The sequence below is a fragment of the Ixodes scapularis genome, unplaced genomic scaffold (assembly GCF_016920785.2).
Source record: "Ixodes scapularis isolate PalLabHiFi unplaced genomic scaffold, ASM1692078v2 PGA_scaffold0__279_contigs__length_252992795, whole genome shotgun sequence".
Taxonomy (NCBI): Eukaryota; Metazoa; Arthropoda; class Arachnida; order Ixodida; family Ixodidae; genus Ixodes; species Ixodes scapularis.
Genome location: NW_024609835.1, coordinates 42,191,082 through 42,328,252, shown reverse-complemented (window position 1 = coordinate 42,328,252; position 137,171 = coordinate 42,191,082). Strand labels below are relative to the sequence as shown.

Here is a 137,171-nt window from a genome sequence, read left to right as displayed (position 1 = left end):
CTAAAATGTTCATGGCTCGAAGGATTTCCTCTGAGCCATGGTTTTTAACTTTCAATATTCCTCCCTCGTGCAGTCTTGGGTAGTAACATGTTACAACTTGCAAGAAACACTTCACTGTAATTTCCTTACTTTTTGACGGCTTTTAACCGTAACGCGCTACATTTTCGAAATGTAACTTCTAACTTTATCTCTTACTTTTTCTGAAGTAAAGACGAAAGTAACGACGTTACTTTCACAGTCTCTTCGCCACAAAGTGTAGTTGAACGAATGCAATGTAACCGTTCCTCGCATGTTTCAATTGATGTGTTTTGTCATGTTGAGTGTAATGTTCGCCTCGTGCTAACTTTCTTCAACGTTACTTGCACTTTCTTTAATAGACTTGGGAAGGGGACATTTTCTGCTTTATTGCGAAAGTATTAACTGTCCCATGGAGCGAACCGACGTCATCAGCTTTGAAACCGCGCCAAACGTTGGCCAAACGGCACCTAAAATCCCCTTTCCAAAGAGCAGCCGATTTCTGATGGACTATGTTCCCAGTGGCTGACGCGCGTCATCAAGGAACGAGGCTCCCATTGGCTCTTGTGCGGCATAATTAAAAAAAAAAAAAGCCACCAGAGAAGCCTTTTTTATGGTGCACCGCACGCAGCGGCGCGGCGGCAGGTAAGAGGAGGGAGCCGTGGCGTCAAAGCCAGTGCCCGTCCGGACAGACTTCAGAGTGGTCGCATGGCCGAGCTAGGCGCGGCCACTTCACGAAAGCGCGCGCATTTGGCCGTCCGCCGGCGAAGCGTGACCGTCTACGCCACTACGCCGCAGACGAACTAAGAAAGCGGAAGGACAACATTCATGCTTTCGCATTCACAACTCATAAGAAGTGCTTAGGTGTCTTTCAAATTTTGATTTGTAGTCTTTTGACAGCAGTAAAATTAAAATAACGCCGTTCCTTTTAAACGTAAATGTAACTGAAACGAATTACTTCTTCGTTGCGGTGATGGTGACTTTGCTTCTTTTATCTGAAAGTAACTCTTACTGTAACGAATTATACTTACCCAAGATTGCGTGCACGCATCGACGATTATGACCACTCACCAGCCTTATTGAATCGCGTGACTGAGTTCCGAATCTCCCCTGTTTTTCAGTGCCACTTCCTGAAGCAGGAGTGTTGTGAGAATCTGACGTGCATCCGCTACACGGCGTCGTCGTCCATGACCGGCATTTGCCATCTGGACGTGCACACGGGCAACGAGTACAGCGTGCCCAGCATAGCCACGAAGAAGCCAGAGCCGAATCCAGTGTTGCCGCCTGTCGAAGTTTTCGTGCCGCCGTCGGGGCCGCCACGGAACCCGCTTGTGGTCCAAGCGAATCCAGAGTGTTGCCCATGCTGAATTGGAGTTCGATTCAGCACGCGAAATCAGGATAGTAAAGCCGGCCAACTGTCACGCAGCAATTGCGAGTTTTCCGTACTAAGTTTGCGACTATCGTATCAATGTCCGTGACCATAGGTGTGCATGCCAGGGGGGGACAAGGCAAAAATAGTAATGGCTTTTTTTTTACTTATTTTTTTAGAAGGGAAAAAAATATTTTATTTATGTCGCTTGCAGCCCCTGGCTTTACACTTTCTGCAGGCAAGACTGTGGTGGAGCATTCACTGATCCACTGGTGTATATCAAAAGTATACACCAATCTCTAAAGTCTTAACGGCGCAGTTTCTATGCTTAGTATTTGATGACCACTTCGCCTTTCGCCCGCATATAAAAGCACTAAGGCTGAGGTGGCAGAGTACGCCGAAAACCCTGCAAGTCCTTTGACATTGTCGCGCAACTGACCACTGGAGCATTTCGAATATCCCCCATGCCTAGTCTGTGTGGCGAATCAAATGAATAATGGCTTGATCAACGGAGTTCTTTTTTTTCTTAGTGCACATCTTTTTTAGGACTTCGTAGGCTTCGTCTATACCAACTCATTCTGCCATTCAGAACAGAAAGCGGTTGCCAAAATAGGCCCTCTGTCAAGATGTACACATAGCATGAAATCTGATCTTTTCAGTATATAGCAAGAGTGTGTTGTTTCTTTCAGCATTAAAACAACAACAACAATTCCCTTATCCCGGAGGAATAAGGCTATGGAGCCTTATTCCTCCGGGATAAGGCTATGAAGCTTCCAGAATCCGTCGTCCGTATCTTGAGGCGTGACCTTCGATTATTTAGCGTAATGCAGGGGCCATTTTGGAGGGGGCCGAATTGAGGGGGAGGGGGGCGCTCTTGTGAGAGTAGGCAGCCTCTCTTGCGGAACCCTGTGCACACCCACGCTCCCAGAAATAGGGGTTACACCCCTTGTCCCATATGTAACACCCCAAAACTACATTTCGACGTTCAGTCCACGGACGTCGGGCGGGTGTATGAACAAATGGTCCCGGAACTAATGGTCCCGGAACTAATGGTCCCGGAACTAATGGTCCCGGAACTAATGGTCCCGTAACTAATGGTCCCGGAACAAATGGTACTGGAACAAATGGCCCGGAACAAATGGTCCAGAACCTGATGGTCCCAAGTCCCAGGTAGGAAAAAAGAAATGGTCCCGTAAGAATATTGTTTTGAAACTAAGATATACCATGCAATATACTTCACCCGTTATGTAATCAGTGATTTCCTGGTGGAATGAAGGATCTCGTCTATATTTTGAGGCCGGTTTCTTCGGAGAAAGTGGTCGGGTATAAAAACTTAATTTTATTCAAAATTGTCGGAATATTTTTGAATTGAATACTTTGCAACAGTTATCTCCTAAGTATAAATTAATTTAGTAACCTTATACGATAATATAGGAGCTATTACTATTTTCAAATAAGGGGTTTTAGAATATTTATTATATCAGTAGTTTCTTTTGAAACGAAAAATGAGTACCCCTTGTCAATATCATATGAGCGAATGATGTTTTAGTGAACAGCGACATTTGAGCGAATGGACGTTTTAGCAAATAACGGGGGCGCGGACGGCGACCTACCAGCCGAATACAGCCGGGGCGACCGCGTTGTCCTGCGCCGGATCCGCACCAACCCGGCAGTAACGCCTGCCCTGCAGGCTTAACTGGACAGAACCAGGCGAGTCCGACTCCCCGATGACTACGGGCCGGTTATCGCCGGTGGAAACTGCACTTGATGCGGAAGCAAGAATCCAGTAACCACAATACATCTCCTCTGGAAGTGCTGAGCTACTGTACGCTCAAGGCGGGCCACCATTTACGACCTCCCCGCTCGCCATCGGCCCAAAACTTTCGTAGAGTGGACGCGACCAGGGGGCGATATACAGCACAGGAAGGTAGTGATGGACTCTCTCCTAAAGTTCATGGGACACGCGTGTTAAATTGATTTTACGCGAAAAAAAAAATAGAACAATATCGACGGCGCGAGATTTATTTTAAATTCTGCGCGCAAAGTCCATGACGTCACGGAATGACCATACACTCTTTCCACCTCAATGCGGTGCTCATACACTCTCTCCACCTTAACGTAAGGACCAAGCCGATCCACCTCCTCCACGCGCCCGAAATGCCGAGAGAAAACAAGTGGAAAGGAGGTGACTACCCACTATAAATCGCGTCTCGCGCCGTCAATATTGCACGGGACAACTTTATTTTTCGCGTAAAATGAATTTTTTGACACGCGTGTCGCTACCAAACGGTCAATTTTTTTTTTTTTTTTTATGGAGGGGGGGGGGGGGGGGGGGTTTAAGGCCCGACCACACTAGCGTCGCTGTGGCTTGCCGCGTGCCGCTGGCCGCCGCGGGCTGATGGTCAAAATTAGTTTTCGCCCTCAGCGGCGCTCCGTTGGGCGTCGCCGAGGCAACATGCCCGTGCGCGATGGAAGGCTCGCCGTTGCTCGCCGCAGAAGAAATGAGCCAATGGGAGGTCACATAGATAGGGACGTTGCGATACAATGGCAAGCCGCTTCTCCGCACGTCTTTCACGTTGCAAAGGAGTGTAGCGTGATTTCGTTTCGTCTGCTATCCCTATTTCCCCCAGTGCCTTTCCCAGGGGAGTGGTTCCTCGCAGCTGTGCGAGTGTTTCCCTTTTTATATGACAATACGCGGCAAGACTACCTAGATAAGGACGCTAAAGCGCGAGACACATGGATGGCAGAATCGTCCGATCCGACGTCCGATCCGACAGTCCGAACGCCGCTCCGAATCGCCGCACGCGACAGTTTGAGACACATGCGCGTCAAAACTGTCCGATCCGGCGTGCGAACTGTCGGGAAGATGGCTGCTCCGAATCGCCGCAAAAGGACGGTTCGCGACACATGGTTTCCGACGCGTCGTTGCGTCGCTCCGTTCCGCTCCGCCCAGTTTCGGGTGTCCCTCTACCAAATGGATGGATGGATGCTAATGGCTATATTTATAACGGGCGGTAACTCGCGCCACCTAGCCTAGAAAACTAAAATACTTCCCTCGCCCTTCTTCGTTTTTTTTTTTACTTTAATACAAACGTAATATTTTTATTACATTCTATCAAAGTGTGGGTGTGTGAAGATCTTCCGTGAGGCTATTTTTGTGCTCAACATCACTTAATTGCGAAGGACCGCAGCGGACCTTAGAGCCATCCCAGCGAAACGAGCACTGCGTACAAATCACGTGACTACGTACCGCGCGCATTGCTGCGTCTCTCCCGAAGCTCACATGACACTCACATGACATTGGAATGGCTCGTAGCGTCCGCTGCTGTCCATCCCAAGGTGAAAGCGAGTATATTCGGGTTTCGACGGTCTCGATCGGTCCCAGAAGACCGGCTTGCTTTGGCGCGCGAAATCAGCAGCTCGTTTTGTGCGCGCGGGAAACTCGATGGCGTCCGCCTCCTTCACAACCACGACTCGCCTCGCGTGACGCACCGCGCACCGCCACATCCGCTTCCCCAAACCACGTAGCGCCTCCTCGCCCGATCGGTCCGAAAGTCACTTGACAACATGACCTTCGCCATCCGTGCTCATTGGCTGTGGCCACTGCGGCCTTCCGAATATCGGACCGTGCGTGCGGCGATATCTGGCAAGTTGGTCGCATGCCGTCGCCGGACGGAGCCCCCGTCCGACGCTCCGGTGCGACGAAAACCCTCGCCCTCGGACGTCGTCGCGTGCGTTCGGACTGTCGGATCGGACGTCGGATCGGACGATTCTGTCGTCCATGTGTCTCGCGCTTTAAGCGACCAACTTTTTCGGATCAGGCAGTCGTATTGCCAGATCGGACGTCGGATCGGATGGATTTTCCGCGCATGTGTTTCGCGCTTAAGACCAACCGCTGAGAAATTATTTATTTATTTATTTATTTATTGATACTACTATCTCCTTCGGGAGATGTGGTAGGAGGGGGTACATAATGTTGTATAAGGCATACATTTCTAGTCATTTTAGCACACGCGAATAAGGCAATCAATGTCATCATTATACAGTATTGAATAAAAAATTAAAGCAAAACAAAAACAACAACAACAACAAAACGACCTACAAGAAATACCGTCAATCGCAGGAGTTACAGAAACTGCGAAGGTTAGCAATGAGTGATGACTCAGATGAAGCATTTATTATGTGACTGGGTAGGGCATTCCAATCATGAATGGTCCTTGGGAAAAAGGAGAACTTAAATACATCGACCCTACAGCTGTATTCTTGTAATGATATACAATGAAAATTTCGCGTGGGGTAATTATGAAGAGCAGGTGAAATATATGTAGAGGTGTCAATATTAAATCGGTTGTTTAGTAGGTCGAGCAAAAATTTTAATCTTTGAAACATGCGTCTATGGGTTAATGGGCTAAGGCTGGGACACACATATAGTTCGGAAACCGGGTATTGTCTCTGAAATTTGTTGTATATGAAACGCAAGCCTTTTCTCTGTATGGATTCAAGTAAATTTATGTTGGTTTTAGTAAACGGGTCCCAGACAACGGACGCATACTCTAATATAGGCAGAACAAACGTTTGATAGGCTGTTAATTTTACATCCGATGAGGTTTGCTTTAAATTTCGCCGGAGAAACCAGAGTTTAGTTAATGCCTTGCGAACAATATATTTGATATGGGTGTTCCAACGCAGGTCGTTTGAAATGATTACACCGAGGTATTTATAGGAAGTCACTTCGGCTAGGACAGTATTGTTAATGGAATAATTATAAAAAAGAAAACTAGTTTTGCGGGTTATATGCATGCGAACACATTTGTTAACATTTAGTGACATCTGCCACGAGTCACACCAATCGTGGATCTTGGATAAGCAGCTGTTAAGTAATGTCTGGTCACTAACACCATTTACCTCAGTGAAGATAACAACATCGTCCGCGAATAAACGTGCTCGCACAGGAATGTTAGCAGTGATTTCGTTTATAAAAATTGAAAAAAGTAAAGGCCCAAGGACTGACCCTTGTGGAACGCCTGATAGCACAGGGACTGGCGAGGATGCACTAGAGTTTATCTGAACGTACTGTTTTCTTCCTAGCAAGTAATTTTCAAGCCAGGAGTAGATGATATCGTTTTGCACGATTGATTTAAGTTTTAGAAGAAGTTTACAGTGTGACACTCTGTCAAACGCTTTGGCGAGGTCAAGAAAAATTACATCAACCTGTTTAGAACGATTTAATATTTCAGCAAAATCATGGACGGTTTCAAGTAATTGCGTTGTGGTTGAAAGGCCATGACGAAAACCATGTTGATTCACATTAAAAAAGTTGTGATTTTCTAAATACGCTGCCAAATGTTTAAAAACAACGTGCTCTAAGAGTTTAGAGCAGTAAGGAAGCAGAGAAATCGGCCGGAAGTTCCCAGGCAAGAGATGAGATCCAGATTTGTGAACGGGAACGATCTTGGCAATCTTCCATTCTACAGGAATGACGGACTCCGACAACGATTTTTTAAATATTAGATAAAGATACTTTGAGCACCATTCTGCGTAGCGAACGAGGAACATATTTGGAATGCCGTCGTGACCAGCAGCTTTTTTTGTCGAAAGATTAAGCAACGCTGAAAACAGTCCATCGGGAGAGATAAAAACATCGGGTAACACTGATAGGTTGGGTGACAGGTTTAAACAAGGAATAATGCCGTTATCTGAGGTGAAAACAGATGAAAAATAATCATTGAAACCTTCAGCAATGGCACAGTCATCCGTTAATAATCTGTCCGAAACCATAAGTTTGGAAATGTCTTTTCGAACCGGGGACAAAGACCTCCAAAACTTATCGGGTGATTCCCTAAGGAACGTGTGCAAAGTTATATTGTTATACTTATGTTTTGCAAGACGAATCATAGCTTTCAGTCTTGTACACATTTCATTGATATTTAAACGTCTTTTGCCCTTCCTGGCACGATTAATTTTTCGTTTTAGGTGTAGGATATCGCGAGTGATCCATGGATTATGTTTTCTGGTAACTTTGATACTCGTTGGAACAAACCTTCGTAAACATTCAAGCACGGTTTCTTTAAAATAATTCCAAAGGGTATCAATAGAAGAACCATCAGAACACATGTTTGAAAAAGAATCAAACGACACCTCAAGCACGTCAAGTACTGACTCGTCTTCTGCTTTAGAAAAATTAAACACACGCCTAGAAATCTTTTTACGTAATGAAGGACGAAGTGTTGAAGTTGAAAACTCAACGAGTACCATTTGATGATCAGAGATCCCATCCACCACTTGGCAGTCGTACGTACGTGCTGCAAGTGGTTCCGATAGAAACACGAGGTCTAGTGTAGATTGAGAAGACGAGGTGATTCGTGTTGGACTACTAACAATTTGAAGTAGATTGTTATTATAAACCAGGTCAACTAGCAAGGATGAATTAGGGCAATCACTGCCACTACACATAGAATCCCAATTAATTAAGGGTAAGTTAAAGTCACCAGCCATAACAAGAACCGGGCATTTTTGTTTAATCTTAAAAACAAAATCAGCAAGAAGATCAAGAACGGATGAGCAAGCATTTGGCGGACGATAGACTACGCCGACGACGATTGGCGGAGTAAACCCGGTAAGCTTTAGCCATAAACACTCGATATCAGGAGCGTCATTGATTACAACAAAATCCAAATGATTTTTCAGGATAACGGCAACGCCCCCACCACGTGATTCGCGATCGTTCCGAACAATGTTATACGATGGGGGAATAATCTCTGAATCATGAATAGAACTATGCAGCCACGTTTCTGTTACGGCAACAATGTCAGGATCGTGATCATACAACAAACACTCAAGGTCAACGATTTTATTAGCAACACTTCTGGCATTGACGTTTATTAATTTCAAAGATTTCGAACAAGGTACGACGTGTCACGGTGAAAAGGCACCTTCAACAGACGCCATGGAACGTTCTGGTGTGGAAATACAAATTCTCGTGTCATTTTCCGTGTCCCACGTGTAAGACAAGTTGTTGATTATCAATTTGTTGTAGACGAGTTTTATCCTGTCACCTTGCCTCCTATTAGCGTCTGCACTATCCCACAATTTTTTTCGAAGTAATCGTACTTGTTTTGAGTAGTCGTCGGAGATAGAAATTTCGGAACCTTTTAGTTTGTAAGCGTTTTTAAATAAATTGACCTTTTCGTTAAAGTCACGAACATTCAAAATCACAGGCCTCGGGCGATTTCCTTTGTTATAACCAAGCCGGTGGATCCTTTCAATGGTGGTGACATGTACATCCAATTTACCAACAAAAACATCACTGCAAACTTTCTGCTTCAGTTGGACAGGGTTTTCTTGACGATCTTCAGGTATACCGAAAACAATAACATTGTTCCGTCGACTACGATTTTCATAGTCATCAAGCTTCTTTCCCATTTGAGAAACAGTCACTCTTAAATCGGAAACAGTGTGATTTAGCTCAGCAAAATTAGCCTCGTAAGCCTGGAAGGACTTTGCCGTGCCATTGACCTCCTCAATGGTGGCCTCAATAGCACATAGTCGCTTATTCACACCCACAAACATTTCCTTAACGCTTTGTCGTTCCTTTCGCATTTCTTTGATGTCCTTGGCAATGTCCTTCTGGCTTTTTAAAATCTGCTGAATGGGATCCTGCGTATCAGCTTTACTAGCTTTATCAGGGCCGGGGTTAGTTTCCACGTCACCGGCCAGTAATATCAACAACTTTACCGTGCGAACACATTCTACAAGGATGCGAAGAACAGTGCCGGGGCATGGCAGCACAATAAGGCAAACATAATTGCTCTTAAACTCGTAATAAATTGACTTAATTTTACTAACCTGCGTAATCAGGAAGAGCCATTTAGTCGGCATGCTCCGAGATGCGCTACCATGCCCACTGGCGAAATCCAGTTGGGACGCGGCTTTTGTAGGCGATGTCGCTGCTGTCGGGAACGGTGTAGACGTCACGAAGCCACGTGGTCCCGTTGAGTAGTTATCGTTGATGCAGGGTGAGTCAGCATCTTGACGCTGCACTTGAGGCGACGGGTGCTGGCCACGTGTTGGAAGGCAGCCGACCGATGCCAGCATCAACTGCGTAATCAGGAAGAGCTATTTAGTCGGCATGCTCCGAGATGCGCTACCATGCCCACTGGCGAAATCCAGTTGGGACGCGGCTTTTGTAGGCGATGTCGCTGCTGTCGGGAACGGTGTAGACGTCACGAAGCCACGTGGTCCCGTTGAGTAGTTATCGTTGATGCAGGGTGAGTCAGCATCTTGACGCTGCACTTGAGGCGACGGGTGCTGGCCACGTGTTGGAAGGCAGCCGACCGATGCCAGCATCAACTGCGTTATCAGGAAGAGCCATTTAGTCGTCATGCTCCGAGATGCGCTACCATGCCCACTCGGAGATAAATTGGGGAATAACAGGTGAGTTTCTCCGTGGCACTTGTCGCATGTCGCCTGCGTTGGGACGGATGCCGTGTTTATTTGGTGACACTCTCGAAAGTAGCCTTCATCTCTGGCGCGCAGCCGGGGCAGCAAAGCACCGACCTGTCCCTCAGTGTTTCGGAAGCACCAACTCTAACGAACCCAAAACCTGCGCCTCCTTCCCTTCAGAGCGCGGCAACGTCGCAAGATCAACGAACAGGCTAGGATGTTCACATCCACGCTGATCACTAGGTCATCATCGACACCTGCCATGTAGGCAGTGAGTTCGGTTTCAATGCTGATATATGCGAAAGATGAGAGCCGAAACGGAAGAATCTAACGAAGAGCAGACGACGCAAGAGCCAGAAATCTGGCGGGAGGCGCGCGCGCTTCTCGAGAACGCGAGATCTAGGGCTGTCACCAAAGGGGCAGAGGGCCTAGAGCGGTAAACTGGTAGCTGGAAGTATCCCACTGATCTCTATTGTAGTAGGCTGGATCGCGGACCGCGGCCTCGGCAGCTGGGGCCGAGTGTCGCCACCGGCGGCCATTGATTGACACCAGCCAATGCATGGGACTCTATGGGAAGAACGAGAAAAAGTGCCATTTCCCCTGTTTCTAAGCTGTTGTCGGCACTGAAACTTTTTGGCTGCTTTTCGACAAGCCGGTCAAATAGCTTGCGTACAAACATTTAAACTCAGAGCCCTCGCAGTTCTTATAAATAAATATTTTGTGGTCGAGGGTGACTCCGCTGGGCGACAAATGTACAGCAGCTCAATGAGGCGAGAGTTACCTAGAGTTACCACGGAGTCGGTGGTGGTTTCGTTGAGTAGGGTTCGGCAGGGGACAAGCTCGAAGGCTTTGCTACGCGGAATTCGCTCACTCCCAGAAAGCCGCTGTCGAGATGGAACTTCTTTGTCATTCATCAACTTCTGGGCTTCCCCGAGGACCGTCTCATTGACCGGCAAGTTCCTTTGTTTACTCCACTACGAAAGCAAGCTTGCCAGCTCAGCCGCAGGTGCTCCGGTACGTTTGATTTTTTTTTAATCGGCGTTCACACGTTTGACAATTGCCGATTCTATCTCCAAACACCCGGCATTACGATCGCAGCACACCATAAAATACTCGCCTCCGAGCACAGCGTACATGCTTCAATATTCCTACTTTTGTGCGTTTCACACTTTCTCTTATAGACTTGCGTCTATTGCCTGATGTCAAGCAATGGCCGCCGGAGGCGACACCGACGGGCTCCTGATCCGCGATGGCCTACTACAATAGGGATCAGTGGTAACCCCCAATTGGCCGCCGTCATGCTGCACATTTTTGACCACTAGACACGTGACCTTAGAGTTTTACGTCTAGATTTTAACGAAGTACCGCGCACAAATAATGGATTATTGATCTTTAATAACAGTACCGACGAGATAAGTTATGTTTCATTTGTTTTAAGTCCAAAATGGGCTTTTATGACAAAAACTCGGGCAGCTTCGCGATGACTCCGCTAGAAGCCGTCAGCCGCGGTGCTCTATTTCGCGTTTTTATCGGAGCTAGACACTGATCTATGGGGCAAATACTATTGAAAAAATAGTTGATCATGTTTTTTACAGCGATCGCAATACAAATCTCGTGTCAGTTTTGCGTAAAAGTCTCAGGATTTGGTAGGGTCACGTGTCTACTGGTCAAAATCGTACAACATGGCGGTGGCAAAATGGGGGCCACCTTTGCCTGGTGAACGGGATACCAGTTTATCGCTCTAAGCCCCTCTACCTCGTTGGCTGTCACGAAAAACGCCCGCAAAATGGAAGCCAATGTGGCCTCCTCGCGTTGGGACGCCGGGCGGCGATGGCGCCCAGCGGCGCCATTGCCGTATAGTGTGGCGACTGTAGTGATGCAAAACTATCGCTAAATTGACTATCGATAGTGTCACAGAACTATCGATAGTCGACTATCGAGAGTACTATCGATAGTTTTTCGATACTCGACTATCCATAGTACTATCGATAGTTTTTTGATAGTCAACTATCGAAGTACTCTCGATAGCTTTTTCACTATCGATAGTCAGATTTCTAGCGACTATCGATAGTATCGATAGTACTATCGATAGTTTTGCACCACTAAAGCGAACACAACTGCCTCACCGCCTCTCGCCTCCTTTTCTCCTGTCTTCGCCCAAACTCCCGTCTTCGCCATTTCTGAAAGCTGAACCAAAGTCAAAATGGTAAATTAATGTCCCATTAAAAAAAAAAAAAAAAAAAAAAAGCGAAGCAAGAAAAAAAAGAGGGAGCGACGCAAACTACTAGTGTCCCGAAATTCTCGATAGTAAGCCGTCGACTGTACTATCGATAGGTTTACGATACTCGACTATCGATAGTTTTCCGATAGTCGATTAACGATAATTTTCCGATAGTCAACTATCGATAGTACTATCAATAGTTTTTCGACAGGGAATTATCGATAGTACTATCGATAGTTTTGCACCACTAGTGGCGAGGCTTTTAGGCGCCTGTTTCCGCGTATAACGGTGCACCGTCGCCGTCGGCATAATCGCGCGCGTTGCATTATGGGTCGTCACAGACCTATACACTACTCAATTTTTCGCTAAATTTAGCGGGGAATCGATACATCCCATAATGCAACACTGCGCATTCAGTTGCCCCGATAAATTTAGCGGAAAAACTGACGTCACATGACCTCGATACCAACTCAGTTTCCCCGCTAACTTTAGCGGGGAAGCTGAATAGGTGTTGAGGTCACGTGGCGTGAATTTTTCAGCTAAATTTAGCGAAGAAAGTGTGGGAGGGGGAGGAAGGGAGGCGTACGGAGGATGAGAAGGGGAGGCTACAGAGGAAGAGGAAAGAAGGAGGGGAATGTACGGAGGAGGGGCCTGTACCCTCCCTTCCGTACCCTCCCCCTCCTCAAGAGCTGCGCACTAATTTCCCATTACAGAGATTTGTAAACGTCTTTCATTCTTGAACATTTCATTCTCATCGTATTCCCCAGTTCTCACCCCGCATCTTCCCCACAAATGACCTGAGGTCAAGGTGGTGGAAAAATCATTAAAATACGTCTTAACAAAATAAAAAAATAATAATACTGTTTGATAGAGTCGTAGGCGTTTTACTCCGTGAGATGTGGGGTTGACCGAGTGATTGCGATGGGGCCGATTAAAGGACGGCGAATCTGTCTACAGTGGCCCAAATTTTCAGATGCATTTCGATGTAATACCGATTAAGACTTCTTGAAGGGATACTGAAACGAAATTCTAGCGCCTATTTTATGGTCTAAATGTGAACCACGTTGTGGCCACACCACAGGCACAACGTTTTTGCTCGAAACGACTCCAAAGCATTATTTAAGAGGAATAAACCGAATGTCGTTACGTCAAGCTCAGCGGCGAGCTGCGCGCTCGCAAGCCCCGTCGAACTTAACCGAACCGGACTTCCCTTCTCTCCCACGCCTATTCAACTCCAGCGGGGAGCGGGGAAGGGCCACTGAAACGGCCAGGTTGTAATGCGTTTACGCCACCAAGTGGCAAAGCTCACAGCCACGTGAGCTTCTATGTAGCCTTGGCCGTGATGGAAAACACGACGTCACGAACGCGATGCGTCTCGGGAGCTCCCGAAACGCATTACAAGCTGGCCGTTTCAGTTGCCACTCCCAACTCCCCGCAGGAGTTGAAGCGACGCTTCGCCGGCATTTGAAGTGAAAGTTGAAGTCCGGCCGTCCGTCCTCTTGGACATCAACTACGCAAACAGCACGGCTTTCGTCCTCGCCTCCTCTGCTTTTCGGTGACGTCGCTGGTCGTAATTCTTGACGTCAAAAGCGACCTGCCAATTATGTGCTGGCCATCTGTTCTGCAGATGGCCAGCATGTTCTGCAGATGGCCATCTGTTCTGCAGATGGCCCTTTGGGGCTCAACCCGCGCGAAGCAGCTTGGCCGGCTCGCCCGTGTATCCTTCTCTTTCCCGTTTTCGGGAAGCTCGGACATGAACAGCAGCGGAGGCCTTGACTTACAGCCAACAGAGCGTGTGAGTGGCTATCCGGAGTCCACTTGATGAACACGCTCCAGGCCCCTCTCAAAAACAAAAATGCACCGGGAAAAAAAAAAAAGATCTGGTTATGACTTACGCGTTTGGGAGTCTCCTGTTTGGACAGGCCTTTAGCGCGAAACACATGTACGACGAAACCGTCCGATCCGACGTCCGACCACGCAATACGACGGTCGGAGGCGAGGGTTTTCAACGCTCTCCGGTGCTACAAAAACCCTCGCCCCCAAGGTCATTCAGGCAGTCCGCATGTCGGATCGGAAGGTTTCGTTGTACGTGTGTTTCGCGCTTTATGCAGTGTCACCGCGTTTTTACGACGAACTTACTTGTCGTTCTTTCCATAGAGGGTAAACGAACTGAGGTCAGGAGCGTCGTGCAGGATGAGTCATGAGCAATGGCGCAGTGGCGTCGGAACACGGGGGAGCAAAGGGGAGAGGGGGGGGGGAAGGGGCAAAGTTTTACAAATTAAAAAAAAAAAAAAAAAAAAGAACCGCAACGGAGAGGTTATGGAAGTGACCTGCTGAAATCGTTTCAGTGGCGGCTCTGAACACATCTATTCGCACAATAATTGAGTCTACGATTTTTTTTTTCTAGATGTGATTTTCTGGCGCTTGAAGACAGATAGTGCTTCGCGAGCGTTGGCGGTTATCGCCGATAGGAATTGGCAATGGCAGGCTAAGAGTTCAGGAGAAACTCGACTCACAACTTTAGCAGAGCGAACGCTAGGGAGTATGCGACCTCCTATCCAGCGTTCGCTCTGCTAAAATGGAAAGGAGTGGCAGGACGTTCCATTGCACTCTTGACCTGTAGGGCCTTAGGGTGCCGCCATTTTGCTCGCTAGTGGTGTGTTGGGCGCGTCATAATCCGATTACGGGAGTCGTGATCGCATAATGGCGCGCCCAAGTGCACCCCAAGCGAGCAAGACGGCGGTGCCCCGGGTCCGTACCTGCAAACGTGTATACTTCGTGTCACATGTTATGTGCAGTGCAGGAGAGGGCAACGCCAGTCGAAGACGGGCACTAGGAAGGCGGGACGGGACAGGAGGGCAATGGAGAGCGAGGGGAGAAAGAAAGAGCACCAGGAACGTTAGAAAGGAGAGGAGGTTTCTCTCCTCCTCTTCAGCCTTCCTAGTGCTTGCCCTTTCTTCCCTCGCTCGGCGTTGCCTTCGCCTGTACAGCACGCAGCTAGTGACACGGGGTATAAGTCGTTCTGGGTGACTAAGCCCTAAACACGGTCAGCGAATACAGGTGCTCACTGCTTATTTAGCCGTGGTTACTGCCCGCCCCATGATCATCTTAGTCTTATGAACTTATGACGTAGTTAGTCCGCGATTAAACAGGCGCACATCTCGTGAATTCTAGGGTGCCTTCATGCGCGCTTCGCATAGAATGATGCCAACTGCCCGTTTCCCTTTCCCACACCCTCTTTCACCGCCATTTCGTTCCTCTCATTGTTTTCCCGTGCGCCGGAAAGCGGCCTTTGTGTCCATCGGTCCTCCCATCCGAGGGAGAAAATGCTAATCCTCCCTCCGTGGGTTCCACAACGCTGCTTCGAACTTGTGAGATAAGGTGCTTGTTTCCAGGAGGGCCCCACGGATTATCGCCGAAAACCAAAATGGCTGCTGGTTTGTCGGCGAGTGGTATTACAAAGGGTGGCATCACCCTAGCAAAGCGCACATGAAGGCTCCCTAGTGAATACGACTGCCTGCGTTTCCATGCATGAACCTGACCCGGTGCAGTAGTATCGAAATAAAATTAACGCACGGTTTCAGTGCCTCCGAGGGTGAGATGGCCACTGACCAATAACGAGTGTGCATTCTTCTAGGTAATAATAGTATCGTGATAATAAAGAACGTATAAAGAACGTAAATAAAGAACGTAGTTAGGGCAGGATAAGTCCTACCAGGACACCCACACAAACATAGTCAGTACTGCAAAGCAAAGAACTGCTCGTCCAACTGTAACATAACACTTTATTTGTACAGCGGGAAGAATATTTCCTCGTTTATACCGCATACATTTATATAAAAAATGGCAAGGTGTCTTCCCAAATAACAAACGCTGCATGCTCTACCCATTTCCGTGCCCCAACGTACGCGCAGCGCGCACAAAATCAAATCGAGAACTTGGGCGCGTCTTCCAGCATGCCGCGCGAAGTATATCTGGCGAGAGCATACATGCATATTGCGTCAGAGTACGATGATTGTGCTGCAACGAATGTGAGGGACGGCGACACCGCTCGTGTCGCTCAAAGGCACAAGGAACGGCACCGCTGCAGGTGCGCTATTTATAGATGTGGATGCGGGTGATGAAGAGGCCGGCGCCGATCCCGAGTCGCGTCAGGGACTTGCGGAAACGTCGTACGCGCCGTTGAAGTGCGCAGGGAGTCTGGCCCTGGCGCTGTCCTGAAAGAACGCGCAGGGCAAGGACAATGGGTCAATATAAGGGTGTAGCGATGGTTAGCACACCGCTCGTACCTCCTACAAAAGGCAGAGTGTTCGCCTGAGGACATGAATTATCTGCGCACATGCCTGAAGCATGTTCAAAGCATGCAGCTTCACATTTGTGTACTTAGACCATATCTGCAGGCAGTTTTAACGCGATAGAGGTCGTGTCGCAGAAAATCCGTCTTCAGCGGGACTGGAAAATCCTGATTGGTCGATAGGGTCATGACGTCACAGCCGCGTGTGACGTCACACGTGGCTGTTACGTCACGACTATTGAACCGCTAAATTTGGCGGGACAAGTTTCCGCTAAATTTGTCGGCAAAAGTTTTCTGCTAAATTTAGCGGATCGATAGGGTAACGACGTCACAGCCACGTGTGACGTCACGCGTGTGACGTCACGCCATTAGACCTCGCGCGGGAATTTCAAACAACGCTCACGTGTGACGTCGCGTGAAACGTGACGCCACACATGACGTCCCATGACGTACCGTGGCACGTGACGCTACTGACTAGACCACGCACACAGGCCTACACGGCTTGTGAACGAGGGCGGGTTTATATGAAAATGCTTTGTGTTCCACTTTTAAAGATGAAGGTTAAGCGTCCTCCAAGTTTTCTGTATGACCAATGTGACCATCACACAAGGAAGAAACACGCTTCAAAGATTTCCTGCAGACTGCCTTTTGTACGATGTATTAGCGATGTGACCACTGCTTTAAGGTATACTCCTTTTCATCTCAAGTCCGAGTGCTACCACCGCCAACTGATCCAATCAAATGCGAAGAATGCGTCGTAACTTCGCGTTTTAGTGGTTTGTGTTGCAACTAGCTTTTTTCCCCTGCTCGGACTCAATATGAAACTGAGCATATAATAGCAAGTTTAAGTAGTGCGTATGCGAGTGAACGCAATCGCTGTGCGCGTGCGTTAGCGTTGCGTGTTCCGTATGGCGCATGCGCGGAACTACGGTCTTGGATTGGCGCATGGCGACGACGCGCATGCCCAGCATCACGCAACGCTAACGCTAACGCACCGCGCTTGCGTTTTATCCCATACGCGATACTAAAACTCGATTAATATCAATTTTTTTTCTTAATGCGGAATTGCATTGTAACGAAAGGTAGCTCAGGTTTCACGACCGCGTGAGGCGAAGCGTGCGTGCCACAGTGGAAGACAGCAGAGTTGGCCATCTATTAAAAGCACTCGGAAACAACAATATAATTAAAAAAAAAATGAATCAGACTATGCAGTCATGTAAAGCATGTCGCATTGTGCAATAGTAATAAACAGGATTGGCCAGCTGCAGAAAGCTTTCGAATGCAACAGCGAGGAAAAAAGAATGAACAACAACAAGAAACAGGTATACGTGAGGAGAACGAGTCGACATTTGGAAAAGACGCGGCGGAGCGTGCCAGGAAGGCAGAAACTGGGCGGGAAAGTTGGCTGCGGTTTTTCATAAAACGCAGTTCTGCGTATATATGACGGTTTGGTCGATATATCAAACTACAGTTACATTTTTTTTTCTGTTGTCGCCTATATATTAAATATTTTTGACGTCATGTCGAAGCGGTGACGCTGACAGCACAGTGGCGGGTACAGAAGCTTTTTAGGGAAATGGGTTTCTACGCATTTGCAATGGCCACTGCTCGCGTTTATAAGACAAAAGCAAAAAGAAGGATTGGTGCATAGTGCCTTTTTAAGTTCTAAGCTCGACTTGACATCTCTAGAAGCCAGACAAAGTTGTTTTATAGAGCAAGAGTTTAACCTGCCTATTTCCTACCTATTTAACCTACCTATTTCGGGGTTATCTTTGTTATAGGCGATATATTCGAAAGCTTAAACTGACCGTGTTTATAAAACTTAACGAGCCCTTACACATGTAGTTGATTGAATGATGGACCCAGTCCGTCACTTTTTCACGAATGACTGACATACAAGACCAGCACGTGGGTCCAGTGCAACGGGAAAATATATGGGCAATAGGAAAGCGTGCTCTCGATGCAGCTGAAGTAGCTCGTGATGACTTTGTCACATTGAGAGTTCCTTGAACTCTCTTTGTAACAACGAGGGTTCCTTGAACCACCCAATTTCATCACGAACTGAAAACATTTTAAGGGAGAGAAATGGTTTGGTGTTTGAACTTTACAAATTGTACCGTATTACGTAGCTCCTACCTGCAGGTCAGACGTTACAATTGAGCGCCACGTGCTCCGCTAAAATAGGAGAAACAAAAAAGGACAATTTTAATGCCTATTTTGAGTTGAAGGAATAAACTTGGTAGGGTTGGTGGACCATTATGTTTCACAGCAGGTGTTAGCGCCCCTTTCCGGCGAAATCGGGCGGCGGCCGTACACAAACTTTCACGTGACTGCGGGGTACGCGCGCCCCCTCGCACAACTACATCATCTATGCACGACGTGCTACCGCTCTCTCTCTCTCAGACACTCTTCCCCTTCCCCCCTCTCATAGACGCACGCACACACACACACACGCGCGCGCACACACACACGCACACGCACACACGCACACACACACGCACACACACACACACACACACACGCACACACACATACTCTTCCCATTACCGCCACCCACATTGCAGCAGCCCCAAAACCGCAGTCGCCGTCTTCGTCGCTTCGTGGTTCTGGAAGGTTCTCCAGGACGTCTACAAACAACAGCTAAACTAAACCGCGCATTTCAAAGTTGAAATGCGCGGTTTAGACGTGTTTTTTAGTTCTAAAAAACACGTGTCTGTTATTTTCTCGCCCCCCAAAAGCTCATCTCGTAAAAACATCCCGCATAAGCTCACATCTCGTAAAATCCAACTCATACAGCTATGCTATTAGAAGCAAAGTGACCAAATATCCTATGCACATCAAGTGAAAGAAAAATCTCTAAAGCACGTATGTCAACATTGCAACAGCTGCCGCTGTCAATCGCGGCACACGTTGTGTAGATGTTTGCATTTCTTTTTTCTAAGATAAGAATATGTCGGCGCTGGTGATTGTCACTTTTCAGTCACTTTTCAGTCTGTGTTTGGCTGTTGCGACTTACTGGTTGGGTCTCGATCATGGCGATCTGGTTCCCTTTGCTGGGTGGCCGAGGAGCGGCGGGCGTGGCCTCGGTGGCCGCTTCGTCCTCTTCGATCTCCCACCAAGTTTCGTCGTCGAACAGTTCGTCGACGCTCGGAGCGTCGAAAAACTTCAGCTTCATGATCAAGCCTGCGTGCAAGGTGTCACCACGTTAAAGGAAGATCGCACGCCCTCTGGTGTATGTGATAGTTCCGAGGCAATCTATTTTTAGAGCGCAGCTCTTAGGCGCCCGTTCCGACGTCGGCGTCGGCGTCGCGTCGGTGTCGGCGTCGGCGGAACCGCGCGGTGCATTATGGGAAATGTCCCATAATGCACCGCGCGAGCCCTCCCCCGGGGTCACGTGACCCCTAGGTCACATGACTGTCAGGTACCCCCCCGAGGAGATTGGAGAACGAGGGGAGGAGGAGGATAAGAAGGTGAAGAGGAGGGAGGAGGGACAAACCCTCCCGTCAGTACCCTTCCATCCTCCTCCTCAAGAGCTGCGCTCTAATTCGGCGTTACAGGGAGTTGTAAACGGCTTTCGCTTTTTTTATACTAATTTTAATTGGCAAATCGGCCATGCAAGACAGTACAGATTTTCTTTTTTATTTTTTTAGGATGCAACGTTGAGCTTTTACTGTCTCCGATGGAGGGATAGTGAGTGGGCAGACCTTAATGCTAGCTGCCTCGAGATCTACCCATTATCCTTCCAATGGGAGCCAATCAGAGCTCGGCGATCTGACGTCACCGCAACCCCTGCTCAAGAAGCAGACGAAATTTCCCTCCGCATAAGGACTTCTACTCCCAGGTGGTCTAAGGAAACAAAGACATTTCTCATAGCTGACTGCAAAGAGCCAAGCCATGGCCTATTTGCAGTTAAAGAATAATGGGATAAACCTCTCCCACAAAGATTTCTGCTTGCCGATTTCGGCTTCTTCCTCTCCACTCGCCTCCCTTCCAGCGTTCGATCTTCTAAGGTGGAAAGAGGGGAGACCTTTGTGGGAGGAGCTTGTCCTTCATTTATTCATAACTGCAACAAACTATTTACTGTCAGCTTTCCTTTCACAAATGTGTCCCAATCTTAAAAATACTTCGTTAAAAAAGAAAATGTTAAAATTAAAGGATGCGGCGCAAGAGAAGGAGCACAATTATGTGAGCTCTAATTTTGTTCCGCCTCATACCGGTGAGCAGTCCTCCGCCAATGGCAATGGCGAGTGTGCAGGCCAGAGCTGCGAGTTGGAAGAGCCCCTGGGAGGAAGCCGATCGACCGAGTCCTGCGTGGACGGCCATGGTGTAGAACCGGATCTGCTCGAGGTCAGTCGAGTTTTCGGGTGGGGCCCTCGCTGGGTACAGCGTGTACAGACTGCATCGAAAAAACAGCGACAGTGTTTAGGAGCGTTTTACCAAAGATGTACATACTGAAGACATCGATGCTTAGATTACTTCTTCAGTTAGTCCTTTTATTCCTTGCTGCAATCCAAATCCAACGCGTTCATTTGTATAGTCACTGACAGAGCGAGACGGCAGGGAGGTCTTTCCGTTTCCCGCTTTTCATGATCTTCGATATCACTTCGGCTCCCCTCGTGAGCATTGAGTTTGCAGCCAAAACACACCAGAATGCAAGCGCGTGCTGGAGGCACTGGAAAGAGACACCCTGCCGTTTCAGTGGAGAGCGCGCGTGCACTGCTCTGATGGGTGCTCAAGATGCTCAAGCGCACGTCCGCCGATGGCTTTGACTGCAGACTGTTGTCCGCAAGTATTGTGCACTAACTGTGGCTTAGCGTAACTGCAGTTAAGTGTGCTCGTGTAACACGGGTATTAACGAGGGTAAGTAGTGCGTCTAAGTAGTCGCGAGCTAAGTGAACAATCAGCGGTTAAGGAGCGACTAGACTATGCGGTATTCACGAGCGCGAAGCAAGCGGGTGACTATCTAGTCAGGAATAGCAAGCGGAAGTGACATTTAAACGCCACTGCTAGATGAGGATTTTATTATTTAAAAACTAATATTTAAATATCTATTAGAAGAAATAAAACGTTATAATGAGACTCTGATCCACCAAAACAAAGTTTCACTAAAAAAAAGAAAGCCGTTTACAAATCCCTGTAACGCCGAATTGGAGCGCAGCTCTTGAGGAGGAGGAGTGAAGGGTACTGAGGGGAGGGTAGACCCCTCCCCCTTCTCCTCCTCCTCCCCTCATTCTTTAATATGCTCCGGGGGGGTGTCACGTGACTTCGGGGAGGGGGTCACGTGACCTCGGGGAGGCGTGACCTGGGGGTGACCTCAAGGCCACGTGACCCCAAAGGTGACCCCACGTGACCTTGGGGGTCACGTGACCTGGGGGTCACGTGGGGTCACGTGACCTTGGGGGTCACGTGACCTCGGGGGTCACGTGACCTTGGGGAGGCGACCACGTGACCTCGGGGGTCACGTGACCTCAGAAGGGTCACGTGACTTGGGGGTCACGTGACCTTCAAAGGGTCACGTGGGGTCATCTTGGTGTCACGTGACCTTGAGATGACCTTGGAAGGGGTCACGTGACCTCGAGGGGTCACGTGACCTTCAGGGGGTCACGTGGGGTCACGTGACCTTGAGATGACCTTGGGAGGGGTCACGTGACCTTGGGGGTCACGTGACCTTGGGATGACCTTGGTTACGCCGACGGCGACGCCGACGCCGACGGCGACGCCGCTCAAGCCGGGAACGGGCCCCTAAGGGCTCATTCACACTGGAAGCGGATCCGCGTTCGCAAAGCGGTTGCGAACGCGGTTGTATAAGGATTCAGTACAATTGCACGCGCACACGATGACATCGAATGCGCGTGCAATTGCACTGGATCTTTATACAACCGCTTTCGCAACCGCTTCGCGAACGCGGATCCGCTTCCAGTGTGAATGGGGGGTAAGAGCTGCGCTCTAAAAGAAAGCGCAAGGGAGAAAACACGGAAGCCGCATGCGGGCTCTCTCGTCGTCCAGCGCCTTGCTGAGTTCGATTTAGCGGTATATCTGACCTCTAAAGATTTCTATTTCCATAATGTTTGCCGCTCCAGTTCTTTCTAGATATTTCGCCCAGCGTTCCAAGACAGTAAGTGCTTCGTTAGCGCTGGATGTCAGCGGTGATAGTTGGCCATGGCGCTGAGGCGCAAGTCACAAGCTAAACACAGGCTAATAGCCGTACCCCTTGTCTAAGATTTTGCAGTCGCCTTCTAAGTCGCTCGGGGCTCGGGACGACTAAGTCCTAAATGTGGTTGGTGAATATTGTATGCTTACTTAGCGGTGATTACCACGTGCCATGCGATCATTTTAATCGATGACGTTGTTAGTCAGCGGTTAGACAGGCGCTCGTCAAGTCGCCTGCTGCCATAGCTGTCTGTTCTAGCCGCTAGGTGCCGTCGATTTAAGTCGCCAATACAAGATTTATGTCTGTTTTGCAAGAGAAGAGGCGCGATATTTTTTTTTTCGGAACGGCTAAGCGGTCGAGGCAAGTGCAAGATCTAGGAAGGATTGAGATAGCCTGTTTAAAAAAGACAACAACAACAACAACACAATAATATTGGACATTCCTGCTGTGCACGGACCACCGGTAGCATCAGCCACGCGTTCCTATCTGTTGAGAAGCATTGGAACGCACATGAACCGTAAGGACTAACCAAGTTTAACGCATCCCTGCTACAAGACATGGGCTTTGAGGTGAGACACGTCTCATGATGTCGAGTGTGGCTAAAAAAGTACTTATGCATCTAGTGCATTAATCAAGGACATTGCGCAGATGGATACCAAATAGCCGACAGAGGGTAAAATAAGTATTATTACAGAAAAATACAAATAAAAAATAGAAGGGGGCTGCAAGCCTGTCAGTGGAAGTTAGAATTAACAATGTAAGGAACAACTAACAGGGAACAAGTAGAAGACACTGCAGGCGGGTAAAGGTAAATAAGACGTGTACGCGATTAAAGAATATTTGTGGTGTCTATCAGTCTATGTGTTCAGGCGCGCGTTCATAGGCGCCGAACAAGAGATCGAGTAAATGCGGCCTGGGCTTTTTTACCTGTAGTTGTACTCTTCTTCGGTTGCACTGGCTGCGACAACTGCGCTTACTATACCCGCCAGAATCCCCGGCATGCCGTGTAGATTGTTGATGCCGCATGTGTCGTGAATCCTGAGCCGCCGGGATAGGAAAGGCTGCAAGAAATAAAAAGAAAGGGGCATCCATGCGAACAGTTTTACGACTCCGCTTCGAAAGTGATCCGTTCTCGTATATACTGGAGCGGTGCCTAAATTCAACGAGGTCGCAAAATCTGGACATCTTTGTTTTTGTGCATGGCGAAAAAGGCGCTGAATATGAGTAGAGCCCGACCGATCCGTCAACATCGTAACTGAGAATATAGCGCCAGAAATACGGCATGGCACCTCGGGAGCAGTTAACTCTTTGCTTGCGTAAAACACCTACACGTCACTGTCCTGCTCAAACGCTGTACATAGCGACACTCGGCAGGCGATAAGCTGCTGAAATTTTCCCTTCGCAACTGTTTTGGTTAATTTAAAGCGTGTCGTTCCTCAAGAATTGCCCAAATTTGACTGACAATATGTTTTGCTCTTTTCATTTATGGAAACATTTGGCAGAACCAAAGGACGTCTCCACCCTTGAGCATGCCAAGGACTGTATAAAAATTTAATTTGAGAAATCGCATTTAAGAATCAAGGCTGCGAATAACGGCATAAAAGGGATGATTTGTTTTTCGAGAAAGAAAATTTCCGTTATTTAATTGAACATCGAGAAAGAGGCGGCGAGGGGCTGGAGGCGCGTGCGCGCTCGTTTAATACAAATTTATGTAGACGGAGAAATCGAGCCGCGTTTTTTGTGTCACAACAATTGAGGCTGGATGTTACTCTAGTTGTTGGGAAAAGCTACAAAACTGTTAGATGGGATTTGTTTACTACTTTATTAGCGACAAATAATGTAATATTGAAAAAAGAAAGAAAGAAGCCTTATTACTAATCGCGAACACAAACAGAATGACAAAGAGGGACCGAAACAGGACAAGGCGTCTTGCCCGCGGTCTCTTTTTGTCTCCGTGTTTCTTTTGGCGTTTTTTTTTTCCCCGTGTACACGATGAACCGACTGGCCTAAACGATTTCGAAGCTGAGCTCATGAGGCACCCGGCCACCGTCCGCCCAAAATCGCTTGATGGACAACGAGCTCCACTGAACTATACAACTTCACTTCGTGCTACACAGAAAGGTGGGTGAGTAGAGCACAATAAAATATGTGCTATACACCTTTAATGATCCTTGCGTACACATTCTGCTACACCACATTTTCTAACCGAATACAGTGGAATCTCGCCGATTCAAGCTCTCTTTATTCAAACTCGCGGATAATTCAAGCTTGCATGCGGGTCCCTTCCTATGTGTTTCTTGGAAGGAAACTCCCGGTAATTCAAACTTTGCACTATTTGAACGAAGTTTTGGACCCCCGCTCGGGTTCAAATTGACGAGATTCCGCCGTGTTTTTAAAAATCGCTCTTAAATCTTTGTCTAGATAACAGTATATAGTCCGCTTCACTCTAAGTCTGACCGCAGCCGACGTGCACGTGCGATCCGATGGGCCCAACCAAAACGCGCCAAAAGTGCGTGCATAACATCGTTTTGTTTATGCCGTAGTGATGGACCGAATCTGCCGAACTTCAGATTCGGCAAAGGTCGGCAAATGCCGAACTTTTGAAGGAAAGTTCGGCAAAGATTCGACAAAAATTCGGCAAATGTCTGCGCACGCGCGAGAACGCGATGGGGCCGGGGATTGCAAACGGACGCCGTGCAGTCGTGCGGATACTATGGTGCAGTGCACGGTGGTGCAGCGTAGTACAACCAGTGGTTACGGCGAGGTGTGGAGTGACTAGGCAACACGGTCACTGCGTTTGTGAGCGAGTGTGGTTCTTTTCAATATGTTCTGCCTCATGAATAGTAAATCGACCAGTAATTTACGCGCAGTCCACTGCGCAAGTAGCAAATGACGCGGTACATTCTGAATGACGTGATTTTCATTTGACATTTCTAATGATGCAACGAGGTAGTTGAAACATTGGCCGACAATTACTTTAAGGCACTCCTCGCAATTATAACAATTCTGTTTTCGGCTCAGAAGTAGTGTGTGCCAAAACAAAATAATGTTGCTTTTTCAATTAGCGTTACTTCGAGATTCTCCCCTGGGTCTGCATAAAACTAAATACAGAACTATAATGCTCGACGTTGCACATCCGACCGTTTCTTACTCTCCCTATCTTCCTAAACGTTCCTGTGTGTCCTAACACCAGAAACTGACATTTTAAAGGTTAAAAACGAGACGTTTCTGATATGGGACGCTCACTTTCATGCAAAGTGGACGTCAAGTGACTCACATGGAAAAACATGCATATTTACAATAATATTATTATCTCTTCTGATGAAGGCTCAGCAACCGTTGCATTCGTTTTCGCACACAGAACGGTGAGTCTCGGAGAAAGCAAGAACGCAGCGTTACTGCCCTCATTTTAACAATGTACATGCACATGCAGGCTTGCGCTAATAATGCCTCAAAACCGAAACCCTCGTAGCGTGATTCGTGACTGCGCCACGCTCGCTTCCAAATTAATTTGATATAAATAAGATAATTCTGGTTTTGTCTCTTAAATTGTGATTTTTCTTACCATGACTATAATGCATGTATACAAGCCGTCCGTTTGAAGTGCACCCCTTGCTTGTTTATATACATGTATATATATATAAAAAACGACTAGCTCTTTCAGATGCACGTGCGTTGCTGTGTTCTCCCGTAGTTTTTGTTTACAATCAAAGTGCGAGTAATTCGTGACCGAGCATATGCGTGACCATGCGTGACCGTATCCCTGTTTTTTTGCTGTAACCCTTTCAAGTGCATGCATCCTCGACGCTTCATCGCGCCAATATAAGATGCGCGTGGTTAATGCATGAGCCTAACAATGGGTGCATTTAGCGACGTTCCCCGGAGTCAAGCTTCGTTGGCTCCTCGAACGTAACGAGCGAAAGCGCAACTTCCGCTTCACGTACGCCATCTGAATTGGTAAGTGGCGATTTGGGAATCCTCCTCTCCGTAATCCTGACAAACGGTCGCTCCTCCGAGAGGGCGTGTTGGCTTTAAAACGGTGTAATAGCAATACATTACTTTACTAGAATCATTCTACCTTTCCTGTATTTCTTCGTAAATATAGATTGAGGACTCCGACGCATCTAAAATATATTTTAAAAGATCTGAAATGTATTTTTTATCTGAATAATTATAACAGAACGATCGACCAGCTTTATTTAAAAGGACCATGACACTTGTTTTATTTATTTATTTATTTATCTCGTTATTCACAATGCTGCAAACCTTTCGGTCAACGCGGGAAAGAAAAAAAACACGTTGTTTGTGCGAAAAACTAATGAATGCCACATTGACACACTCATACGGGCCCTCAGACTTGTACAGGTAGGGTGGCAGCATTTGTTCCTGCCGAAAGAAATGAATTCCGGGTGGTACGAAAGCAATGCTGCAAAGGTACGCGTTCACTAACGAGGCGCAGATAATCGCCGCTGATACGACATCATTGCGAGCCGTGTATAGGCTTTGACAACCAACATTTTCAGAAGTTCAAGTAGACACGAATCAAGCACAATATATATATATATATATATATATATATATATATATATATATATATATATATATATATATATATATATATATATATATATATATATATATATATATATATATATATATATATAGAACAGCACCTGGGAACAAAAGACGGCACTCGAGAGAAATATGCTCAACACAATAATAGCCCTTAAAGGAGTTAGCCGAGGAGGTTGCCAAAAAAGAGATCAGTGAAAGAGATCAGTGAAACGTTTCGGGCCTGGTAGGCTCTTCGTCAGTCAGAAAGAAAAGGAGACTTCGTTCTCCTTTTCTTTCAATCAAAGAAAAAACGGCCGGAAAAAAGAAGTTAATTGGAAAAATGCTTACCGTTTAGCGGGTGCCTACTCAACTAAATTCTCGCTTAAAAGTTTAATATATCTCGATACCGATGCAATAAATACTATGGAAATAATTAAATATAATATTATTACTGCCATTCTTATCATAAAACCAGTTTTTGGGACATGTGGTTGGGTATAACCCAACTATACCTGGTGTCATGTGAAGCCAATGAGAGGCCCAATGTTACGCGTTTGCTCGTGTCACATTAAACGATGAAGCGAGAGAAAAAAAAAAAAAAGCAACAGTGCGGTACCGATTAGAAGATCTCAATTAAATGTTAAATTAATTGTTAAATGTTAAATTAAAAATTAAAAAAATAAATGTTAAATTAATTAAATTAAATTAATGTCAATTAAATTAATCAAAAAAGAGATCGAAAAAATAAAGAATCTGAATTTATCTATAGATTTAATACTTTAGAACCGAAGGGCCTTAACAGTTCGAAAGGATCATTGCCGTCTTTTTTTATGGACATTTAATTGAGATCTTCTAATCGGTACCGCACTGTTGCTTTTTTTTTTTTTTTCTCGCTTCATCGTTTAATGTGACACGAGCAAACGCGTAACATTGGGCCTCTCATTGGCTTCACATGACACCAGGTATAGTTGGGTTATACCCAACCACATGTCCCAAAAACTGGTTTTATGATAAGAATGGCAGTAATAATATTATATTTAATTATTTCCATAGTATTTATTGCATCGGTATCGAGATATATTAAACTTTTAAGCGAGAATTTAGTTGAGTAGGCACCCGCTAAACGGTAAGCATTTTTCCAATTAACTTCTTTTTTCCGGCCGTTTTTTCTTTGATTGAAAGAAAAGGAGAACGAAGTCTCCTTTTCTTTCTGACTGACGAAGAGCCTACCAGGCCCGAAACGTTTCACTGATCTCTTTCACTGATCTCTTTTTTGGCAACCTCCTCGGCTAACTCCTTTAAGGGCTATTATTGTGTTGAGTATATATATATATATATATATATACCGGGTGTTTGTGCGAAGACTTTCAAAAATCCTAAAACTTAAAGCGTAAAAAAAGAGAAAAAACTTTCTTCGGGAACAAACTACCAGCCACGGCGGACGTCAGGAATTGCCAAAAACATAGTAATTATCCAAATAATTAATTAAAATTTGTTAATTAACTTTTTAATTAGTGGAAATAGACATATGGTTCTAATTAGAAAGTTGCTGAGCGTTATCGAAAACCACTAAATCAGTCACTTTCAAAAAGAATTTCGGCGCGTGAGAAGCGTAGTAGTGCACTAAAGTTACCGCTCTTTGAGCAGGTACAAGGCTGGGGCTAGATAAGAGACGGAAAAATCGCGCGGGCGCCTTATCGCAACCGCTAGCTTTGTACCTGCTCAAAGAGCGGTAACTTTAGTGCACTACTACGCTTCTCACGCGCCGAAATTCTTTTTGAAAGTGACTAATTTAGTGGTTTTCGATAACGCTCAGCAACTTTCTAATTAGAACCATATGTCTATTTCCACTAATTAAAAAGTTAATTAACAAATTTTAATTAATTATTTGGCTAATTACTATGTTTTTGGCAATTCCTGACGTCCGCCGTGGCTGGTAATTTGTTCCCGAAGAAAGTTTTTTTCTTTTTTTTTTTTACGCTTTAAGTTTTAGGATTTTTGAAAGTCTTCGCACAAACACCCGGTATATATATATGTGTGGTTATTTTACTGCTGGCCGCTTCTCGGCGACACAATAGTCAGAAATATCCGAGCGGTACGAACCGCATTTGTTTACATTGTATCGATGATTAATGGCGCACTGGAGATAAAGGAGGGGAGGATGTGAAGTTGATCGCTTTATTAGAGACTCTAATACCGATACCACTACCCTGTGAACGTCAGTAAGGCAATACGCGGCAAATGGTAATGGTTGATGATGGCCAGACTAGAGATAAACAACAAGTTGCTTAGCCAGAACTTTGCGACAGGCGCTTCTAGTTCACTTATCTGTCCTCCACGTGGCGTATTCACCTTTAACTTTTATGCCGTGTGGAAATTCCCGCGAAAGTGAAGTCTGTGACAAATGAAAAAAACAAACAAACAAACAAACAAACAAAAAACAATAACTGCAAAGATAAAAAAATGGATGAGATAATGAGTATCATGCCTTGGCAAGACATTCATTATTACTTCTAACCTTTACCATTTCATGGCGATACTGCGTCTAAGCAAGAACATCAGCTACAATAAGCCACCTTTTAGACAGTTTCTCTTGAAGTGGACATGGTTCCACTGTTTTCAGTCATTCGTTCATCATTTCAAATTTGGGAGCCCGCGCCTTATCCGCGGACGTTTTGAGATCGACCGAGTTCTTAAGCCGCGAGGAAACACAACATTTTTAGGACGCCACTACAAACTGGTGTTTTTTCAAAATCTTGGGCATCCGCCCTCTTCGGGGAATGTGATATCAAGTAGGATAACCCAAACCCCTTTCATCCGCTTTTTTTTTTTTACTGTTTGTGTTTAGGGCGATTGAGATAATTAATTTAATGTAAATATTTAGTACGTGATTAAATATTACTTTTGACATGTGCATATTAAGTTAACAAAAACAATCATCCTCTCATAAATTGGGTACTCCCGGCAGTGCTCCCACTCCTTAAATTAGACAATCACTTCGTTATGATCACGTAACAATAATAATTAAAGAGAATATTTTGAAAAGTTTAAAATTTTAGATTTTAGTAAAAAAGCTGTTTTGTTTCCTAGTTTATTGATATGAGCAACAAAATACTGGAAATTATTGTAAACGTCTAAACGAATCCACCTTGTTCGGAAAATTGGCATCAGGAATCCAAAAAAATAATTTTGAGAAAACACAAAATGTACCCAGCACATTATAGATTCTTCTGGTTTACTTCAGTCGTTTGGGAAACCTTGTACTTTGTTGTATTTTTAAATTGAGCTTGTTTGAACCTCGCTGTTTCTCAAAAGTTTGCGTGAGGAGCCTTCGAAACATATTGTTCTACATATTTACATACGTAGAACAATATGTAAATATGTAGAATACATACTTTAGACACTACCGAATTTGCCATAATATTGGGAAGAGATTCTAATTAGTTTATAAAATCATAACAAGTGTTTTATACCCAAGAATGAACTGTAGACTTTGGTTAACTTGGACACTATCTGTAGTGGCAATACATCGAAAAGTTTATTCGGCTGAGGAACCTGCAGTTTACAGGTCATCCTCCTGAAATTTTGGCACAAGAATAGCTGTATAGGATAGAATGCAGTAGTAGCATGGCAAATTGTTCAAAGTGTAATGTTTTTGTGTTATGGTCATATTTGTATATTAAGCACATGGGCTTCTATGGGAGCGCTGCCGTAACCTGCTAAGAGATGGCGCAAGCATACCTTCTATGGATGTATCTAAAGATTGAGAATGGCGCTACGATCTTCGATGAAGACGATACGCGTTTTTTGTAACTTTGAATAACTTTATAGGAATTATTAATGAAGCTCATGTTTGCAAATAGAGGTGTCGAAAACCCGTGGTAATGTTGAATGAAATGTACTACCATATTTTAGGTGGGTTGGGTGTCACACATAGGTGTCTTTTTTTTTTTCTCTTCCGCCAGGCAGGAGTAAGCCCTACGTCGGGCGCCAAATACGTTCTGGCGTTCCGCCTGACCTAACGCCGAGCAACACCGCTGGCTGCTGTTCCGAAAATACCGACCGTTTTTTACCCACGGGCTGCTGGGTTCAAAGACTGGGCTCTGACTAACTCGTGCCGTCGACGCTTAAAGTTTTTTTTCCCAGTCCCGTGCAATTCGCACACCTTTATCGAGGTCAGGTACAGTAGGAAAGAACACAAACACAAACATATTCTTATGTCGCAGAATGAGCCTCGAGCTATAAAGCCAAAACCCAGGGATGCTGGTTTCAATCCCCACCCCTGCCCGTTTTGATCTGGATGAGCATCGTATACCGGCGTGCGGTCGTGTACCACTACTGCGGGATGCACGTTAAAGACAGGTCATACTGCATTTGCCAAATTTCTAATTTAGAGCGACGAAAATACCAGACTCCCACTAAAGGTTGACAAAATTCCCGCTGCCTAATCAAACACATACCACGTGATTAATCTATAAGAGCAGTTTTAAAATGTGTGGTCAAGAAGGTATGTCTTTTTAATATAAAAACAACACTGACGCCAGCAGAAATAGCCTAGCGCATACGAGTAAAGCTACGTAATAAAACTCACGCTTCAGTCTTCATCATCAACGGGTTTTGACCACGACCCCTCCATACGGAAAAATAACGACACTCTTCGAGGTATACCACCTGCTATCTGCACTCTAAGAAAAAAGGGAGGAAAAAAGTAGCAACGGCGCGCCTTCCTCCCTTCTACCGACGCGCCTCCAAGCGGACACGAGAAAAGGGGAGGAACGAAATGTTTTTCTCCTTCTCCACGCAGACGGGAGAAAGCTTTCGCCCTCCCGACTCATCGTCTTTCGGTTTCGTTTTTCGAGCAGGTCGCGCACGTTGTTTAATAAATAGCTGTTGAGTCGATTGAGCTTCAGCAGCAGCGAAGGCCGCCTGTAATTCCGTCTTCTAGTTTAAACGTCCAGAACATTTCGGTTGCATTGCCATTTTTATCACTAATTTTATCAAACGAGCAAACGAAGCCGCTAGAAACAGCGAAGTCCCGGAGCAGTGCCAGCAGCGCCACGTACACTGGAGGATGGCCGTCTCCGGATTGCGTGACTCGCGCGGCACGGAACTACAGCTACAGCCACTGCAGGCTGCAGCACTACAGACTACAGTAGCGAAAGCACGCGGAACTGTGTCGACGTTTTCGACGTTATGGAAACCGCAGGAACTGCGTCCAAGACAGGCAGGTTTTGCTGCCGGCTGCCTGGGTGCCTTCCCCCCTGAGTTTGGTTCTGTTTTCCGATGCCGAGTGCAACCGGCGTTCAACGTGGTTTTGTGTTTGTGCGTGTCAGCAACATAGCTGCAACATCGTGATGACAGTGTCGGGTTGTGAACAGAAGACTGGAATTATCGCCGATGGGACCATGTGTTCGCGTATCAGTGGTGTAACAAGAAGATAAGATCGTAAACTGTTGGGCATTGATGCCGCTGGTCGGGTTGTGATCGGTGGGGGCGGGGTGTCGCAGGTTGACATTCCGCTTTACATTAAAAAGTTTAATACCACTTGAGAGATTACGTGCAATCGATCAACGTGCGGATAGTCATGGTCTGAACAGTAGAAGCTCCTATCGTACAGTGGCCAATGTGACTGTCGGAATTGTCTCGTCCCCGACAGCGATTGTGCTCAAGGGCAAGGACTGAACAGTACGAAATCGTGACGTAAAGTACGTATATTTACAGTATGGAATTTCGGCATTAAAAACAATAATAGGTAAAATCGAAAAAAAAGCTACCCTTTATTTTGCTGTTTAATTATACGGTTGCTGGAGAAACTGCCCTCCGTGGTGCGCTGGGATGAGCGCTAGAAGTTTTCGGGCTCGCCACGGCGTAGTTCCGTACACTTAAACCTGCCGCAAGTCGCGGCTTTGACTACATTCAAGTTGATCGAAAAGCAATTTCTCAGTCCGTGAAGCATCACTTCCAGCTACTGAATATCCGCTCTACAGAGATTAATTCAAACGGCAATTGCAGCTCTGCGCGAACAGCACAAATAGAAAAACAAATAGAAATACAAGCTACGACGTGCCGTGTGGGGAAACAAACTCATGGCTTCGAACCGCATTGGAGCGGCTTGATTTATTGGCTTTCAAATAATTACGGCATGATTGAGCGTTTACTTTTTAATAAGAGATTCAACCCCTGAGCCATTCAAAATACTCTCAGAGGTATGACATTGCAGGGAAAAATTCAACATGCTGGGAATATTTTTTATTGCTTAGGGAGTCACCGAAAAGTTCCGCACGTTCAAAACGACCAGTATAAAAGACGGAAATGCAGAGCAAGGGTGTAGTGTTCGGGTTAGTGTGGTGTTCCGTTGTATTGATATTTGTGTGAGCAGTGCATGTGCTTAATGTATGTTCACCTGATGCTTGTAATAATGTGTATGGGTTGCATGTGTGTATAGTAGAGGGTCCTCAGGCGCAGTAGTGGCCTGAAAGAAGCAAATTGTTTTTTGTAGAACATGAATTGGGCGGTACCGAGCGCCACCTAGCCTAGCTACTTGCAATTACTCTGCTTGACCCCGCCATCTGGTGGCTAGCGATTTAACCTTCTTTCACGCTACGCGATAAACAGCGGCTTCGAGTTCGTTCTTTCGAGAGCGGCTTTTAGTTTCGCGGAGTGAGTTTGCCCTTCTCCGTGATGTGCGGTTGACGAAGGAATTGTGATTCGAGGAACACCAAAGGTAAGACGCAAAGTGCGCGAAGTAACTGGGTATCGGTTGTCTCCGTTTAACATCGCAGTGCTGTTGACGAGAAGACTGAGTAACTGCTTTCGAAACGCAGGTTTCTGTACCTGTGGGGGGAATCTGGCTTCGGAAATAAACACAATTTGCGGAAAGCTCGTGTTACGCTTTCATTTGCTGCTGCTCTCGTCCCGTACAAGAGACGTAGCGTCCTCGTTAAGCCTTATTGGGCTCGATTTGCTCGATACGGGGCCGCCATATTGAGATGCAAGCGACGGAGGAACTTTGCTCCCTGCTTCAGGGACGAAGGTTTCTCCCTTTCTAAAGGAACATAGGTTACAAGACCGTTCCTCCCGTAAGGGAGGACTATCCGTACCCTTTTTTCTAAGAGTGTGGGAGCAATCAAGACGGCTCTACCGTCGTTGTACAAGCGCGAAGGAGCAAATTCTATAGACAAAAGAGTGAGAACGAGGTAGAAGGAGGAATGAAGAATGCCATCAAAGCACAGTAAATGCCAGGATCCCATGTCACCAATCAAGTCACACCGAAAGCGAAACGTCACGGGTTCATCGTCTTATTTCTGAGCGCAGTCTTCGCGCTTTAGTTTGTGCGTTTTTTTTTTTTGGGTGTCGTTTAGCCTTTGACTGCGCTCTGACTCAAGTTATACTGGCACGATCTAGTCGGCGCAACCGCCAACACTCGAGCGAGAAAGGGGAAGAAATAAAGATAAAAGAGTGTGCTCGCCTTAAGAGGGAGAATGATGTCGCAACCGTTCTATGTCGGGGCCCGTGAGACCGCTATACAGCGTCACCCGGCTCAATACCACTCTTCGGAATTGCTCTGAGCTGTTTCGTTTCCCCCTCCAAAAAGAGTCACTTTGCAGGCCCTTCCCATTGGAACGGGAACCAGAATCGAGCGACCGTGGCCAAGCTAACAGAGTGTGCGCATTGTCCTCGAAGATCACTTCATTACCGCGCATAATAATGAACAAAAAAGAATAGCCTATATTATTTCTATTTGCACGCGCATCTTACCGTAATAAACTTGTATCCGAAGACGGAGAGTGCCCCCGCCACGGATCCGATGATGAAGGCCCCGTAGGGGTGGACCATCATATCCGCAGTGGCTCCCATGGCGACGCCGCCGGCCACCGTCGAGTTTTGGATGTGCACCTGAAAGATGGAAAGGTCTTGCTCTCAGGCACTGCTCTTATCTTCGGCGTTCAGTTAATTACGACTACATATCTTGACAGAAGACTTGGGACACCAAACTCAGAAATGCCTGCCTCCATGCTGTTCCAGACCACGCCTTAAACATCCCTTTTTAGTCATTTTGCTATCAACGTATTCGCAACAGATGGATAGATGGATACGTGGCAGCTGTACCCTTTGGCTCGGGAGGTGATTTGCACAAACTATGTTAAGCAGTATTCTTAGTGCTAATTAACCGATGCTTAAGCCAATTTAATCAGATTAAATCTCTATGCCCCCTTCTTTTTAACCACCATTATTCTAATCCTCTCTTACTTAGCCTCTTGAAATAGTTTTGTTTCACCGTTGTCGTCAAATCCCAGGGCATTGAGGAAGTCAATCTCTTCGCGCGATGTCGTTGGGTGGGTGCTCCCCGCCTAATACATATATCTAACACAGCATATATACTACAGAGGAGGCGACGCCACCCAGCGCACAAGACATAAAGCAGAGAAGCGGGGCGCTACAACATATTCGAGTGTGCAGCGAACATTGGCGCGGTCTGGCGGCCGAAATGGGAAACAGGGGGAAGGATATTAAACGCACGCACGCTCCAATCGTCGTGCATGCCATGGTGGCAATAAGTGTAAACGAAGTTTTGCGACTGAGACTACAGAATTAAACAGCATGTTAGCATGCCGCCCTTCCCCAGTGGCTAGGCAGGTATTTCTAAGAGTGCGCAACAGCTTAACCGACCACTTTTCTGTTATTGTTTCTTGCGAAATTACGAAGAAACACTCGAATTATATAAGAGAAATAAGCGTGCTCACATAATATGGAAACGGCTTCATTACGCGCTTTGCGTTTACTTATATAAGCTAGTATCTTTATTTGTAACGTTAGGTTTCCTATTAATGAAGAATGTTTATATTGAACTTTTCTGTGGCGGCCACTCGTTGAACGTAAAATAAACTGTTTTTGTTTAAATTTTGGGCATTGCTATTTTTTTTACAATAATGTTTAAACGTAATGCAAAGCTTGAATGTAACGGTAAAAAATTGTGGATAAAGTTGCAAGGAACAGTTGGAAGAGAGGAAACACTCGGACACACAAAAAAGTCGAAAAACTCAAGGACAGACGTTCTCAAACTTTTGACCGTCACGAACCCCCCCCCCCCCCCCCCCCCCTTTTTTTTCTCCCTTCGGACTTAAGGCCGGTTCACACATGCAGCGAAGCGCTAATGTAGCGCTTCTCACGTGTCGTCTGCTACTTATTGTCTGCCATGAACAACAGAATTGACGGTGCGACACAAAGCTGGTGAACGCTGCCGTCAGCACGCGCTTAGTGCGAGGTCAGCGCTACGCTTGTAGCGCTCCGCTACATGTGTGAACAGGCCTTTACTCGGAGGCCGTTTCATGCATAAGAAATTTTGTGCAACGACATAGAACAGATTTTCTTTTTTTTTTCTTTTAGTTGGCGCGGGTTTTTATGAACACTCTCGAGGACTCCTGAGGATTCGCAGTTTGAGAACTGCAGCTCTAGGATATCGAGGGGCACCAGTACAAAACGTCACATATATGAAGAAAATCACTGGGAAGCTGGAACGAACGAAATATGCAGCCCAAAAACTCGCGTGCTTGCCATGTTGAAGCGGTTCTTGGAGTCGAGCAACGAGGAGACGGCGAACGCGGTGACCGTGCAGGCCAGCAGACACATGAAGGTGTTGATGACCGCCCGGTGCCTGGCGTCCCCGAACGCGAGAGCCCCATTGAAGCTTGGCCAGAACAGCCAGAGGAACAACGTGCCTGAGATTAGAGAGAAGCACAACGTAATGAGCAAGGATGCATATTCATTGAAGGTTTTTAGCAAACTGTTTCCAAGGGTCCCGATACTGCCCCAGGCAAGCCAGCACCCTTGAAGTGGCAACGCGAGCATCCTTCTACGAAAACACAACTTGCTAAAACAACCCATGTTCGGGCCGCCAAGATTATTGCGATTTGTGGAATGATCAAATCGAATAACTGACCCACAGACATACTGTGTTGTTACGTAATAATCCCCTCCCCCCTAAAAAAATGATGTCACATTACACCGTGATGTTGCGTGACCTGACACCACGTGACGTTAATTTCCCCGTTATATTTTGTGGGAATAAGCGTTTTATGGTCATCGTGATAAATCCAAAAGTAAGCTCGCCTGCGTTTTTTTTTTCTTCTTTTTTTTTCAACATTTATCGGTGTTTTATGTTTCCGAAAGAGATGGCAAAGATTGCGCTTTAAATTCTGCATTGCACGGATTATAGGACTTTCAGGATAAAGTTCACTTGACATTTCTATTTCGGTGTTGTGATTGGTCAAGCTTCTTTATTAGATCGCATGTATTAACTATCTGCAGGCGCTATGGGGAAGTAGACCTGCGGAGTATGGTTATCGAAATGAGATATTGCTCGAGTGAGCACGGAATGCGTTGCAACCATCATTTAAGAGCCCGTAGAAATGGCGTCAAAGGAACAGAATACCATATCATGCAACAGGAACACTCCAGAAAGCCTGCTGAACAAATCAAGCAATCTTATACTTCGCAAGGAATTAAAAAATAAGAAAAGAAACATGCCAGTCACGGGTTAATTTAGATGAGCTGCTGCCGATTAGTCACCCTCGTAAAAAATATTCACGCAGACTTTGGTACTTAAAATGCTATCTATAGAGCTTCTTCTTCTTATTTTCTTTTAAACAGCATTTTTCTTTTGTAGTATCGGACACAGAAAAACGATCTGCAGAAGCCGCTCGTACGCCTAAGCACAATGAACAACAAACAACAAAAACGTGGGTAATTAGGGTGAAAAAGGTCAATTACTGCCGAGTAGTACACGTTTGAGGACGTCTCACCGATCATGGCGAACACGTCGGAATGGTAAACGGAGCCGTCCTTGCTGTGCTCCCGGTACTCCTTCTTGTTGAGCACGAAGGTCACTGCCAGGCCGAAGTAGGCGCCGAACGTGTGCAGGAAGATGGATCCGCCGATGTCCACCGCCTGGGCATGAGCGCACCACGGTTACAGACGGGTATCCGGTGAAGCTGTACGTCACCGGAGTGTCGGGATGCGCCGGAAACGAGATTGAGCTAACGGGGGTCGGCCCAACGATCTGCAGGACCGACTGAACTTCCTCCTTGTCGTCGAATAAAGCTTCGAGCGAGTTACAGCGAGACCTAGAAGTGCCTGGTACTAAAGGGTGACTCCGCTCAAAAGTCGAACTATGATAAAGCCTGCTATCGCTTCAGTAGAGAAAATAAGGGCGTGGCCACAATATGGCGTCGCATTCCCTTGTAAAACCGTTCTCCAAAATGCAATCACCAGCTTCTTAGCGACAGGCCACCAGGGTGTTAGCTGATGCTGGTGCAACACTGGGAAACGTGACGACACGATCGTACCGCCATTTCTTTTCCCGTGTTTATTCCTACTGTCTCCGCAGACAACAATTGATTCTCTTCGCAGTCTCTGCTTTTGTTTTGTTTTTGTTTTGTTATGTTTTATAGCATTAATTTGCACCGCGGTTCGTACGAGTACCCTTTATACTTTTGTACTGATTCTTTTCTTTCGTAACTTCAAGACCCTGGGAGAACCGAAAGTCTACTATATAATTGATAAAGGTAATGATAATGACAGAGCAAAATAAAATACATAAAAAAATAAGAAACGAGATTTAGAATCCCGGGAAAAAACAATTGAAATGTAAACACTGTACATTAAAAATACAATTTAGTGTTGCACTCACTGACAAAGGGTTTATCATTGTTGCCAAGACCCTAACGTGAAAAAGGGCTCCGTCTAGAATGAACACCACGTGATTTTGTATTTTATCGTTGAAGCTTAAAACACGTTCTTAAATGTCCTAAAAGAGGTAGGGGGCCTTAAGTCCTTCCGGGAAAACAAAATTATATGCAATATAAAGAATTTTAACGAAAACAAATGTTTCGCAAAATACTGTTTATTTATGTCCTTTGGTGTGCCAAGCGAGTAAGATCGTAAGTCATAGTAGCTAAGGTTTGTGTTAAACCGCGGATCTAGTTTTAGAGTTGTGTAAATGAAGATGGAAGTAATAACAAACGACATGCAGAAAGTGATGTGATTCTACAGTCATAAAGGGGTTTAGCGTGTTTTCTTAGCGCTTTTCTAGTTACGTGCAACAAAAACCCGTTAAAGCAACACCCTTAAAAAGTATTTGAGTTGACTTTCCTGCAGAACATGGAGACAGTCAATCACGGCGAACAATAGAAGAATTCACCAGCGAATCACAAAGCTGAAAATACGGTTCGATGACAAAAAATGCGTTGCGAATTTTCGCGACCACAAAAAATGCAATGCGCTCACTGTTCCTGCGCACAACGCCTTTTCCAGGTTCTGAGGTTCATGCTGGGATCCTTAGTTCGCCGTGATTAACTTTTTTCGCGTTCTGTAGGAAATTAAACTCGTACACTTTTTTAGAGTGAGGTCCGAAACATAAATTAACATAATAATTCGGCATGGTGTTCTTTTAATAAAGACAATTGTAAACGTACAAACAATTTTTCAATGCCCAGATGTTCGTTGCAGGCAAAGATGACCACTTCGATGATGGCCATGACGAGGAGCTGGAGCGGACTTGTCTTTCCCAGGACGGCGCCGAAGGAGATGAGCACCACGGCTGCCGTGAACTCTGCTCCGATCATGCTGCGAGAGCGGGACATTCACGACATGTGCTGCACCTCTCGACCAGGGCAGCCTTCATTACGACTCTGACTTGTGCAGCACATCATGTACTCACAGTGTTAAAAAAAATTAAACGTATGTCAATCGTACGGGTAAAGCGGGAACACGTTGAAGGTATCCAAACTTTAGGAAATTTGAAGAGAGAAAGCACGTCGAAAGCAACATTTCATTTCGCAACGTGTTGAGCGCATCAGTGGTTATCAAAGAGTAAGTGTTCTGTGGAATGCTGTTTATGAAAACGTTCCTATTCTCGCTCACATTGTACGAAGAGGTAAACGCGATAGTCGTACGTCGCCGTGTACGCGCATCTGCCTCGCGCGCGATCGTACCTTGGGGTTCTCACGTCGCTATATCGCGACTCCAGCGACCTATAGGGGGCGCCACCACCAAACAAACATGGCGGCTGAGTCCAGGTCGCGTCGGCTCGGCCGGGCTGCCTGAGCGGGTGGCGCATTGAATTTAACAGATGTTCTTTTGTTTAATGCCAAATTTTATAGGTATCTGAACTGAGATGGTTACGTGTAGCCGGTGCACATAAACTTGCAAAGCATAGTTTTGTTTTCCCGTTGTTTTTTACTCTTTTCATGTCAAACTTTCGCTTCGGAGATTTCGTTCAAAACCGAAACTATGGGCTCCGGAGAGACCGTACGTAATAGACTTTAATCAGTTTTGATCATCTAAGGAAAGCGGCGATGACCACAAAATTGTTCCACCGAGAGCAATTTTCAGCTAACTCGCATGTCTCGACCATGCGACTTATCTGTCCACGAAATCGGGCTTTTGTGCGGTCAACAACACAGGCTGCAGGAAAATTACGAAAATTGAGCGAGCGCTTCTTGAGCCGAGGAGCATTTTAACCCGCTGGCGCCCCACTACGCAGCTGATACTCTTATTTCAATTCTGGTTTTAGTAGCAATCTAGAATTCATTTTGACGAGCGGGTTATATATTATATTACGAACTATGTCCCACTAAAGCGATATTAGTATATTCTTCGGGTTGAAATATGAACTTAGTTGACTAGCTATTAGATGAACGGCTGAATAATATTTGGCAGACAGAGAGATACTACTTAAACTCAGCCAAATGGTTCTAGCCGGTAGCACGGAGACGAATGCGGACGAACTGAAGAGAGTCTTCATTGGAGATTCACGCAGAACTTGTCTGCATTGAACTTGACCTCGAATCCTGAACGGAGAAAATGAGCATTTTCTGTGGCCGGTAAACCTGAGCAATGTAGACGCATATTGCTGATAGGCTTCGACGGGGGTATAATATAAATATTGGAGGCGCGATAGATCATAATGCCGTGACAGCTTCTTACTTTGCGAGACGCGTCCTCCACCTTTTGAAAGCAGATAATTTCCCTCATTAATCATATGCAGCGAGCAGGTTTTCCTGAATCAAGTAATTGCGAAATCAACCCAACTCCTCCAGTGTGGTTCAGAGGCTTTTTCGGCGAAAAGCAGCCAAGATGAATAGTCAACGCACCGACCGGCGTGGGTGGCACAAACTTGAAGCTAATCAAACACAACCAAACTCAAGAAAAGCAGCTGTCGAACCTTCCCATTCACTTGACTGCAACGCTGGTGTTCCCTCCAGTGAAACACCTCGTCTGTCGTCCTCAGTCCACTGTTCTACATCCTTATAAAGAAACCACTTATCAGCTACCAAGTAGTCGTCACTTTGAATGTGATTCGAGGCAGACAAGAAATCGAAACGGTTTTCCGTGATTCCTCCCCATCCAGGAAATCAAAAGCACGCGACCGTCCGTTGTGGAGTAAACGGGCTTTCAAACACGCGATGGAAGGAAACAATGTACTGAGGCTTCACCACACTAATGAACACTCAGGCAAACTTTCGGACCCTCGTCAAATTACATTGTTCGCCACCGCGCCGACAACACGTGTCCGCGAAAGCCACCAGAGACGCGGAGGGGCGCGGAGCGACCTGGACCGGCTGGTTCCCAGTTTTCCCGCTTGGTGGCGTCCGCTTTGCTGGAGTCGCGAATACGCGCATCACGGGCGGCCTTTCGGTGGAACGCGAGCGCGGAGGGAACGCCAGGCGTTCCCTCCGCGCTCGCTCCTGGGACGTAAATGGAGGAGCAGGTTTTCCCGATATTGTTGAGCGGTGAAGGGAAAGGGGTAATAGGGAATTTTCCTAGATCGTTTCCGCCGTCCCGCAACGTTCCCCGCAACCCACTACGAGATCCGGGACTCTGCAAGCGAGGCTAGCGCCGCGCTTGCGCAGTAGTGGCGTCTTCCTTCCGGAGTGCATGGCGGAGGTGGGAAAACCGTCTATGAAAACTCCCTAATGTCGACGTTCAGCGAAGAGTGTAGAGGGGGACGTATGCAGAGAAAGAATGCGAAGCTCTGCGGGGAAGGATGGTGGAAGGCGACGACTTCTGGCAGAACATATTTTACGTCTTGAGTTAGGTCGATACCATCTAGAATAATGAAGGCCTTCGAACGCCCCACTCCTTTCTCCGTGGAACGTAATCGCAGTCGGACGGCGCCAACTCAGCGATTGGACCCGAGCCCGATACCGAGCGCCCTTGATTGGACACGAGGCCCAGCCGAGCACTGACGCAGCACTTGTATCCAATCGCTGTCTTCGCTCGATCTCACCTTGATGACGTCAAAATTCTAGTGCACAGGTTTTGATTATTTATTTATTTATTTATTTATTTATTTACCCTCAAGGTACAGAGTACATTTTAGAGGGGAGTGAGCAAACAATAAATAAACGTAATAATCAACCAAGGGTGCTGTTAATAAGTGATTGCTTAAAGAGTGAAATATCATTAATATCTGCAATAGAAGCGGGAAGGTGGTTCCAGTCAGTCGATGTGCGAGGTATGAACGAGGTGCTGAATTTGAAGGTGTTAAAATTAGGTATGCCTACCTTGTGAATATGGTCGAGACGGGATGAACGGTAAGAGGGCTCGAGCATTAGTTTCAAACGGAGAGATGGGATGTGATGATAAATTTTGTGAAACAGGCATAAACGAGCTGATTTGCGCCGAGACGACAAACTGGGAAGTGACAAAGTTAATTGCATTGATGTTACACTGGCTGTACGATGATAGTTAGATAAGATGAAACGAACGGCTCGGTTTTGTGTAGCTTCTAATCTGCTGATAAGACCTTGGTGACCAGGGTCCCATATGGATGACGCATATTCTAATTTAGGACGGACTAAGGACTTGTATAAGGTTAGTTTAAGAGAAGAAGGGGCTTGAAAAAAGTTTCGTTTTATGTAACCCAACGTGCGGTTAGCATTACTTACAACATATTCGACGTGTGTATTCCAGGTAAGGTCAGAAGTTATATGGACTCCAAGGTATTTATAACATGTAACAGACTCAAGGGATTTATTGTTAATGCTATAAGTAGGACATAAACTGTTAGAGCGGGATACTCTCATTGACTTACATTTATTAGTGTTAAGTTCCATTTGCCAAGAGTTGCACCAGAGAGCTATGACGTCAAGATCAGATTGCAAATGAATTACATCAGAATGGTCAGTTATATTGCGGAAAAGGACACAGTCGTCAGCGAACAAGCAGATCGGCGAGGAAATATTAGTTACAAGATCATTAATATAAATTAGAAACAACAGGGGACCAATTACAGAACCTTGCGGTACACCGGAATCGACAGGCACCAAATGAGAATTATTATTATTTACGTTGACGAACTGGACCCGATGAGATAGAAAGGCGATAATCCAATCAAGCACATAAGGATCAATGTTTAGAGTGCGAAGCTTATGGATTAGTAGCTTATGGGATACTTTATCGAAGGCTTTTGAAAAATCTAAGAAAACACAGTCAGTGCTAGAGCCGTTATCAAGGAAGGAGTGGAGCTCATGAGTGAAAGACAATAATTGAGTATCGCATGAAAATGGCCTTCTGAAGCCATGTTGAGCGGACGAGAAGAAACTATTTGATTCAAGGAAAGACACTAAATGGGAGCAGATGATATGTTCGAGGACTTTACAAGGAACACTCGTTAGAGAGATGGGACGGTAGTTGAATGGGTCATGGCTGTCACCTGATTTATGCAACGGTACCACCTTCCCTGTCTTCCAATCATCAGGTATGGACCCTGACTCAAGTGATTGGGAGAATAGTTTAGAAAGAATGATGGCCGAATACATTTTAGTGCTTTTTAGAAATTTAGAGTTAATACCGTCAACACCTGCGGCTGATGAACACTTCAACACATCTATTACCTTAGATACTCCTATGACATCAATGAAGATAGGGTCCATTGGTAAAAAATTCCGAGAAGTTAGAGGAGGCACATAAGTGTTACTAAGAGCTGAGAATGAACTAACAAAGACATCATTCAACACAGAAGCACACTGGGCAGGTTCCACAATTATCCCATCAGAAGAAGTAAGAGATATATTTTTGGTTACGCTATTGCTGACAATATTCCAAAATCGTTTAGGGTTATTAAGAAGCATGGATGGAAGCGTATGGTTAAAGAAAATTTGTTTTGCATTTTTTACTGTTTTGGCATACTCGTCAGCAATATCGTGATAGGCCTGCCAACGCAATTCAGATGAAACGTGTTTAGCGGCACGGAACAATCTTCTCTTTTTGTTGGACAGTCTTTTCAGCTTTCTATTGTACCAGGGTGCGTCAGCATAGTGGCGAATATTAACAGATGGAATATAGTTTACAGTCAAAGAATCTACAATAGTTTTAAACAGACTCCAATTCGTCTCGAGAGAGCGATTCTGAAACCCTTCTAAATATTCATCAAGAAATTTACACAGCTTTTGGTTAATTGTAGTGAAATCTGCCGCCTTGTAATCTCGAATAGATTTGAATATTGGTAGTGATGGCCCTTTAGGTATGTTAAGAATAAAGTGAAGTACGTGATGGTCACTGATACAAGGCATGCATGATATTGAAGAAACAACGTCTGGGTGAGTGGCAAGGATCAGATCTAAAACGGATGACGATGTTGCTGTAACTCTGGTAGGAGCTTTGACAAGTTGAACCAAGTTATAATCAGAACATAATGTAACAAACTCATTAGCATCAGTGCTAAAGGGGTATAAAGAAATGCCGTCATCAGACCATTTAATATTTGGATAATTAAAATCACCCATTAGGATTATGGGTGAACCTGGGAAACGCACATTAATCTGATTGAGACAGTCATGTAATACATTAGAAAATTCAGAGTATTTGGTTGGAGGGCGGTAACAAACACCAAGAATCCACTTCTTGTAATTAATGGAGACACATACCCAAATTATCTCTAGAGAACAGGCTACCGGTATAAGGGCGGAAGAGAGAGTATTAGTTATTGCCAGCAAAACGCCACCACCTGAGGTACCACATCTATCAGCTCTAAAAATATTATAGCCTTTTTGGCACAGGAAAAGCTCATTGTCACCAATTTTAGCTGAAAGCCAAGTTTCGGTTAACGCCACAATATCAGCATCACAGGAGTCAATAACCAAGCTCAGATCGTCACGATTACGAATTAAGCTTCTGATATTAGTAAGAAGAACAGAAAGATTTGAGCCAAGGTTTCGAGACCCATCTCCCCTCGGGGAATGTTATGGGATTGGCTGTGCCGTTCCCGAACTGTTCAGCGTTTGAGCTCGGTTAGGAGCGCGATGAACAGTTTTAACAGGCAATTCATAAACGCAATCATTAACCGAATTGTAGCAAAAACATTTACCGTTCACAAAAAGCTTATTATAGCGCAGTTTAAAAACCGCACCCTGGCGTTTACCGTATTCCAGCAATTGCCTTCTAGCCAAGCGAGTCTCGGGGCAAAAATCTTCGGCGATCGAAAAATGCGCGTTTTTGAGACCTGAACGACAGGAGAGAACTTGTTCTTTAATCTTGAAGGATTCAAATTTTACTATTAAAGGACGACATTTACCATCAACAAAAGGGCCTAACCTGTGGGCACGAGCTATCTGCTCATGCGATATGTTAACATTCAAGTGAGTTGATAAAAGAGACAATACTTTTTCTTCGGCCTGCGTCCATGACTCGTTAGCTGCGTCATCGACACCATGAAAAAGCAGGTTGTCTCTACGTGACCGGTCTTCCAAATCATTTAGCCTATAATTAAATTGTAGGCTATCTTTTTCAATCCGCTCAAATGTCTGATGCGCCCCGACAAGTTCGCGATGCATATCATCGAAGATAGCAGTTCTCGATTCTAAGACCGTCACTCTTTGAATGAGATTAGTGACGGAAAGCTGAAGGGACTCGTGGTTTGCTTTTAAATCGTTAATGGAAGACAGGACAGCATTTTGGCCTTCTTCAAACTTTAGAGAACGAGCGTTAAGATCGTGCAAAAGACGAAGCATTTCACTGAACTGCTTAGCCTGCTGGTCACTCATGGGACCAGGGTTCTGCTCAACGTCACCGCACAGGTGGGTGGTGTTGATTGGGTTCGAGTAGTAGAGATGTTATAGTGCAACCGAACGCCGATGGAAGTTTCTATAGCCCTCCAACATTACGCGCAGCAACTGGATACTAAAAAAAGTGGGATTTCAGTAATGTTTGAAAACACCCGTTTTGAAGTTATCTTTAGCAGACAACGGTGGGGAAGACGCTCCGCTGACGCTTTCTCGTCGTCGCGCCGTTATTGGCGAGTCGTCGGGACTCTCATCTCTTTCCTCTTCGCGCGACGCGGGATAAGAGAACACCCGACTTCTCTATCCTGGCGCCATTAGGGGAGAGAAGGGTTGTTTCCGTTTTCACTGCGACGACAGACAACACAATCCGACAGAGAAATCTCTGCCAAGTATAACCGGTAAAAGTAAAAAAAAAAATGTCGCGCGATTATTTTTTTTTATAAAAAGAAACAGTCTGTACGTAAAGAGCATTAAAGCAACGAGTTAAATTTACTTCTAAAAATTGTCTATCCTTAACAATCAAGCAATTTTAACGCGCATCTCTATCTTTAAACCTTCATGGGGTTTAAAGGTGTTGAGGATTAGACATCGCGGGTTTACAGTAGTATTGGTTACATTACGTTTTGTACCGATGGCACAACTTTGTAGCTCAGATTAGTTAACTTTTAAGGTATGAAACGTGGAACGGCTGTGTAAATATTTTAGCATTCTACCGGATTTATTTTTAGAAGAGCATTGTTTGTTCACAGGCCGCACCTATCCGTAGCAAATAAAAAGACATATCAAATAAAAAAAATAAATAAACAGTGGAGAAATTGGTGTAACCTTCCAGCTTGTCGCGTCCGCTTTTTTTTTTTTTTTTCTTTTCAAATGGAGATTGAAAATTGGGAATTTATTGTTTACATAATTTATCAAAACTTGGCGATTGTCCAAGATTACTAGCCGAAAGAAATGGCGCACGTCTTTGACTATAGTTTGTGTTTTGGTTAGCGCAAGATGGTTTATTTGTGTGATGAAGAATCAATCGGGGCGAAAAACAGATTGAGCTACCTACTTAGTTCTTTCTTGCATATTGTTGATGCTGCGCACTTCAGAAATAATAACAGCGAAAGGTCAGTTGCTCTTTCTCAAGCTCGTAGCTCCCAATGATTCAAGGAGTTCAACACGAATAATTTCTGCTCCGCTATGTGTTACACCAGTAACACGTAAAAAAAAAAGATGCAAATTAGACGTTAGATGTTTAGACAGCAGAAGCTAGGTCTGCCCTAGCGTGGCGGCGTTTACACTGTAAATGATTAATCGATTCAGTGCAGTACGACTGAGGTATCTTCAATGTGAATCACGCAGTAGTAATGCACGACCGCGCTCATGTGCGATGCTAATTCATATCGAAACTGGCGGGGGTGGGGAGTCATTTCGGAATCTCTCGGTTCTGCATTGGGAGTTTCCGCCTCCCGTGCTCCAAGCTGCGATACGCTAACACACTCCGCTATCGATCATTGATTGTGTGTACTATCGACGGATCATTGAGTAGCATTGTAAAAAAAATGCGAATTGCAGACTTTTAAGCCAGCCTTACAGTATGGTATAGTAGCAGAAACGTGATTTCTTAATTTTCATTATAATGAACTGTTGAGAAGGCGTGTTTCGCTACAGGGTTTATCGCACGAACCAAATAATAACACCATCTACTCCCTTTTTGTCGCATTAGCGTACGACTACTTGCTTCTATCACAGAGCTAAATATGGTTGTAAAATTCGATGGCTTAATTCTGTCGAGACTTACCCCCAGCCACGATCATAAAAGTTTTCTGCGTGATTTACATTTACATCGGACTCTGCCGACTTTTTCTGCGCTAACAGATTCCGTGACCCTTTCCATATACAAACGGCCCACGGGAATCGGTACACGCGAAACATCATCAGTGCATCCTCTGTAGTGGATTGCGGGCACGGCGTAACTGCTGTTCGGATAACGATTTTTCAAGTGGTTCCATCGGTCGATGTAAGATCGATGAACTACGCGATATTTAGAACTGCCCTACTATGGTGCCTGGAACCCCTCCACGACTGGTGTGCTTACCCCGCCCTAAAAAGTGGTAACTCGATTTCCTCCTGATGACGTCATAGAAAAGTGTCATTTTGTCGCTGGCCACGATCTCGGCGGTAATGGACGTGGCAGATGCGTGTTTTGCTGCAGATCGCCCTCCAGTATAAACAATCCACGGAAGCTTCGGCAGATAGGAGTTGAGACTCCGCGACGACAGCGACACTCCCGTTCGCTCGTACTTTTCGCCGAGAGTTCTGGCACCAACCGCCAGGATCGCGACATATGACGTCGTGACAAGTCGGATTCTATGACGTCATTTGTTTCCACTTCGGGGCAACTTTTGATGTATGGGTGACAGAAGACGCGTTCAAGGTTACGTAGTCCTACTGATTCAGATGGAAGTCCCAGGATGTTTGATCGATTATTGAGGGCCTGGTTCGAAAAACACGATTCCGTTACTTGCTCGCGTGATGGTTTGGTCGACCAGTTGGCATGGTAATTGCGGCGACTCGTTATTTAGTAACTTTCGCCGTGTTAATAAATGAAGTATTTGCTTGAAAGCGCAAATCATTTGTGTTACAAGACGCTCCTTATTTATAGTGTATTTTCTTAGTAAGACCAAAGTCAACAATGAAAAAAAGATAAAGAAATTCGGATTAGGGGGTTTAGCTCTGAGGCTAAGTTGGGCACCTGAAGGCCACTAGAAAAGAAGTAAAATTGTTTTATTAGATAACTAATTAACTAGAAAGGATTAATCATCCCCATAGATCAGGGGTGGCCAAGCTGCACGCCGCATGCGGCTCTTCGCGTGTTAAAGTGCGGCTCGCGGCTCCCTCTCCTACCCCCGCTCTCCCCCCCCCCCCCCCTTCCCCCCCCCCCCCCCCCCCCGGCCATCCTTCCGTTCACATGAGCACTTCCCCAAAAAGAGAAATGGAACGCGTTTTAAATTGCAAAATTGCAAGTCAGGTTGCGGTTTTGGTGGTCTTGTTCTACTGCTACCTTGCGTACAGATGGACTGCTTTTGACTCGGATAGATTAAAAGTAGTTCGAGTTTCGTTTATTGCTCTAGACAAAAGTTTGCTCCCCCCCCCCCCCCCCCCCCCCCCCTTCCCCCCCCCGCGGCTCTTGGAAGTTCCGTGGTGTTTTTTGCGGCTCTTAGGCCGGGTCCGCCTGGCCACCCCTGCCATAGATTATAATTTATAAGTTTTGGGACTATAGGCTAATTTGGACGGATAATTGACGTTCGACCTCATATAGTCAAGCCGTGAAGTGAAATCTTGATCACAAAATTCGTAGTAGGGCACTACAGGGCAAGGAATGTCATTCTTGTAGGCGGCTTCAAACTGAAACTAACCCAAAACTAACCCTGGCGTCCGTGCCGTAGGCCACGTGGTCAGTGCTCTCAATTCGTTTAGCCATAATCTCCTATATAAGAAAGTCTAGCTGCGCCTTCGATGCCAGAAACGGCTGCCAAAACTGATAGAGGCAGAACGACAGAACATGACAGAAACATGATAGAACCTCAGAGATCCGCGAACACTTTCTGAAACTCTCCAGTTCTTTTTTTCTTTCTTTCCTTTTTCTTGAGAAAAAGTAGGCACGTTTTGTTTTCTTCTGACACTCATTCACGTTTACGACGCAGCTGCTTTTCCCAGTTTTTTAGAGCAAACTCACGCTCTCACTAGGAAAAAAAAAAAAAAAAAAAAGTAGGCAGACGGTAGTGTTTTTTTTTTTTCGTTTCTTCCAAAAATTACGAAAAGAGGAGTAGGTCGCCTCACGACACCTATGTGGCGCTACCTTCAAGCTGATTTTCTTCTTGCCTGCCGCTGCTCTTCCCTATTTTACCACAACCTGACTGTCTATTCTTCTGACACCGAAAACGCAGACTGTCCGCCTATATAGAAGGCTTTAGTTTAGCGAAGCAAAGGGGTTCGGCCACCCCCCGCGAAGAGTGAATCCTGACCCAGTGACGTCGATGAGAATCTTGCCGTCGTGCGTGTCCCAGGCGCCCCTCATGAGGATGGCCCACTGGATGGTGAGGGCTGCGATGAGCAGCGTGAAGCCCACGGCGCTGAAGCTGTACCGCTTCAGGAACGTCATCAGAAACCCGAAGCCCACGAACACCATCACGTTCACATCCTGGAACACTGGAACAAACGGACAGAAAACAAAAATAAAAGAACACGAACAAACGGGGTTAATAAATCTCCAGCTTTTTGTCACCGTGCGCGCAGTGGCAGCGATAGCTGTGATTTGCGCGTGGCAACACCCACTTTTATGCATGTGCACTCTTTGTTTACTCCATCGATATAACGCAGCCTTGTGGTTATCGAAGTATGTAGGAAAAGAAACACACTGTACGCTTGAGTCAACGCTTCTTCGTAAGGTTAAGTCGGGTCAGGAACTGCCCAGGTGTTTCTTTAACCATCGATGTTAGCGGGATGTTTTGGATCAGTCTGAAGCAGACCCCGGCCCCGCCACCTAGCCTTCTCTCGGCCGAACGATGAGCTACTTTGGTTGGATGTGATCAAAGGATTTGATGATCTACTGAGCTTTCTGCCTGACTCAACGCGGCCGCGATTACAATGAGAAGGTACCTATAACACCAATCGCTGTAAAAAACAACAACACTGCACTACGCACGAGATTTTGCGTGTAAACTCCACTCACAGATTCCAATATGAGGCAGTGCTCGTGAATCGGCAAACTTAGATCAACGAGGCTTTCATAATTTTTAATGACGACTAGTAAATGAGGTTTACGGTAAATGTAATAGCCTCATGTTTTTCGTTATGCAAACCATAGACGTTGACATATCGGGGAAAAATCACTATGCAGCGAAAATACACTAAACCTTTTTGCCGTTTATCTTAGTCTTATTATCCATTCTCAATTCAGCACTTGGGTACTACAGAGTTGCTATGAATGTCGGAACTAAGCAAATTAATGGTGCTTTTCAGAGAAAATGAGGCCATGAAGCACCAAGCTTCAAAATAAGGAAATGTCAAATATTTTGTGGTCTGTACCACTGCGCTTGCTCACTTGGGTTTGTAAGCCTCTGTATGCGGTTTAGCCGATTTCTTTACCATTTTAAATGATACGATGGAGCGTACGGAAAGCTGCTATGGAGTGCGCGGCGAGTGCACGGCGAAATATACTGCGAGCAGCAGGCACAAATCTGAAAATTCGAAAAAAAAAAGAAAAACGCGATTGACGTTTTTGTTGTCTAGGTTTTCGCATCGCCAGCCTCGTGCCTGCTGCACAAGCGGTAACTTTAGCGCACCCCGAGGCTTCACGCGCGCCAGAAGTCTTCCTAAATTTGACTTATTTAAGGGTCATTCCATCTCAAAGGTCCCAGATTTAACGCTCGACCATTTCAGATAAAAAAAAAAAAATCATGGGGAAAAAACAGCCACCCTAAGGTTTTTTTTTTCCAAAAATAATTTTACCAATTTTTCTAATCTTTATTTTTATGGCGTGAGCCTGGTTTCAATTTCTAAAATGAGCGTAAAACTAGGCATCAATCAATATTTGAGTAAATGTAAGGTTTTCTTCAAACGCTTCACAATTTGTTTTATGGAATTCGAACGGCTTTTAGCCAGCTATGTTGTGGTAATTATGATAGTTTTGTTGTAAAACTATTTTTTTTTAATATTCCACAAAATGCACGAATATTCTCACGTTTCAAAATATTTGTATTTAATTATTGCTTTGCGCCTGGAATTTATAACTTTTTTTGTTGAAAATCCTGTACATGTATTACAAATAAGAAAAATGTTTGAAGCTGCGCAACAAAATATTTCACAAACCAAAAATTCTGAAGTTGTAAAAAAGTCAGTTTTGCTGCCTAAACAGCCGTCTATTCTACCCTGAGCTGTTTCAAGTAAAAATACGAAATATAACGAATTTATAAGAAATGTGTATTGTATTTCATTTGTGAAAGTTTAATCAAAATGATTTTTGTCTAAATTGAGAAAAAAAAAAGTTGAAGTTAAGCTTCCGCGTCGCAACTTGGCATAGTTTCTCAGCGCCTCTGATACGAGAGCTGACACGAGAGCTGAGAAACTTTGAGCGCTCGCAAGGCAATTTCTGGTCGGGAATGTGATTTCCGTGGAGGGTTCTGCGCATGCGCATTCTTGACTCGCAATTGCCTCGCAGTCTGCAGTCACTGTTTACAGCTAAAGATGCGCCGCGGTCTGCCACGACCGCTCCCACTCGTCCGTCTTTTCGGCTGCAATGCTAACAACGGCGGTTATCGTGTGATAATTGTACGTGCCCCCATTGCATAGCAGGCTCGTTGCATCCTTTATACCCGATGTCAGTTCGCCTCACTCCGAAACTTGATACCTAATCGGCGTCGGGATCTCCTGACAGGGACTTCTCTTCAGGAAACGTGATGACGATAAAGCGAGATCCCTACTATTCTTCGTTTCACCTTACCAAGGGCGGCAGTGGACGCTACGAACAATCCCAGCCAATCCAGCGTTGTGCACGTATCACATCACCCGCTTCCCTCTCGAAGGTCCGTTCAATCCCCACCCTTGCCTGTTTCGATCTGGATGAGCATCGTACCGGAGTGCGGTCGTGTATCGCTACTGCGTGATGCACGTTAGAGACCTCAGGCTAGCGGCTGTACTGCACTGGCTAAATTGCTCATCTACAGCTGCGAGACAAGTCGTCCGTTGAGGAAGACTAAGTTCATGCTGTATAAACATACCGACAACCCAAATTTCTCGAATGTCACGACACTAACACGGCATTGGATTGGCTACAGTTCCGCGTAGCGTCCGCTGCGGTACACCGTAAGATGAAACGGTCTCGATGAAAGAAAAGGACTGACTGTAAGAAAGGGCAGAAAAACCGGCGATATTGTTTCGAATGACCTTACCACTGACTGCCGCGATCGGGAATCTGCCTAAGAAAGAAGTTTATTTTTCGTCAGGGTACGTTGCTATAACGATGGATGAAGTAGGTCATTCAGCACAGGCAAGTCATTCTGCGGTTCGGGCGGATGCTGATGAGTGCAAGTAGGACATTATCCTTCTTTAAATTTCTAAACTAGGGTGATGGTTGTCTCCTGTTCACTCATACTAATGTTTCACCGGATCTCTTCAGTTGCAACGATTACGGCATTTCCGCTAAGTGGAATTTTTTTTGCTACAACCCACGGGAAGAGTAGTTGTTACGGAGTAGGGAAACAGTGAAGCGTTTGGCAGCAAGGGCCTTTCTTCAAGGTCCCTTTTTAGAATCAAATTACGACGCTCTATCAGGTGTTCACCTGGGCTAAAAATAACATTGGAGGTTTTACAATTCCCTGGGTTCCAAAAGAAATGGTTGAAAAAAGACGAACCCGACTAAGTACATGATTCAGCTCAACGGTCCCCGCCAAATGGACACAGAGCTTTCATCACTTTAGGCCAGCATCACCTTCAACGCAACGTAATGGATTTACGTCCTATCACTAGACACATGAATTTGCAGTTTTAAAATAGATCTTAGGCTTCGTGTGCTAATTCAGAAATTTCACCAATCTCTCTGCTGTGATCTGTTCAACACCATATAGTTCAGGTCGTTTTCATATCGCCTACTCACGGGCGTGTATGCCGCTGCTTACCTGTGTCCTGACACTGAGAAGCGTGACAAATTGCGGTGGTGTGAAACAACTGACCTGCTGGGGGATATGCTGCTCCGGCAACGCTGAAAAATAACCAGCAGATACGACAAGCCATACTATAAATCACAAGAGGACTCCGGCGCTGGCGACGGTTGCAATTGCAGCGACTGGCAAGCCACGGGAGCACGGGAGAGGCCTTTGCCAATGAAATGCGAAAACACAACTTTTCTGCATCTACCTGCACTGGACAATCCGCTCAAGACAAACAATCCAGCGTTTCATCCGGCTACGATGTCGACAGTGGCGCACTGTGCGGTGAAGAGGAGCTAAGAAACCACGCTCTAAAAAAAGTCCGTGCGTTCACTTTCCCGCAGAACACTCGGAGAGCCAATCACCGCAACTTACGGAGGCAGCTCAGCGAATGACGATGCCGAAACATATGTTTAGACCAAAAAACGCAGTCTGAGTTGTGATATTAAGCATTGCAAAACGTCACGCTTGCATTGCTTAATGTCACAACACAGACCGCGTTTTTTGGTCTAAACATATGCTTCGGCATTGTCATTCGCTGAGCTGCCTCCCTAAGTTGCGGTGATTGGCTCTCCGAGTGTTGTGCGGGAAAGTAGTCGCACAGGCTTTTTTTAGAGTGTAGCCCGGGTTGCGACGTCCAACTTCAATATTTCTTATCTCTTTAGACAGGAATCGTGTTGATTAAAAGTTTACAAATAAAGGCAATAAACTCTTCTTATAAAGTCGTTATGTTTTGTAGTTTTATTTGGACCACCTCCGATGGTAGAATAACGGCTGGGCAGCAAAAATGACTTTTTCGCAACTTTAGATATTTTTTTCTGAGAAGTATTTGGTTCTACCATTGGCTTCCAACAGAAAAAAGTTATAATAGCCAGGCGCAAGACAATAACTATAAAATAAAAAATTTAAAAAAAGTAATAATATTTGTATATTTTTGTTAAATTAAAAAAATATCTTAACACTACAGATTGCATAATCATCAAAACATAGCAATACAAAATCCGTTTGAACATTATAAAACGAATTGTGAACCATTTGGAAGGAAATCTTATTTTTAATAAATGACAGATTGATGCTTAGTTTTATGCCCATTTTAAAAATTAGAGCCACACTCACGCCATAACGAAATGTTTTTCAGCGAAAATATTTTAGGAAAAGGTTAGCAGTATACTTTATGGCTTTTCATCTCCTCAAGTGAAAGCTACGTGCTTGTTAGACCAATTAATCGCCTACCTTATACACCAGATCCCGCTTTGGAGGTGAACATCTTGTCTTTCTTCTTCTTTTCCCCGGAGCCCACAGATTTCACTGTCATTTAAGCGAGAATGGAGGACTATGACATTCAATTTCGTTGCGTAAGCTCGCTTACACCATTGGCTGCTGGCTCATTGAAAGATCGTGCGCCATTTATTATAGACACTGAAATGTCTGGTTCAGCATCCCTTTAAGGACCTTGGAATAAAAAGCCATGATTTTTTTTTTTTTTTAATAAGAAATTGCCGAGCGCTACGTTTGGAGGGTTTGAGATGCAATAATCCTGTAGAGTTTTTAATGACGTTCAGCAAGTATGTAATTAAAGTATTGTGTCTATTTTCACAAATTCAACGTTAATTAGTACATTTTTGATAAATAATTTAGGTAATTAACATGTTTTTAGAATCTCTGATGTCCGCCTTGGCTAACAAATTGTTCCCCAAAAGATATTAAAATTTTTTTTTTAAACTATTCTTATTGCTTAGTTCGACGTGAGCGCGTTGGTGAAGTTAAATAAAAACTGAACAGCATAACGAAAGAGGTGCTGTTCTGTCCGTCGCTATGTTTATTTTTGCTGTTTTTATTCTTATTGGTAGGAATTTGTTTTAAGTCTTCGCTGAAAACCCCTGTATAATAGCAGCTAGGGACTTTCTCCGTTGTGAAGCCGCTGCCATGTTGTTTTCACTATACGACAGGCTGGTTATAGGTCTTCCCAAGTAGAAAGGTAAATAAAAATATATAAGTTTGAGGTCACCGTTCCAAACCCACGTCCCGCAGCCTTCTCACAACCAAGCAGCCTATCTTCGTGCCGTTATTTTCGCTAATTTTTCGTTGAGCTCGCGTCTATAAACATGTGCAGCGAACGCAGCCAACCCACAAATGCGCTCGTCATGCCCTTTGAACCGGTGTCGTGGTGGTGTCCTTTATGCGCACGCGACTGCGAAAGCGTGCGTGCTGTTCCGAGGGCATACCCGCGGTGGCCGAATGCGCTTTTCAATTAGCGTGGCGTGCGTCGCGGGCGCAACGGGCTTCCGAAAGCCTTCCGCGAGCATGAGCGCCGTGCTCCCGTGTTCCCAAGGCTGTCCGTCTCAGTGTCTCGGCTTTGTCAGCGTACGCATGTTGGGCGGGACTCAACCGGCCCCGCGCTAATCGGACCGACTCACGCCACGGGAGCGCGTGCTAATGCCTGGACGAACATGGGCAGCTTTTATTCGACACGAGTGTCTGTTGGGACGACTAGAGTCACTAATAAGCTACACGCTTCGATGCAACGACACGCCAGCCATCTTGTGTGCTTAACATCGATTCAATCCTATGTTTAATTGATGAAGCGTAGAATTTGTTGCCGATATATATTATAAAGGCTTTCAGGCAGCTGTGCATGGGCGTCGTCATAACCAAACTTCAGTTTTTGTTTCCTCTTATTCCGTTCGCTTCACTTCTTCATTGCCACAGCAGGACAGGTTATGGCCACTTTAGGTGTTACTGCCTCCTTCTTTCCAGCATAGGCCTTTGTGGAGGCTCCTCGACGCCCGCTTAGGTGGCTCGGCATCTCGGTAAGACGAGAGAAGGTTGGCACTGGCGGCTCAATCTGGAGCGTGTTTTAAGCGTCTATACTAGCTGCAATTACTACATCTGTCCACAGTGAAGAATGCGTTAAGCTACGAACAAGCGCGCTTAGAAATAGTAACTTGCAGAATAAGAAATTACGCGATAAAGACTTATGTATAATAATTTAGCTTGCTATAAATAAAAAAAAAAATACAAGGAAAATTGGGATCTTACTATAATTTTAAGAATAAAAAGCGTTTATCCTTCTTCGTTATATTACCTAATATTTGACCGCGATTTCATTGCTGTTTAGAAAATAAACTAAAAACGCACATGCGCATTATTTTTAGTGCTTAGAAGTAGTCCGTAGTACTGCTTCTCGTACATTTTTGCAGAGTTCCCTATGAGGTATCGAGTAAAACAGGTTTTCCGTATTAAAGGAAACCGCGTGACAGAAATCTGGGTTAAAGTTTCTCAGAAATTGAACCACGCCCTGTGAGTTACACACCTTGAAGGGGTAATGGCACTGAAGACGTGACAGGTGTCTGAAGATAAGATGACATCTGTAGTTGTCATGATTCCCTCTGTGTAACTATAGCTTATTAAACATGTGGCAGAAGGATTGTTACGAAAACGTCGGGGAGGGGGAAAAAGTAGTGGGAAGGTCAGGCGGATTGTTAGACCGACCGTGATACTATGTGTGCACAAATTCTGCCATAGTTTGAAGAAAGTGGGCGAAAAACATGGACTACCGGTACTACTCTCAGCGCCTCAGAAATTGTGTAAACTGTGTGCAAGAATAGAAAAGGGAGATTTAAGGGTGGGAATATGTAAGAAGAAGCATGGAACTAAATATGTGGAATGCAAGGAAGGGGTGGTGTATAGAATACCTTTAATGTGTGGGAGGGTTTTTCATAGGACAAAGCGGAAAGTGCATCAACGACAAACTAAGAGACACGCACTGGCTGTAAGATCTTCGCCCTCGGGTAATCTTGCGATACACTGCAACCGATGCGACTGTGGCCCGAAGCTTCAGGAAACTGTCATCCTGAGCAGGAATCGTAACAAAATGACTAGGGAAATTTCGGAGGTGTTTTACATAAAGAAGTGCGACGGCGACACGTGCATTAGCGCCCCATCGATAGCATTATAAGATTCAGAGGTGGCGTATCTACAGTCCTTTTTAGCTCAAGCAAGAAATATTATATGTAGATTATTAGACAATGCGTTTACATGACGTGGATGGTTGTTGACAAGGCATATATGTTTCTTCTTTTGTTTAAGTCAGATTAAACCTAAGTTGGAAGTGCGCTGTACTGTGTATGTGTGTTCTTTTACTGGTTCTCGTTTATTAGCGCTTTTAATCCTGTCAAGTCCTATACTTCTCATAGCGCATGACACGTAGTACCTGTAACCCGCTAAAGCTTCCTAACTATAAGCGGGTAAATAACGCCTGTCTGAGGCGCAGGTGACCCCGTCGACCTTGAGGGGTCGTGCGAGGGACATCGGATATGCAGCACATCTAGCGGAACTGCGAACGGGGTGTTGTACCAAGCGGCTCTCGCCCAGGCTTCCACGGTCGCGCATGCAGATCGCAGGCAGAGTCAGCGGGCCCGTATAGAATGCACAAGCGAGTGCGGGAAGGTCGCCCTGTTTTGAAACTGTTGTCGTACACAGTCGTTCTGGTGCAATGTGCCTCCGCTTGCCTTGTGTTCACAAAGTTGCGTTGACACTGATCAGGCATCATACCAAATACACGGTGTTTGATGCAGACCTATGCGCCGAGAAACTGAGGGAGAGGGGGAGACGAGAGGGTACGCCAGAACGCATAGTTCTGGATGGAATGATGAGTGGGTAAAACCTAAAGCTAGCTGCATTTGTCTCCACTGCACTCGACTAACGCGTTAGAACACGAAACTCTGGCGTCCAGTGTTTGGCTTTCGTATAAGTCCGTGGCTCTCAAATTGCTCTCAATGCGAGAGTCTAATGCGGTAGCACATTCGCAGTCCGCACCATCGTACCGTATCGTATGTGCAAAAACTGTTCCCTAAATCTCTTTACGTAGAGAGTTTTAGGGGACCGTTTTTGCACATACGATACGTTACGCTCGGCTCTCCGGTATGGACTGCGCATGCGCGAGGTCACTGCTGCCTTACCGTAGTCCAGTGTCCGAACCGTAAGCTGTGATCGTGTGGTCCAAGCGGCTGACACCAGAAGCGTCTCGACTCGTTTAGGCTGCATTCGCACTGCCGTTCGAATCGCAACCGCGAAGCGTGAATCGCTCGTTTTTATTATGAACTGCGCGTGAATTTGTATCGCATCTTTAAGCAACCGCGTTCGCAACCGCTTTGCGGATGCGGTTGAGTCACCAGTGTGAATGCTGCGTTATAGAACCGCTGTTTCGCTGTGGGAAGAGGCTTGCCGAAGCTTCAAACGTGAATGAAAGTTATCGTGGCTCTACCCGGAAGAAATGTCATTGGGGTGGTGAAGGAAGTCGAATTCACGACAAATAAAACAGAAAACAAACAAAACGTCAACAAGACAGCAACGCTTTCTTAAAATCGTCTTGTTCGTTTGGCTCAGTTTGCGAGGATGTGACATAGCTCAGTTGGGTGAACCGGCGCTCTCCCATTTTGATGAAGGCCCCGACGACACGGGTTCAAACCCTGTCTGATGACCCAGCCGTTAATCGTTAGGATGTATTAGCCACGTCGGCTTAGCACATCCACTTTATCCATCGACGCGAGGTCGGACGTCCCTATACGCGGGGATTCGTCACTTGTAACGAAGGTTGACAGTGCAGTGAATGCTATGTGTTGCCTTGGGCGCCAGGAAGGTACGATGTCCTGCTTTGTCACAAGATTCTGGGTTATCTCCTCCTTTTGGTGGCAGCGAAGTCAAATAAAATGACTTTTTCTAAGTTTTTCTCCCAAATAAATCCAATTCAAACTTATTGTCAATGAGTTCTAGCGCCATGATTTTCGCGAAGATCGTCTGTTTCTTTAGCAGACGAATGTACCCTTTGGTGGCCCGTACAGCAGTTTAGAGTTTTGCTATACCAATGACGGTAATGAACTTGTATTTGACCTGGCACCGCCACTTTCGCAAGTCCACGGCTGGCGAGGAACTGTTCAATGTGTAGTTTGTTTCTCCATCACTTTCAGTTCGATGGTGACGAAGAACCTGCAGTGAGAACAAAGCTCCAACCCACACACGCGTCGATAAAATGCTATATACCACAGGGCTTTGAAGTCTATTGCGTGCCGCCCACAGATTTACTGAATCTGAGTTAGAAATGAACGCTTACATAGCTCTTGCGCATCGTACTAACCCCTGAACCTTCGCGTCATCCGCTTAGGAGCATCTTCAACGTCTTCCTTTATCAGTCACTTTAGTGACTGATATAGTGACTGACTGGGAGCGCTAAATATAGCGGCGGCGTCCCCACAGTCACTGAACAATAGACCCTTTTCGAAATTTAGTCTGGCCACTTTGATCACTATCATCATCTGTGAAACGGCAAATGTGCCGCGCCAATAGCGGCCTTCTATAGAAGGCCGCCATAGGTACGGCACATATGCCGTTTCACCACTGATCTCTATGGCAATTGCTGGATCGCGTTTGCCCGCTCCGCAAATGCGGCCACTAGCGGCCATCTTTTTGGTAGAGTTATATTACCTCTAGCCAAAATACAGCTCCTGCAGCCACTATCACCCATCCATGGCTGACAGTGTTTTGGCAGGTGTGTGCCAGGCTGCCGCCGAAATAGGGTGGGTGATATTTCGTGCTTGATTGAAATTGTTTGACGAAACATATTTTTTAAACCCGGCGTTAACGGTAGCCCGATCTTTGAGAAGCCGGTGAGTTTCACGAAATCGCAGCACCGGGGAAAAGCAGCACAGCACGCATCGAAAGTCGCATCAAAAGAAGCATCGAAAGCAGACGCCGGTACGGAGTGTGCTTTCGATGCGAACTGCGCTGCTTTTCCCCGGTGCTGCGCTTTCGTAGGACTTTCGCCGGGTCCTTAAATATGAGGCTACCGTTCACGCCGGGTTTCGAGAACCTGCTTCGTCAAACAACTTCAATCAAGCATGAAATATCACCCACGGTACAGTGTACTAGATCTACGGCTATTTTATGGCAGCCTGCCGCCATTGCGCTGTCCGCCATATTACTATGATGGCTAGAGATAATATAACTCTACCAAAAAGATGGCCGACCGTGGTCGCATTCCCGTCCATAGGCGGAGCTGGTCAAACGCGATCCAGCAAATAGACGTAGAGATCAGTGCGTTTCACAGATGATGATAGTGATCAATGTGGCCAGACTGAATATCGAAAAGGAAAAACGACCCATTTTACAAAAATGCAAAAACATTCTTGCCAGAAAACTTTTTTTTTTTTTTTTTTTTTGTGCCAGACGCTTGCGCCGTGCTTAAGGACGATGCACTAAGGATAATAATTTGTGCCTATCAAATACATGGCTTGCGCTGAGTGCGAACCTTTTGCAGCGTGCATTTTGCCCTGCCGGAGTTGGTTTTCTCAGCAAGAACAACTCGCACTGACCACCAGCATATAGTGCGATGAGGTCACGTGCAAACCATGTTAAACAGTTCAGCTTTCTGGGGAAATGCGATGTTCGCAACACTAGCAATAGATGTCAAAATCGTAAAGTTCTGCAGTATTTGTAGCATTCTTGCGATGATGTATGTCAACCTAATGAAATATTAGAGCGCATGACTGGTAAAGAATAGAGTTGTAAAGCGAGGGCCAAAAACAAGTGAACGTAAAACCCCCGGGTAGTGCCTCCCGAGGTAGTATCTCGCGAAGTTCCGAGCTCAGGCAATCTAATGCCTAAAGGTGGTTATATTATATAGGATTCTAAGAATATTCGTTTGTCCTTCGCGCAATTCATGTTTAATTAGGAATATTATTGCATGCATTTCTTTGCATCTCTTTTTGCAGTAAGGCGTTGTGTAAGTGATTATTTAGAAAAAAGTACCAGTTTCCTTCCTCCCTCGGCGCATTTCGTGTATTTGCCTTCCTATCTATCATATGAGCGGAAATTAATTTTCAGCATACCCTGCAACCCAGTATTTTACACTGCAACACATCGAAGAAAAGAAAAGCATGTTTCCGCAAACTCAACAGCTGGCGTATTTTCCTGTATCGTCCTCCCGTGTCGGTCTCAAGCGGTTATGTGAACTTCATAAAGTCAAATTTATTGATGATAATAAAAAATATATTTAAATATTGACTGAAGATTTGGCAATCTAAGTAGAAAATCCATCACCTCAAAGATATATATATTATGAGTAAATGTATCCCCAAATTATCTGAAAGATGCTCTGCGAATCTTTTCCAGCGTTTTCATCCTCGATAGACCCGATATAAGTGATATGGAAAAGCCTTAAATAAATTTTTGATTTCGAAGCTAATTTAAATAACTATGTGTTCCTGACACATATATAACTTCTCAACCATATAGAAGCCTGTTATGGCCTCTTTAAGTGTGGTGAACAGAACTTCCATGTGTCTGTGGGTTGGACGAAAACAAAATACATAAGGACGCATGGTGTAACGATGACTACTACGCACGCAAACCGTCAAAAAGTGTTCAATTAAGTAGCTGCCTTACCGAGTATAGAGCATGAAATACCACTTCGTTTAATTCAACAAAAAATCATCAATTAGCGAGGGTGATGCTTATTTGCAAATTAAATTGACCGGCATCTTGTCAAAAACAAACATCAAAATTCAGGCTATGCCAGTTTATTCTGTGTTCACTGGGATTCACTGGGACTCAGATTTGGTCTGAATACGAAGGTGCTTATAGATTAAAGTGAACACTTTCAATCACTCCTTTCTGCATGATTCGTCGCCTGCATCACGGTGCTCAGTGGTTAGAAAGACAAGCATTGTGGTTGCCTCTCATATTTCTAGAAAAGATAGACTGGAAGAGCTTGTTTTAAAACTTCCGTGATATTTTAAGATGTTATTGCTTTGAGCTCAGTTGTGTCATGATCACATATATATTGTGAAACGTATTTTTGTAAACCATAGTTCGTTATATATATGGCGACGAGGTGCCCATTTCATGATTTTATGCACTGTAACTAATTCATTAGTTCCAGTGCACAAACCCGATTTAACTTGTAATACTGCGACCTGAAAATAAGAGTGGATTGCGCAAACGATAGGGAAAAAACTATAAAGTTAATCGTTTTACCGCATAAATAGTGCCTATTGCCAGAACAACGTGGAAAAATAATCTAAATTTAGCGGTTCAAACTGTCATATTTGCTCCCCGGAACTGAACTGGAACTGAACCAAAAACCGTGAACCCGAACCCGAACCGAACCGGTAAAAACTTCGGTTCGACACTCTGGGTCCCTGTATTTTTTCAGCCTTGACGCGCGTGACTGATGAACATTAGCGACGTACAATGGACATCAGATCACACGGCCACTTGTTCCTCTGCGAGTGAGGGGAGAACGCTGCTCGCTCATCTCTACACGTTTCTGCTACTACCATTGCGTGGGGGAAAAGCAAAGAACTAATGTGCGTTTCGCAGGATATTCACGCCAATAAATAATTATAAGTGCAGTTTAATTGAAACATACACAACATATTGCTATTTTGTATGCCTGCATGTCTTGTCAATCAAGTGTATACCCACCTGCTAAAATCCCTTTCAGGGGTTGCAGTATCAACAAATAAATAAATAAATATTTCCACTGTTAATTTGAATAGACGCATACGAATACGGTGGACACGGGGTGGGCTTCCCTGACCTTTCCTCCACTTCCACATTTGCCAACTCCTCCCTCCTCCCACCCTACGAATTCGACAGAAGACCACGGCCTAATGGATGCAAAGGCACACGGTAGGTTCACCCCTTTGTATACTGCCCATCCAAATAGGAAATCGAATAACTTCGGCGCTGACAATGAGTAACCTTTCGTGCCTTGTGGGCATTGCAATACCGAGGTAATGGCGGGACTAAAAAGAATAAACGGCACAAAAGGATTTCGTGGTCGGTTTCGGGCGTGACGGAAGGGTGCGTGTAGCGTAATCGGTGCCGCAACAGGCCGTAATTGGGAAATGTGTGTCACCGGGACGGCGCACGCACCCAAAAACAAACAGCGAGGCTTCCTCGCTGCCTGTCTGGGGTCGAGTGTATCCGCGCTCGCGGCCATTCCAAATCAAAACGTCCCAGCCCAGGAAATGTACATTCGGGGTCCGCCGAGCGTGTCCTCGGAACGAGCGATCGCTTTGTGGGTATACACACGCGCGCGTTTTTGCTCGACGCGAAACTGGAAGCCGCCCCTTCCCGAAGAATTACCTTTCGAAGACGGCGAGCAGCACGCGGATGGGCCGACCTTCGGACTTCGAGCTCGCACGTTCGTTGGTTAACCGCAAACCCCCTTGTCTTTCGCGTGTTTTTTTTTTTTCCTCCCCTTCTTTCTTGGAATTAATGTTATCGCCCGTTTTAAACTCGTGCACACTCGTGCGGGCAGCCTGGAAGTGGGAGAAGCAGCAGCACGAAGCTGCATGGCGCGCAAAAAGGGCAAACGCGAATGTTCGGACTCGTATCCTTTTTGTTAGAAGCGGTTCAATTACCAACCCCCTTCTTCGTTCGGTTCATTTATAAAATTCCGTAGCATTTACAGGGTCGTCTCTTAAACCGCGACCACACTGATATTACATCGTGCAAAAGAGAGTAGGTGGCGCAAGCTACCGCCCGTTACAAGGGGTACAGTCCGAGGTGCGTTTCTTCCTCTTCCTCTCACATGAGTCATACAAAAACATGCTTCGAAAATGCTCGAGGCTTGTCCGCAGGTAATTCTGTCATCGTGCCTGCTGCAGCACACACACTCGAATGAAGTACGAACAGTGTGACCGGGGTGCTTTATTTAGTGCTTTCGTGTGTGTCACATGTAGCTTCGATGGTGACGTCACACTGATGACGTCAGGAGGTTCACGTGACGACCCGTTGGCGTTTTAGAAGGTTCACCGCCCGACGTCGTCATCGTGGCGGTCGTCACGTGGCACCGGGACGGACACCGTGGCGTCGTTCTGTCGAATGACGTGATTTGACGTCACGTCGAGTGGTCGTGTGACGTAAAGTCTCGTGACTCTATGATGTCGGGTGACTGAATTTTGTGGCCTTTAAAAAAGCAAAAAAAAACGGGCTGTTTTTTATTTTTTTCATTTGGAGATGAGGGCAGTAGCTTGGTCGCCGAATAAGGAGATAAACTAATAATCGTTCAGTCGATTTATGTGCGTGCTGTTATTCTTTTTAGCAAGCTACATACAAGATGTGGAGTCCGGTACTGGAATTTTCAAATCGGAATTTGAGGGGGACTTTTTCGAACCGATGACAACACTGTTCAAAACTTAAAGAGCTACGCAATCATTCGAGGAACTTGAAAAAAGAAAAAAAAGAAGAAAACAATAAATGATGATATAATGATTCTTCAACCCTTCCATTTATTATTAAAGGCTCAGCTTTTCCCCATGTTAAATTCTCTAGGACAAAAAACAAATCGGCTTTTATTCTAAATGTGTATAATGTGAATAAAAGGTAAAAACACGGGTTAGCTAGTGAAGAACTTCCGTTGTAACCGACACAGAACGATAAACAAAAAACAAAAAAAACAACGAAGAAAACAATAAGTATTGTTCGTTTTTCTTATCGTTCCGTGTTTCCGGTTACTATGGAGTATGCACAAAGTGAGAAAGGCGAAACATTTTCAAAAACATTTTCAAAATTATCCGTGAGCGTCAAAACCATATATATAGACGCTTTACACATGCGCCAAATTACAGCCGCCATTGCTGACCTTCTCTTGTCGTTTCCATATGCCGAGCCACTGAAGCGAGCGTTGACAAGCCTCCACAGAGGCCAAGGCTGTGGAGAAGGACGCAGTACAACCTAAAATAGCAATAACCTGCCCTGCTGTGGTTATGATGAAGTGAAGTATTTGTATTAAGAGGAAAGAAAAACTGAAGGTCGGTTATGGCGGCGCCCATGCACAGCTGCTGCAAAGCGTCTATAGCTCCGAAAACGTTCAATTTCGATTCAAGGCAAGTTGAAGAACTCAAAAGGAACCTTGTATCTACGGAAGAAAAAATATATAGATATATCAGGAGGTGCTACGAATTTGCCTACAAAAAGCTCCCGAAAAAAAGGAATCCTGCATATTTCGGGTTCAAAATATAAACGGAAATCACTAATATTAAGAACTTCTCGTCACTAATCTCTAGGAAATTAAAGCGCTGAACATTCTGGGATGATTGTAACCCCTCTCTTTGTCGTACATGGATGGGGAGAAATATATAAAAAACGCGGACCAATAATACTCCGCAGAAAGGAACGGAATATTATTAATATTATTATTATTATTATTATTATTATTATTGTTGTTGTTGTTGTTGTTTGCTTTCTGTGCTTTCTGCTTTCTGTGCGGATATGCTTTCTGTGGCGGATAATTTCAATAGTTTTTTTGCTTCAGTCTCCGGCATATCTGACGATGTAAATGTTTCGGCGGTAAATCTGGAAAAACCCTGCCCAAATTCTGCCTTTCTCCCAAACATGACTGAACAAGATCTTCATATGTTGTTGTTTAGCTTTAGGCCTCATAAGTCTCCTGGTATAGATAATATTAAACTTACCGACTTGCTTCGCAATTTTAATGTTTTAAAACGTGTTCTCCTCCACATACTAAACGGAATTATAGACACCGGAGTTTTCCCCAAAAATTTCAAAAGCGCAATTGTCAGACCTCTTTATAAAAATGGTGCACGTGACATTGTAAAAAAACTATCGTCCCATATCTATTCTTCCTTGCTTGGCATTGGTTCTCGAAAAACATATTTTTAAAACAATGAGCGCCTTCCTTGACAAATACAATATTCTATCACCTAACCAATACGGCTTTATCGCAGGCCGCAGCACCATCTCGGCGCTCGAGGATATGTCTGATACTTTACACACCTCATTCGATAATAATCAGTTTACGTGCGCACTCTTTCTTGATGTGTCAAAAGCGTTTGATTCTATCAATCACCAAATACTGCTGGAGAAACTTTGCAATTACGGATTTCGGGGTCCATTTTTTTTGATGCTTCAAAACTTTCTGACTGACAGATCGCAACAAGTATTGGTTTGCAACAAAACAAGCGCCAAAGTATGCCTACAGAAGGGAGTACCACAAGGCTCGGTCCTGTCCCCCTTGCTGTTTAATCTTTACGTGAACGATCTCGCCCGATCAACATCAGGATGTACAGTTTACCAATATGCAGATGACAAATTGTTGCTATCTACTCATATCAGCCTGCGCTGTGCAATCAACATGCTTAAAATAAATTCTACAAGAGTCATGAACTGGTTTGAAGCAAATCGAATATCTGTGAATGTGCAAAAAACAAAACTTGTCTGTTTCCGTAACCCACTCAAGCGGACATGCATAGACATACCTTTTATATTGCATTCATCGTCTTGTGTCTCTTGCAGCTGTACGCCTATACCATACGTAAATACAGTAAAATACTTGGGCATTTATTTTGATAGCGATTTAACATGGAATACACACTTGGATTATTTGGCTAGGAGACTACGAAATATATCATGTTTATTATATCTCATCAAAACCTTCCTCCCCATCTCCGTCAGAAAAATGGTCGTTAATGCTACCGCGTATGGAGCTCTGCGATACGGAATTACAATCTTCGCAAACTGTTCAGCTCTTTGGAGAACAAAAATAGATGTCATTCTTAAGAGCATCGCCAAAAACGTTGCCTATGATCCCAAATTAATACAGGATGGTGACGTATTCGCATCAGTGGGCCTACCGCGTTTTCTGCCTCTTTTTCAACGATGTGTCATCCTAAAGCATTATTGGAATAGCCCGTTTAAAACGCCTCATTTTGTTCAGCGCTCTATAAGAAATAGTGAACGCTTTATAATTCCTCGAATATACACCAACTACGGAAAGAGTCTACATTCATTTTACGTGCCTGACATCTTCAACAAATTACCAGACGTTTTTAATCAACTCGATTCTCTGCGATCTTTAAAAAAGCACCTGAAAAAAATGTGCTAAAAACCATGTATGCATTTTTTTTTTTTTTTGCGAATAACATTTCGAACTCTTTGGACGTTTCTTCAGTTGGTGCTGAATCCACATAGACATTTGTTTGTGTCTTTATCCGTGTCTATGCTGTGAGTACTGTATATTTGTGTATCTGTGAACGCATCTGTAGATCTAAATTTGTGTATATATATATGCCTCTGTGCATCTTTGTGTGATACATGCCTGTATACACATATCCGGTTTTTTTTTTGCAAACATTTACTTTTTTTATTACTTTTTGAAAGTGTACATTGATTTATCCATGTGTTTAAATATTACTTTGTCATGAAGGATGATATAGTGTAGTTATAGCAATCATCTCTGTGCTTCTTATTTTGCCATTTGTGAATTATTTCAAATATCTATACTGACTGCCATTTGTGAACTATTTCATATATCTATACTGACTGTCATTTGTAAACTATTTCTGAACTTCTAAAGTGACTGCTATTAGCATACCAAGAACGCCCGTCTACCACTCACATTGGCTAACATCATTGCTGGGTCGTGTCACACAAGCCAACCCTGGCTTCGACAGACCCGAGTCTAACATAATGAAAAAAATCAAATGCTGGAATAAATTATTATTATTATTATTATTATTATTATTATTATTATTATTATTATTATTATTATTATTAGAGATGTTGATGCTTTTGAAGAATGGTGCCGGGGGAATGACCTAAAGATAAATAGCTCTAAAACGAAAGTCGTGTCGTACACTCGTAAGACACATAACATTGTATTCCCATATGTTATTCAGACAGACCTTTTGGAACGTATGAACAGAATCAAAGATCTTGGCGTAGTGTTTGACAGCACCTTAATCTTCTCCAGTCATGTGGATCACATCGTGAACGCAGCTCTACGCACGCTCGGTAGTGCGTGCCGCATCACTAAAGAGTTTATTAACCCCTGCACATTTCTTATACTCTACAGTGCATTGTGTCGACCACAGCTTGAATACGCTTCTGTTGTATGGAATGGAATTTGTGCCACAAATTCCTTGAAAATAGAACGGGTTCAGAACAAGTTTCTTTCCATCTATAGACATCGTTGCTCAGCGCGCATTGTACCCACCACTACTGATGTCCCTGTCCCTGTTCAGCGTAGCGTGGCACTACCTACCCTGCTTCGTAGGAGAGAACTTGCCGATATCTTATTTTTATACAAACTTGTCCACGCCGTCACTGATTGCACGGTATTGACGTCAAGAGTACTCTTAAAAATTCCTCTAAAAACAACAAGGCAAAATGCGTCCTTCTGCAACAGGCGTCTACTCAACCTCCACGATCCTGTGTCCAGACTTGGGCATACTTATAATTCTTCTTTTTCTGAAACACTCGACATATTTAACAATAACACGCTGCAGTTTGTAAAAACGTTAAAGGCCATCACTTAAATTAGAACTGTATGCACTAACTTGCGGCGTTCACGCCGAAATTCCCCACTTTGAATGCATTTTTTTTCTTTCTTTCTAGCAATTGGTGTTGGCGGTAGTACCCTTAAGCTTATCGTATGTTGTGACTTTGTGTTTACTTTTTATAATTTTTAAGTGTATTTTTCTAGGGCTTGTCCGTTGTTTGTGTTGTCCGTACTATTGCTTTATACCCTGTTCTGCCTTACATGTTAACACAGTGCACCTGTACCAAGACCGCAAGGTTGTTCCCGGGCACGAATAAAAACATTGATTGATTGATTGATTGATTGATTATTATTATTATTATTATTATTATTATTATTATTATTATTGGTGTATCTTACCATGGACAAATTATTACTGGTGTATCTTGCCATGGACAAATTACGACAGACAATCAAGAAAAATCTTGTTTAAACAGTGCCTATCTCCCAAACATGACGGAAAAAGACCTACATACGCTGCTATTTAGCTTCCGGCCTCACAAAACCCCTGGCGTCGATAATATAAAACTGAGCGATTTGCGGCGCAATTTTCACGTTTTAAAAAATGTTATTCTCCACATACTAAATGGAATCATTCTCACCTGAGTTTTCCCTCTAAATTTTAAAAGCGCAATCGTAAGGCCCCTTTATAAGAATGGCGCACGCGGCGATGTAAAAAACTATCGTCCCATTTCTATTCTTCCGTGTTTGGCGTTGGTTCTGGAGAAACATATTTTAAAATCGATGAACGACTTTCTGGATAAATACAACCTTATATCGCCCAACCAATACGGTTTTATTGCCGGCCGCAGCACTCAATCCTTACTTGAGGACATGTCTGATATCTTGCACACGTCGTTCGACAATAATCAATTTACATGTGCCCTTTTTCTCGACGTATCCAAAGCATTTGATTCCATCAGTCACCAAATACTTTTAAACAAACTTTACAACTACGGATTTCGAGGTCCTTTCTTTTTGTTGCTTCAAAACTTTTTGACAGACAGATCGCAGCAGGTAATGGTTTGCAACGAAAAAAGTGCTAAGGTATTTCTCAAGTCAGGTGTACCGCAAGGGTCAGTTTTGTCCCCCCTGTTGTTTAATATCTACGTCAACGATCTCGCTAAATTACCATCAAGATGCTCAGTTTTTCAATACGCAGATGACACATTGCTGTTATCCACTCATGTCAGCCTGCGCAGTGCAATAAACACACTACAAATAAATTCTACGAAAGTCATGGACTGGTTTGAAACCAATCAAATCAGAGTGAATGTACGAAAAACAAAGCTTATTTGTTTCCGCAATCAACTTAAACGACAGTGCATCGACATCCCTTTTATATTACATTCCTCATCTTGTGTACCTTGCACCTGTACACCAATTCCATACCACAATACAGTCAAATACTTGGGACTTTTTTTCGATAGCGATCTCTCCTGGAACACACACCTTGATTATCTGGCTAAAAGACTACGAGGTGTATCTTGTCTGTTATACCATATAAAAACGTTCCTCCCAATCTCCGTCAGAAAGACAGTCGTGAATGCTCTTGCCTACGGAGTTCTTCGCTATGGGATTACTATCTTTGCCAACTGCTCAACGCTCTGGAGGACGAAAATTGACGCCATTCTGAGGAACATCGCGAAAAACGTTGCATATAATCCGAATCTAAACCAGGACGATGATATATTCTCTTATGTGGGCTTGCCGCGTTTTCTACCCCTTTTTCATAGATGTGTCATCCTAAGACATTATTGGCTCAGTCAATTTAAAATACCTCGAACTGTCCAGCGCTCTGTAAGAAACAGTGAACACTTTATAATTCCTCGTGTATACACTAAATATGGAAAATATGTTCGGTCGTATTATGTTCCTCGCATATTTAACAAATTACCAGATTTTCTTGATCAAATTGACTCTCAGCGTGTCCTAAAAAAACGCATAAAACAATTGTGCTAGTAGCAGCCCATTGAATTATACACGACTGAAATCTCTCTAGGATCGACAGGAGGCTAGTTATTGTTACCATGTGAGTGACTGTTCGACCATCAGCCTATATGCCCGTATGATGCTTAAGTGTATATATGTATTTAAGTGTATATTTACGTGTAGATCTAGGCATGCACGCCTATATGCGTTGCAGTGCACTCGATGTTGTATATATGCCCAAGTACTCATTTATTTGTGTGTGAAACCCGTGAAACAACTTTAAATTGTGTATATATGCCCAATTACTCATTTATTTGTGTGTATGAAACCCGTGAAACAACTTTAAATTGTGTATAACTGTCTTGTATTCGCGCCTGAGAACAATCAGTCTCATCACCACGGGGTCTAGTCGCACAAGCCGACCCTGGCCTCGACTGACCCGCCTCGTACGTGCTAAAGAAAGAACAAGCCGAATAAAATTATTATTATTATTATTATTGTTGTTGTTGTTGTTATTGTTGTTATTGTTGTTGTTGTTGTTCCTATTTATAGTTTTTATGCATAATTTGCAGTTTGTGTAAGTTTCGGTGTACCAACACCAAGGCCGTACGAATCTTTATTATTAATAATATTATTATTAATTTAATTCGCTCGAAAATAACTTTTCGCCCAAAACTAAACGTGTTCCTTTCCCGGGCAATGCTGGTGCGTGTCCCATCGCAGAAGCAGAAGCTGCAGCGGCTATGCATCCCCGAAAGCAGCCCGGAGGAGCCGAGCTGCCCGGGAACTCGGGGCACTTTCCCCGTCCTCGGCGCCGCTCGGGTGAAGTACGCGTGGCGCGGCCCGGGTATTTCGGGCTTGGCGGAAACCGACGCCGAATGCCCAGCAGCGTGAGAAATAGTGCCGTTGAACGACACCTACTTTTACTTCGAAGTTGCGGAATCTTGAACTCCGCCCCCGCCTTATGATGGACGGGAGCGGACGCCGCGAGCAATAGGAGTCAGTCTCGCGCCGAGAGAAAGTTTCAGAATGGTATGGGGGCCCTAACCACGGTGGCCCCAACGCTTCGAGTCCCCCAAAGCAGCCTTCGGGCGTCACACCGCGCATGAGCAGAACGTCTGCGCACAGACTGTGTGACCCCCCCCCCCTCTCCCAAACACACACACACACAAACATACACACACAAGCTGCTCGGGGGACCCATCGGGGCCCGCTATTCTGGAGTTCTCTAATAGGGAGTTTTCCTGCACCGTTTTTCGTGTTTCAAAAGTAGCGCAATGTTCGTCGATGCACGAGGCTCGTGCAACGTGCAGCCCTTGGGAAGATCATGGGGCACAGTGCAGCACTGAGCTAGATTTCAGACGCCATGAGTTTCCCAGAAGTGGCGCGAGGTACGTGCCTCGAGCATTTCTACAACAATGAATGAACGGCGCCACTTTTCCCAGGATAGAGGGGCTTTAGTCATTCGCCCTCCTGTGCGCCCTCTGCAACGAAGACGTCGCTGGTGCGCATGCGCGTCGCTAGTCTTGCCTGCAGAGTTGCGGATCTGGTAGCGGGTTGCAGAAGGCCGTTGTGGGACGGCGGAAACGATCTACAAAAACTTCCTAATGTCACGTGAACTTCCGGTGGAGTCACGTGTCACGGCCGTGCAGCGCTGAAGCGAAATTCACGGCACCTAGCGACGAGAACAGAAAGCTCTGGTGGGAGGTTAGCTCGCCAGCCTTCTTTAGCAAGTCAGACATCAACAACGCCTAAAGGTCTAAAAAAAAAAAAAAAACCAAAAGTAGGTTTAAAAAAAAAGAAAACGGGTGATGAAAATAGCCAGTTTGTATACGGTTCCGGAAAACACTCGCAGGGTAATTTCTTGTAAATTTTTATTTTTACGAAAAAAAAAGAAAAAAAGCCTCAAGAGTTGAACATAACAAAGTGCAAAAACTTATTTTTGTAAGTAAGTTTAGTCTGAGCACAGAGTCAGTGGTCTTGAGAAGGGCCCACCTCGGTTTCGCTTCAAAGAGGGGGTTTACCGTTTAGCTCGTCAAGGAATTCGGTCAAGACCACGGGCCATCTTACGTACTTCCGAGGCATTTATCCTGCTTGGCTATGTTCTATACTCCGTTTACACTAAAGCTGAAACAGCAGGCAATTCCACAACCACGAGAGCTCGAGGTCGCTGCTTTCAAGCGTTCTTCCGCAGAACGGACACTCGCGCTAGAGGTGCATGTCGCAAAGCCAAGAGCTTGGACTAGCTCGCGCTTGTAGTTTGGGCTGCAGTCTCAGCTTAAAGGTAAATAGAGTTTACACTTTTGCAAGTCCGGCCTCAGGGCGCCGCCATCTTGCTCATTGAGGTGCGCTTGGGCGCGTCATAATATGATGACGACGTCTCGCTACGGCGTTCTAATCGGATTATGGCCGTGCCGAAGTGCCCCCCGGCTGAGTAAGATGGCGGCGTGTTTTGCTGGGTCGCAACAGAAGCCACTGTTCCAGATTCCAGTTTTGACAATGCTATTTGTGCGGCTTAGGAAGAGGAGGGGTCGCGTTTTTATAACAGTGAAAGCTATGAACCCGTAGGTCTCATCAGTGTCGTCACTAGGGCCAGCGGCACTTGGAGGGTGCAAGTATACCCACCGCAGCGTCGAAACAGCTGGTGTTGGCAAAACAAGATAACGCCATATCTATACGGCACGACAAGCAGGCAAAGTGTCTGAAAGCTTCTCGCAAGAACTGTGAAGGTAGGCGCCCACGTTTGTCTGCGATTGCCGAGCTTTTAGAGCGTCTTTGTTGGTTCGCACCGTTTAGTCGTCGACACTTCGTGCGAGACCCAAGCAAAGCTGCCTTGGTCCGCGATATCAGAGCCCGGTATTGAGAGACGGTCCCCGCTGCGGGACGGGCACGCATGTGCCCGCAATTGCGAGCAATGGCGCCTCCTCTGTCGGCGGCGGCTTTGTTGGCGGACGAAGTCTGTCGAGACTGGGGACGTCACTTACTCGGGTAGTATTTCTCGATGGAATTCTCCTTGGGATCATTGCCTCCGAGCGCTTCGGCGAGGCTGTTCCTGCCGTTGGACGCATCCGCCGCCTCTTCGTATTGCACGCAGAGCGCGTACGCGATGATGAACGCCACCTGCGATGCGCATCAAATAGGAAATGGTGCCATGGCATTGCGTATCTGCACTGTCAGGTATTTTCTATCGCGATAACTTAAAAAAAAATGTTGAATTTAAAGCTGCTTATCTCTTTGTTGTTGAAGGCCCATTTACGTATGATATACGCTGCCTTCGTGGCTTCAGTACGAACCTTTCGCCAACTATATTTCCTAAGGCAATGCGCGCCACAAAGGCATCCTAGCATTTTTTTTTCTCTTTCTCAAAAGACTGCGATGCAGATTAATTAAAGTGACAAAACGGTCACCGAAATGCGGGGTCGCTAGAGTTTCCATACCTGCTGAGTCTGTTCATAATTAAAAAAAAAAAAAGAAAGAAAAACGCAGAGCTTGTCTAAGTGCGCAGCTCACAGATTCATCGACAACAAAACAAATTCTGGCTACGAAAAACAAAAACGGAACAACAAACACTAAACCATCGTTATAACGAACGACACGATAAAGATGAAGAATTCGGTCACATCGAAAGGATACATGATTGCTCGACTCGAAACTATGCGAATAGTGGTTCGAATCGAACAGTGCTGCGTCATTTATCACCTTCAAAGTGCTAGGATGACTACGACCACAACGGCACAACGGCTCTCTCTGCGGTGTTCAAGCTAGAAGGGATGACCGCTGCCCTCTTCGATTCTTCCGAAGCGGTATTCGCACAACCCTACAACTCGAAACACGAAACATTTACTATATTAAACGTACACTGTAAACATACACTCTAAGAAATCTGGTGCGACAACTTTCCCGTAAAACAATTGGAATAACCAGTCATCGCGATCGACGTCAGTGAATGACGAGGCCAAAAAAAATGTGTTCAGACACACACACACACATACACAGGCACGTAGCCAGGATTTTGTTTCGGGGGGTGGGGGGGGGGGGGGGGGGGGGGGGGGGGCCCGCTCCTGACAAAATGCTGTATGAAAGGGAGGTGGGAGAGGAGGTCCCAGCAAAATGGAAAATTTCGGGGGGGGGGGGGGGGCGGGCCTCATGGACCTCCCCCCTAGCTACGTGCCTACACACGAAATAAACAATCTGCGCTGTGGTAGTGAGCATAACGTTAAAATATAAAATATCATTGTTCAGTATCACAGCGCAGGCTGTTGTTCTAAGGCAAAACATATTTTCAACATCGTCATTGACCCAGCTTTATCTGTAGACTGCAGAGGTTGGCTTTCCGAATTGTTTTGTGGGAAGGTAGACAAACTAGATTTTGTTTTGTAGCGTAGAATGTTTGACGGGGAAAAGCGAAAGAAGGTTCGTTTTCAATCCAAGCATCAATTCAACAAAATATGCTGGAGTTTAATTCTGAGAACAGGCGAGGCATATTTTCATATCTACTTTCTTAGGGAGATTACGTCATCGCGGAACCCGAAACGTATGAGCTAATAAAAAATGTTTCTTAAAGAAAAGAAACAAAGTAAATTGAAATTTGAACTACTGACTAAGATAGATCTCGCTTGTATGGTTTTATCCCTACATCTTGTCCAACTTTTTTTTGTATTTATTTTTATCATTTTTTTATTTCGGCTTTAACTTACAAAATGCCTCAGCCTCAATGTCACTCACTTGTCTTTAAGTATACCTTTGAGCGTGAGATTTGACTCACCGGAAGGGCTTTCCAAGCGCTCTGGTATCAAAATGCGGAGTTCAAGCACGAGACACTGATTCGGTGTTTATTTTTGTTCCCGGGCATTTCGGTCAACAGAAGCACTCCAGCTATCACTAAAAGCCCGATAGTTCAACGTCCTCTTTCGCGAAACGCCTGAGATTCGGAGGACGATGTTCACATACGTACGACTGTTTCTTCGTGAGCTACGTTTTGTTTTTCTTTTTTGTGAAGTATATTTTAAATTTCGCTTGCGTGATATGAGATCCTTACTGTGAATATCTTCCAAAATAAACTAGAAAAGCTTTGGAATCAGGAGGCGCACTTTGTTTCCAATAACTATGGCCCTATGCCAAACTGTCCACGCGGCTTAAAAAAAACAAAAAAACGCGCTTGCACACAAGCTTTTTTTTTATATTTTTCATCAATACTGAAAGTAAATGAACAGCAAATTGTTTGGAGTCATCTTAAGTCTCTTCTTGTTATGGTAATTAAAAGAAAACAAAAAAAAATCTTTTTATATGTATAGCTACAGACAAAATGCTTTTCGAATCCATTCTTTGTTAAGACGTCCAGAGAGCAGAATAACCTTCTGGAAAAGGTTGTGTCCATTGATGATATTGACGATTTCTTTTCCCCATGGTCAGAATACATCGAATAACCCCTTAGAATAATTCTTACGAGACAATGTAGGTGCGCGCTAAATCTATAAAAAAAATATACTCCCCAACGCTAAGTAAATGAGAATTAACGTTCAGAGGCCATGACACTCGCGAATGCCGTATAATGATGTTACTACTCTCGCTCTGACTTTCTGGACACGACTTCTCTGTTATGGTGTTATTTGTATGGGCAGTTTATGATCGCGTTACAACTTATAATGAACCGTGACTCATTTTATTAGTATTTTTTACTGAATTAGTTGAAACTATTTTTAACAGTGTTTAACTCAGTGATATGAGCAACTGGACGGAGCCTTTTAAGCATTCCGAATTCACCAGTTTGCTTTCAATCTCCGCTCGCTGTAGATAAAAAGACCTCGCCTCTAGACAATAACTCGCAATAATAAACACACAATAAAGTTGACTTTTGTAAAAGAAAAATAATAGGCCTGCAAACAAGCCTCGATCATGCTTCTTAGTGTTTTCCTTCATTTATGCTTTTTTTTTCTTCTTTTTTAAGCGCACTGGCGGAACTAAACGCTATTATTATACACCCATCATTGAAACGAAGGTCAATCATCATATTTTTTCCCAGCGATTCAGTCTCTTGTTTAAAATCTATCAATGTAAAACCACAAGCTCTTATTTCTTTTGTCCCCAAGACTTTTTTTTAAAAGTTGTGGTCCTTTGTACGTATTTAGAGTCACCGTCTTAGATCCGACACAAAAGCTGTATACAGCATTTATATATAAACATATATATATATATGTAAAAAACACACGAGTGGAGAGTAGATAAAAGTGACCCACCTGAACCACCAGGAGCGCCATACCGAGTTTGCCTCGCTTCCACATGGCAGAGGTTCGTGGTCCCGGTCGCAGTTCAGCAAAAACTTCTCGCAGCGAGTGCCGAACTCCGTCGGAGAAGGATAACCGCGCGCACGTCGTCAGTGGAGAACCCAATAGCGGGCATCGGATTCGGAGTCCCGTTCCCTCGCTACCCGCCTGGGCTTCACGGACAGGCCGCAGGCCGCGCGATCAGGACGACATCTGTTGCTCTATTCCGACACTGCGCTCGTATCCACCCGTGCCGATGTTCGTGCATACGCAGGACACGGACGCCTGACTGAGGACGGCCTGCTGAATGGCTCTTTGTACCGCGGGAAAACGAAAGTTTTCAAAGCGGCCGCGGTGAGCAGTATTGAGCGTAGTGGCGCTGACCAGCGGTCACGGTCACCACGGTAGCTGACGGTGGCCCAATCAACGCAAAATCGTTGCTTCTGTTCGCTGGGACACCCTTCCAGCGACGAGCTCAGGAAACTCAGCTGGGCCACTGTTCGGTGGCAATCAGTTCGTCGAACAACGTTTCGGCGACAGTTCGTTCCATCGAAAGGTTCCCTGCGTTCCTTTCGCCGACACACCTTCCGATGAAAACGTGGTTTTCCGCGCACATCGGCTCGGTCGCTGGCATCCGGATGGTAGCTATAGCTTACCGAACCCATGGCGGTTCCGATGAGTCCTGGTAAAACTCGGGCCTGACATTCTATTAAAGTATTTCCGGGCGGAACGAAGGGTGTCTGCGCGTAGCGTGGACTGTTTTGGAAGTTTAATGACGGGTTTACACTTGCGATTTCGCGGGCGGATCCGCGCGGGCAGAAAGTGGATTTCGGAGCCGGATGGCGAAATTGACTTGACGCTGGCGGAAAATCTGGTCAGTCCGGGAACGTGTCCAGATTTTCCGCCAGCGACGAGTCGATTTCGCTACCCGGCTCCAAAATCTACATTCGGCCCGTGCGGATCCGCCCGCGAATCCGCAAATGTCAACGCGCCGTGAGATTACAACTCGCGACTTCGTTTTTGCCTCATCGGAGATGTCTGGCCCAGTTCGCTCCAAAACTTACGCTGTGCTTGCAGAGAAAAAAAAAAAAAAACCAGTAATGCAATCAAATCCACTAAGTTAAAAAAAAAGAGAGATATATGTAGCGACAAAACGTCGTCGGAGCATGTGTCCATGATATAAATTTCCACGAAACATCGCAATGTCGACGAAACGTGTGTCTATGAAAAGTTGTCCACGAAACGTGTTTCAGCGAAACGATAAAAACCGGTTTCTATGTATTTCCTGGTGAAATGGCAGGCGGTAGCGAGGCGGCAGATATCAAGCGTGTATGAGCAAGATATGGGACGAAAAACGTTGGGGAGCAAACGCCTAGAACAGCCGTTATTTCGAATAAAACGCACCGTGGGGAGACAGAGGACATGTAGCATTTTCAGGAACACACGAATCTCGCCAAGCGTTCTGCGCATGCGTGACGCCGCCATAACTATAGTTCGCATGGGGCATGGCGTCAGAGCACGAGGCAGCTCGTGACTCGTGCAGATCTGCTCGCGCAGACCCTTATGGGATTGTCGCGCAAGCAGAAAGACTACAGTTCCCGCGATGCTTGACGGCAGCGGTGGCGGAATAAAGCTGCCTGTGATATCGGTCTATTAAGGATTTTAAGACATATACTTTTATCTTCAGAGCTCCCAACAAGAATTCGCTCGTCGTTGTTGTGGTCAGCACCTGTAGGCATACCGGTAGGTTGCTTATGTATGCGGAATGTTCCGTACTATCGTGTTATCTAAGTTAAAGCTGATGAAGAATGGCCGCGTCAGAACAAAACCATGAGCCATTCCACTCTGTGAAGGTGGAGGCCCAGCGAAGCTGTTTAGCACACGACACAGGGTTGACACAGAATTTTGAACAAAGGTACGAACACATTTATTGTTTTCTGGATCGGTGTTCATTACTTCGCGTGGACGACTATCGCCGCCCCGTGGAGCCGGAGGAAACTAGACACGCGCGGCGGGATGGCCACCCCGGGAGAGAAGAAGGAAAGGAAACTAGGGACGCAACCTGTTTGGAACGACGACAGAGAGAGGGCGGTGCGAGCGTAGACATGGCCGACGCGGGTCGCACAGCGGCAAATCTTTGAGAAACCTTTACTATCTACCGGAGAGTACACTGATCTTGAAAATGGTGCTTATTGATAACCAACCTACTGAATAGACCTATTGCTAAATTACCCAAACATCAAGGAGGATGCAGGGAATAGTGTTCCGCGCTCCGCACGTGGCGGCGCCTATAGCAGTAACTGTCCTAAACCAAAAGCCTAAAACAAATGGCGTCTTGCACGCGCGTTCGTCCCCGCTTTATTTTGGTTATTTACTTCGAATCTTTTATACGTGGAAGGGGTGCGCGTATGGCGCGAATGGCGGTGCGAGCGTAGAGTTTTTGTTGACGCATATGAAAAATCCACGGAACCCCAACCATAATTAGCTTCGCTGTAAAAAAAAAAAAAAAAAAAAAAACATTGTTGTAGGTTAACTAGCGGATCGATTTGTGGAAAATGTGTAACTTATCAATTATGTCAGCGAAATTTGGGTGGGGGAAGGAGGAGGACGAGGAGGAGGGGGAGGTGGGGCAGGAGAAGAGATAAAGAGAATAGTGAAGATTTTATCTTCAAATCAGCTGAGGACTTGGCTAATTAACTTTTTTTAATCAGTAATCAATGGTAGTTAAAGCCATCATGTTTTTTGTTTGTGTGTGTATAGGTGCGCGCGTACCCGTGTGCGGGTGCTTATGAGTGGTTTGTGTGCGACTGTGCGTGTGTATGTGCGTGAGTGTGCGTCTTTTTGTCAGAAAACAATTTATCGAGAGCTGATTGTAATACAGTAAGTGCCTATTTATGTTTGAACGAAATATAGTATTTAGCTACAATGTCTCTGCTATGCTTTTGAGCTATCGTAGCTCCGTGTAATGTTAGGATGTGGACGCCCACGCTGTTTCTCGTAAGTGCAGCTGGGGAGTTTTACGCATTTTGGGGTTGGCATCGAAAACGAACATTCGACAAAAACAAGTGATTCAATCAGGAAGTTGGTAAGAAAATATATTGGTAATCATTTGCAACGTCGAGTTTGTGTTCGCATTTTTTTTAGTCGAATATCGTTTGATTATACGCCCCGTTAGCTCGAGTATTTTACCTGATGTCGGTCAACGATTTCAGCGCTTAAGCAGCCGCTAGGAACGATGCAAACAGAGTTAGGATTTTTTAGACATACTCTGATAATCATGCACCGAATGAAATAAAGCTGCTACGTAACACTTCATAAATACCTATCATTATCGAAAATTTATTTGACTCTGATATAGCGGAATGTCAGAAAATAGGAGACGTTTTGACAAGAAATGAACGCATTTGTCAAAAAAAATTATGTGTATTTCCCGCCAATAATTTATGAGGGAAAGGTTGAGCTAAGTTTATAGAATAGCTGGGTGTCCAAATTTTTTGGAAATGAACATTTGTTCACCGGTTTAAATATTTTACTCCTTGGGTGAGCGGATGCTTTAGTCCTGTATCTAATAGTTACCTCAAACGCCACATAGACTTGAAAATAATTTATTGTCTCTAATGACGAGGCTAATGCTCTTGGAGAACGTTCAATACGGTCGCTGTTTCGTGAACCTTGCGTGCACCCACCCGCTTTAGAAGAAACTCGCTCCTTTTTTTCTCCGTTGAGCGCACAAAAAAAAAAAAGTTTCGATTTTGCGAAAGGAGTTTTGAAAATGGTGAAGCCCAGGCGCCTCTTTAACACAGACGATACCTCTCCACTCGGATACCGATATGGGAAAAATCATTTTGAAGTCCGTTTCACATCCCTTATCTCTACTATAGGTGACTGGACGGCGCATAGCTGTTCTCCGAGCCTGGCGCAAGTGAAACCACCGGAGGTTCGATGCTCGTCCCAGAAGTTCGATGCTCGTCCCAGAAGTCCAGCCTGTGCTGGGCTTCCTAGTGCTTTCAGTCGATATTTTGGTCCAAGCTTTCTTATGTCTTTGAGGGGACTCCCTTTCCGCACGTGCAATAGGGGGCAGCGGGGCGCCGCGAAGCGGCGTGTACGCGTGGGCCAAGTGTGTTCATATTTTTTTTTTAATCATCCATCCGCAGACTGTCGTCGCGAAGTGGCATAAACGGGGGAGGGCCCCAGCGACACACCCGCCGTCACCAACTCTGAATATGGCGACCCGTCTTTGAGTGGGCGAGGGCAAGAAAGGCTGGGGAGGTGGAGGCAGATGGATTGCTGGAGACGATTGGGGGGAACGTCCCCCTCGCTCCAGCATCCGCCTGCTTCCTCCTCTCCTAGCGTTCCTTTCCCTCGCCATGAACTCCTAACCTGTCGCAGACTATAGACCTTTTCTTCAACGGCGCCGCCATCTTGAGAATTGCGGCGCCGACGACGCCGTCTAGCGGCTTAGAAAAAGAAATACCGGCTAGTTCTGGCAGCACAGCTATCTGGGTAGGCAACGGTGTGGCTATGGGGGGAACTTGGCTAGACTTGGCTATGGTGGGCTGCAATAATTTGGTTGGAGCTTGTCCGGTTGAATCCAGCTGGCTACTCCCAGGCCTCCTCGAGAGAACGAGGACGAAGACGGTGGGGTGTTTTGATTGAGCTTCCACAGCGAAGTATATATGAGCACTTTAATGTAGTCTATGCAGGTAAGCTCTCGACATTTGATAGCTCCATCTTGAGTGGTGGCATGTAGACTTTTTCATACCTTTCACATACCATGGGGCTTGCAGTGATAACCTAATTGGACCACCTGCACCGGGAATTAAAATTGGTCCTCTTGTCGTAGACGAAGTGGTCGTGAGCTTAAGCGTGACGTTGATTCTGATACGAATCTCTCGCGATTCAAGCTCGCAATCGACTGACTTCATAAATAAGGATTCTTGGGGAAAATGCGAAGCTCCATAACACTGCAGCCACACTCGCGCTGCAGCTTCTTGTGCTCATGACACACTAGCTGCTAGTGTTATGCTTTTTAAAATTATTTATCCATTGACCACGCAGTGGTAGCCAGGCAACCGTAGATTTTCGGAAATTGCAGCACGGTAAAAAGGAGCACTCGGAACTAACTCATGCACGACGTCCGTTTTTAAGCCTTTTCGCCCATACCCTTGGCGGTTGCATACCCTGTGTCAGCGGGCAATCCAAAAATGCACCAGGTCGAGGGTACGTCAGTTACTGGCTGGTTTGAGGTTATGCGAAAAAGGTCTATAGTTTGGTAGAAAGTGGAGGGATAATTGGTAGCCGAATCGGCTAAAGCGCAAACCCAGCTTGGCGCCCGTGGAGCGAAAGCTTGCGCTGCAGAACCCAGGGACCTTGTGTTCGATCCCCACCCCTGCCCATTTCGATCTGGATGAGCATTGTACCGGCTTGCGGTCGTGTACCACTACTGCGTGAGAACGTTAAAGACCCCAGGTTAGCAGTCGTACTGCACTGGCGAAATTGCTCATCTACAGTGTAAACCAGTGTCGCCCCATCCGGGGTGGCCGGCTTCCCGCTGTATATACACTAAGCGTCCAGTTTGATTTTTTTTTTGTCCAAAGTGGAAACCGGAACAATGACTTTTGTCGTGGCCTTGAAATAAATTGACCTGTTGTACTGAACGACCCTTGACGTAAGCGGGAAACACCATTCTGTCAATAACTTAAAAAAAGAAAAAATGAAACTATAATTTGGACGTGCATTTTTTTTTAGGACCACTGCTTGAGAGGGTTTATTCATAAAATAACGTCTTTTTACAGCGAAGCTGTATATGACTCGTAGGTCGTTTTTGTTTTTCGTGTCCGTCAACAGAAAACTCACGGGCACGCCTTATCTCTTATCATGTGGTTTTGACACTTTTTTTTCAATAAAAACACCACAAAAAAAGCGCCAAAACCACCGCCAGAGTACGAAGTGTGGATTGACGTAACTGGCCTCACTTACAATGCGAGGCACATAGCACTCCCCGCATGCGTTTCGCGGTAAAGATTGCGGTTGCATAAGCTGTCGCGGCAACGGCAGAGTATGAAGTCTTTCATATGTAAAACAAAGTTCGGTACAGTGCATTTACTTTTCTTTCCTCAATTATTTGAAATAAATTATGTTGCTGTTTACAAACATGAACTGTCGTTTACTTCCCCAAGCGACTTCCGGTTGCACCGCCTTGGCAAGCCCTTTTGAGCTTGCTTGTGTCACCAGTGCTAGAAAGCATAAATGGTACACGGACAACAACGTTGGAGATTTAACGAGGGCCTTCGGCTATGCAATATTACATCTTGGAGGAGGCAAGTTGCTTTACAAGAATACTCGAAACATTTTAACGGATCTCGCACTCCTCCGTTCTTTTGGCGTTCACCTGGAGAACTGGTGGTTAAACGTTTCACCCACATTTCAAGCAGTGGTGGCCGTTATTCATTCCTTTTATAAACCGGAAGTTCTCTGGGACGTCAAGGACTGGTGCGCCACATAGTGGCGTTTGACATAACTAGGGTATGTAGTGCAGTTGGCAATCGTTGCAGGTGATAACACAGCTTCGTTGTCTAACCACCTTCACAGCGTGAACTGGAGCCTTATCATTTTTTTTTGCCTTTGAGATATTGAAATTTGGAGTTTTTCGGATGAATCAGAATTGCCGAAAACTTCACCGGCGAGTGTTTTTCGGATTTTTTCAAGCTTATCCGAAAAATACGAACCCTAGTTATAAAGATGCACGCATGCGGGAGTAAAAATCATCGTATCGGCCGTGGTGGTCGTGACCGTGCTTCCTGCTCACAAAAGTTACTAGTTTCCACTAACTCTGTGACTATAGAAGACCAACAGAGCCCACTTTTTTGGAGCTATACGTTTGATCTTCCCTACTCAAGGCACGAGACGAGACTTCGCAGAATATCACAGTAATGTTTAATCATTCTTCAACAGATTAACATTGTTTTGTCCCAATCTAGATGTTATACAGACTTTAAAATTTTAATTCTGGAAATAACTCGAGAACGTTCCTATAGTTACCGACAACTCAAGAAACTCAGGGCGTGCCCCTAATTGCATTCTGAGTTTTGTTCCTCGCTAGGATCATTTCATTGTTCGTTGTGATTAGCTTCCTTTCGTGTTTGTTCGAAAACGTGAACGTAGAGTTTTTTTAAAACAATGAAGGGTGAAAGTTGAAAAGTCATGACACAAGGTTTTTTTTTTTTTCAATCAATTGTTTGAAAGTAATTACGGCCGTAATACGTGGAAATGTAACACCTTTTTTATGCCGAATTGTATTAGGTGGGTCGGAGCAGCAAAGATGGCTAGTTGAAATGATTTACTGGCAAGTGAAACATCAAAGTGCGCCTTTCAGTCAGAGACCTTGACAACTGTTGAGCTTGAAGGAAATGAACTCTCAAAGACCGGAAGTGACCAACCTAAGCGCCCCGCTCTTTACTTTTGTGCCATTGGCTCGTCATCGTCCAGGGTTCCGACGAAAGCTGGGAAGAGTAAGACTTGCCTAAATTAAACGTTACACTTTTTTTTTCTTTTTGTATGGAAGATTTTTAGTTTTTTTTTTATTAATACGAAGTAGCTTTATTCTCATGCACCCTGTGGTTTCCGCTGCCCAGGATAAAAACAGAGATGTAGGGTTGATTGGCTGTCGTCCCTTCCCCCCTCCTTTGGCGAATAACCTATTCGAGTGGCTCCGCAGCCCTAATTTTTAAATTAACATTAAGAAAAAACTGGCTGGATGAAAAATGTTTAAAGAGAAGAAAAAGTTAATTTGTTTAATGCTTTTATTGGAGCATGTTCATCCCTTATTATTCTTATTGAACGAATCTTTGTATTAAGCACTGACGTTGTATACCTTGCGAAACCAATTGCTGCACTTTTTTAGAGATCAATCGTTTCACCCCTTCTGTGGTAGACTGTACAATTTAGGCGGAGCGGGGCGCAGAAAGCTGCATGGTATAGGGAGAGGGCACAGAGGATATAGAGACACCGAAGTACTGAATAATGTCCTCATCTTCGAGCGTACGTATATATATATATATATATATATATATATATATATATATATATATATATATATATATATATATATATATATATATATATATATATATATATATATATATATATATATATATATATATATGTATATATATATATATCTACAGCCAGCAATAATATGAAAGACTTATTCGCCTAGACGGTGCATGCAGCGTTGGTCGTAAGCACTCTATTTTTAGGTCGAAAATGAAACGAAGCTATATTTGTTTCCTCACCCCAAGGTTCGTTTAAGCTAGAACGAATCCTGCACAGCCGCCTGCAACTGCAATGTCGAATGGGTCTTTCATTATGTTGGAGACTGTACTTATTTTACGGGTTAAACGGTGCACAGCAAACGACCTAAAAACTATACGTCAGTCTTTTCGGACTTTTGGACTTGGGGTCTAGGTTAGTCTTAATATGGCGGCCGGAACGAATCTCAGACTGATCGGTTTGCCGCGTCCTCAAATGTGGCCCCTCGACTTCCGGCCGCGATCGTGGCGGCGGCAAACCAGTGGATGTGCATGCGCTAGACGCGTGTTGTGCTGTGGGTCCCTGTGCAGTCAGACATTTCACGGGAGCTTAAACTGCCAGAAGTTGGGACACCGCGATGACAGCGATCCGTGCATTCGCTCGCCTTTTTCGCCAGGATTTCAACAACCAACCGCCATGATCGCGACATCTGCTCCAATGACTGTTACCTCTTTGGGACCACTATCATTGCGTGGGCGAAATAGGACGCTAAACACATCTGTTGAAGACGCGCTCCAAGCACCGTAGTCCTAAGGACCATGGTTAGTCTTCGGGACTGCGGGAGTTAGGAACAAGGTTATAGTCTTAAGGACTTGGGGATCTGAGGACTATAGGCTCGATTATTCGCTGAGCGTGATCGCGTTTCGATGTCCCGGACATGTCCCGGGGTTGGTGGAGCCGGACTCCGAGTAGGGGTCTCTGGCAGCGACGTCGACGCCGTCCGTGAAGGGGTCTTCCTCGACCTCGGCGATGACGTTGGACGCCACGTCGGACTGGTTTCCGTTCTGCAGCTTGGATTCCGGATCGGCATCGACGCTTTTCTCCTTTACGTCTGCGAGTTCGTGCGAGGGAGAGCGGGAGCCGAAGTAGTGAGAAACTTGCGAGCAATGAAGCATGCCCCTTGCAAAATCTAGTGTACTGAAGCAATACTAAAATCCCGCATTTGTGACACAAAAGTGGACGCGTAAGAAGGTCTACTTAAAGTATATTTAAAGTTTGTTGTTAGTATATCAGAATATTTTTTTGAGCTTGTGCGTAGTGGCGCAGATAATTTAGATAGACTACCATTAAAGAAACAAGGAAAAAAACTTATTTTTTATTCCTAAATAAGCATATTTTATTGTAGTCAAAATATCCTCCATTTGTAGTTTTTTGTTTCATAAAAGAGCATAATTGGTGTACATTCATTGCAGGGGTCTCCAAACGTTTTGGCTATAGGGAGCCGGTTTGGAGACCAGTTCAGTCTCGAGGGTCGGAAATTTGATAAGACAATATAAATGAGGAAATACTACATAAATAAACTTAAATAAACATATTATTACACAAATCTAAACTGAAACAGAGATTAAAAAAGAAATGGAACCTGGACAAATCCATATAATTTATTTTTAAGTGCGATATTTTACTATTTTTGACATTACAAAATAATGGTGACCCCGAGAACTAATCAGATATAAATCAAAGCGCATAGAAATTTTGGCATATTGAGATAGAACAGAAGACTAATGAAAATGGTAGATCAGATCAGATCACGCACGCATGAGAACGCAAATGAATGTTTCCATAGTTACACAGACATGAGGCAGGCAACTACGAATAGTAAATCTGGTGATGACAACATATAATAAATATTATGGCGAGATACCCGGCGTTTTGATGTAATTTTCTAGATGCGCGAATAGTGTATTTTGAGTTTGAGACGAATTCGAATCAAATAGTGGTTTTGGCCGAATATTTTCGAATCGAATACCGAATAGTTTCTACAGTTCTTGTCACTACTGCTCCATGACTAAACGAAACCCCTTCTGAACTCGCCAAGGTTGTTCCCAAGTTTCCACTCGTCCATACCTAAGCTAAGTTAATTACTATTGAGTTATACTTATGGACTAACCTCGGAAAGTCCGTTGCCTACATTGGAACTGCAAGTAAGTGAGACATTTGACATAAAATTAAACCTATAGAGATGGCCAACTACACCTATTTGCAGGTATTTATAAATACTCTTGCTATATGCAAATATCCTTTATTAAATCTAGAATTCGAGAAAATAAAAAGACAGTAATTAATTGCGTAAAAGTCACAGTTTAATTTCGAAAATTTTGCTGCAGTATAAACATCAACATTCAAAAAGTTTCCGTTCTTTTTTTCTTTTGCTTTTTTTACACACATTACGCGCGCGCGTGCACTATCCCGCTTTGAAAGTGGGCTTTACTTTTTCGAAGTCTTGATCTCGGCGGTTTATCCCCGTTGAGTGCTCTTTCATAGCCTCCTCCGTATAGAGGAGGCTATGGCTCTTTTTACCGAGCACCGGTGCACTCCGGAGTAATGCCCTTTTAATGAAACGACTTTGAAATCGAATTTCATCCACCGCACGTCGTAAAAGGTGTGAAAAACACACACACACACACAAATAGAGCCAACATTTTTTTTCGCTATAGAATTTTAAGAAGAAAAGCGGCTTCTTTTATACTTTTTTTTTCGAAAGTTCTCTGCCTTTTCACTGCAATGCATCCGAGTGCCAAAGCACGTCAGTCAAATCCACATCGTCTATCGGATAAGAGCCTACCTGACCAGCACCGCGATCATGAACAATAAATAGCAGGCGAATGTTTTTTCAAAGTTTTGTTAAAGAATATTCCGATCCAAATTTTGTTGAATAATTAGCGATGTGACGGAAATTGCCGAATTTTATAATGCTCGGAGCTATGCGCTATCTATCGTGTGGTTTACGAAGCAAGACAAAGATAAGACTGCACCTGCGTTTTTTCGCGGTTCCTGCTCTCGGCTGAAAAACATGGCGTCGGTGGTGATCTTTGACGTGGTCGGCGTAGTGGAAGCTCATCGTTCCGGGTAGAGCGCTATCATTGACTGAAGTTTCGTTGTGTGTCGCGATAATAACCTAGCACGCCCTAAAAGAGAAGATCCATCTACTCGTGCGGCGATGTTGTGGCGGCACCCTCAAGATGCTCGTGCCGTCGTCTTTGCTTATTTCGACTACAGTGGTGCTTTCTTAGCATTTGTGTCCTCGAACATCGCCCGGATATCTTATTTTGCGCATTCCACGCGTGTGCTCAAGTTCAAGGTATTACTGGTGCGTACTGTATTTAAAAGTGTTTATGAAGGATCCCGATGTTGACGCGTTTTCATCACCCGAGAAATGTGATTTGTGTTAGCATTCCTAAACGATCGCAACGTATATGTGATCACGAAACCAAGCTACGTTGCTATATAACTGCTAAGACTACATCGTATTTTGCAATCATAGAAAAGGCGTGTGGCGAGATTTGCATTATCGAAAAAGTCGTGTTTTAAAGTTGTGATCGTCCAAGACGGCGTACTGGATCTTTTTACATCGAAGCTGTATACCCCAGCCAAGGAAATTTTCGTGTCGTTGGCGTTGTAAGCAAAAAACTCCCGGCGAACAATTTAGGGCAAAACAGCATATCTCTGTTGAAATTAGGCATACAGCATACAGCTCAGTATCCGTTTTCATAAAAAAAAAAAAAAAAACAAAAAAAAACAAGCATCAAAACTACATTTTGGATGAAGGCGCGTGATCAGTAGGAACACCCTCCCACGCGTTCCGGTAAAGATTAAGTTTGCAGCTACTTCGAAAAAGGTTGACGTCATTCGAAGCCGTCGTGTGAAGTGCAAACCGCATAATAAATGATAACGACTCCTGCGAACAATGCGAAGCACGTTGCTTTTCCCCGCGTGTGTTTCCTGGTAAAGATTACGATTGCGTAAGCTACTCCGAGTGGAAAAGTACCCAACCGCATAGAAATCACGTAGTTACGTCCCCACGCTTTCATATATAAAAGGGAGACGGGTCTAGCAAGGGATCACACCACACCCGTGATCATTGTCGGTTAATGTGGATATATCAAAACCGCAAAACAAGTGGTTCGTCCAATTCGTCATGGAAGAGTTTGCACTCATGTGCTTTACCGATGCAACTCAATCAATCACCATTCATGGATCATGCATTGGTTGAACCTTAGCAAAGTATATCTCCACAGTGAGAACTGAAAATCTCAGTGTGTATTACACTGATAATAAAGTAGTCGTGAATGTCGTTGTGCAGTAATAAAGGGTCTGGTTAAGGAGATTTCACTTGTCTCTGGATTCCCTCTTTGTATAGCCACGTGTATAAATTTTGAAGTGACGTCGCAATAGGTAATCGTTGTGGATGTTGTTTACAGCTTCGCTGTCCAACAACCTTCACAACGTAGATTAAAGTCACAGTTCTTTTTTTTTTCTCCACTCAGTGACAGTCGCGGAAAGAAAAATCTGGGAAAAACGAACACCGTTTAACTCGCCTCCAGAAAGAAAAACGACCCCGTGATCTGGAGCTGATAATTAATTTTATTATTTCAGTACCCTCAGGGCCCGGGGGCGTTACAGAGGGGGTGGACATAAAATATTGACACTGCATAAAATTCAAACAAGGCAACTTGGTTAAAAATGTTAGTACGGCATAATCCTAGCAAAAGTGTGTAGTTAGAGCTTTTCTAAATGAATCTATTGATGGAATAGTTACTAATAATGCGGGAAGGTGGTTCCATTCAGATGACGTTCTAGGGATGAAAGAGTTTATGTAAGCAGAAGTTTCGCAATGAGGTATGCCTGCTTTAAGTTTGTGATGAATGCGAGGAGAAATGAAGAGGGGGGGGGGGGGGCTAATGAATAGTTTGTTTTTCAGTGAAGCGTTGGAATGATATATTTTATGGAAGAGGCGTAGACGAGATATTTTACGACGTGACGAAAGAAGAGGCAAGGCTGGAGTTGTTTTCATAGATGAGACACTTGCGGTGCGATGATAGTTGCAGACTATGAATCGTGCGGCGCGATTTTGCAGGGCTTCGATGTTTGTTGTAAGTGTTGAGTGACCTGGATCCCAGATTGCTGTGGCATATTCCAACTTTGAACGTATTAAAGTCTCATTTATACAAGAGAAGTTTTAGGGACATAGGGGTTAAGGAAAAGTTTCTTTTTAAATATCCTAGCATTGAATTTGCGTTAGCAATTATATGATCAGAATGAGTTTTCCATGATAGGTTAGAAGTGACGTGAACACCGAGATACTTGAAAGAGGTTACAGATGCCAGCTGAAGATTACATTTGAGTATGGAGATGGTGATGCGTTACGACGAGACACCCTCATAGTTTTACATTTGTTAGTATTTAGAGTCATTTGCCATCAGTTGCACCATTCCGATACCGCGCATAAATCTGCTTGAAGAAGTGCCGCGTCGGATTCGTTAGTAATTTCACGATATATTACACAATCAACTGCGACTAAGCTAATACTGGATGATACACACATTGGTAAGTCATTAATAAAAATAAGAAACAAAAAAATTATATGCCATCAATGTTTTTAACACAGCCATGCGTTGGTGCTGGCAGATCACAGGGCGCGTGCTGAGTTCCACTAAGGCCGGTTCTCACATGCAGCGAAGCGCTGATGTAGCGCTCCTCACGTGCCGCCTGCTACTTATCGTCTGCCATGAGCAACAGTTTTGGCGGTGCAATACAAAGCTGGTGAACGCTGCCGTCAGCACGCGCTTAGCGCGAGGTGAGCGCTATGGTTGTAGCGCTCCACTGCATGTGTGAACAGGCCTTTAACCTTCGACTGTTCCCGTCATCCCAGCGATTGTTCACGAGCAACTATCCGAATGCATGTCGAAGCATTGACTGTCACGAGCCAAAATGGAATGCCTACGCAGTTTTCCTCTCTACTGAATGAGCGCATTTAAACATAGTCACGGCGGGGATCGCAAAGCTTGATGGCATTGTCCCCACAACTCCGTCATCAAGTTTTGCGAAGGAGGAACTGAAAGAAAAGGTCCGCTTTTATCCTTGCAATTCCATCGCGACGAAGACGCTTCTTGGTCAGTGGCGTCGCGTTCGAGTATTCTTAGACCCCTACTAGTGCCACTAAACTGATGTAAAGTGAAAAACGTTCCTACCCAATATCGTTGCACAGCCCTTTAAGAAATCAATAAATGAAATGAAATGAAGCGCGCTCAACGAGGCTAACCCGCCGATATCAACAATTCGAATAATTCAAATATCAGAGTTAATCTCGAAGCGAATAGCAAAAGCCTATTACTAGGAAGAATCGAGAATACTATTCGAAAATTCGAAAACTCGCATAACACTACGGTTTTCTCTCATCTGATATCTTCGTTTGCGCTTTTAATACGTGTCGCAACGCAAAGTGTTTTTTTTTTTTTTTTACGAGCGCTTAAATTTTGTGTTCTTAGGAGCGGGCCGCGGGCCGTGCACCACTGGAAAGACTACGGCCGTCTGCGGGCCGGCCGGAACACCTCCGCGGGCTGGGTTTGAAGACCCCTGATTTAGTGCACTGAATCAGGGGTCTGAGAGCAAGCCAACTCGCTTGCTGTCAGATACGGTGTCGGCATGCGAATGCAAAGGAAACCTCAGAATAATTACGCTATAAACACTATGTAAAGAGCAACCCCCCCCCCCCCCTTTTATTTTAGAGCGAAGCTCTTAGGCACCCATTTCCGGCTTGAGCGGCGTCGGCGTAACCGCGCGTTGCATTATGGGAAGTTTCCCATAATGACGTCACGAGGGTTACCCTTGTGTGGGTTACGAGGGTTACTGTCACGAAGGTTACGAAGGTTACCCTCACGAGGATCATGAGGGTCACGAGCGTTACCCTCACGAGGGTTGCGGGGGTTAGTTTCCCTCAAAAGGCTTACCTTCACGACGGTCACGAGGGTTAATCTCACGAGGGTCACAAGGGGTACCCTTGCGAGGGTTTTGAGGGTTTCTCTCAAGAGGGTCACGAGAGTTACCCTCGTGACGTCGCACGTGACATCGCGTGTGACGTCACGAGGATAAAATGTTCCCACTATATTTAGCGGAAAATTATCTCCGCTAAATTTAGCTGGGAAGAAAGAGGGGCATACCCTCCCCTCCGCACCATCCCCTCCTCCTTCTCAAGAGCTGCGCTCTAATTCGGCGTTACAAAAATTGTAAACGTCTTTTTAATTTTTTTTTAAACTCTAAATTTGCGATTGTTCTGAGCGAAGGTGAAATTACCAGAGCTGGCCAAATTACTCATATTTTGTAATTAAATTACATTACTAATTACTTTGCTGAAAATTGCTGAAATGTAATTAAATTACATTACAAATTACCACAGCCAGAAAGTAATTAATTACCATTACAAATTACTTTTAAAAGTAATGACATTACTTTCGCATTACTTTTGTATACTTTTAAATATAAAGGAGCTATTGATAACTTCCTTTTACAGATAACTTTATTTACATTATTTACACAGTTCATGGCACACAGCTAGAACTCTCTGTTGCATGTTTACCGATGGACAGAGGAACGCACGCGACTGATCCGTTTCCCACCCCAACCCGGACAACTATTTTTGGAGATGACTGAGGACCCTACGCGGATTATCTCTGGGAGGGGGGAGAACAATTGTCATTGTTCGCAAAATCGCGTCGAGGGCCGTTCCACCAGGGGCCTTAGTTCGACCTACTTCCCCTCCTTCGTTTCCCGAGAATGTCGAGCAGAAAAGCTCGAATGGAAGGCACTTACTAGCCCTATTTCTCACAGTGGAAGATAACACAGAGAGGGTACGCAGTACGCATCAGAAAAAGTAAGCGGAAACTTTCAAGAGAGGTCAGAAAACGTCGAATGCAAAACCGCAAGAACGTAGGTAGAGAATCGCGCTGAGCGGATTTTCACAGTTCAAGAGAGTGGCAGAAAATCAGAAAATGTCTAGCTGATAGCGGGCGCGAGAGTCGCACCAGCCGCATTAGCATCAGCAACATAGCGGCGGCTAAAGAGCTTTTTTGGAGAGATGTAGAGGAAAAAGAAAAAGTAAAATAAAAAGAAAAAGAAAAGCGCTCTTGTGTATTGTGGACACAAAAAATATGCCTGGTGTGAAAAAGTAATTAGGTAATATAATTACAATTACCGTCGCTGGAGTAATTCATTACATTACTAAATTACCTGCTACAAAAAGTAATGAATTATATTACTAATTACTCGAACAAGTAATTAAATTACTGTAATTTCATTACAGTAATTGCATTACTGCCAGCTCTGGAAATTACTCAGTTATGGGGTACATTTTTATTCTGTATTGTGTGTAATACTCTAGGCACCTTGACTCAAACGTCGGTTTTGGGAATTTACAGTTACAGTATACGGAAACTATACGAGCCCAGAAGTTGCGATGACATTGGTAATTATATGTGAGAACGGCGGTGATATTTCAGAACCACGGCGCATGGACGATGGCTGAGTCGCATGAGACGCGTTGTCTCGATTGCTCTGCGCGTGCAGCAACCAAAGCACTACTATTCAGTACTAGGGTGCCTTCATGTGCGCTTTGCTTAGGGTGGAGACATCTGGCCATTTTGTCCCACACTTTTATTTTTCTTTTTTGTTCAGAAGCCCGTGAAAGAGCGTGTCCCTGCGCGCGTTTGTGGCGCTGATTTCGTCGATTTCTTTGTGTTTCACCCGTGAGCGCGTGCTGTCGGCATCAGGTACTACAAAGGTGGCATCACCCTAAACAGAAGGACATTGAGGTGCCCTATTCAGTACCACTGGAGAGTAAAGCCCGGAGGTACACAGAAGTGACATTTTACCTAGTGCGACTTCAGTAGCAGCTAACCAAAGCTAACTCGGCAAAGATTCGAAAAAAAAAAAGAAATAAAAAAGAGCGTGTTTTTAACAGAAAATGTTAGCGTGGTCTCAACAGCAGTACTCGTGACGCTCTTCAACGGGGATACACAGCTTGCGTCTTCCAAAACAAGTGCGTCTTGCAAAACGTCCACGCGCCTCAGAACTCACTCGAAAACAGTTGTTTACGACTTTTCGAGATTTCGTATGCACTTTCGGTCTCTTGACGGATGGGGCAAAAGAAATCGCGCTGTCAACGGAGCGCGCAGACGTCAGACGACTTTATAAAGGACGTGCGCGACTGCACGCTCGAACAAAAGTATGGGAAACCTCTTTCCTGAAGAGCACAGATACAAGCCAATCACTGCGAGCGATAGGAAGATCCCATCAGATGACGAGGGTCGGAATACTGTTAGGCGGTAAAGAGAAATACGAGCGTACGAAATACATAATACGAAAAGAAAAGCACGAGGTTTCACTTGCTCATATCCGATGCGCAGTACGAACATCGCGGTTTTCAGATCTATAGTCTGTTGTAGGTTAAGAAACCAGGACAAGTCAAGAAACCAGGAAAAAACAAGGGCTTTGTGACATTGTATAGCCGCTCACTTCGTGTTTGTGCTGTTGTGACTGTGTCACATATATAACCTCCCTTTTTTCATACCTTCCTCCTCTTATATGTACCATCATAATTCTCTTTCGTCTCTTCCCTTTCGAGTTCTGGATTAGCCGGGATTGTTTTTAAGGCGGCCAATCTCTCCAGCAACAATAATGCATTTTCTCTCTCTCTCTCTTCTCCCGCAAAGTCCTTTAAAAGAGAGAACGTTAATGTGGATGCTAGAGAGTAGACGAGGGCACTCGCCTCCTCCCCACAAAGCCCTTGTGTGCCCAAGTTAAAGGTATTACTAGTGCGTGCCATATTTAAAGGCGTGTATGAAGGATTCGATCTTTGACGCGTTTTCCTCATCTGAAAGAAGTGATTAGAGTTGGCATTCCTGAAAGCCTATGTCACCACGAAATCATATTTCTACGTTGCTACATCGTTGCTAAAATTACAATAGTCTTTTGTAATCGTAGAAAAGGCGTGTGGCGAGATTTGTACTATCGGTAAAGTCGTGATCGCCCTAGAAGGCGTAATGCATTTCTTTTTAACGCAAAAGCGTTAACTGTCTCATGGAGCGAACCGGCGTCATCAGCTTTAAAGCCGCGCCAAACGGCACCTTTCCCTGTCCCAATAGAGCGAAGCCTGTCGTCTGTAGCAGAAATCTGATGGATAGGCTCCCATTGGCTGGCGCGCGTCATCAAGGAGCGAGGCTCCCATTGGCTCTCGCACGGCGTAGTTCCAAGAGACGCCCCCAGAGAAGCCCTCTCCATGGCGGCGCAGAGCACGCGACTTCCCGGCCGCTGGTAATAGCGCATTCACACTGGAAGCGGATCCGCGTTCGCAAAGCGGTTGCCAACGCGGTTGTATAAAGAAGCAGTAGAATTGCACGCGCATTTGATGTCATCAAATGCTCGTGCAAATTGTACTGGATCTTTATATCACCGCGTTCGCAACCGCTTTGAGCACGCGGATCCGCTTCCAGTGTGAATGCGTCATTAAAGAGGTGCGGCAAGGCGAGAGATTCAGAGGGTCGATGAGAGCCGCTCGAGGAGCCGTCCTTATTTCGCACACGTTTACAAGGCCGCAGGACGCGCGATGCCCCTAAACCCGAAATTGCCCCGCCGGGAGATGCGCGCAGCCCGCGCAAACTTTTACCACCTTGTCTGGCCTTGTTCAGGCACCTCCCTCTTCTTTCATCGTGCAAAGGACTGAGTAGCATTTGTCCCGCAGTTACTAGCTTTCAAATAGTAAATACTAAGGGCTTTTTTTTTTAATAGCGAGGGAGTCTTATATTGTACTAAACAAACAAACGCTCGCAGTTTTTTTTTTTTTTATCAGAGGGACGCAGGACTGGCTGTAGCCCATAGGAGAACATACCTTTCGAAATAAACTTCACTCATTTTAGATCACGGCACACAGTGGGTCCCTGTGTCTCAGTTTCTAAGATAATGTTTCTCAATAAATATTTGGTGCGTATTGAGTTAGCTTGTTTTCCAAAAGAGCTGCATTCAAAATGACAAACTAGAGTTACAAGATTGTTATGCCTCAACATTTGAGACAAAGGGCCACCTTTTGTACGTCCGAGCGTTTCCAGATGGTTCTCGATAACATCGTCGTCCCACGTTTGTGTTTTCGCCCAGGAATCCGTCGGCTGCACTCCTTGACCCAACATCGGCGGAACCACAACTGCTGCAAAGACGATTAAGGACGCCGCTGGAAAATCAACATCCTAAAATATAAAAATTACAAACTAAAACCACACGGCAGATTGTTGCTCGAAGAGTAGCAATGGCACCCCCCACCCCTCGCCCCTTTTTTTACTTAACATATCAGATTTCTGGCAGCTCTCACTCTATGTCTTAGAATTAATTCTCTTGGAGTGACAGGTACATATCTGCGATAAAGTTTTCCTTGGAAAACTCTCTCGCATGCCTCGCATGCGAGAGAGTTTTCCGTGTAGAGTGCACGCGTGCACTCGTGTAGGGTCACGCGTTCTTTAAAGCCTCTGTTATAGTTGAGTTTTTAAGTAATAACGGCATCCCATACTCGTGAAGGCTTTTGAGGGAATGCGGTTTATAACGTTGTAAAGGGCCAAGCAACTGTGCAGTTTGAGAATTACACTTTTTTTAAACAAACTTTGAACAGCTCTAACAAGATTCGACATTTATAAAACAACTTAATGAGTGCATTCATCACAAAATATAGAATAGCAAAGAGAAAGGGACATATTCAGATTTCTGGGAAACGTACGTGATCAGTTCAGTTTAGTCAAAATGATGAAATTCTAAATGAGATTCGTGTCAAAGGAATTTCGAACAGACAATATCAAGATAGCCGCCCGAAGCATAAGCGGTGACCCACGACGAATAATATTTTGGCACTGCGACCTCTCCTACTCCAGGCGAAAGTGCCTGGATGGTTTCGAAAATCTTTGATTTGAATTTACTTGCCATCGAGACCCAGTTTTCGTGAGACATACCGACCTCTCTATGGTTGTTTTAAATATGCATGGGAATTTTATCTCAAATCGGGCAGGCTAAAAGTGCCTAATTGTATTTTTTGCAAGAAAAATATATATGTTTTAGTGGCTTTCTTAGAAGAAAGGAGGGCACGAATCGCAAGTTTCCCGTATTTCTTGTTCTCGAGTTATGGAGCCTAGAAGGCGCTGCGGTAGAAATTTTCGTTTTTCCCTGCGTCGTGGGTCGTATGTTTGACAACCTCTGCTAGCCGTTATATCTTCTTTGCGTCCTTTAAACTTTTTTCTAGCACTTAGTATCTACCAAAAACACACTCTGGACAAAATACAATTTTTTTAAAAATATTTGTAACAAAATGTGAAACTGGCCTCCCATGTCGCTTTTTCGTCATATACTTAAGGTAAATAATCTATATTAGATCTATGGAAAGCTCAAAACAAGCTGATTATAAATATAATAATATCACTCAAATCTGCCTATTAGCCATCTTGCTATCGTCGCGTGAACAGTGTATAAAACAACAAAAGTTGCATCTTTAAAATTAATTTTTTTTTTCAAAAACCCATTTTTATTTCTAGTTTTTGAATTCTTTTCAAAACAATAGCAGGCTATTAAAAGCGTAATCTAAAAATGTCGTATTTTGGTTGTATATCATCTATATTTAAGCCGCAATCTTGTGAAATTAGTGTTTCTTTGGATAAACAACACCCGTTCTTACCGATATTGGGCGTCTTTATGATTTCGATCCCATATTTTGGTCACGTTGTAAAAAATAACATAAAGTAGATGAACTTTTGATATTCATTATAATTTAGAGATTGGTATAAGACAAAATTATAAACACGCTATAAAACAGTGATTAACAAGTTTGGCCAGGTAACATGGCAAGATTGTTTCTATATAGTAAGGTTCAAACTAAACGAGGGTGGATATTGATTGTCCAGAATATTAATAACGAATTAAAAATATGAAACACGTTTACAACACCCTTACAACTTAAAGTAAATTATAATATTTAAGTCTATGAAAAGCCCAAAACAAGCTGCAGTGATTATAGATATAACATAATTCAGATCTGTTAATTAGCTATCTCGCTATCGTCGCGTAAACGGTATAAAATAACAAAAGTTGCATGTTTAAAATTACTTTTCTCTAACACCCTATTTTTATTTTTATTCTTTGAATTTTTGTATATACAATAGTAGACTATTAGCAAGCACAATCTACAAATGCCATAATTTGGTTGTATGTCCTTTAGTTGAATCGCAATCTTGTTAAAAATTTGCTCCTTTGGATAAACAACAAGAATCCTGACCGACCTTGCGCATCTATTTTTATTTTGGCAACGTTTTCAAACACGAGCATAAAGTAGATGAGCAACGAGCGACCTGACTGATTGATCGTAAAACGTTTATTCGTCGAAAAGAGCTTGGTGCTAAGAGATCGCGTTATTGGTCGGGAGTACAATTCTCGACGACTTTGTCAGCCCACTCCGTCGCCAGAACTTGGGTTCTGGGGTCAGAGCTGTCCAGCACGGTCTCCCACCGCTCGAGAGAAGGATTTGTAAATAGGTCACCCGGGGGGTGGCTCTATTTTGCAATCCCATAGGATACGGTCGCAGTTGGCTCGTTGGCCACAGTGTTTACAGTTTGGGTTGTATTGGTCAGGACAAATGTGCGCGAAGAGTGAAGGGGTGCGTAACGATCGCGTCTGGAGACGACGCCACGTATTCTCCTGTTCTTTAGTCAGACTTTTTTCTCTATTTTAAAATGATTGGTTAGATCATGATATGTGATCATGGAGTCCTTCGTGGGATTCAGGAAGCCAGACTCAAACACTGCCCGGTCAACGAAACCTCGGGCTTTATAGTGGGCTGTCTCGTTTCCCGGATTCCCCGAATAAGCTGGGACCCATATCAGTTCGGAGTAATTAGGTGAGAATTTGGTGGCATTTAGGAGTTTGAGGGAGGTGTTTGTAATTCGCCCTTTTGCGAAATTATTGATAGCCATTTTAGAGTCACTAAGAATGGTACTGCCATGGGAGTGAGCTAGGGCGAGGGCTATAGCTGCCTCTTCTGCCGTTTCGGAAGATTTGGTTTTGATGGTTGCTGAGACGACGTGGTTACCCGTTCTCGTTCATAGCCACAATTGCAAATGCATTTGTATGTTTGTATTCTGCTGCATCCACATAAATTATTCCGTTGCGCTGTCCGTATTTAGCGTGTAAGGCTTCGGCTCGTGCTTGTCGTCTGCCCTCATGCTGTATGGGGTGCATGTTTTTCGGAAGTAATTTGACTAGTAGGGCTACCCTATTAGTCGCGAGGCAGGTCTACTTTAGCGTCATTATTCGTAGGTTGATAGTTAATGCCAAGCCTGGTTAGAATACTCCTGCCAGTTTTGGAAATGGCTAATCTCGCAGTTTGAGCCCTTAAATGGGCTTCTTTCAGTTCATTGTAGGTGTTGTGTATTCCTAACCTCAAAAGCCTTTCGGTTGAGGCAGAGGTATTTACAGAGCCACTTCCCGCCATGAAAACCCTCCGCAAACCCTCTTTAACTTGAAATGTTTCCCAGCAGCGAGTAAGCGCACTTTGGCCCGTAGTCACCTTACGATCTGTTCTAATACAGTTCTAATACGCGGCTTTGCCTAGGCGTCTAGCTTATACGCGACACATATCAGGTCGACAATTACTTCTGCAGCCAACGAACTATAGCCCGTAGCAACTGAAAAAGGTAGGGCGAGGGAAAGGAATGACGGGGAGGGGGAAGCAGATGGAACCTTGGAGAAGAGAGGGGGAAACCTCCTTCTGTCTTTAGCTTTTAGCCTGCTTCCTCCTCTTCGGCCTTCCTTTCCCTCGCCCTACCTTCTTGAATTCCAACGGACTATATAGAAACTCGAAAGACCACACCAGTTGCTTCGAGGTCAGCCCAGTGATAGCCGTTTATCAACATTGTCCCTGCCGTTGAAGTGAAAAGTTTGCACCGGCGAATACACAAGACGAAACACGTTTGAACGAAGCACATTTGAAGACATAGAAGCTTTACATAGAGCAAAACCACCTCCGAAGTGGATATCCCAAAAGCGGATATGCCCGAGATAAACAGTCTCTAACTCGGGGTTCTATAAACTAAGTGTGCCGTTACAGCGACAACCCAGAGTAGCCGCACACATGTGTCAACGCATGCAGGTACCATTTCGTGTCCTGAAAGTAGATCACCAGTAAGTGTGTTCCGACATGATCGAAACTGCGACAGTGGTCTGCCTGCTTCTGTTCTCCGTTCATTCCTAAGCTGAGACTGCAGTGGAAGTACGTCCTCGTTGGACCAGACCAGTCATACCAACCTCTTTCGCCAAGTCATCACGCTCCCGACCATGGACACACGCGGACAGTCAGGTCAGGTGATAAGAGAGAGGCGGCTGATTGGTCCGGCGAGCACGTAGCTCCTCATAGTCTCAGCTTAGGGATGAACGAAGTATAGACAGTGCAAAAACTAATTCACAGCTATATTGAAGGAGTCAAATAATGTACTGCCGTCAGAGAACTGCCATTACTTTTTTCTTTCACACTGATTTTGTGCACGAACTTTCGTATATTAGCGGCGAGAAGTGTGCAGTCAACCGTCGGTGATCTGCACAATCTGACGTGAGCAAAACCCGGCGTGTATATTCAGGAGTTTTATGTACGAGATTTGAATAGCATGACAATTTTTAATTTCTTCCTAATCTTCTGGGCAATCAATATCCACTCTCGTTTATTTTGAACCTTAATATATAGAAACAATCTTGACATGTTCCGTTTCCCTCGGATATATGGCTTTGTGAAAAAAATGGCGTCAGTCACAAAAAAGAAAAATAAGCATTTCATTTTCCACTTTTCTTTTTAAAGGATACCTTAGTCACAAAATCCTTTAGACATTTGACACGAGGGCGGTGAATTGGCCGAGCGTCCTCTACGACGGCTGCAACGTGAGAGTGGTCTTTCGCTTTGTGTACGTTCTTCCTGTGCACAGGCAGTCGCCAAAGTTGACAACCCTCTTCAGTGTATATCTGAAGAAACACTTACAACCAAGCTCAAAGATTTATTAGTCCGGTCCCAATACCAACGAACAGTAATATCCGTGCCACACGGGCAATTCGAATGCCATTAACGAATGACATTTGAGCGACCGGCCAATCAGCGCGCGACACTCCGACCGTGGGGCGTTCCACGCGCGACAGATCGCGAGCCGATTCGTCGATCACACGAATGTCATTCGTTGTAAATGACATTCGAGTTGCCCGTGCGGCACGGGTATAACACGCGCAGGGACAACATAGCCAGCTGAAAAATGCGCATTCCCACCGCAAAGCAAAGCGAACTATGCAAGAAACCACGCCTGTGTGTTCGGTCTTCCATGTAGAAAATGCAGGCATCGAATCGCCGCGAGCGAAGAAAGCATCGTAGCGAACGGCGAGGCTCAAAGTACCAGAAGACTCGAAAAATTAGATACGCACAAAGACAGGGAGCGTTGACTTCGGACTTGTTCACCGTCCCTGCGCACATTGCACGTTTTAGATCGAATTCAATTTTTAGCTTCGCCGTCAACCGCCCGTGTGACTGCGCATCAACGTCCAAAGCTAGGGATGTGCCGATCGTCGCCGTGTCGCTTTCAGCTCTCCGGTTCTTCGTTGCAGTTGGGGTCAGCGCCTTTTCCGTAATCACCCTCCGCCAAAGTGCGGGCACCTCGGTCGGGATTCGAACACACTAGTGATTTCCCTACACACCACCCTAGGGGGAATGTACACCTCCCTTGTTTTTCTGAAGGCACACCCTTAATTCGCAACGATTCCTCTATTCTCAATGACCCCCGCCCCCCCCCCCCCCCCCCATCCCCCCCATCCCTACTTTCAATTCCTGGGGAAACCCCTGGAACACACCGCTTGAGGATACTAGGCTAGCGCTTTGCCTCAGAACCACCGAGGCAGTTACTCTAACGGGAGAAGGTGCCCAAAACTGCAGGAATTTGCCTCGTCAGTATAGCGGCGAGCCTAGATATGTGAGCTTCGGTTTCGTTCTTCTCGTGACAATTTGATGCCATTGATGCGGTCGTATACTGAATCGGGTGTTCGCGGTTAATCCAGATTATTCCAGATTTCAATCAAAGACGCGTTCAAATCGGAGTGGAGCTTGAATTGTCGTGCCCTCTTCGTTCCGGGGGTTAGGCATCGGGGACAGTGAACATTCTCGACCTGGCCCGATTTCGGGTGTCACGTGGCACTCGACGGGCGGTCCTACGGAGGCCAAACGCGCATGCGGTCCTGCTACAGAAAGGGGCAAAGTTAATCATAATGTAACACCTGAGACTATGATGCGTAAAAAAATGAAGAAACTTTCAAGAGGAAAGAGAAGACAACAGTAGAGGAACGTCTGAAACTTTTTAAACGTTCTTACTGTAGTCTTTTTCTTGGACTTGTAAGTTTTATTTTTTCCTCACCGCAGTCTCGGGTGTTACATTATGATACATTACCACCAGCTCGCCCGCACACTCACCGCTATTTCGAGGCAGAGTTGTTCATTTAGTCGCAAATCTATATATTAGAAGTTGGCGGCTCTACTATGTGACAACCTACTGATTCAGCTACCAGTACGTATGCGACAGGATTTTGGCAGAACGCGAAATGTTTGGGATTTGACCTATCTGCATTTGAGTAATCACATGATGTAACGAAGGTTCTAAGGTTGACACCAGTAAATGAGCCGTCATTGTGAGGCCATAGGGTAAAAGTGAACTACGGGGACACTGTCACAGTCAATTATATTGTTTCCACGTTTACGAAGACATCCACTCAAGTACTAAGCGGCGACAGAGCTAGCAAAAACAAGCAATCACCTTTTGCTGTACTTTTTTGCCGTAAACATTTAAAGGCTATTATTAAAAATAGTAGACTAGAGGAAAGTGCCGACTTGGGGCACTATCATAAGCGTTAAAATTTGGAGCCCGTCCAATTCCTATCTGGGAAAAAAATGGCAGGGCACCGGTGTTGTGTTTGTCCCGGAGCCGCCATCACACTGCTCGCACGTCATACAAACGACACGGCGTTCGCTGTAGACGTAATGAGAGAATTATTTGCGAATGCACCACAGGCAGTGTCTCCGGACTTTCGTATAGATGACGTGCGAGCATTGTGGGCGTAACGGTGTCACGCAAGTGCACCTGCCGACGCAGGGGGATACTTACCGACGACCGAGGCTGCCACCAGGCTGTTCATGAGGTCCATCCTGGAGTCGAGGCTGTACTGCTTCTGGCTCACCATAAGCCCCCTGACCCTCCGGCGCAGCGCGGGACTGTCCCTCGAGCCCAGGGTGAAGTGGTCGCTGTACCGGCTCACCAAGTCCTTCCAGACGTTGGTGCCGTCGAAGAAGGCCACATAGCTGCCGTTCATCACCTTTGGCGTCAGAGGGCTGTTGGACAACAGCAGGCTCGTGCCAAACTCGGGCTCCTGGCGCTTCACTTCGGCCAACGTGATCCTGTGCGGAACGATGTCCTTCGCGAGCGCCTGGATAACGTTCCAGTCCCGTCGAATGTCGTCTTCCGTGGTCTGCTGCGACGTCACCGTGAACCGGATGACGTACTTTCCTTTCAGGGCCGACGGCACGCAGTGCAGCTTCCCGCTGGCGTTCAGTTTCTTCAGCAGTTTCTCGGTCCCGGCGTTAGGTCCCTGCACATGCAACTCCCTATAGACCGGTCCAAGAGCTGCCTTCAGTGCGCTCCCATATTTTTCTACTGAGCTGTGAATCGCCTTCTTGGCATGCGCAGTGGCTTTCTTTCGAGGAATATCAGACGACGCGCATGCGTCCATAGCCCCGTGATTGGACATTTTGTGATCCGCCTGAGTTTGGGTGCGCGTGGGACGAAGTGTTATCAAAGGCAGAAAGGTCGCGCTCGAGGCGGAGCATCTACTGGGTTCTTAACCTGTCACCGACCGTACTTTGCAAAAGACTGTACCGTCTCTCGCGCGATTATTATATCCACCAGGGTTGATCGGCGCGACCGTTTAGAAGCCATTCAGACTTGGGACTGAACGTGATAAGTTACGTGCGAGTTAAGCCATGCTCTGCGTCGAGTTAATCTGACGTTCGTGGGCCAGTCGAGTTATAGAGGCAGGGGTTAATCGATGCAGGTAATTACGGAGGCAGGTAATGCGTTTTATTAAGCATTTATGAAACACATAGATAAAATTATTGCTCGCTAAATAAAATTTGAAGTGTCAAACCTATGGCGCCTTTAACCTAATTTGAAATTTTTTACACTGTCTAAAAAAAGTGCGAATTGTAGTTGGAATCGAGTTATGCCACGTGATTCGCAACGGTTTACCAGCGGACCACATAATTCCAGTTTCTCTCTCTCTCTTTCATTTTTTTTTTACTATGACACTTAGGAATAACACTGGGCTATTTGGTTCGAACAGGTCTACATTATTGCTCAAACCATATATGTTTAAAGCGCGAGACATATGTACAGATCGCGACACCGTTAGTGCGAAAAAGTCATTGACGGGTTTCTCAGTTTCTCTTTCTTCGCCGAAGTCGTGTTTGTGCTGGCAGTGTCAGGCAGTTTCCTTGTAAATATTGAGTTGTGTCACTCATCTGATCTCCGCAACACCCAAGAGAGTGATTTTACTATGCGTTCCACGAATGCGTGACGCCGTCAGTTTACAGAAGGCAGATGTGTTCTGTTCGCGCAGACCCAGAGCGGAGTTGTTGCGCGTGTAGAAAGACCACAGTTCCCAGGAGGCATGCCGGCAGCGGTGGTGCAACGAAACTGCCTGGTGAGATCGGTCTATTAGATATGGACCACCCAACGACCAATACCGCCAACCCGACAGAAACGGGCGTCCGTGCAGACTCACTTTGAGCCGAAATACGACGAGACCCAGGTAGCGTGGCGCGGGAATCTCGAACCGCTTGTCCGCGCGAACCAGACTCTCGAAGAGTTGAGCCAGTTCGACGCTCTGCAAAACAAAATGAAAATTAGCACGCTTAACACGCCTTATGCGTTTTACTCTCGTTAATGGACCTCCTGTCTTGGTTTTCCTAATTTCGACAACTCAATTAGGACTGCTACGCCGTTCCGCGTTAACTCCCGTATTTCGTCGATTTCATGACTTTCACAGTATTTTAGTACTTTCGTTTTTACCTCCCTTAAAGGAAGGCGCGATAGGTATAGAACCGATCACACGTGTCGACAGATTATACCTTATTGCAGGTTAAAAAAAAGAAAGAAAGAAAAAAAGCACGACGAGGTCCTCTCGCGAAGCCCTTCACTCTACCCGCTTTAGCAGAACGAACCCCGGAAAGAAGGCCGAGTCCCTCCTCGCTTTGTCTCTCCTTCTGTCCAGCGCTCGCTCCCCTAAAGCGGAAATAGTGGAAGGCTTCGCGGGAGTAGCTTGTCCTGCTTTTCTTATCCTACAACAGCATAGACTAAATGTTTACGAGTAAGTTCCAAACTTTTATATTATTGCGTTTGTCAGTAAAACTCCAAAGAGAGCTTTAAGTACCAGTCCAATCTAGGCAAAACAAAAGTGTTTATTATAGCGCGCTAAACCATCTTTGTAAGCGCTGCGCTGGGCATACGCTTTGTGGAGTAATTTTGAATTCTGCAAACGCAAGCGCTCAAAATGCGTATAATATAGCGTAAAAACAACTCACTTTGCGTATGTGGCTTTGGAGTCCTTCTACCCCATGTAGGCGAATGACGAACCACAGCTTCAAGCTGCGAAACCTCTTGCTTAAGGAAATCTGCCAATGCTGTAATGACAGTTGAAAATTTAAAAAAAATGAAGGTATACAAGAAAGTTTTTAACTAAATTAAAAACAACTTAACGTAAGTTTAGGGACAGTCTCATATAGACGCTAAGTAAATTGCACAAGTCGGCACGTTGCTGGAGAGAGGCGTATGCAAGTTTATGTTTGCATTATCAGAGACCAGATCATGTTCTCAACCTAAAATTAAAACAAAAAAGGCTTTTTTTTTTTTAATTGGGAAGAGAAATTGAAATGTCTCAAAGATGAGCAATCGCCCATCTTTGGAGCATTTTTGAGTTATTGTACCAATGACTGTTCCGACGACCGGGCCACTTTCCTACTTCTTGTTTACTCCAATTCGGAGTAGATTGTTTGGTTGTCCAAGTGGTCCGACGACCGATCAATCGCGGAATTGCCACAAATGTCTCGTTAGTTCCTTTGGCAACGTATGGTTGAGGGAAGCCGGGATCCTCGGACGCGGTTAAAGAGCTGGATATCAGGAGGGCATTTGTTGTACAGCGAAGGAAGTTAATATTTCACCCGCTAAATAAATTAAACGTTACTAAGCTTAACAATTCAGGACAATATGTTACTAATATAACTATATAATGCGCCGCTATGTTAACGCATTGCAAGTAACATAAGATGGCCCATATATAGGCTCTCGCTTCACTTACCATGTAGTCAACAGCGAGGCCTGCAAATACACAATTTGTAGTTAGTTCTTGCTTCATTCAAACCGTGAGACAGCACGTTCTGTCTGACCTGAGTTTTCGTGTTGGAGATACAGCGGTTCCACATTGAAGGTACGGTGCAGCGCTCTACTATTCTTGACCCTGAAACAAAGCCTTGGTCGGCACACTTGGAGCGCAAAATAGTCTAGCGTTTAGCACTGCTTAGATGACAGTGAGACTGACCACATGGCCGTGCAGTCGAAGTGTACCATGAGCCACTTGGACGGGTTGAAGGCGAACGAGTCGGCCATCTCGATGCCTCGCAGCCAGTGCCGGAACTCCGGGCAGATGAAGGCCGCCCCGGCGTACGCAGCGTCCACGTGCAACCACACCGAACCCTCGGCGCCTTGTGGGTTAGGAGTTATGGCAAAAGAGGAGTGCATCTTAAGATACGTCGTTCTTTTTACTTTACATGAGGAGCAGGAAGGAGGGTAGTGAGGCAATTGCTCCCCTTCCTCAATTTCCGAGAAATTTCGGACGCCACTGGACGGTGGTATAGAACCTTCATAGTAGCTCCAAAACAAGGGCGTTTGAGGTAAACTTAGACCGTCGACCGATGACTGCTAGCACAGTAAGACTATCGTTGAATGATAGTGACCACCCTCCCCTCTTTTCTACTCCGCCTCGAAACCCCCTCATACTCTTACTTTTAAATTTAGACTGATTCGAAATGCGGTTCGATGATATTCTCATACTCAGCACTTGCAAAACGTACAACTTTAACCGAAATAAAGGAAAGTTTTACCCCGTGTTCTCTTCACGAACTCTTTAAGCTAAGCGTATATGGCTACGAACTATGACTCACAAATCTCTCCGATCTCTTGAAGGTTGTCGAAAGCACACGCCCCCGTTGTTCCAAGTGTCGCGCAGACCTGCAACAAGTACACGCAACGAAAACAATTGGTGAGTGCGTATACAGGATGCTAAATGCAAAATAACAAAACACATACATACTCCCGTGTATCGATTCAACTAAGGAAGTTTAAGGATCTCAACTGAGTTTAACGAAGTCACACTGTCATTCATCGTACAAAAGGTACGGTATTCACTGGACATGATAACAGAAATATTTGTGGACATGCCTGAAGCATCTTAGAAGCATGTTTGTTCCTTACATAAACGTATGATTGGCACATGTCTCAGGATAGGATTTGTATGACCAATGTTGCAGGGCTGTCATGCAAGGAAGAGACACTATTTTGAATGATGTACGAGAAGCGGGACCAAAACATCGCCACCAAAACATCTCGTCGTCAATACTTCGGAATCCCAAGTATGGGCGTCCCTCCGGACGTCCATGCACCGACACCTTAGTTCAGTTGTTAGAGCGCCCGGGTAATCCTGGAGAGGTGTTCCAAGATCAATGCCCGAATCAGGCGGATTTTGTTTTTTTCAGCGGCCACCATTCGCTCGGAGTGGGGGCGAGTGGAGGTCAGTTTTACTCTTGCCTCCATCGAGTAAGTTTTGGCCGTAAATGCGACGGGTTCAGTTCTCAAACAGTGGAACCGGCTGGAGAGCAGCTGGGCAACGTCTTACGTAAAAAGGGATCAGTCCGTCCTGGCGGTCCCGCTCCATGGCTTCCTTGAGTTGGTGTCCCCTCATGCTCAGGTTGTCGTCCGACTCGACGTAGTGCATCTTAACGAGCCCCATGAGACCCGCCTTCTCCACCGACGAATGGGCCTGAAAAGGGCCATCGGGAAATTTGCCGGGAAACTGCGGACAGCCGCGGCAAACTGATAGCACACAGTGTGCGTGGTTCAGGGTTTATGATGGTGACCAATGTCCGACTTTAAGGTAAATTAGAGAGTGATACACTATGCAAAAAACGAAACAGAAAAAGAAATCACACGAACCTGCGGCATTTGAAACAAAAACGAACTCTCAGGGAACAAAATAAGCGGTAGTTTGTTAGGATTTTTAGAGCATATCTCGTGGACAATGGACACGCCATAAAAGATACGCAGCGACCTGCACCAGTATACAAAAGCTGATATTCTGTATTTATGTCATTCTAGTTTTTTTTTTGTTTACCTATAATCACCCGCAACACAGAAAAAAACAAAACAAAAAAAAAAAAACCGGAGAGAGTGGCGAGTTTTCAGCATCTCATTATCGCTCGTCAGCCAATAAGATTGCCACATTAGTCAGTAAGCACGCTGAAGAACCAGTCACGATTGCAAGAAACGTAAACCGCGTTTTTTAAACCTGGCAGCGACTCTACGTGTAAGGAGTCCTTAGCATCGTTCGCGAACGCCCACCTGGTCCGAGCAGTAGGCTACCAGTCTTCCGTTCACGTCGGCGTCGTCCATGTCCGGGTACTCGTTGCGCATGCAGTGCAGAACCTCGGAACGTGCCGCCAGCAGGGACACGAAGGTCGACTCGCTGGCCGTCGTCTGGATGACCCCGCCACCCTTGCTGGCCGACTTGGTGTGCAGGAAGTCGTCGGGTAGTCCCACCATCTGGCCCAGCCAGTCCATCACGATCGTCTCCAGCTCAGTGCACGCGGGACTCGACGCCTGGGCACCGAAGACGCGTCGAAGATAGCAGACCGTGGTCAAGATAGGCTCGACCGCCTTTAAGAGCGGGATTACGCACTATACAGGGTACGGCATAGAGGCTGGTGCAGCGTCGTACAGGCCGGGATGGCACCAAATCCAACCGGAGATTCCCGGTACTTTTATTTACTTGTTTACTTCGAGTCACCCAGCAGCGTCGCAGGAATTAATGCGGGGGAAGCATGGGTACAGCAGCCTAATATACAGGGTATTTTTTTTTTTTTTAAAGATTTACAGATTTGTTAAAAAACGCTGGGAAAGCTACATTAATGCGGTTTGTGCAGGTGAGTTATGCTGCCAGAGGGACATATTATGTGGGGCTAATCGTGACGATCATTCGGTTAATAAAGTAAAATTTGTTAATTAACTTTTAATTAGTGAAAATAGTCATATAGTTCCAATTAGAAACTTGCTGAGCGTCGTCGGAAACCCGTAAATCAGTTATTTCTAAAAAGACTTGGAGCGCGTGAGAAGCGCACTAGTGCGCTAACGTTACATCACGTGGAGCCTGTACAATGCTAGGGCTCTCATTAAAAATAGAGGAAAAAAAACGCGCGGGCGCATTACCGCAACCGCTTGCCTTGTACTTGTTCCACAAGTAGTAACTTTAGTGCACTACTACGCTTCTCACGCGCTCAGTCTTTCTGAAAATTACTGATTTAGTGGTTTTCGATAACGCTCAGCAAGTTTCTAATTGTAACCATATCTCTATTTTCATCAACTAAAAAGTTAATTCACAAACATTACTTAATTAGCCGACTGATCATTACGATTAGCCTCCGATTCAATGTTCCCCTGGCCGTATAACTCACTTGCACAAACCGCATAAGTGTAGCTTTCACAAAGTTTTTGAAACAAACATGGAAAGCGTAAAAAAAAAAAAACGCCCCGTATAATGACTTAATGTTGACATGCATATACTGAACCAAGAAAGAACAATAAACACTTCAGAAACCACATCGGTTCGTCGAAAAAAAGAAAGAAGTAGTTGTGTGCTGTAACTTCACCAGGAAAGCGTTACACAGTGGGGCACAACCATGACAAATCAGTACGAAACAATGAGGCCGATGTTATCGTTTTCAGGTCATGTATTTTTGAAAAAAAAAAACAACAAAAAAACAACAACAACATAACTTTTCTCACAAACACTGCATTTATTCGTGACAATCAACACAACATACGTAAGTTATTAAAAAAGTAGGAAAGGAAAGGCACATTTACTATTGTAGATACTTCACAGCCGGGGTCATAACTTAGAGTGCAGGAGGCACCCTATCTGGCAATGAACCCCTTCAGCTAGCACCATAGTCTGCACCACCTCATGATGCCGTACACTGCACACTTAAAAAAAAAAAAAGAAAACAAGTCAGTGAGGTTTACTTTTTTGCCAGATAGAAAGAAATAGCCAATCATGGTGAACGAGAGAAGGATTCCAGAGAATTACAATACTCGAAGTACGATTAGATCACGGAAATGCGATGTGCGCAGAGACAGTGAGAATTTATCATAATGTAACTCATGAGACTGTGGCGCGGAAAACTTAAGAACGTTGGAAGTCGAAGAAGAGGACAGCGGTAGGAGAACGTCTCCTACGGTTGAGACGTTCCCCTACTTTTGCCTTTTTCTTTGACTTCAAGGTGTATTAATTTTTCCGCACCAAAGTCTCAGGTGTTACATTATTCCCAGCTCGCCTGTATCGCCATAATTATTACATGCCCGCCTGCACACTCGCTGTTAATAATGCGTAAGCATTCGTACTCACACGACAGGCAAAAGCTGATGGCGTCCGTTTGTGGACAAAACAACGGGAAAGGCAAGCTTGCCGCGTAGAGAGGAGAAGAGTAGTGAAGGGGGGGACAAAAGGCGAAAGGGAGGCAGCTTCACTGGGTGGAAGCCAGTGTGCTCGCGGATGCTGGTTTCGAACCTTGAATTCAATTGAATTGAATCAATGTTTATTTTTCCGGAATCAACCGAAATGGAGACAGGGGCTGAAGGCGTGAAGCCTGACAAGGTCTCTGTTTCCAATGCAGCGCTTTCCAGCAGCACACAGTTTAGAGAGTTCACAAGGAGACTCCGCCGTTGAAGCCAGTGAACGGGGATTTTGACGCCGCACATGCAAGAAACGCAAATAAGGAGGTTTAAAAATATATTTTATGTGTACTAAAAAAAAAAAAAAACACAACATATAATGTGTCCTTTAAACAAGATACACAGCATACGTTACAACACACCTTTCCAAAAGAGGTTTCCAAAAGGAAACCCCTCAAGCTGGAAAAAATTAAAGGAAGATCCATTGGTGGATCCTTAGGGAATGTGTCAGCATGACCCTTGGGAGACAGACGCCACACAGGTCCCTTTTTGTGAAACTCTAACGCTGACCCCGTAGCAAAGCCAAAAATAGACAGCAAAAAAAAAAAAAAAAAAGAGGAAGCAAGAGAAAGCCAGAACAAAAAAGTGAAGGGGTCAGTCAGCGTTAGCGTTTCCCAAAGAAGGACCTTTGTGGCGTTTTCCAAGGGTCATGCTAGCGCATTCCCCAAGGACCCACCAATGGATCTTCCTATAATATTTTGTTAACAGTGAGTTTAACGTTTCGCTCGCTTTTGCGCCCTTGCGCATATCGAATTTTTCAGATATGATCGTATTCCGACCCTTGTCATTCACTGGAATCCTTTGTTTTTTTTCCGTGATAGACTATGCCGCAGCAATCTGCGGTCCGGGTCTCTCAACTCTCGTGGCTGATATTGAAGCCCTACAGAATCGCGGTGCCCGTTTTATATTCACTAACTATCAGCGCACATCTAGTGTCTCAACTATGAAAACTAATTTATCACTTCCTGCTCTTTCATTACGCCGAAAAACATATCGTTTCTGTCTTTTTTTATAAAACGCATCATACCAATGCTTCACTAATTGCAAACTAATGTTAAATTATGTTTTCACCTCACCGCGCGTAGATCATCAATTTAAAAACAGAATTCATCATTGCATTGCCTCAGTCTGATATAACTCTTTCATTTCCAGAACCTCTTCAGAGTGAAGCCACATTTCCGCGCAATTGGTAAACCCATTTTGTCCTTTGACTTATTTAGATGTGCGGTGACTGCTTACTTATGTGTCTGTTTGTTTGCTTTCTTCTGTAATTTCTAAACTTGTTTACACATTTTTTTAAACATTTTTAGTGCTGGGCTTTTAGTGTTTGTATACTGTTTGCATTCCATGTTTGTCATGTCCCACTCCCCTCTGCAATGCCTCAGGGCCTTGAGAGTACTGAAATTAATAAATGAATAAATATGGTGTTCGGTTGGAAAACCACCGTAAAAGTGATCTATTGCAGGCAACGTTGTTAAGCTTGGAATGGTGGCCAAAAACATGTTTCATCTCTTTCACATCAACCGTGCCTAATGGTGGTTTCTCTTCGATTAGTGATAACAAAATTCATTGGTCCTTTTAAGATGGCAGGAAAGAAAGGGTGCTTTGAGTCGCTTGAAGCGCCTGATATTGCTAATGAAAATGCGAATGCCCGCTGGAACCAGGGCTGGGCAGCATCGCGATACAAATGTGTAGTGATAGTATTTCAAAAATACATTATATATTTATATTTCTGTATCGCGATACAATATTTCAACTGTATTTTGTATTTCTGCATTGAAATTCATTTTCGGGTGTATTCTTGCTATCGCGATACTATAAGGGCCGATAAATTTCCTTAAAATTAAAAAAAAAATTGTTGACCTCCGCAGAGTGGGTCAAAACCTAGTTTCGTCGGGGACGTTTTGTGTCTCTGACCACACATGACTCCTTTCTTTATTGTGGAAAAGTTAACAGATGTTTTCCCACGCTTAAGGTGGTTGACTATCCCAGTCGATTCCAAAAGTTGCAGACTCTGTCGGCGCGCCCAATAAACAAATAAAGGATACGAGTTCTTTGAACTTCATTCCACGGTAACGTTATAAGATCACTGCTGAAAGAGGTGTCTTGATTGGACATAATCATAGTGACATCGATAGGTTTTTTAAGAGGACACAAAACTGATTTAAATGACCCTGGTATTTGGTCTCAGAAAGATAAGAAATGCGGTAATTAAATCCGCTCTAGCCAAGGTAAAAACATCGCTTGCTTTCTTTACTACTCAAAATGCAATGTTTTAATTTTACAGTAAATTTCATTCGAGCTTAATTCAGGCTCTAACATACACTGAGATCTCGCTTGCTGGTTTAAAGGCGAAATCTCGTATTCTAGAGCATGCTTCTTTTTTTTTTCTTCGTATACTCTAAGGGGTCCAGCAAAACATCCAAAATAATGTTTTTATAACAATGCATTTCAGTGTCTGTATTTCCGCCCCACCAAAATGTTTTCCTGTATTTGTATTTACAAATACTTTTTGCATTTTCAAATGTATTTCTGATACGTATCGAGATACATTTTCATAAATGTATTTCAGTATCAGTATTTTAGCTGTTTTTGCCTTTTGCCATGTATCCCAGTATTTGTATTTCCAAATACTTTCGAGAGCTAATACTTCAAAGCGCACAAGAGACAACACACCATCAAAACAGATCCATACAAAGAAACAAAACTCACGCAGCGCTGTTTTGTGTTTGGTTTCTTTGTGTTGATCTGTTTTGATGGTATGCTGTCTGTTGTGTGCTGTGAAGTATTAGCATGATTAACCAACTCGCCTAGGCTGAAGCATTGACCAAGTTCTTCTGAGAGCATTTATGCCCAACCCTGGCTGGAATCTCAAACAAAGCGTCTACACCGTCTCTAAACTAACGGTAGCGTTTGGGCTATGCTTAAAAATGCAATCAAATGTCAATTGAGCCTTCAGACTCACTTTGTCTCACACTGCACTCGTTAGCGAACCGTGTAGAAAAGCAAGATAAAATTAGCTTCAGCTATGATAGTTACGTTGTCGTGGCACATTGGCTGGGCGTGTGACTTCTTACCCAAGTGAAGCCCAGGCAACCGATGCCGTCGGCAAGCATATCTCCCAGCAGCGACGCCGGGGAATTCAGGGCCGGGAAGTAGGCGTGCATGTGGGGGCTCTGCCAGTGGGTCACCTGCAAGCCAGAGTTACACGACCCAGACTCAGGCTTGCTCTTTAGTCATCATAGACGATTGCAAGCTGGGCAACTGGCCGCTGCCATATCTCTGCTCGTGCGGGCACGCCCGTGCGATAGCAAGATTGCCAAAGCTACGTTAGCGCGCATGTTGCAAGTGCTGGCGGGCATAAGGACCGTGCTTGCAATTGTCCATAGAACGTCGCTCGTTTACGGCACGGTAAAGCGCGAGCCACACTAAGAACACGATAACCTGTTACCTACTTCCCAAGCTGTATATAATTGGAATCGACCGGCGGTAGACTTTAATGGAATCCAACGACGTAGTTCTTCAAAAATAAAGATGTCAGGCGGTACAGATAGCCGCCTTTGTTTCCGCACTCACTGATTCAATATAATTTGCGGGGTTCGCGTATTCTGCGCTACAAGGACCACCCCTGCCCATTTCGATCTGGATAAGCATGGTAGCGGCGAGCGGTCGTGTATCACTACCGTTTGATGCACGCTAAAGACCCATGGCTGCAGTGGAACGCCACTGGCCATCTTCCTTATCTCCAACGCAGACGCAAACCTCCCCTCCCACTGGGGCTGACTAACTTTCTGCCGTCTAAACAAACACCACAACTACACCACAATGCAAAGTTGTAGCCGGACCTGCTTTTCGTGCACAAGCATTTAGGACTTTAGACTTAAATACAGGAATATGATATTAAAACACGGATCTGCGTGTCTAATTTCTTATAGTTCAGCCGAATACCCGAACGAAAGACGAACACATGGAGGTGGCCGGGGCCTTCGACCCACACGCTCCTTTGATCCCGTCTCTGTTTCTGTAGTGGTGTAGTGCAGCTTAAAGCACTACTCGATAAGGCCCGTTCACACACTTGCGTTGAGCTTAGGGCCGAGTTTCTAAGATATCTTACGACGAGACAACAGATTCGCACGCTGGCACCATTATGAGGTGACCTTGGAACGGAAGTCACTAGAGCGAAGGTTTTTCTTTATTATGTGCGAGATCAAAGGCACGTGCTACCCATAGAAAATGGTCGTTTATATGACTGTCGTAAGGGTTTAAAAATGATGCGGAAAAAAAAAGACGTAGGGAAATATTAAGTGTTCCACCGCTAGCCATTAGATGGTGCCAGTCTCTCGTAGTAAGAGATCCCAGGAGGTTTTAAGGCATTCAGTCGTAAGCCGTCGCAAGTATGTAAACCAGTCCATACTCGCAACTGCACTAAAGAGTGAGCTGTGCGTGAAACCATTCAATCGCACTGTACCCCGGGCATAATGACGCCCTCGATGTCCTTGAACACGTCGTCCCAAGGTTCTGCGTGCATGGGTGGCTTGGCCGGCAACAGCTCCTGCATGTAGCCCGGCTTGACATCGGGGAACACCCTCCGCTCGCGGATGGTCTCCAGGTAGTCCGCGATGTAGTCCACCATCTCTTTGCCTGAAACGAACTTTCGTTCAGATTCTACGTGCAAACGGCGGAATGGCGTTTCGAATTCGAAGACAGCTAGGCTTCGCGAACCCGCCACTTATTTTCTTGAGCCTTTATTTACGCACATACTTGTACGATGCTCATTACAAGTAATCATACTGCTTGTAATCGATTGATTTTAGTAGTAATTTTGTAATAATTTGATTACTTTTATTAGAAAGCAATCACAAAAATAATTTGACTACTTTTTGGGAGTACTAAAATTACTTGTATAGCCGTTAGCATATTGTCTCTCTCTCTCTCACTCTCCCCCCCCCCCCCTTTCCTAATAGCCCCCTTTGTTTCTACAGCTTTTCCTTCTACAGAGTCCACGATCCAAGTCTCCGAGAGTAGGGTCAACCAAAAATTGTACATTGAGAAGATGAGTAGTTTGGTAATTTGGAGATTCTAATCAAATAAGGAACAGTACGGAAGTCCCACTTTCAAACCGGCAGAGAAATCTGTCCTTCTGAAAATCTGAAGTAATCTGAAAAGTAACGGTCACTTTTCCAAGTAATTCTCAATTACAATACTTCTCAAGTCCTCGACTTCGAGTAATTTAATTGAATACTTATTAACCGAGTCTAATTGTAATTGTAATCGATTACTTTTAGTAAAGTGCAGAAAACTGTTTATGCATAACATGAAAAATAAATTGCGGCACAAAAGTAACTTTTAAATCTATTTTGTATCAAATAGGTTTGCATACAATTTGTGTGATTGCATTACTGTGATAGTCGTTATTGTAGCATGCCTATTCGCAACGCTTAAGCTGAAGAACTTGTATGAGCAGAAGATTTATTGAATGCGACAGCGTTTCTGAGTGAACACGATGCCTCCGCACTTTTTCTGTACATCTTCGCGCTGTAACCAACAAAGCAGGCGGCACGCAGATGATGATGATGATGATGATGATGACGACAACGATTAATATGGTGATGATAACGACGATGATGGTGATGAATGGTGACGGTGATGCTGTTAATGATGATAATAACGATGATGGTGTTGTTGCTGCTGCTGGTGGTGTTGTTGTTTTTCTTGTTGCTGCTGCTGCTGCTGTTGCTCTTGCTGTTGTGTCTGTTTTTGTCGTTACACGTTCTTGAGACAAGGGTGGCTCTACAGCCTGGAGCGGAAGAGTTAAGAAAGAACTTAACTAAAAGAAGAAAAAAAAATAATATTCTTCGGTCATGCCAGCATAGCGCGCAAAGCCCCAAAGGGAAAGTAGCGTCTGTTTTCCTTGGGCACCACACATCGGGTTGATCGAGCCCTGGTCGCATGTAAACTGGAGTCCTGAAAACGAATCCGCTCGTCTTGGTGCCCCGCACACTTTTAGAGAAGATGACGGACTGTGAGGGAAACGCCCGCAGAGCATGTAGAACAGGTCACCGTAGGGTTAGATGCTTAAGCTGACTGCGTTGATTAGCAATTAGAGCGGGTGTGTGAAAAGGGCGTACTGCCTCGGTCATCTGTGTCATCTGTATCAGGTAGACGCCCTCCCTTTGGCCCGTGTAGACTCTCCAACGAGCCAGGACGTCCTCAGTGAGGGCGGCACTGGTACGTGCTCTCTGGATGAGCACTTGAAGGGGCGATGCAACAATTTTTTTACTTTGCGCAAATACCGCTTAGAACGGATCCCTGACTTTAATGACCCATGAAACACGCGTTCGTTTCTTACCTCACGCAATAGACGTCCCAGAAAAAAAAAATAAAGAAAAGCGAGCAGCGTTCACCCCCTCAACTCGCAGCCAGAACAAGCGGCCACGTGATGTGGAGCCGATATTTGATGTGGAGCCGATATACACTCTGCAGTGATTCCCATTCCTAAACCAGGGAAAGACAAAGGTGACCTTGCAAACTATAGAGTCATCTCCCTCACATCATGCACGTGTAGGTCATGGAGGGAATGGTTCTGCGGCGTATCGAATGGCTCCTTGAGACGACCGGGGCTTTCCACTTCGTGCAGACTGGGTTCCGGCCCAGCCTAAGCACGCAGGAGAGCCTAACGCTCATATCTGCGGGAGTCATCACAACAACCGCACGCCAAGCCGTGCGTGCCATTGTTACGGTGGACATCATGAAGGCGTTTGATTCGGTTCCCACGCCGCAGTCATTCGCGAGGCACAACAACTCGGCCTCGGTGGGAGACCGCTCATCTTTATACGGGCTTCCCTTGCGGGAAGAACGTACTCGGTTCAATGTGGCTCTAGTCAAAGCGAACCAAGGGCGAACCGGGTAGGGGTACCTCAAGGATCTGTATTATCGCCTATGCTATTTAACATAGTCATGGCAGCACTCCCACACGAACTTGACAAGGTGCCACAACTTGGGTTTACGATATATGCAGATGATATATCAATCTGGACGAGAGAATCGAGCCTATCCCAAGAAGACACGCTGCAAGCCGGTTTTGACACGATAGAGAATCATTTTCGTCGCTTCGGGCTACAAGCGTCACCAGAGAAGACCAGTTTCGTCGTTCTTGCCCCGAAACGGCTACGCGAAGCCAAGATTTCCGGCGCCTTCAACCTGGTGCTGGCAGGGAAGAGGATCGTCGCAGCGCCATCAGTCAAGATCCTAGGGCTCCTAATAGATGAGACCGGTGGAGCAGACCTCTGGCTTCGACAAACTATCAAGGAAAGCAACTCGGCCCTGAACGTTATTCGCCGCATCTGCTCGGCACAAGGAGGAGCAACTTGAGAAAAATAAAAATATAATCAGAGGGGCGTTCTGTGTGAAGCGATGAAAGTTGTCCTTTTACCGTGCTAACGAATGTTGATAAGCGTACAATTTCTGATTTTCGCGGTTGCTGAGGTTGCATTTCGAGCGACGTAGGCAAAACAGTGATACGAAAGAGTCACGGGGACAACTGTGCGCGCTATAACACCAGAGAAGGTGCAGGGCGCGCCTAATTCCTTAGACCAGGGTCTCAAATATGCGGCCCGCGACTCGCTGGGACGCGGCCCGAAGGCAACCGACTACGAGTGCCGATTCGCATGTCTCGAGCACCAGAAACAGCTTGCGCCAGAGTGATCTCATCTCGCCGATTCATTTTCACTCGAAAAGTAGCTCTGCTCTTTTAACGTACTTCCATAGTTTTAATCAACTGCGTTCAATTGCTCTTTGTTTTGCCTTATTTTTTGCTTCCCATCTTTTTGTGATATACAACAATACGGCGCTCACCAACAGCTCTTTGTTGTTGAAGGATGGAACAACAAAGAGCTGTTGTTGCATCCTTCTACAACAGCTCTTTGCTGAAGGATGCATCTCGGCTGCGCGAACTCTCGATCTGGGGGAGCAGATGTCAGATATAAGGCTACAAACAGGAAATTCTTGCATTAAAAAAAGAAGATATATCACCATTAAAAAACAAACATTTGTTCAGAGTGTTGTAATAAAAATCGCCAGGAAAGCAAGAACTGTCAAATTAAATTATTTTTCTTTTTAGATACATGTTGAGCTTGGTTAATTCCTGAGGGAATTGAGCAACGGGAACGACAGTGTACTTGCTCTTTTGTTGTATTAAAAGTGCCAGCACGTAAGCGGGGCGGTGTCATTTTAATTCTAGTTATCACATCAGGTCAGGGCCCAATGTAGTCATATATTCAAATCAATTCTAAAGATGTCTGACATGGTGGGTGTAACAGCTTCAAAATCGAGGACCTCGTCATCACTTTTTGGAGCTGTTACACCCACCATGTCAAACTTTTACCAACTCGCCAGTTCAACACCTTGTCTAAAGATGTCACTAGCAAGACTGAGTTTACAAAAAGCATAGATCACGAAGTCTCTTCTCTTCTAAACCTTTAAATCTTGTAACCCCCCCCCCCCCCCTCCCCACCTCCCCCCGTCTAACGCTGGCCCTCGGCCTTTCCAGTGTGAGCTATTTGGCCCCCATGCTCAAATGAGTTCGAGACCACTGCCTTAGACCATTATGAGTCGTGGGTTTTCCCGCGGCCTTCGTCGTTGCTGTCGTTGTCGCCGCTTTGGGCAGAACCAACGAAGCTTCCCTCGCTTTACTTCGGCGCCTATCGCGGAAGCCACAGGAGACGAATCGCGAAAGGACCTGTACCGTCCAGTACAGTGTTTTCCCGCTAGGTGTCCGTCCGTTTTGCTGAAGTCGCGAATTCTGTCGAGGTCAATTGGTGACGCTCAAGTGTAACGAAGATCGTCACGGACAGCTCAGAAAACGCGGGGCGTGGCTTATATACGTTCACGAGTCTTGCTTCGTGATTGGCTCTTTTGCGTTCTTACCGGCTAATGCCGACAAGAAAGACGCCGAGTTTTGATTGGCTTTGATGGGAAGGATAGTGGATAGACTTCAATGCTAGATGCCTTAAGGTCTACCCACTTTTTTTATGCTAGATGCCTCAAGGTCTACCCACTTTTGTTTTTAATCAACCAATAAGAGCTCGGCGTTTTGACAATATCGCAACCCCTGTGCAAGAAGCAGACGAACTTGCGCTCCGCATAACGTCTGTCACGACTGAGAGCAGGGTTCGCTCTTTGGTCACCTTGAATGACGAGCTATTAAGCGTTCAACGAAGTTTTGTCTCTGTATGTAGGTTATGGATGGCCAAGAAATAGCCACTCACCTCGTCGCCTGTACTCCTTAAAATCCATGTGTCTGAAAAAAAAAAAAAAATTGAGATGTCAATTTTATTAATCTTGTTTTTAGATGCGAGAATCGTATGGAGCTTTCCAGCGCTTATCACCCTAGCAAAAATATGCTGAGTAACTGAGGGCGGATGCGCGGCGTCTTATAAGTTGTGAAAGAGGGCTAGTGGCTGCGCGCGCTCAGAACACATGACACAGCCCTCTAGGCAAAGATGGCACCCACAGAAGGCGATTATCGGAAAGGTCTATACCCGCGCGAAGCTGCCTCAAGGAGTGAAGACAATATGTTGTTTCCCAAGCGAGAAACACACAAACCTCTTAGTTGTTGGAACCTCTAGCTTGAAAGCAAATATACCAGCGGCTAGTAACGGAATGGGAATAATCAGCGAGTATAAGCAGCAGACACCGGCGTGATGACGTTACTGGAGGAGAATTGGGAAAACCGCCAGCCAGAAGCTCCCATTATATTGCCACGAATAAAAAAAGCATAAACGCGAATAATCATACTTAAAATGAACGTTTAGTGCGGCGAACTCATGTTGAGGAACATTAAGTAACAAAGACTGTACATTCTTTGACGGCGACGGAAGGACGATTGACCCCAGAATCCTTCCGAAGCTCCTTATGTAGGTGCGTGGGTATCTAGAAGCTTCGGAGCTCGAACAAGCAACAACATTCTCGAGTCATATGAAACATTTCAGTCATCCAAACAAACGAAAGATAAAAAAGGAGAAGCGCTGCCGGGGGTCCAACCCCAGGCAGCGGCGTGAAAATCGAGCACGCCGCTGACTCTTTTATTCACACGCGGCAATATAGCGACGTAATTAAATAAAAAAAAAATAAAACAAGTACTAACATAATAAACTAAATGTTAAAAGAAGAAAAACGAAATAATGAATAACCGTAGTCTTCCTTATTCCACAAAGCCTGTCAATACTGCGACGGACCCACGGAGCGGCCGGCCGCCAGAAAAAGGTGAGGAGAAGCATTGGAGAAGCACCGAACGGTTACCGATATGGTAGCGCATAGTAACTTGTGGGGTGACCCCTAGTGGTGGAAAACTATCGAAAAAATTGAGTATTGAATGTATTGATAGTTTTCCAAAACTATCCATAGTGTCGAAACTATCGATAGTTCTTGTGATAACTGACTACCGATAGTACAGTCGAGAGTCCGCTATCGATAAACTATTGATAGTGAACTGTCTTATAGTACTCTCGATAGTCCACGATCGGTAGCTTGCTCTCGGTTGACCATCGATACTATCGAAAGTCAACTCTGAGAAAACTATGGAACCTTACGGAAATGCAAGTGCAACCCAAAAAGGTGATGACGACGGATATCGCGTACGAGCAGACATCGCGGGGCTCTGGGCAGAACATGAAATTGAAAGGAAATGAAACATCAAGTTGCGTTTTCATAGAATAAATTTAGACAAAACAGAAATAGCGTTTTTTTACTTTTCCTGCGCACATATTTTGCTTGTTCGTTGGTTTTATATATCAAGCATCGTATTTTAGGTACGCTCGCATTTGTAACACAAAAACACATTTTTTTTTCTTTTTCCTTGGGACAAGGAAAACGCTCGCTGAAGATAGCACAAAGCCGGGTTCACGCTGCTTATATGTCATACAACAGACAGTCTGCATACATATTTAAACGCTACTCGCCACGAGATTCGTGCTTCGAATGCCGCATGGCAATGACTTCGAAAAGAAAACTTGGCACGCGGCATTCGAACCACAGATATTGCGGTGATTCGTGTTTGCAGGCTGTCCTTTATATAATGCATCTGCATTGCGACCCCGGCTTAAGGGTTTTTTCACTAGCTTTTTTTTTCACGCTTGTGATTTTTTTAATATTAAAATATGTCACATATTACTTTCCTTAGTCCTGAACGCTGGCAGGTGAAAATAGGCACTCTGCTGGGACTTGTAATTTTTTTTTTCTGCTGATGACCATTCAAAGTTAATGCCTGAAACTTGGGAACTAGCTGTTGACAAAACCGGTTAGGCTTGTTCGCCGTGATATTTTGTCACTTTCTGTTAGATTCTGTCTTGGCACATTTTTATAACGGTGCCTGGTTATGGTTTACCGTTTGGTACGAAATCCAACTGTAAAATATTGCGTTCGTCACGTGACGTATAAAAATAATTTTTAGTCAATTGGGAGTTTTTGAATATAGGAAAACAACATCAGGTAACCTCTAAGAAATCGGGTCTCACCACTGCACCTTCGTTTGACCAAAATTATGTTTGGGTTAGCGTTTGCCCCTAACGCAGAACTCAAGAGGCCTCTAAGGCAAACAAAAATGGCGACGCCCTGCGCCGCTCGCTTCAGAACAAAATCATAAGGGTCGCTGCACTATTAGGCACGTTTATCGGTAACGTATGGTGCAGAAGGCTTTCGCTTTGCCTTGCCTCGCTTAAATCACAAAGCATGAGCGATGATCTCGCCCCGTTTTCTAGATCGTCTTCTGATTCTGGCCGGCCTTTACCCTGAATGATAGCGGTAATTACAAACATGACAGCGCCACGCGAATCCTATTCATGGATTGTCTTGTTTCGATCTCGCACAAGAACGAAGACACAGCAAAGGTGCAATAGGGCACACATAAGCGCTGGTTCGTAACCTGCTTAAAAACAAAAACAAAAACAAACAAAAAAACAACAACAACAAGAAAACTTGACGTCAGGCCATGGTCAACTCTAGCCATGTGCCGAAAACAGCACGCCTGATAATTCGTCGTGCCTTGTGCAGCGGGTGTGATTTACTGAATGTTACTGACATGACGGAAGCTTCGTCAGACCATGGCGTCGGAGAGTCTGGACGGTGTGCTAATGATCGCCTTCGAAAACATCACCACTCTTTGCAAGACAGTCATCCTTCTGTGCATTGCACATATTTTAATTAATGCAAAGTTGAACTAAACCGTGAAAAACGGAACAAAGAGTCAGGTACGAGTGAGAGGTAAAAAGACCTATGTGAAAAGTAAAGCGACGGAAGTGCTGTGGACTCGCCATCGAAATTTAGATATTATCCACCGCTGCCATCAAAATGTTAAAGGCTCACGGGAGTCAACTTCAGATTTAGTTCTGGAGTAAACTTCATATCAGAACACAAACAGAATGTTTGTGTTCCACGAGTTTAGCGACCTTGGATCGCCGAACTCGTGGAACACAAACTTTCTTTGCTCTATGACGTAGAGGGGGGAGTGGCCGAAAGGATGCCGCAAATATGTCTTTTTTCACAAACCCGCAGATCCGTTTATCTTGGTGACGTTTTTCAATTGAAGGAGCGAAAAATCCCTGTCACTCCCAAAGCGCCGAACAAGAGCAGCATGAGAGAGAGCGCGGAGACGACCGTGGTTCATACGTGTGACGTCACAACAAAGATTATCAGTTACGACCGAGATGTTTGATGGGCTCTAAAAGGCACGGCGCAGGCTTGGGGTAATTGCATTCTAAAATCAACACCGTCAAAGTTGACAGTCTGATATCGTTCTTATTTCCGCTAGTAAAGCAGAATTTACTGAAAAACGTCTCTGCCGTTCCTTTACTTTCTCTAGTCTCTTTGAGGCGTCGCAGGGGCGGGACGTGCGAGCGCGGTACCGGTTGGGGGGCCTCTTTGCGCGAGTGATCGCGCGGACGGGCGCTTTGCCGAGCGGCGGGCGCGTGCCCGCGCCTTAGGCACGGGGTTGGCTAGCTTGAAAGCCTGTATATACTGTACGCGTTTTCGGGTTTTAGTTTTGTTCTGGGCATGACACCACTGTTGTAAATAAAATTTTCTAAACACAGCGCGACATGGCTAGGTCAGAACCAGCTGAGTAGCGCTGCCCGCCTACGGGCATAGTTTACCTCTGGGAAGTTGCACCCCCGTCGACGGAATAAAATCATTTTACCGTTTTATTTTTTTAAGTCTACTGACTATTGGCCACGTAGGCTACCAAGAAGCTCGGAGTGGTTGGCTTTCCAAGATTAGTCAAACTGGGATTCATTATGTTTTCATCAACAGAAACAAGAGAAATTGTTCAGAAAGAAGGACTAAAACACTGAGATACACGAAGGACAGAGACTCACAGTACTTTTACGGTTCTTTTTTTTAAGAACTGTGAGTGTTTTTTTTTATATTAGGGTTTTGTTGTTTCTTTGTAAAATCTAGTTTATCCAGCGCGCTGTACTACGTGTAAATAAGAGTAATGTCAGGTCGTCAACCAACATCGACGGTGATATTTTAAGAACACGATGACTTCAAGCTTCTATAGTGAACAATCAAACTAGTCACCGTCAATTTGTACACGCACCATCGAATTTGTGGTTCACAGTTGATAATCCTGAGCCTGACGTCAAGGGTGGGAAGCGTAAAAGGACGTCCCTGCACGCGCCTGCACACCACGAGTACTGGCACGAGCCTGTGGCTTTGGCCTGACAAGGCCGCTCGTGAGTCCATGGAACGCGAACTTTTAAAACCAATTAGAACATTGCCCCAGCCTCGGACCATGACCTCCTAAGTAGTGCCCAGACATTTCAGAAAGGTATAATAAAATAATCGGGGAAAGGGATGTGCCCCTTCTTTAGTACCCCGTCCCTTCCCCCCCCCCCCTAATCTCTCTCTCCCGAACATTTTGTAAGGCCCGTCCTGACCCTGACGTCCTAATGTATGTTTGTGTGTGTGTCCTGACCCTGACGTCCTATTGTATATGTCTGTGTGTGTGTGTGTTGGTCGTACACAATTTTATTTTCCTTCCCCGGTTCTTTTCTCGCCATCCCCTGTCACTCCCTGATCTCAACGTTGCCGGGGCCACCGCGTCGTGGTGGCCCCGGTAACGTTGTTGACAGTGGTGGAAGATGAGCTCAAAAATCACGTACACCGCGCGCGGCTCCACAATATCACGAAGTTCCAATTTGGCCGAGATTGCAAAGCGAAGATTTGTGGCCTCAAATAACAACTTGCCAAAGTTGTGAAACGTCACTTTGTCGTCACCGATACCTTCCACAAACGACGATCTTGCAACGAGAAAGTTCAGAGGATTCACCGGCATCATCAGTGCAGCCGTTCAATCGGCTGGCCCCACGGTGTTGCTCGCGCGCGCTCTCATGAAGCTCACTGCGACTTTGTGTTTCTCAATATCGTTTGAATTTGAGCCCCGAAAGAGTTTGAATGATTGACATCTCGTCCCGCGTGACGCCATCGTCGCGAGAGTCCAATCAGCACGCTCCTCCAACTTCGGCCCCAACTTTGCGTTTGACGAGATTAGCCACCCTGGGGCGCTAAACTCGTGAAACACAAAGTTTGGGCCGAAGTTCACGGAACGCACTGATTGGACTATCCCGACGATGACTTGGCGCTTTTTTCGGCGGCGTCCAATCGGCGCGCTCCGCGAACTTTGGGCTCCAACTTTGTGTTCGACAAGTTTAGGGCCCCTGGAATATTTTTCCGCACTGACGCCAGTCGTGACGTCTATTTTTGACCTTTCTGAAAATAGCCGAATTGCGCGTGCATAGCTTTGACAGGTGCTGACAATGCGCGAGAGCAGGGATTCCGAAAATTCTTAATATGACGTCACGCCCCGTGAAGGAGGGGCTTCAGCGGTACTTCAAAAATTAATTTTTGCAGCCTCCGTGCACCAAACTGAAAAAAATAATCTCGATAGTCGCGATCCACAAGGCCAAATAAAGACGATTTAGGTGTTTTACCTCTAATGCAGAACCGCGTCAGTTTCCCTTTAGATTAGTCGAGACACATCGATAGAGCTCACGACCACAGCTAAGGGCTGTTTTGCGGCCTGTGGTTGGCCACGAGATGCTCGCCTATTCAAACCCCATAAATGGCCAAACTCTCCCAATACACGGCTCTGGTTTGGTTTAATTGCGAGCGTCACGAAGGCATCCCACAGATCTCTAGCGGCGAATGCAACGGCCTGAGGAGCCCAGCCTGCGCGCGAAAAATCCTGAAGCACGTGCAACATGCCCGCGAAGGTGCCTGTGATTGGCTTGCAGTCTCTCGGTACTCGTAAAGTACAATCACTAGTGACTGCAAGGCAAGCCTGCCCAAGTTGCCCTCGCACGCATCCAGCACGTGCTTGAGGCCTGTCCGGGTCAGTTGTTCTTGTTTGTTGCTCCAGTGAGACTAGGGCTTTAAAAAAGCATAACAGTGATACAAAAAAAAAAAAAAAGAGAGACTGGTAGCACAACACGTAACTGCTTTTGCAAAAAAAAAAAAAAAATGGTTGCGGTTGGGATTTTAGGTTCTGCTGTCCTTAATTTTACATGCTTCGAGGCTTAGTTTGCCTCGTTTCTATACTCATTTCCACTTTAAGTTTTGAGCACAACCGACGCTATCGATCCGATGGAGCCAATCAAGCCGCGTAAAAAGTGCATCGTCACGCCGCTCGTCTTTCTGCGATTGTTACCGCAAACCAAACCATTCACCAAAAAAAGCAAAAAAAAAAAAAAAACAGCATCACGGCGCTTTTACTGTGCGATTACTTAGCGCCGGTCAAGCAAACACAGAAAGGCAACGAAACACCGTGACGGTGCACTTTTGGCGTTTTTTGGTCGGCTTCATCGAATCCTGCGGCTGCGGTCATACATCGTATGTCTACATTTTCTTCTCGCATTTATAAGTTGTCAAATACTCTTACTTTTCTGTTGTTTTTATGTTTAGGGAATATCGAAGAGATAGAGGGAGAGGCACTGACCAGAGAAGCAGCACAATCGGCCCCGAAGCGGTACAGTCTTGAGTGTATAATCGGCCTGCAAAACGTTCGGCAAACGTACAGGAAGGAGCCTCTAGTTCCCCGACGACCTTCCGTGGACGAAAGCTACGACTCCACTGCCTCAGCGGAACCGTCAACACGTCAGTGTTCTTCTCCGGGGCCCTGGGGGGAAGGCTCCTTAACGTAGATGGACGCAAAACTTTCTCGGAGACGTCGGGAAACGAGAGACGGAGCTCCCAAAGAGGATATCCAGTCTCTCGGCACTGACTATGGCCGTGGTTCTGCACCCGTCAGTTCCTTTTTCTGCGGCTAATGCAGGTGTCGACAACTGGGCGTGTTGTCTCCGAAGTTAGCGAATGGGATCTTCTCCGTTAATTTGAAGGGCGACTCCACTGTGTCTGGTTCGTTGGCATGGAATGGAAAAGAATATCTTTGAAATGTGCGCTTCTAAAAATGTAAGATTGTGTGTGCGTGTTTTTGTTTTTCGTTCCCGAATGCGCGAGAAGGAATTCATGTGGGACGTGAGCCTAGAATAAATAGATTTATCTTTGTCGTCGTTGAAAAGAGCATGTCGGGCCGAACTCAGCTGTCGGCCAGCACAGCTGCAGTGTTTTGGGGGGAAAACAAAATCTAAAACATGTTAGCATTAGTATGTGATAAAAAAGGTTTGAATCGATCCCTCTACATAATTTAAACCGTACGCCAAAGCAGTTATTCTCATCTTCCCGGTGTAAGTAGCGGGTGCAGAGAGAGCGAGAAAGAGAGAAAGAGAGGGGGGAGGAGGAGGATAAAACGGCAGAGAGATTATCCTGAGCGCTTGGCTCAGGCTAATCTTTAAAAAGACTCACAAATGAGAAGTCAAGTTACGGAATTCGAAAGAACAACTTAGATCAAAAACAGAAATTCTACGTACGTCGTGTTGTTCTTACACCATAAAACTGTACACTTTAATCAATTTAATATTCATCCACTAACTCTGAAGGAAAACAGGCGAAATAATTAAATATATTGGCAAGCGTTTACGGTTCAGATTACTAAGCAACATCGCAATTTTTTTCTTTTATGTGGTCGTTTCATAAGTTTAATTAGGGTGTGCTAGAACTGGGAGCCGCGTCGGTCTCTCCAGAGGAGCTGGGTGTGGTGTGTCCTAGAGCCACCAAATCAGCTACGCTGCTGGATAACGACACGTGTTATCTTGCTGCTTAAAGGCCGACGACCAGACTCGAGATTCTGCAAGGCAGAAGACCCTCCTCTCCACGCCTTCGGGCGAGGGAAGCAAAGGATGGAAAGAAGGGACCAAGAGGAGCGAAGTGGGTGGAAAGGGTAGAAGGGAGAGGAGGAAGCGGGCGAAAAGTGGAAAGCGCGAACTGGTCGTCGGTCTTTAAGGTGCAACCCCACCGTGCAGGACGTTTTTGTGCTTTTTTGACGGCTTATAACTTTCGTTCTATGTAACTTACAATTATAAAGTTAATGTCAAATTAAAGAGCTGTTTTTCGACAATCCTTTAATGTCCCAAAATTACGATTACTTTTAGTTGTTAGTTAATAATTTATCTTTTAATAGACCGCAGTCTCTAATGTTAAAAAAATTATTTCTCGAGTTATAACGTCCCATTGTCCACGACAATTTACGTGAGAGTTTGGATGCATGTAATAAATTAAAAAAGTAAGCAACGAGCTGTACAACTAGTGCATATTTTAAAATAAAAAATAAAGTTTAAAATGGCATCATTTTAAGGCGCTATGAAAACGGAATCACGTTAACTAATCAAAATAACGAGACATTAAAATATGAAGCATCCTTTAATATTACATTTTTCAGAACTTCCATATTGACATATTACACGTTAAAATGTTATAAGACCTCAAACTTTTCCCATTCAGTTACGGCAAATTGTAGTTTCTTAATATAAAGTACAGATGGCGACACGTGTTCAAAAACATCTTGATGTGCATCTTCCGTCGTGTGCCGCTTGGAACGCCACGTGAAAGACAGAAAAATCGCCAGATGTCACGGTGTCAGATGCCTGGATGCCCGCAGTGAGCGAGCCAGAGATGTCAGAAACACAAGCGCGAGGCTGCGGGTGCACCACAGCTACTTTTGCGCGCGTTCTACTGGGCGTCGGTACGCATTCCCGTCGCAATCCAAATAAAATGGGCGCCATGAAATGCATTCTGCCATTTCAGATTCCGCCACGCATGCAAAAATATTTTAATGTTTTTTATCACATGGAAACACCATTTTCGCAATCAAACTATGCTTGTCAGAATATTTTGTTTCAAAAACCACCTCGGTGGCTCTTAAGTGGCAATGATATTAAAACAAAACACAAAAGATTAAATCGTCTCAGTGTCGCTGAGCCTACGCGCTCGCCCATAAATCTATATTTGTTGGGTTTAAATATCGGCCGCAATATAAATCTATATTTGTTGGGTTTAAATATCGCCCGCAATCCGACGGAGTATAATTTGAGATTTCGGTTGCACGTCAAAAGATCTCGAATCAGTCAAAGTAAACCCGCAATTTTTTTTTATTGGGGTGTGTTAAGTGATTTTTGTTGGTTTGTCTTGTGAAACCCTAAGATCTGAACATTCGCTTTGCTTTACCTTAGTTCAGAACGCAGCCAACACTACGGGCTGATAAAGCCACTGAAGCAGCGCCAAGAGCGCAAGGTCAAGCTGTTTGTTCTCTTTCTATGCCTATGCGGTCGGGCTAAACTAGAATAACTAAGTAAGTTCCGCTTCATAGACATCTTGGTGTTTAAAAAAAATAATGGTTGCCAGTTATCTGAAGCTTTTGAAATCACAGGAACGCCTTTCCGTCCTCCACAAATTTTTAAACAGTTCGTGACAAAGCAAAGCAATATTACGCGAGCTGCCTGACACCGAAACTTTTGAATCATGACGATCGGCAGTTGCGTTTGATTGGTTACTAACCACCAAGATGGCGGCACCCACAATAATTTTGGGGGAAAAAGTGCCGATGCTCTAAGCATAGCTCATTTGGTTTTGCTCACAGGCTAAACCAAGTGCCGCGGGGGACCGTTGGCCGAGTGTGGTGTGGCACCGCAGATCAGAGCACGTGGAGAAATGCTCGAGCGCGAGCTCCGTTCAAAGCACGGAGCTCACGCTTCGGAACCTAACGTTGGCGGAACGTGTAGGGACTAAATCCCCTCGATGTGTTTGCGTTGGTCTTTCAAATAACCTCAAAGGTGCCAGTGCACGAGGCCCGTGTCTCAAGTGACCCTTGAAAGCGAATGGCGGCGGAACACGCGCTCGTTGCACATGCCTTGCGCATTTCCCCAACAATGGTTGGCGGTACTTGTAAAAAACGCCTTTATCAAGGGGCTTTAGCAGGGACCCTGGGTTCAGTCGCCCATCTGCATCCTACCGTCGTGCGATCGTGTACCACATATACTGCGTAATGCACGTTAAAGACCCAGAGCTAACAGTTGTACTGCACGTTTTATAACCTTCAATGGGTAACAGTGTCGCCCTACGAAACTGCTGCTCTCTAAAAAACTAATGACTAGTTTTGAATGTGCCGTTACATTGCATTTTTAATGTGTGTTCGCTTGTTCACGTTCTTTGTTTTTTTTTTCTACATCTTTGATTATTCGGCACTTGCTTATGATGAACCAGACTATAGGTGTCGGACTTCTTGAAACATATTATATATCTAAGAAAATGGCACGTAAACGCAACAGACAAAAAAAAAACACATAGGCGCACTTAATAAAAAAAATTAAATAATAGAATTGATTATAATTGTGTTTCTAAAGGTTTGAGTCTACCAAGAGCTATAAAAACGATCTCGATGCTTTGAATGGTGCGTTTGTTCACTGGAAGTATAGTTCAGGGCAGTATGCTCGCACTTGTATGTTCCGAAGGTTTAAAAGCGCAACACAACAAGGACAAAAGACACAAAGACGACAGGACGGGCGCTAACTCACAACTGAGTTGTTGTGAGTTATAAATAAATTTCAGTTGTGAGTTAGCGCCCGTCCTGTCGTCTTTGTGTCTTTTTGTCCTTGTTGTGTTGCGCTTTTTATCCTTTTAAATCAGTATGAACCAACTCGCCCAAACACAAGTTTAAATTGTATGTTCCGCTTCGCTCGTAGGGTAAAACCAAATAATTTACTGGTAATGTATTTAGTGGAACAAAGCTTATCTTCTGTATATGTGCGATGCCCTCAGTTTTCGCGTGACTACACGCTTGTTTATCATCATTTATTTTCGTTTCCAACTGCAATTCTGTTTGTGTTCTTTTCTGTGCCACATGCATTAGAGACCAAGGTAACCCAGAAGCATTCTGTTTCGCGGATTGTAAAAAAGCCTATGCAACTTGCCACGTGTGCCACAATCAATGCAAAATATTATAAGCTTCCCATATGCCCGCTTGCCTGAGTAAACAATGTTGTTTGTCAAGAACAATTGTGATGGTATGAAATCACGTGGAAAAAAACTCGTTCTAAGCACGCGACCGTCGGCATGCAGTGAATACTCATAATCGGCGCCGAGATGATTGGTAGCTGTCAGCAGGTGGAGTTTTTCTATCAACCCAAGCTTAGAATGTTTCCTTTTTTCTTGTAAGCAATGAGGAGAGGACTTACACCAAATCTGAGGGTAATAAAGTACTATGAGCTTTCAAACATAATGGCCTGAGCAGTATATATGTGTACAAGCTTTAGCCTTTGATGCACCCTTAACTTTCGATACACTCAACGCTAGTGCAAAATGTAGGGCTGTTTCATTCTTAAGTACCATGTGAGTGCTTACACTATATTTTATACAATGTCAAACTGTACTCGTTTGCATCTTTTTTCATTTTTGCACACCACTACTTGCGCGCATAAATCACCAAATCACTAAATTAAGACTGGTACAGGATGCCACAAAACAATGCAGTTTTTTTGTTTACCTCAAAAATAAACTACGCATCGTTTAACGCTCATTTTCTTCCAAAAGGTAGCGCTAAGTTACAACCAGATGCCAAAGTTTCATCCCGAACGGACATCTTATTCAAAAGTTATAAGTGATTTTCTGAAAACTTTAATGGGAAAATGAAGCCCATATTTGCCCGTTTTCGGTTTCAGGTGCCATAGAGCCGCATGTATTCGAAAGCTCTGTCGGCCGCCATTTTCCCAATGAACGTTTTAGAAAATAACTTAAATTTTGAATAAAGTATTGGATCGGGCTGAACTTTGACATCTGGTTGTGGCCTCTAGCGCTGCCTTCGGGCGGAAAATGAGCGTTCGGCGATGCCTAGTTTATTCTTGCGGTAAAAAAACAGACCCTGTAATTTTTTTTTGTAACATCCTGTACTATGCTTGAACTGTGGAAAAGCTATCCACAGACCAAGAATCTTTGCCTGGCCAGTCATTGCATTTATGACTGAATTCGTTAATGATTATAATAACGAATTAATGATAATTAATTATTATCATTTATTGCTGTGAGTTAATTTTTAACCTCGGCATTTTTTTCATTATGACTCCCCCACCAGCCCTACTTTGGGTTTACCAAACTCAACATCTGAGCCTGAGTGTAAGTTTTTTGTGTTTTCCAGTCTCGTGGTTTCGGTCAAAATGAACACCCAGCTACCTAAATGAGGCACCTAACCACCCAAAATTATTTATTTTTTATTTTTTAGGTGGTTATTTCCTTAGCCTAGAATTTTGGACACCCAAGTCTATTCCGTCAGCTCGTTTTCCTGGAAATCCACAAAGAGCCAAACAGATGCACGACAAAAGGGCCGGCCCGTCATATTGCCGCCCGCAGAGCCAAAAAAGCAACGCTCGGTCACGGAATTATAGTTGATTCGCGTTCATTCTTCTACCAGACGTAACTTTGGCTCTGCTGTCTTGTTCTTGAAAGTGCCAGTTGAGCCTCGCTCCGAGCCCGTGACGCTCGAACCTTCTTTACCGAACTTTCGAGATGGTGACGCACTGTACAATGATAAGCAACTGCCAGCGACCTTGTCGAGTCAGTCTCACTCTCACTCTCTGTTACGTTGCCGAATCGCCGCCTGCTCATTCGTGTCAACATGAATCTGATCATGTTAAAATATGTGTAATTGGCCTCTGAAATCTCCGGTAACGGCACACAGGCAATTTTATATATTTCAACGCGTCGGTGGTTTGGTTGTGCGTGTGTCTCGCCATTTGGCTCAGGACGATTTCCGCATTTTGTAATGCCCGCATTTGCTAGAGACGTGAGCTCGGAGCGTAGGCAACTGGCCCCCTTGCACGAGAACTGGCGCAACTGTGCGCGTTCCAAAAAAAGCTCGTGCAGAGAAAAACAAAGCAAGGGACCAGGGATGTCAAATTCAGGATATAGAAAAATACCCCACTGTATAGAAGCGCCACCACACACGATTTCTCGGATTGATGAACAGGCTTGGAAGGCGATCCCACCGCCATCTGTCGGTTCAGAATCACACTGACGAAGGGTGGGGTTGCACCTTAAAGGGATGCTGAACCAAACGTTTCAGTGTCCATACTAAGTGGCACACCCAGTGTGCGCGAGCACACGCAACGAAATAGACGTCGTAGTCCTCCATGTACGCTCAAGATGACAGTGAAATGTGTGGGCTCCGGAGAAAAGAACAAAGACAGGCTTTTCATCTGCACAGTCGGGTCTGGTGCAAAAGGTAGGCGATTAATTGGTCTAACAAGTACGCTTTCACTAGTGAAGACGAAAATCCTATCTTTATTCTCCTTTAGCCTGGAGCTCATAAATTTCACTGTTAAATGTGAATGGAGGACTATGACGTCAATTTCGTTGCGTGTGCTCGCGCACACCAGCGGCCGCTATACCCCGTTCCCCATAAAGCTGAGACTAGAAGCTCCGCCTTCAGTTCGAGTTTTCTGCCCTTGCTAACACACTCTAAAAAAAAAAGCGTATCACCTTACATCCTTTGTCCCATATAATACACCCCAAAACTTCTATTCGACGTACAGCGCCCTATAGTCGAACAGACGGCCCCAACTTTCACGAGGGGCTTGATAACGGTGCGATATAACTTATTAAATAGCTAAAGCACGTATCAAAGACCACAGAAAGAAAACAGTGAGTTTTGCAGTAGGGCCAAGAGAACCCCGATTTTTTTTTTGTAGTCGGTAACACGTACATTAGCTATTTTAATAAGTTGTGCCACACAACTATCAAGCCCCTCGTAAAATTTGGGGCCGTCTGTTCGACTGTAGGGCGCTGTAAGTCGAATTGAAATTTTGGCCTGTATTATATGAGACAAATGGTGTAACAATACACCCTTTTACACCCTTTTTTTAGAGTGCACAAGTGTGAACGCGCAAGCACAGGCAACCAAAGTATCGGGTGTCCCAAGTAGCGGCCAGGCTCCTAAAATCGACCGCGAAATTCGGTTTCTTAACCTATCGCGTTACGAGTTTGCGCAGTGTTACCCACAGATGGTGCATTTATTTTGTAAAATTTGCGAAGATCGAACTTACCTGAGGTAAAAGTTAAGAAAGGAAAAGGATCCCTATGGAAACGCAACGAAGCAGCCAGTCTTCAAATCATACGGCGCCGTTTCGCACGGGAGAAAAGATATGGCGCAAACGGTTTCGACGCTAACTGCCGCCAACGAACAAGCATACGGCGCCCAGAGCCGGCGTCATTAGCAGATGATCGTTTCGACTCGAAAGCGGCGCTCGTCCCTCAGCGGCGACAGTCGCAGACCCAAAACAGGTGCGGTAACAAGGAACTGCAAAGCAGACGACATAGGTACTCCGAAAGAAACAGAAGCAAAAAACAGTCACAAGATCCCGACAAACCATTTTTTATACGACTATGTGTCCATTCAATGTGTTTTATTAGTAAGAATGATGAAATAATGCATATGCAGCTGATATCAAAAAAGCTCGCGCCGCTTTTGAGTCGAAAAGATCGTCTGCTAACGGCGCCGGCTCTCGGCACCGTATGCTCGTTCGTTGGCGGCAGTTGGCGTCGCGACCGATTGCGCCATATCTTGTCTCCCGTGCGAAACGGCGCCGTACTGTTTGAAGACTGGTGACTTCGCTGCGTTTCCATGCAAAATGCAAGTTTTGGAATTTTTAAAGGCATACCTCTATGCATTCCAAGTATGTACTTGTAATGCATCCGAGATGCGTTATTTTTTCATTGAATTGAGGAATGTCTCGTCTAGTTTCGTGAATCCGTGTTTTTCCTAATTAGCGCGCACTCACAGTTTTTAATATTTATTCAAGAAGAGCCTTTTTTATACTACTTTGAAGTGTCGTAACTCAGTTTCACGTAATAAGGTAGTCACGACGTTTAAAGGAATGCTCTTGGTAAGCATACGAACTCAGCATACAAAAATATTAGAAGTGCAACTCCAGCAGTTGTTTCGTAAACACCGCTTGATTGAGGCAAAATTTCAAAGAATTCCTTTAACGCGTTTGTGGTTCTCTCAGATATGGCTTTGACATCTGATCTCGTTTATTTTTAATTGTATGCTAGAGGAACTGGGTTGATTCTCTGTAAGGCTCTTTTTTATATTTAAATTAGCTTTAAAAAGTTTTAAATCGAGGGAATATTTTCAAGCTTGACTCTGTACGCAAGAAACCGGTTTCAGAGAAAAGGACAGCTATTTAAGCAATGATTCTTTATTTAGAGCTTTTCTTTTTGTAATTAAAATCACTTTCTATAATTGTAATGTTTTTAAATCATACTAATTGTCTGAAATAATAAAAATGGCTTATGTTGTAGCATACGGTGCGCACTTGCACCATCTTTTGAAAGATGGCAGAAATTCCAGGTTGATAAGTTCCGGAAAAGTGGCGCTGATTTTGTCCCTGGCGCAGAGGATTGTCGTCTCAAATGCCAGGTATGGGATACCTGCGGGGCTCATCAGCGACAACGGTCCTTAGTTCGCCAGTGCTGAATTTGTCGAGTTTGCTACTCAGTGGCAGTTCAGTACAACACCTTAAGCCCAGGTCATGCCCAATCTAACGGAATGCTTGAATCGGCTGTCGAAACTGCAAAGTCGCTTCTCAAGAAGGCCTTGGAGAGTGGTTAAGATCCACAGTTATCTTTTCTGGATCACCGGAACACCCCATTCTAAAGCAGAAAGGCAAGCCCACCACAACTACTGATGGGCAGGACTCGGACCACAATACCGACAACAAATGCACTCCTGAAGTCACGTACTGTAAAGAAGAAAAAAAGAAAAAACAGAGTGGAAGAAAAAGACAAGACAGATACAAGATTACCACAACAAGACTGCGAGAGAACTCCCAACTCTGAAGAAGGGGGACACCGTCAGAGTTCAATTGTTCACCCCTGGATCACGATGGGGAAAAGGTACAGTCATGGAACCTGTGACAGCCAGATCATACAACCTAAACATCCACGGAAAAACACTGAGAAGGAACAGGGTACATCTACGACAAGTTCCTGCACCTGGCCAAATGGAAGCAAGGCCAGTGAAGAACCCAACAACTTTGCAAGAGGTAACTACTGGCACAGACGCTGCTGATACAGCATCAGAGCCAGCACCAGTCACACTGCAGGAATCAGCAAGCAATCAATCACCAAAGACAGCAGATGCTCAGAAGGGCAGCTCACAAGAACCATCAGAACAGCGCACACCCCCAATCTGTTAGGAAAAACCTTTTACGACACCTCAGTGACTTTGTAGTGTCATAGTTGAAACTGTCTTCCTTCCCTCAAAAAAAAGAGGGTGTTACAATATATTATCGTTTTGTTTTGACCTTGGTTTTGGAGCGCTATCATCATTATGATCCGACACTACAACATGGCGGTCCAGTGCAGATGCTGCCTCGTG

General features: G+C 45.0%; 2 protein-coding genes across 2 annotated transcripts; both read right to left on the bottom strand.

Annotated features, from left to right (window-relative positions):
• Nucleotides 1–15,814: 15,814 nt before the first annotated feature.
• On the bottom strand, nucleotides 15,815–77,395 carry LOC8040009 (ammonium transporter Rh type A). Its single transcript, XM_040221006.3, has 11 exons — nucleotides 77,319–77,395; nucleotides 74,067–74,202; nucleotides 50,124–50,307; nucleotides 39,520–39,670; nucleotides 37,849–37,993; nucleotides 36,602–36,765; nucleotides 34,805–34,942; nucleotides 23,420–23,553; nucleotides 20,556–20,737; nucleotides 19,358–19,524; nucleotides 15,815–16,264 (listed from the first exon to the last, which is right to left on the bottom strand). Exons 1-11 carry the CDS (start codon nucleotides 77,361–77,363, stop codon nucleotides 16,199–16,201), a joined length of 1,512 nt encoding a protein of 503 aa, XP_040076940.2. The 5' UTR covers nucleotides 77,364–77,395; the 3' UTR covers nucleotides 15,815–16,198.
• An 8,880-nt stretch (nucleotides 77,396–86,275) lies between these two features.
• Nucleotides 86,276–120,652, bottom strand: LOC8040010 (histidine decarboxylase). The gene is made up of 14 exons (XM_029974477.2): nucleotides 120,625–120,652; nucleotides 115,827–115,999; nucleotides 114,436–114,549; nucleotides 109,193–109,450; nucleotides 108,471–108,614; nucleotides 107,740–107,806; nucleotides 107,118–107,280; nucleotides 106,966–107,036; nucleotides 106,878–106,897; nucleotides 106,105–106,203; nucleotides 105,306–105,407; nucleotides 103,634–104,114; nucleotides 96,511–96,630; nucleotides 86,276–86,487 (listed from the first exon to the last, which is right to left on the bottom strand). Exons 1-14 carry the CDS (start codon nucleotides 120,650–120,652, stop codon nucleotides 86,276–86,278), a joined length of 2,052 nt encoding a protein of 683 aa, XP_029830337.2.
• Nucleotides 120,653–137,171: the final 16,519 nt, after the last annotated feature.

Excerpts from the sequence above, each read along its gene's own strand:
- LOC8040010 (XM_029974477.2), bottom strand. The coding sequence starts at position 120,652 with ATGGATTTTAAGGAGTACAGGCGACGAG. Across the intron at positions 107,281-107,739 it reads TCAAGAGATCGGAGAGATTT|GCGCCGAGGGTTCGGTGTGG; the intron begins GTGAGTCATAGT and ends CTAACCCACAAG. Across the intron at positions 96,631-103,633 it reads GGTGGCAGCCTCGGTCGTCG|CAGTTGTGGTTCCGCCGATG; the intron begins GTAAGTATCCCC and ends TCGTCTTTGCAG.
- LOC8040009 (XM_040221006.3), bottom strand. The coding sequence starts at position 77,363 with ATGTGGAAGCGAGGCAAACTCGGTATGGCGCTCCTGGTGGTTCAG. Across the intron at positions 39,671-50,123 it reads ATTCTCATCGACGTCACTGG|CATGATCGGAGCAGAGTTCA; the intron begins GTCAGGATTCAC and ends CCGCTCTCGCAG. Across the intron at positions 23,554-34,804 it reads TCGGATACAAGTTTATTACG|CCTTTCCTATCCCGGCGGCT; the intron begins GTAAGATGCGCG and ends TATTTCTTGCAG.